At 42.6% G+C, this 144,179-nt stretch overlaps 1 protein-coding gene and 1 non-coding gene across 3 annotated transcripts; both read left to right on the top strand.

The window, feature by feature from the left end:
- Positions 1–27,503: 27,503 nt before the first annotated feature.
- LOC121584564 (homer protein homolog 1) lies at positions 27,504–133,878 on the top strand. Of its 2 annotated transcripts, XM_041900511.2 has the most exons (9): positions 27,504–28,047; positions 59,463–59,619; positions 60,783–60,914; positions 64,780–64,866; positions 65,969–66,114; positions 114,675–114,831; positions 114,963–115,073; positions 125,053–125,133; positions 132,097–133,878. In XM_041900511.2, exons 1-9 carry the CDS (start codon positions 28,043–28,045, stop codon positions 132,283–132,285), a joined length of 1,065 nt encoding a protein of 354 aa, XP_041756445.1. In that variant the 5' UTR covers positions 27,504–28,042; the 3' UTR covers positions 132,286–133,878. The 2 variants fall into 2 exon arrangements, with proteins under 2 accessions (XP_041756445.1, XP_041756444.1); XM_041900510.1 differs by lacking the exon at positions 27,504–28,047 and having other exon boundaries at positions 58,997–59,619.
- Positions 133,879–136,098: 2,220 nt separating this feature from the next.
- On the top strand, positions 136,099–136,153 carry LOC121585246. Its single transcript, XR_006003825.1, has one exon. It is a non-coding gene; the product is annotated as a U7 small nuclear RNA (small nuclear RNA).
- Positions 136,154–144,179: the final 8,026 nt, after the last annotated feature.

Below are 144,179 nucleotides of genomic sequence, written 5' to 3'. Positions count from 1 at the left end.
ACACCCACATCCCTCCATGCATGTTCCATCTGTTAACTTTCAGTAAAAACCAGACTTTAAACATTGAATTCAACCGATTTAATCAAAGGGCAGTTGAAACAAGAGTGAGCAAAGTTTAGTATGAGGGGCATAAAGTAGTTGATTTGGCAGCATGGGATTGGTGCCAACAGCAAATCAACTTCCCCGAATGCATCCTGGAGAGAGAGAGAGAGAGAGAGCGAGAGAGCGAGAGAGAAAGAATGAGAGTGAGAGAGAGAGAGAGAAAGCATGGGGAAGTTGAGGAATCATTTAAATTCTGTGAGAGAGATGCAGTATTTAAACACACAGGTAACAAGTACAGTGGTGTGAAAAAGTGTTTGCCCCCTTCCTGATTTGTTATTTGTTTGCATGTTTGTCACAATTAAATGTTTCAGATCAAACAAATGTAAATATTAGTCAAAGATAACACAAGTAAACACAAAATGCAGTTGTTATTATTAAGGGAAAACAAAATCCAAACCCACATGGCCCTATGTGAAAAAGTGATTGCCCCCTACAACCTAATAACTGGTTGGGCCACCCTTAGCAGCAACAACTGCAATCAAGCGTTTGCGATAACTTGCAATGAGTCTTTTACAGCGCTGTGGAGGAATTTTGGCCCACTCATCTTTGCAGAATTGTTGTAAGTCAGCCACATTGGAGGGTTTTCGAGCATGAACTGCCTTTTTAAGGTCATGCCACAGCATCTCAATAGGATTTAGGTCAGGACTTTGACTAGGCCACTCCAAAGTCTTCATTTTGTTTTTCTTCAGCCATTCAGAGGTGGACTTGCTGGTGTGTTTTGGATCATTGTCCTGCTGCAGAACCCAAGTTCGCTTCAGCTTGAGGTCACAAACAGATGGCCGGACATTCTCCTTCAGGATTTTTTGGTAGACAGCAGAATTCATGGTTCCATTTATCACAGCAAGTCTTCCAGGTCCTGAAGCAGCAAAACAGGCCCAGACCATCACCATATTTTACTGTTGGTATGATGTTCTTTTTCTGAAATGCTGTGTTACTTTTACGCCAGATGTAATGGGACACACACCTTCCAAAAAGTTAAACTTTTGTCTCGTCAGTCCACAGAGTATTTTCCCAAAGGTCTTGTGGATTATCAAGATGTTTTCTTGCAAAAATGAGACAAGCCTTAATGTTATTTTTGCTCAACAGTGGTTTTCGTCTTGGAACTCTGCCATGCAGGCCATTTTTGCCCAGTCTCTTTCTTATGGTGGAGTCATGAACACTGACCTTAACTGAGGCAAGTGAGGCCTGCAGCTCTTTGGATGTTGTTGTAGGGTCTTTTGTGACCTCTTGGATAAGTCGTTGCTGCGCTCTTGGGGTCATTTTGGTCGGCCGGTCACTCCTGGGAAGGTTCACCACTGTTCCATGTTCTCGCCATTTGTGGATAATGGCTCTCACTGTGGTTCGCTGGAGTCCCAAAGCTTTAGAAATGGCTTTATAACCTTTTCCAGACTGATGGAGCTCAATTACTTTCTTTCTCATTTGTTCCTGAATTTCTTTGGATCTCGGCATGATGTCTAGCTTTTGAGGATCTTTTGGTCTACTTCACTTTGTCAGGCAGGTCCTATTTAAGTGATTCCTTGATTGAGAACAGGTGTGGCAGTAATCAGGCCTGGGTGTGGCTAGAGGAATTGAACTCAGGTGTGATAAACCACAGTTGAGTTGTGTTATAACAGGGAGGGGGGAAACACTTTTTCACACAGGGCCATGTAGGTTTGGATTTTGTTTACCCTTAATAATAACAACCTTCATTTCAAAACTGCATTTTGTGTTTACTTGTGTTATCTTTGACTAATATTTAAATTTGTTTGATGATCTGAAACATTTAAGTGTGACAAACATGCAAACAAATAACAAATCAGGAAGGGGGCAAACACTTTTTCACACCACTGTATATAGCATGATGATGTGGACAACCATTCACAGGCAAACAATTTGAAAGTGCCTAGGGGTCAACTATAGGTAATACCACCTTGAGAGCGTCAAGCATAACAGGAAGTGTAAAGAAGGGGCTTTCCTTGAAGGACAGGGAAGGAGTGGAGGGTCTCAGCTGAAGTCCAATAATTCTGATTTGTTCTGTCCAGTTGTCCCTCAAACAGACCTGCAGGTGCCATCAACCAGCCTACATACCATCTATGAATGAACTGTGAGGATTGTCAAGACAGAGACAGACAGAGAGAGACAAAGAGAGAGAGAGTTAACTGTTGATTTGGGATTGTTTATTCCACTTGCTTTGGAAATGACAATAAAGCCCCATTGAATTGAATTTAATTGAGAGAGAGATAATCACTGTTGAGCATTCAATTTAAAATAGTGTACAACTGTTCTAGAGTCATATTGTCTCAGCACAGTAGCGTACATTATGGTTAGAGAGATTTACAGTCAATGGGCCAGGATTATTGCTTTTCATCGGGGTGTAGTAGGATGCGGCAGTGCAGGACCTTGAGAGCGTTATATCCACTGGATAGGGCTGAACTGTGTGAATGGTCGTGTGTGTGTGTGTGTGTGTGTGTGTGTGTGTGTGTGTGTGTGTGTGTGTGTGTGTGTGTGTGTGACCAATTTTTTTTTGACCGACTGGGGACATTTTCTTAGTCCCCACAAGGTCAAATGCTATTTCTAGGGGGTTTAGGATTAAGGTTAGAATTAGTGTTAGTGTTAGGAGCTAGTGTTAGTTTTAGGGTTAGGAGCTAGGGTTAGATTTAGGTTTAGGGTTAGGGTTAGGGGTTAGGGAAAAAATAATTTTGAATGGGACTGAATTTTGTGTCCCCACAAGGTTAGTTGTACAAGACTGTGTGTGTGTGTTTGGGTGTGGGTGTGTGTGAGTGAGTGTTAGAGAGAGAGCGAGAGAGAGAGAGAGAGAGAGTGTATTCTTACAAGGATTTGTACATTGCTAGACATGACCGCCTTGTTGACCTGATAGTTCTCCTGCGGGAACATTCAGAACTCTCAAACACACAGACACACACATCAGCACTTGACTATAGCTTAATTGGATATTGTTGTTTGTGTAAGCAATACAGATGTAGGATCTTAATTTGATCACTCTTTTGTTCCTGCAAACTTGTACTGTATTCAAGGTTTAAAAAGGCTTCTAAAGTTTATAATTTCTACTATAAAATGTCAGACTTGATTTGCCCTAACGAAAAATGTATCAACCCCTACAAAGAATATCCATGAATTATAATCCACATAATAATTTACATTTCAGTTACTGCAGTATTATTTTCCTTCTGTACCAAAATGGCTCAAATTAAGATCCTACATCTGTAGATAAATTAGCTATGCAAAGTTCCAGATACTGTAGGTAACCATTTACAGTAACCACTGTTCATTATTACACTCCACCACTCTTCTTCTTGGTATAATAGCCCTTACACAGCCTGGAGGTGTATTGGATCATTGTCCTGTTAAAAAACAAATGATAGTCCCACTAAGCCCAAACCAGATAGGATGGCATATCGCTGCAGAATGCTGTGGTAGCCATGCTTGTTAAGTGTGCCTTGAATTCTAAATAAATCACAGACAGTGTCACCAGCAAAGCACCCCCACACCATAACACCGCGACTCACAAAGACACTGTGGTTGGAACCAAGAATCTCCAATTTGGACTCATCAGACCAAAGGACACATTTTCACCGGTCTAATGTCCATTGCTCGTGTTTCTTGGCCCAAGCAGGTCTCTTCTTCTTATTGGTGTCCTTTATTAGTGGTTTCTTTGCAGGAATTTGACCATGAAGGCCTGATTCACACAGTCCCTTCTGAACAGTTGATGTTGAGATGTGTCTGTGACTTGAACTCTGTGAAGCATTTATTTGGGCTGCAATTTCTGAGGCTGGTAACTCTAATGAACTTATCCTCTGCAGCAGAGGTAACTCTGGGTCTTCCATTCCTGTGTCGGTCCTCATGAGAGCCAGTTTCATCATAGCGGCAGGTAGCTTAGTGGTTAAGAGCGTTGTGCCAGTAACCGAAAGGTCGTTGGTTCAAATCCCCGAGCTGACTAGGTGGAAAATCTGTCGATGTGCCCTTGAGCAAGGCACTTAACCCTAATTGCTCCTGTAAGTCACTCTGGATAAGAGCGTCTGCTAAATGACTAAAATGTAAATGTAATAGTGCAACAAAGGTTCTTAAAATGTTCAGAATTGACTGACCTTCATGTCTTAATGTTTTGATGGACTGTCATTTCTCTTTGCTTATTTGAGCTGGTCTTTTACTTGGTCTTTTACCAAATAGGGCTATCTTCTGTATACCCCCCAACTGATTGGCTCAAACGCATTAAGAAGGAAAGAAATTCCACAAATTAACTTTTTTTAGAAGGTACACCTGTTAATTGAAATGCATTCCTGGTGACTAGCTCATGAAGCTGGTTGAGAGAATGCCAAAAGTGTGCAAAGCTGTCATCAAGGCAAAGGGTGGCTATTTGAAGAATCTCAAATCTAAAATATATTTTGATTTGTTTAACACTTTTTTGGTTACTACATGATTCCATATGTGTTATTTCATAGTTTGATGTCTTCACTATTATTCTACAATGTAGAAAATAGTAACAATAAATAAAAACCATTGAATGAGTAGGTGTGTCCAAACATTTCACTGGTAGTGTATTAATATTATTTTTATATTACTCTTTTTGTATATTGTTTTAAATGTCTGCCTCTCACTACCTCTAGTGGGGGGTACACATGTCGATAAGGAGCTCTACCAGGGCAGTCCCGTTAGTTCTCTTATATACTGTAGACAAGTCATATTTGCATGATTTAGTTTATTTAATTATTATCATATTTAATTCATCATTAACGTTTGCTTCATTCGTGTGACCGACCAATACTGGTTCATGCATGTGACAGACCAATACCTCATGATGGTTCTTCTCTTTAACCTGAGACCTTGAAACAAGGGTCTGGGTGTACTGCCAAATTGCAGATACTGATAGTGAGGATTCGTTCAATCAGTCACTTGCATGAACACAGAAATTGGTTAGGCATTATTGCTGGGATATGAGATAACAACAGGGCCTGTGTTAAAAGGTGTTTCAAATTATAAAAATTCAAAAAAGGTAGACAGGGTTTTAAAAAGGTAGTGGTAATATTTCATTCAGTACATACATTTGTAGCCGGCTTAACTTACCCTGTCCTGTCCTGAGGCTCAACTTACGTTGTGCCTAGAGAACACTTTTTTTGGACAAGCTATGTTTTCAAAACTGTAATGTTGACATTAATTATGAATATTTCCAGGGATACACAACATCCTGAAATATATGTAGACATCTTCCCATTGACGGAGTGATGCTGAATGTAAATAATTGCTCAACTTACCCCACTGTCCCCTACCAAAGAGCGAACTTAGGACCTCTGCCTTGCAAACACAGGTGACGACCTCCTGAAAGTGTCTTACCTAGTTGTGCCACCAAAAAGCTAGCTATATGGCTGCGCAAGTGGAGACTGAGGAGTACGTTTCTCAGATCCCCCATCTGCTTATTCACCATCTGTAGAAAAACTTTTACAGTTGCCCCTGAACACTTTCTCTCAACCATCTCTTAAGGCGTCCGCAAGCTTCCCATTCTACACAGTTTGGAACAGTTAGTGCATATGTTATGACACATTTAGTGACTTTTTTGTTCGTTTTGGACGTTTTTGTTCAAGGGTTTTTTCAGCTGTTTGTGTGCACAAAATGTTTTCTCGAGGCAAGCCGAAGTTCGGAGCCGAAGTCCATGCACCTTCGTCGGTCACTGGTTAACAGTAGGGATTCTTCAATGAAGTGTTTGTTGTCATTCAACGATAGACGACTTATTTTCATGCAAAGTTTTTCTCTTGAGAAATACTGCACCAAACATCTTAGTTAGATGTAAAATTGTGCAACTAAGATCTCTGCAAAAATTTCAGTTATCTTAGATTAATTGACCAATCACTGAGGAAGGGGTATAGACTTCGGCTCAACATTTTTGCTTAACTCCAGAAAAAAGGTGGAGTGCCAGAACAGCAGAAAAAACCCTCATTAAGTCCAAAACGAACTAAAATGTCACAAAATGTCATCATACTATATGCACAAACTCTTCCGAACTGTTTAGACTGGGAAGCATGTCTTTACCCTCTCTTAGAGACACAAACTGTGTAGCCTTTTACTGCTGAGGTAGGCTAACATCCGCTTCCTCAGCCTGACTCCTTTGTCCAGTGGCACAGGGCTCTTCACACCTCCGCGTTAAGGACCAGTTTACCAAGGTTACCCATGGGGTCAGCCAATCACAGGCCTTACCTGGTGGTTCTCAAATCCCCACTTCTGTCTCTGAGCTCAGTCTCCAGCAAGCAGTGGCAGAGTGAGGAGCTCACTCATAAACATCTGTCCTGCACATCACACAACTGGACCGCTCACCTATGAACCTCACTCATGGGCTGCTTACCCTCTGGACATCCCATCATTAGTGATTAGTGCGTTCATGACCATGTAAGTAGGTTTCAGTGTCCATAAGTCTATCTGTTGTACTTGGTCTCTGTATGTGTGCTCTCCATTGTGCCTGTGGCCCCAAGATGGCTGCCCCCATGGTTATATCTTTCAAAAATGGCGCGGTAGAATGGACTGTCAACACATACTGAACAGCTCACGTTATAGACAGAAGCGTGCTACATGGCAGACCAATCCAAACTCATCTCCCGGCATGTCCAGCCCATACATTCTCTCAGCCAATCATGGCTAGTGGGAAGGTTCCTGTCATTTTCCATGGCTAAACCAAAACAATTTTATTCATATTTATGGATGGAATACAAGTTTGTTATTAAGGCACATGAAAGTACACATGTTCCAGAAGGCATTTCTGCCAAAAAAATGCATTTTGATAAAAAATAAATGTTTACGTTCAAATGCTGATCCTGTTTGACGTGCGACATATGCCTAGCTTCCTGAAACGAGACGCATATTAGCATAGCAGCCTAGCATGCTAGCACTATGCTAGCTGCTAACAACATACTGCATTTACTGTGTAGCCACATATAAAACAATGAGCCAGATGTGTCACCGAATGTATAAATCTGAAGCATCCGGTTGGCATTTCCACTCACCACCAAATATGGTGATGAGAGGAATCCCAGTGGCCAGAAGTGGGAGAAAATGGAGCGAGATGGATTTTGGCCGACATTCTGCTAATTTTGTAATTGATTAAACAAAATAACCTTGTATTAGTCACATACACATATTTAGCAGATGTTATTGCGGGTGTAGTGAAATGCTTGTTATCCTAGCTCCAACAGTGCAGAATATCTAACAATACACAACAATACACACAAATCTAAATAGTAAAATAATGGAATTAAGAAATATTGAAATATTAGGACGAGCAATGTCGGAGTATAAATATATACAGTGCATTCGGAAGGTATTCAGACCCCTTGACCTTTTCCACATGTTGATCACAATGGATTAAATTGTTTTTTCCCCCTCATCAATCTACACAAAATACCCCATAATGGCAAAGCAAGAAATGTTTGCTAATCTATAAAGACATTTAAAATAAATCACATTTACATAAATATTCAGACCCTTTACTCAGTAATTTGTTGAAGCACCTTTCTCAGCGATTACAGCCTCGAGTCTTCTTGGGTATGACGCTACAAGCTTGGCACACCTGTATTTGGTGAGTTTCTCCCACTCTTCTCTGCAGATCCTCTCAAGCGCTGTCAGGTTGGATGGGGAGCGTCGCTCCACAGCTATTTTCAGGTCTCTCCAGAGATGTTCGATTGGGTTCAAGTCCGGGCTCTGGCTGGGCCACTGAAGGACACTCCTGCATTGTCTTGGCTGTGTGCTTAGTGTCGTTGTCCTGTTGGAAGGTGAACCTTCACCCCAGTCTGAGGTCCTGAGTGCTCTGGAGCAGGTTTCCATCAAGGATCTCTCTGTACTTTGCTCTGTTCATCTTTCCTTCGATCTTGACTAGTCTCCCACTCCCTGCCGTTGTAAAACATACCCACAGCATGATGCTGCCACCACCATGCTTCACCGTAGGGATGGTGCCAGGTTTCCTCCAGACGTGATGCTTGGCATTCAGGCCAAAGATTTCAATCTTGGTTTCATTAGACCAGAGAATCTTGTTTCTTATGATCTGAGTCCTTTAGGTGCCTTTTGGCAAACTCCAAGCGGGCTGTAATGTGCTTTTTACTGAGCAGGGGCTTCTGTCTGGCCACTCTACCATAAAGGCCTGATTGGTGGAGTGCTGGACAGATTTTTTGGTACCCCACAGCAGATCTGTGCCTCGACACAACCCTGTCTCGAAGGTCAACGGACAATTCCTTTGACCTCATGGCATGGTTTTTGCTCTGACATACACTGTCAATTGTGGGACCTTTTATACTGTACACAGGTGTGTGCCTTTCCAAATCATGTCCAATCAATTTAATTTACCACAGGTGGACTCCAATCAAGTTGTAGAAACATCTCAAGGGTGATCAATTGAAACAGGATGCACCTGAGCTCAACTTCGAGTCTCATAGCAAAGGGTCTGAATACTTAAGGCATTACTGTTTTATATTTGTAATAGATTTGCAAAAATGTCTAAAAACCTGTTTTCACTTTGTCATTATGGGGTATTGTGTGTAGATTGATGAGGGACATATATACAGCGGGGAGAACAAGTATTTTATACACTACTGATTTTGCAGGTTTTCCTACTTACAAAGCATGTAGAGGTCTGTAATTTTTATCATAGGTACACTTCAACTGTGAGAGACGGAATCTAAAACAAAAATCCAGAAAATCACATTGCATGATTTTTAAGTAATTCATTTGCATTTTATTGCATGACATAAGTATTTGATCACCTACCAACCATTAAGAATTCCGGCTCTCACAGACCTGTTAGTTTTTCTTTAAGAAGCCCTCCTGTTCTCCACTCATTACCTGTATTAACTACATCTGTTTGAACTCGTTACCTGTATAAAAGACACCTGTCCACACACTCAATCAAACAGACTCCAACCTCTCCACAATGGCCAAGACCAGAGAGCTGTGTAAGGACATCAGGGATAAAATTGTAGACCTGAACAAGGATGGGATGGACTACAGGACAATATGCAAGCAGCTTGGTGAGAAGGCAACAACTGTTGGCGCAATAATTAGAAAATGGAAGAAGTTCAAGATGACGGTCAATCACCCTCGGTCTGGGGCTCCATGCAAGATCTCACCTCATGGGGCATCAATGATCATGAGGAAAGTGAGGGATCAGCCCAGAACTACACGGCAGGACCTGGTCAATGACCTGAAGAGAGCTGGGACCACAGTCTCAAAGAAAACCATTAGTAACACACTACGCCGTCATGGATTAAAATCCTGCAGCGCACGCAAGGTCCCCCTGCTCAAGCCAGCGCATGTCCAGGCCCGTCTGAAGTTTGCCAATGACCATCTGGATGATCCAGAGGAGGAATGGGAGAAGGTCTTGTGGTCTGATGAGACAAAAATAGAGCTTTTTGGTCTAAACGCCGTGTTTGGAGGAAGAAGAAGGATGAGTACAACCCCAAGAACACCATCCCAACCGTGAAGCATGGAGGTGGAAATATCATTCTTCGGGGATGCTTTTCTGCAAAGGGGACAGGACGACTGCACCGTATTGAGGGGAGGATGGATGAGGCCATGTATCGCGAGATCTTGGCCAACAACCTCCTTCCCTCAGTAAGAGCTTTGAAGATGGGTCGTGGCTGGGTCTTCCAGCATGACAATGACCCAAAACACACAGCCAGGGCAACTAAGGAGTGGCTCCGTAAGAAGCATCTCAAGGTCCTGGAGTGGCCTAGCCGAAACCTGAAGGATCTGGAGAAGGTCTGTATGGAGGAGTGGGCCAAAATCCCTGCTGCAGTGTGTGCAAACCTGGTCAAGACCTACAGGAAACGTATGATCTCTGTAATTGCAAACAAAGCTTTCTGTACCAAATATTAAGTTCAACTTTTCTGATGTATCAAATACTTATGTCATGCAATAAAATGCAAATTAATTACTTAAAACTGGATTTTTGTTTTAGATTCCGTCTCTCACAGTTGAAGTGTACCTATGATAAAAATTACAGACCTCCACATGCTTTGTAAATAGGAAAACCTGCAAAATCAGCAGTGAATCAAATACTTGTTCTCCCCACTGTATATATTTTGTTATGTTTGCGTACATAGTTCCCATGTCTGATATTAGTGTACATTCCTTTTGTTGTTGCTAGTACCATTTTTAATGTCGCATACTTCCTTCTCCTCCCTCATAAACATTCCCTGCCTCCTTACCCCTTCCCTGTCTACTGTACCCATATGGAAGAGGTAGGTTACTGAAAAATTGTCCCATGAAAATCATAATCAACACAGATATTGAGTTAATATTGTCACTGCCATTGTAATATGATGGTTTTCTGCCAGTATATTGTGATATTTATGCATGCCATGCATTTATGAACCTTTTATCTGTTGATTTGTGAACGCTGTACATGCTAGCTAGTTACTATACTTTTCCCTGTACATGTCGTCATTGGGCTAGCATGGCTATTCCTGTCCCCTTTTGTTAATTTGTACTTAACTTCATTTATTGGAATTGTTTGTTTCTTTATCAGGTACAGTTGAAGTCGGAAGTTTACATACACCTTAGCCAAATACATTTTAACTCAGTGTTCACAATTCCTGACATTTAATCTTAGTAAAAATTCCCTGTCTTAGGTCAGTTAGGATCACCACTTTATTTTAAGAATGTGAAATGTCAGAATAATAGTCGAGAGAAGCTTTTATTTCTTTCATCACATTCCCAGTGGGTCAGAAGTTTACATACACTCAATTAGTATTTGGGAGCATTGCTTTTAAATTGTTCAACTTGGGTCAAACGTTTCGGGTAGCCTTCCACAAGCTTCCCACAATAATTTGGGTGAATTTTGGCCCATCCCTCCTGACAGAGCTGGTGTAACTGAGTCAGTTCTGCCCACAAATGTTCTATAGGTTTGAGGCCAGGGCTTTGTGATGGCCACTCCAATACCTTGACTTTGTTGTCCTTAAGCCATTTTGCCACAACTTTGGAAGTATGCTTGGGGTCATTGTCCATTTGGAAGACCCATTTGCGACCAAGCTTTAACTTCCTGACTGATGTCTTGAGATGTTGCTTCAATATATCCACATAATTTCCTTCCTCATGATGCCATCTATTTTGTGAAGTGCACTAGTCCCTCCTGCAGCAAAGCACCCCCACAGCATGATGCTGCCACCCCCGTGCTTCACGGTTGGGATGGTGTTCTTTGGCTTGCAAGATATCCCCTTTTTCCTCCAAACATAACAATGATCATTATGGCCAAACAGTTCTATATTTGTTTAATCAGACCAGAGGTCGTTTCTCCAAAAAGTACGATCTTTGTCCCCATGTGCAGTTGCAAACTGTAGTCTGGTTTTTTTATGGTGGTTTTGGAGCAGTGGCTTCTTCCTTGCTGAGCGGCCTTTCAGGTTATGTCAATATAGGACACGATTTACTGTGGATATAGATACTTTTGTACCTGTTTCCTCCAGCATCTTCACAAGGTCCTTTGCTGTTGTTCTGGAATTGATTTGCACTTTTCGCACCAAAGTACATTCATCTCTAGGAGACAGAATGCGTCTCCTTCCTGAGCTGTATGACGACTGCGTGGTCCCATGGTGTTTATACTTGCGTACTATTGTTTGTACAGATGAACGTGGTACCTCCAGTCGTTTGGAAATTGCTCCCAAGGATGAACAGTATTTGTGTAGGTCTACAATTTTATTTCTGAGGTCTTAGCTGAATTCTTTTGATTTTTCCATGATGTCAAGCAATGAGGCACTGAGTTTGAAGGTAGGCCTTGAAATACATCCACAGGTACACCTCCAATTGACTCAAATGATGTCACTTAGCCTATCAGAAGCTTCTAAAGCCATGACATCATTTTCTGGAATTTTGCAAGCTGTTTAAAGGCACAGTCAACTTAGTGTATGTAAACGTCTGACCCACTGGAATTGTGATACAGTGAATTATAAGTTAAATAATCTGTCTGTAAACAACTGTTGGGTCATGCACAAAGTAGATGTCCTAACTGTCGTTGTCACGCCCTGACCTTGAGAGCCCTGTTTTCTCTAGTTGGTTTGGTCAGGGTGTGAATTCCAGATTTTCTATTTCTATGTTGGCCGGGTGTGGTTCCCAATCAGAGGCAGCTGTCGATCGTTGTCTCTGATTGGGGATCTTACTTAGGCAGCCATTTTGCCTACCTTAGTTGTGGGATCTTGTTTCTGTTTTGGCTAGTGTTTTGTGTAGCCTGTTGAACTTCACGTTCGTTTGTATTTTGTTGTTTTGATCTGTATTCAGTTAATAAAGGAATATGTACGCATACCACGCTGCACCTTGGTCTGATCCGTCTATCAACGTGCGTGACAGTCTTGCCAAAACTATAGTTTGTTGACAAGAAATTTGTGGAGTGGTTAGAAAAACAAGTTTTAATGACTCCAACCTAATTGTATGTAAACCTCCGACTTCAACTGTATGTCATGTGTTTTTGTTTGTTTTGAAATTTTGATGATATTTTACTGTTAGTTTGCAAGTGCATGTCATGTACTAACTGTACTTAACGCCTGTCTGTTTTTTATGAAAGTTGGCTAGCCCAGGCCCATAGGCTATACAGTACATTAGTATCGTTGTCAAGCAAGATTGTTATTCTTAACCTGTCTACTATACCCATGTGGAAGAGAGGAGTTGGTGCATAAGGGCAGCACAACACTTAATTATTAGCACAGAACGTTTTTCTGTGTTATTACATACAGCCGGAAATAACTTTTGGATATCATAGCGGCGGTAACTCGGCAGCATTACGACCGGGAATACGACTTTCCCTAATTTGATCCTTTGTTTGGTAGGTTAATTGAATTTATCTCAGAGGCTGCTCCAAGACGGCACGGGTGGAGAAGAGGTATTTGGAGTGGACTTCTAGTCCGACTCAGGAGACGTGCACACCATCCACCGCTTCCGAGTATATTACTCGCTAATGGTCAGTCTCTGGACAATAAAGTAGATGAGCTCAGGGCGGGGATCTCTTTCCATAGAGACAACAGGGACTGTAAAATACTCTGTTTCACAGAATCATGGCTCTCTCCTGATATACTATCCCCACCCATACAGCCAACTGGGTTCTCAGTACATCACGCAGACAGGAATAAAGAACTCTCCGGGAAGAAGAAAGGCGGTGGTGTATGTTTCATGATTAACTACTTATGGTGTGATTGTGATAATGTACAGAAACTCAAGTCCTTTTGTTCACCCGACCTAGAATACCTCACAATCAAACGCGGACCGTATTACCTCCCAAGATAATTATCTTGGGTTATAGTCACAGCTGTGTATATTCCCCCTCAAGCCCATACCACGACGGCCCTGAAGGAGCTACACTGGACTTTGTGCAAAATGGAAGCCACATATCCTGAGGCCGTATTTATTGTAGCTGGGGATTTTAACAAAGCAAATTTGAGGAAAACGCTACCGAAGTTCTATCAACACATTGACTGCAGTACTCGCGCTTCTAAAAAGCTCGATCACTGCTACTCCCCATTCCGGGATGCCTACAAGGCCCTCCCCCGCCCTCCCTTCGGCAAAACAGACCACGACTCTATTTTGCTCCTTCCTTCCTATAGGCAGAAACTCAAACAGGAAGTACCCGTGCTAAGGTCTTTTTCAACGCTGGTCCGACCAATCGGAATCCGTGCTTCAAGATTGTTTTGATAACGCGGACAAGGATATTTTCCGGGTAGCATTGGAGAATAAAATTGACATATACATGGAGACTGTGACTGAGTTCATCAGGAAGTGTATAGGCGATGTTGTTCCCACTGTGACAATTAAAATCTACCCTAACCAGAAACCGTGGATAGAAGGCAGCATTCGCGCAAAACTGAAAGCACGAACCACTGCATTTAACCATCAAATCAAATACTGTCTTTCATTCTCTCGGTCCCAGCTTTGATGCACCTGTACTGACCTCGCCTTCTGGATGATAGCGGAGTGAACAGGCAGTGGCTCGGGTGGTTGATGTCCTTGATGATCTTTTTGGCCTTCCTGTGACATCGGGTGCTGTATGTGTCTTGGACGGCGGGTAGTTTGCCCCCGGTAATGCGTTCGGCAACCACACCACCCTCTGGAGAGCCCTGCAGTTGTGGGCGGTGCAGTTGCTGTACCAGACAGTGATACAGCCCGACAGGATGCTCTCAATTGTGCATCTGTAAACGTTTGTGAGGGTTTTAGGTGATAAGCCACATTTCTTCAGCCTCCTGAGGTTGAAGAGGCTCTGTTGCGCCTTCTTCACCACACTGTCTGCATTGGTGGACCATTTCAGTTTGTCGGTGATATGTACGCCAAGGAACATGAAGCTTTCCACCTTCTCCACTGCGGTCCCGTCGATGTGGATAGGGGGGGTGCACCCTCTGCTGTTTCCTGAAGTCCACGATCATCTCCTTTGTTTTGTTGATGTTGAGTGAGAGGTTATTTTCCTGGCACCACACTCCCAGAGCCCTCACCTCCTCCCTGTAGGCTGTCTCGTCAATGTCGGTAATCAAGCCTACTACTGTTGTGTCGTCTACAAACTTGATGATTGAGTTGGAGGCGTGCTTGGCCACGCAGTCATGGGTTAACAGGGAGTACAGGAGGTGGCTGAGCACGCACCCTTGTGGGGCCCCAGTGTTGAGGATCAGCAAAGTGGAGATGTTGTTTCCTACCTTCACCACCCGGGGGCAGCCCGTCAGGAAGTCCAGGACCCAGTTGCACAGGGCGGGGTTCAGACCCAGGGCCTCGAGCTTAATGATGAGCTTGGAGGGTACTATGGTGTTGAATGCTGAGCTATAGTCAATGAACAGCATTCTTACATAGGTATTCCTCTTGTCCAGATGGGATAGAGCAGCAGTGTGCAGTGTGATGGCAATTGCATCGTCTGTGGATCTATTGAGGCGGTAAGCAAATTGAAGTCTAGGGTGACAGGTAAGGTAGAGGTGATATGATCCTTGACTAGTCTCTCAAAGCACTTCATGATGACAGAGTTGAGTGCTACGGGGCGATAGTCATTTAGTTCAGTTACCTTTGCTTTCTTGGGTACAGGAACAATGGTGGCCATCTTGAAGCATGTGGAAACAGCAGACTGGGAAAGGGAGAGATTGAATATGTCCATGAACACACCAGCCAGCTGGTCTGCGCATGCTCTGAGGACGCGGCTAGGGATGCCGTCTGGGGACCCTGCCACATACGTCTCGTGTCTGAGCCGTTGAATTGCGACTCCACTTTGTCTCTATACTGATGTTTTGCCAGTTTAATCCCCCTTGGCGTTTTTCGTATTTTGTTGCATTACAACCTGTAATTTAAATGGATATTTACTTGGATTTCATGTAATGGACATACACAAAATAGTCCAAATTGGTGAAGTGAAATTTTAAAAATAACTTGTTTCAAAACGTTCAAAAAAATAAATAACGGTAAAGTGGTGAGTGCATATGTATTCACCCCCTTTGCTATGACGCCCCTAAATAACATCTGGTGCAACCAATTACCTTCAGAAGTCACATAATTAGTTAAATAAAGTCCACCTGTGTTCAATCTAAGTGTCACATGATCTCAGTATATATATACCTGTTCTGAAAGGCCCCAGAGTCTGCAACACCACTAAGCAAGTTGCACCACCAAGCAAGCGGCACCATGAAGACCAAGGAGCTCTCCAAACAGGTCAAGGTGTCACGTTCGTTTAAGGACGGGTCAGACCAAGGCGCAGCGTGAAAGGCATACATGTTTATTTCACCGATAAACACACGAACAAAACAACAAACCAACGAAACGTGAAGTCCGAAGGCTAAACACAAAACAAGCCTCTAACACGGAACAAGATCCCACAACCCATGATTGCCAATAGGCTGCCTAAGTATGATCCCCAATCAGAGACAACGAGCGACAGCTGCCTCTGATTGGGAATCACACCCGGCCAAACATAGAACTACACAACCTAGAATGCACCATAGAAATACTAACATAGAATATCCACACCCTGACTCAACATACAAGAGTCCCATGAGTCAGGGCGTGACACAAGGACAAAGTTGTGGAGAAGTACAGATCAGGGTTGGGTTATAAAGAAATATCAGAAACTTTGAACATCCTACGGAGCGCCATTAAATCCATTATTAAAAAATTGAAAGAATATGGCACCACAACAAACCTGCCAAGAGAGGGCCGCCCACCAAAACTCACTGACCAAGCAAGGAGGGCATTAATCAGAGAGGCAACAAAGAGACCAAAGATAACCCTGAAGGAGCTGCAAAGCTCCACAGTGTAGATTGGAGTATCTCTCCATAGGACCACTTTAAGCCGTACATTCCACAGAGCTGGGCTTTACGGAAGAGTGGACAGAAAAAAGCCACTGCTTAAAGAAAAGAATAAGCAAACACGTTTGGTGTTCGCCAAAAGGCATGTGGGAAACTCCCCAAACATATGGAAGAAGGTACTCTGGTCAGATAAAACTAAAATTGAGCTTTTTGGCCATCAAGGAAAATGCTATGTCTGGTGCAAACCCAACACCTCTCATCACCCCGAAAACACCATCCCCACAGTGAAGCATGGTGGTGGCAGCATCATACTGTGGGGATGTTTTTTATCGGCAGGGACTGAAAAACTGGTCAGAATTGAAGGAATGATGGATGGCGCTAAATACAGGGAAATTCTTGAGGGAAACCTGTTTCAGTCGTCCAGAGATTTGAGACTGGGACTGAGGTTCACCTTCCAGCAGGACAATGACTCTAAGAATACTGCTAAAGCAACACTCGAGTGGTTTAAGGGGAAACATTTAAATATCTTGGAATGGCCTAGTCAAAGCCCAGACTTAAAGATTGCTGTACACCAGCGGAACCCATCCAACTTGACGGAGCTGGAGCAGTTTTACCTTGAAGAATGGGCAAAAATCCCAGTGGCTAGATGTGCCAAGCTTATATAGACATACCCCAAGAGACTTGCAGCTATAATTGCTGCAAAATGTGGCTCTACAAAGTATTGACTTTGGGGGGGTGAATAGTTATGCACGCTCAAGTCTTCTGTTTTTTTGTCTTATTTCTTGTTTGTATCACAAAAAAAAATATTTTGCATCTTGTGTTGTGTAAAGCAATTGATACAAACCCCCCAAAAAATCCATTTTAATTCCAGGTTGTAAGGCAACAAAGTATGAAAAATGCCAAGGGGGGTAAATACTTTCGCAAGCCACTGTAGCAGAGGGTGTAAAGCTATAACACATTCCAGCAACAGACTATGATCGATAACGTCAAAAGCCACACTGAAGTCTATCAAAATAGCCCCCACAATCATTTATCATCCATTTCTCTCAACCAATCCTTAGTCATTTGTGTAAGGGCTGTGCTTGTTGACTCTCCTTCTCTATATGCGTGCTGAAAGTCTGTTGTCAATTTGTTTACTGTAAAATAGCATTATATCTGCTCAAACACAATTTTTTCCAAAAGTTTACTAAGTGTTGGTAACAGGCTGATTGGTTGGCTATTTGAGCCAGTTAAGGGGGCTTTACTATTCTTAGGAAGGGGTACAACTTTTGCTTCCCTACAGGCCTGAGGGCACACACTTTCTAGTAGGCTTAAATTGAAGATATGGCAAATAGGAGTGGCAATATCGTCCACTATTATCCTCAGTAATTTTCCATCCAATTTGTCAGACCCTGGTGGCTTGTCATTGTTGATAGACAACAATAATGTATTCACCTCTTCCACACTTACTTTATGGAATTAAAAATTACAATGCTTGTCTTTCAAAATTTGGTCAGATGTACTTGCATGTGTAGTGTCAGCATTTGTTGCTGGCATGTCATGCCTAAATTTGCTAATCTTGCCAATGAAAAAATTATTAAAGTAGTTGGTAATACCAGTGGGTTTTGTGATGAATGAGCCATCTGATTCAATGAACGATGGAGCGGAGTTTGCCTTTTTGCCCAAAATTTCATTTAAGGTGCTCCAAAGCTTTTTACTATCATTCTTTATGTCATTTATCTTTGTTTCATAGTATAGTTTCTTCTTCTTTTTATTCAGTTTAGTCACATGATTTCTCAATTTGCAGTACATTTGCCAATTGGTTGTGCAGCCAGACCTATTTGCCATCCATCTCAACCATACAGTTTTTCAATTCCTCATCAATCCCACGGGGATTTAACAATATTTACAGTCATTTTCTTAATGGGTGCATGCTTATTAGTAACTGGGATAAGCAATTTCATAAATGTATCAAGTGCAGCGTCTGGTTGCTTGTTATTACACACCGAATATTACACAACAAATATTCTTCACATCAACAACATAGGAATCACTACAAAACATATTGTATGACCTGTTACACACAATATTAGGGCCAGCCTTTGGATCTTTGATTTTCCTAGATATAGCTACTATATTGTGATCACTACATCCAATGGATCTGGAGACTGCTTTCAAAAACATTTCTGCAGCATTAGTAAAGATATGATCAATACATGTTGATGATTTCATTCCTGTACTTTTTGTAATTACCCTGGTAGGTTGGTTGATAACCTGAACCAGGTTGCAGGCAATAGTTACAGTTTCAAGCTTTCTCTTGAGTGGGCAGCCTGATGAAAGCCAGTCAATATTTAAATCACCCAGAAAGTATACCTCTATTGATATCACATACATTATTAAGCATTTCACAAATGTTATCCAGATACTGACTGTTAGCACTTGGTCATCTATAGCAGCTTCCCACCAGAATGGGCTTTAGGTGATGCAGATTAACCTGTAGTCATATTACTTCAACAGTATTTAACATGATATCCTCTCTAAGTTTTATTGGAATGTGGTTCTGAATATAACCTTTGGCATTTCTGTATTTTCTGCAGATCTTATATAAATGTATTGCTACCACTGTGTAATCAAATGTATTATCTAAGTGAGTTTCAGAGATTGTCAGAATATGAATGTCATTTGTTACTAGCAAATGGTTGATTTCATGAACCTTGTTTCTTAAGCTATGTTAACGTGGGCTATTTTTAACACTTTTCTGGGATGCTTGTTTATTTTTCTTGCTTTACTGGGAAGTTTAGCAGAGGTAGACATGCTTAGTTTATTTTTATTAGTGCAGGGTGAGCTGCACACAGTGGACTTCCTACTAGGGCACACCATCTCAGTGATAACAGTATTACTCTTGTTCATAGGCACAGTATGAAAATGTATGCACTCACTAACTGTAAGTCGCTCTGGATAAGAGCATCTGCTAAATGACAAAAAAATAAATAATAATAATAATATGATTACTGCATACAATAGCTGTAGGTACATCATAGGCATTCAGGGCAGTAAGAGGGACATACATTTGGTTACTTACATTGTGTCTTCCAATGCCCCTAGGATAATGTACATTTGCTGAAGCATTATGACAACTCAGCGACACAATGGTAGGGATTAAATGAGCTGGATTTGGGTCGTTGATAAGTCCAGGAACCCAAATATGAGCTTTGTTTCCAGACGGTATCAAAATTGTCAATAAATGTTACACCCACAGAGCTGCTATAGTCTCGTAGCCAGTTATGGAGGGCTAAAAGTCTGCTGAACAGTTCAATGCCACGATTTAGGGAGGGCAGATGGCCAGATATTATGGGGTGTTTGTTGGTGTCAAGTAGAGACCCAATCAGTTCTTTAAATCCATCTTCAGCTGTTCTGAGCTGCCCTTCATAATGTAATTTGACCCCACATAAACTATGACAGTATCAGTCCCCGGTGACTGACTCACAGCCTCGGGAAGCAACCTGGTGATATCCTGAACTTTTGCCCCAGGAAAACACAAAGTCTTTGCCCCAGGTACAGATATATGCCTCACCATTGAACTCCCTATCACAATCGCCGGAATGGTCCGGCCTCTACCGTGTCTCGAAGCAGAATGCGAGGCCAGAGCCACAGAACTCACCTGAGAAGAGGGCTGCTGAGACGCTGGCAGCGTGCAGGCCACAACAGCCAAAGGGACAGAGCTCTGATCCAGAGAGCATGGCCGAGCGGAGGTGGGGCCGCGGATGTCCAGGCTGTGCCCATGCAGATGATTGACTAGGACAGGGAGAGGTAGCTGGAGGGGCATCCACAGCCATGGAGGGAACACCCAAGCCCCCGGCAGAAGATACTGGTACAGGGGCTCAAAGCGATTTGAAAGTCTTAATACCGGACGCAGCGGAAGAAGACAGGCGCGCCGAGAATTCTTCTTCTCCTTCTTTCTGGTTCCGACACGCATCCATTTATGTTCACCTGGAGTTTAACAATGAGCAGCTATTTTCTGGTTCAAACTAGTAGAGGGGTGCAGTGGCGGAAATTGATCATAGTCCAGGAAGGCCCCATTTTGTTCCTCTTGGATGTTTTGATAGGAAGCATTTAAAGATGCCAATAGTCTCATAGAATACTTATTCAGTTCAAGGCGCTTGGTCAAATGTTTTACTTTTTCATGAAGAGTAATAAATAAACATTTCTTTAGCTGCATCAAGTTCAATACATTTTTCACAAATGAAGGTATCCATCGGACCTTTCCCCGTAACAACATCTTACATGTCTCAGATTATACATTTAATGTTATGCGAGTCCCCAAACTCAAATTAGTTTTGACTGCTGCACAGCGACAGTCCAAGGGAACAAACATTTCCCAGCTCCACTGGGGACTTAGATGCTCCCTCTATGGCTGCGGACGCCCGCACCAGCCCCCCGCACAACTGTGTTGTTGTCTGTTTCTCGTTGAATGTGAAGAGCGAGAGAAAAGTGCACGGGGGCTGGTGATGTCTGGGTCGGTTGTCAGTGGCAAGTCGCCAGCTGTTCCTTGCTACACAGCAGCCGGGCTGCGTGTTAGTGTTCGGTGTAGCATCTGGTGTAGCGTAGCTGTGTTCGGTGTAGTGTTCGGTGTAGCGTAGCTGTGTCTGGCATGTCCCCAGTGTCTCTGATTGCGTCTGGCTAAGAACCCACAAACAAAAATATCCGCAGGAGTGAAGATGTGCGTCTCACTTCGAGAGCCTTGGTGGAGATACAGGGTTTGACGGACAACAAATCATCAAGATTGCAGACGACACAACAGTAGTGGGCCTGATTACCAACAATGACGAGACAGCCTACAGGGAGGTGGTGAGCGCCCAGGCAGAGTGGTGCCAGGAAAATAACTTCTCCCTCAACGTCAACAAAACAAAGGAGATGATCACAGACTTCAGGAAACAGCAGAGGGAGCACGCCCCTATCCACATCGACGGGACCGCAGTGGAGAAGGTGAAAAGCTTCAAGTTCCTCGGCATACACATCACTGACAATCTGAAATGGTCCACACAGACAGTGTGGTGAAGAAGGCACAACAGCGCCTCTTCAACCTCAGGAGGCTGAAGAAATTTGGCTTGGCCCCTAACACCCTCACAAACTTTTACAGATGCACAATTGAGAGCATCCTGTCGGGCTGTATCACCGCCTGGTACAGCAACTGCACCGCCCGCAACCGCAGGGCTCTCCAGAGGGTGGTGCGGTCTGCCCAACGCATCACCGGGGACACACTGCCAGCCCTCCAGGACACCTACAGCACCCAAAGTCACAGGAAGGCCAAAAATACCATTAAGGACATCAACCACCCGAGCCATGGCCTGTTCACCCCGCTACCATCCAGAAGGCGAGGTCAGTACAGGTGCATCAAAGCTGGGACCGAGAGACTGAAAAACAGCTTCCATCTCAAGGCCATCAGACTATTAAATAGCCATCACTAGCCGGCTACCATACGGTTATTGAACCCTGCACCTTAAAGGCAGCTGCCCTATATACAGTGGGGAGAACAAGTATTTGATACACTGCCAATTTTGCAGGTTTTCCTACTTACAAAGCATGTAGAGGTCTGTAATTTTTATCATAGGTACATTTCAACTGTGAGAGACGGAATCTAAAACAAAAATCCAGAAAATCACAATTTTTAAGTAATTCATTTGCATATTATTGCATGACATAAGTATTTGATACATCAGAAAAGCAGAACTTAATATTTGGTACAGAAACCTTTGTTTGCAATTACAGAGATCATACGTTTCCTGTACGTCTTGACCAGGTTTTACACACACTGCAGCAGGGATTTTGGCCCACTCCTCCATTCAGACCTGCTCCAGATCATTCAGGTTTTGGGGCTGTCGCTGGGCAAAAGGGACTTTCAGCTCCCTCCAAAGATGTTCTATTGGGTTCAGGTCTGGAGACTGGCTAGGCCACTCCAGGACCTTGAGATGCTTCTTATGGAGCCACTCCTTAGTTGCCCTGGCTGTGTGTTTCGAGTCGTTGTCATGCTGGAAGACCCAGCCACGACCCATCTTCAATGCTCTTACTGAGGGAAGGAGGTTGTTGGCCAAGATCTCACGATACATGGCCCCATCCATCCTCCCCTCAATACGGTGCAGTCGTCCTGTCCCCTTTGCAGAAAAGCATCCCCAAAGAATGATGTTTCCACCTCCTTGCTTCACGGTTGGGATGGTGTTCTTGGGGTTGTACTCATCATTCTTCTTCCTCCAAACACGGCGAGTGGAGTTTAGACCAAAAAGCTCTATTTTTGTCTCATCAGACCACATGACCTTCTCCCATTCCTCCTCTGGATCATCCAGATGGTCATTGGCAAACTTCAGACGGGCCTGGACATGCGCTGGCTTGAGCAGGTGGACCTTGCGTGCACTGCAGGATTTTAATCCATGACGGCGTAGTGTGTTACTAATGGTTTTCTTTGAGACTGTGGTCCCAGCTCTCTTCAGGTCATTGACCAGGTCCTGCCGTGTAGTTCTGGGCTGATCCCTCACTTTCCTCATGATCATTGATGCCCCACGAGGTGAGATCATGCATGGAGCCCCAGACCGAGGGTGATTGACCTTCATCTTGAACTTCTTCTATTTTCTAATAATTGCGCCAACAGTTGTTGTCTTCTCACCAAGCTGCTTGCCTATTGTCCATCCCAGCCTTGTGCAGGTCTACAATTTTATCCCTGATGTCCTTACACAGCTCTCTGGTCTTGGCCATTGTGGAGAGGTTGGAGTCTGTTTGATTGAGTGTGTGGACAGGTGTCTTTTATACAGGTAACGAGTTCAAACAGGTGCAGTTAATACAGGTAATGAGTGGAGAACAGGAGGGCTTCTTAAAGAAAAACGAACAGGTCTGTGAGAGCCGGAATTCTTAATGGTTGGTAGGTGATCAAATACATATGTCATATACATATGTCATATGTCCTCTGTAGCTCAGCTGGTAGAGCACGGCGCTTGTAACGCCAAGGTAGTGGGTTCGATCCCCGGGACCACCCATACACAAAAATGTATGCACGCATGACTGTAAGTCGCTTTGGATAAAAGCGTCTGCTAAATGGCATATTATTATTATTATAAAATGCAAATGAATTACTTAAAAATCATACAATGTGATTTTCTGGATTTTTGTTTTAGATTCCGTCTCTCACAGTTGAAGTGTACCTATGATTAAAATTACAGACCTCTACATGCTTTGTAAGTAGGAAAACCTGCAAAATCGGCAGTGTATCAAATACTTGTTCTCCCCACTGTATAAAGCTTGTATTTCTAAGATGCATGCGCAGATCAAATACACCGCTGGAATGCTGGTCTGTGCAATCCTGGATCCTTGGAACGTCCCTACCCTTAACCCTGACCTTAACCATAACCCAAACCATAACCATTTTACATTTAAACTTCACTGGGGTATGGACCTACCAAGGATCTCAGATAGCATGGACCCTGGAACGCCGATTAAGCTCTTTTCATGTCCTAATAATTCCAGGTGTTTCTATCGGCATATGCTTACTTCGATTTTGACCTTATGCCAATTAAGATAAGCAGAGTAAGGTGTTTACATTACTATTTCCACACTTGGCCTACTGCCATAGTCAGTTTAATATCGAAGTATTAGTGTGCATGTAAATGTACCATTTTGTGAATGGACTTAGGTCTACATAATACCCCCTCTCTTCAGTGTTGCTTCGTTTTTTTATGTTCCTGTGCCACAGCACTGTTATTGGCAACATCACAGATTATCCATTATGTTGACCAGATACTCTAGTGGACGCTCTAACAGTGACCACGTTTACATGCACACAGTTTTCCGGATAGTAGCTCATATCCCGCTTAAGGTCTTATTTGGGATAAGATGTTTACATGCACCTTTGATATCCTGCTCACGAGTATCCCTGTATTCATGAATAAACAGAATATTCCTCATTTAAGTTTAGATGGGTTAAACTGAATAGTACTGAATAGTAACTGAAATATGGACACTGTGTCACGACTTCCGCCGAGGGTGCCTCCCCTCCTTGTTCGGGCAGGCTTTGGCGTTCGTCGTCACCGGCTTACTAGCCACTGCCGCTCCATATATCATCATTCCATTTGTCTTGTCTTGTCAATTACACACACCTGGTTCATATCCCCTCATTAGTCTGTGTATAAGTGTTCCCTCTGCCCCCTTGTCCTTGTGGGCTATTGTTTTATGTGAGTTGAGTGCAGCTCGGTGGAGCTACTCGTACCTTGTATTGCCGGGGTAGATTATTCCCCTGTGCCTATATTTTGTTGGAGCTACCCGTACCTTGTATTGCCGGGGTAGATTATTCCCCTGTGCCTATATTTTGTGGAGCGACCCGTACCTTGTATTGCCGGGGTAGATTGTTCCCCTGTGCCTGTATTTTGTTGTCGCTATCCAGCGCAACTGGGTACGACGGAATAAACTCTGTATTCAGTGATTTACCCTCCTGTGTCTGACTCCTTCTAATCACACTCATCACACACTGACTGTAGGCCTATAACCTCTCATATGTAGCATAATATAACAACAAATGTTAATTTTGTCTTGGCAACAGGAGTGGAGAATTATTATATATTATTTTTGCATCTCTTGAGAAAATGCGAATGCCCGTGTAATGTGTTATCTTTGATACTGTTACGCAAGCAGACAGTATTTCAACCACATAAAATATGCACCCAAGCCAACCTGAAGTATTATCAGAAACGTGTTTAATAGTTTTCTCAGCTTTTCATTTCCTTAAAACTGGTCAAACTGATGACATTTGGACATTTTGTTCAGGACCAATCTTTCCACTGTTTTGGAGTTATTGCGTTTTCTCCCCGGTCCGTAAACGAAACAGACATCTTTACCGTGTTAACTAGATTAATAATGCATTAATTCTATCAATATAAGACATAATTCTGGTGAGCACTACTTTATTTAGTATTCTGGGGCAACAAGTTATGACAGAAGAGAAGCTGCATGTACACTACGTGACCAAAAGGATGTGGACATCTGCTCGTCGAACATCTCATTCCAAAATCATGGGCATTAATATGGAGTTGGTTCCCGCTTTGCTGCTATATCAGCCTCCACTCTTCTGGGAAGGCTTTCCACTAGATGTTGGAACATTGCTGCGTGGACACAAGAGTATTAGTGAGGTTGGGCACTGATGTTGGGCGATTAGGCCTGGCTCGCAGTCAGCGTTCCAATTCCTCGTCAGGGCTCTGTGCAGGCCAGTCAAGTTCTTCCACACCGATCTCGACAAACCATTTTGGTATGGACCTCGCTTTGTGCCCCGGGGCATTGTCATGCTGAAACAGGAAAGGGCCTTCTCCAAACTGTTGCCACAAAGTTGGAAGCACAGAGTCGTCTAGAATGTAATTGTATGCTGTAGCGTTAAGATTTTCCTTCACTGGAACTAAGGGGCCTAGCCTGAACCATGAAAAACAGCCCCAGACCATTATTCCTCCTCCACCAAACTTTACAGTTGGCACTATGCATTGGGACAGGTAGAGTTCTCCTGGCATCTGCCAAACTAAGATTTGTCCATCGGACTGCCAGATGGTGAAGCGTGATTCATCACTCCAGAGAACGTTTCCACTGCTCCAGATGCTTGGCATTGCGCATGGTGATCTTAGGCTTGTGTGTGGCTGCTCGGCAATGGAAACCCATTTCATGAAGCTCCCGATGAACAGGTATTTTGCTGATGTTGCTTCCAGGGGCAGTTTGGAACTCTGTAGTGAGTGTTGCAACCGAGGACATACGATTTTTATGCGCTTCAGCACTCGGTGGTCCTGTTCTGTGTGCTTGTGTGGCCTACCACTTCACTTCGCGGCTGAGCCTTTGTCGCTCCTAGACATTTCCACTTCACAATAACAGCACCTACAGTTGACCGGGGCAGCTCTTGTAGGGCAGAAATTTGATGAACTGACTTGTTGGAAAGGTGGCATCCTTTGACGGTGCCACGTTGAAAGTCACTGAGCTCATCAGTAAGGCCATTCTAATGCCAATGTTTGTCTGTGGAGATTACGTGGCTGATTTTATACACCTGTCAGCAACAGGTGTGGCTGAAATAGCCGAATCCACTAATTTGAAGGGGTGTCCACATACTTTTGTATATATAGTGTATCTAACTATAGTTGACAAACAAATGGCCTACAAAATGTTGAAAATACGGTCCAGTATGGACTATTAGCAAAATAAATGATTATGGAATTATGGTGGATCAAACTGCGCAGGTAGCCTACTTTTTTAAGTGATTTGTTTGACAATCAGATGAAAACACCATCCATGATCTGTGAAACTGAGCCTGCGCAGACCGTGAAAAACAACAGTAAACGGGATAAGATGTTTACATGCCACCATATCCTGTCCAAGATCAGTATATCCCAGACATCTTAACTGGGTTTCTCATAACCGGGATACAAGCTTTTTCGGGTTATTGTAAGCGGGATATGATGTTTATATGTGTCAACTCAAAAACAAAATATTAAGTATACCGAATAATATCTGGATATTGATATGCATGAAAACGTGGTCACTGAAAATAAATATATTTTCAAAAATGGAAGGCAGTCGGGAGGAGGCAAGATCAGATGGGACCATTCTAGCCAATGAGAGGGCAGATACTCGTGTGAAAATCAGGCACAACTGTTTCCATTAGTTACCACGGCCACAAAGTAAAACTTGGCTTTATCATAAAAATTAATTAAACAAAAATGTGCTTTTTGCTTTTCGTTTAAATTATAGTTAGGCATAAGGTTATCAGTGTGGTTGAGGATAGGGTTAGGTTTAAAATCCCATTTTAAGAAGAAACATTTTAGAAATAGGCAGGTTTATAACTTTGTGGCTGTGGTAACTAGTGACGACCCGACACAACTCAGGTATAAAGTGTTTTTTCTCAAAGTTGGCGGGATGTCACGTGTCCTACTTATATCAGTACACTCATAACAACCTAATCATTACGAAACTTCTATTTGATCAAATAAGCCACAAGTAGCAAATAAGCCATTACGTTTTGTGTTAACCAAATTCGACATTCTCTCATTGACCTCCATACAGAAACTCCTCGCTTCGTGAGAGAAAACCCCCGAAAAAACGCCACCTGCTGGAAACTACCGATTTTGGCCCAGTCTTTCTCGCTTTGTCTCTTCCTCTCTGACAACATACATTGCTGAGGACTGAGGGGGTGTCCGGTCGAGAGAGCAGGGAACAGAGGGCGTAGAGAGGAGAGGAGAGCAGAGGAGAGGAGATGAGAGGAGAGGAGAGGAGAGGAGAGAGTGCGCGCAGGGGGTGGACAGTGGGTACTGTGCGTTACCGATCTACTGGACTTGTCAGGGGGCGTTTGGAGAGCAAACAGCGAAAACAACGAAAGAACATCTCTCCTCTTCTCATTTAGCCGACAATTATCTGACGGACACATTTCTCTCTGTCGAACCTTCTACGGCGCTTCCGAACGCCGCTTCAACACTGAATAGCTTAGGAACTGGCCATGTGCATTAATCTCTAGTGAACGAATATTTTTCCTGCAATGTGTAGTTTCACACTGTTGTGAATGTGACAATGCAGTATATGCCGTGGAATTTCTTTCGGACGAGCTACGGTGAAGAGGCAGAAACACGCCTATTATAGAGGGCAATCACCGCACCAAACCAACAGAAACAACGTCCAGAATTTGGTCGGAGAACATTTTTCATCTGCTCATCTGCTGATTTGGTTTACCAACAATAACAATGGGGTAAGTGTTTAATCGCCTACACCACATGAATCGGACTGGCTTTGATTGACTAAGCTATTTGGTATGAATCTCTGTCAAAATCATGTTAATTCTGCTGGATTTAATTGACAATGTATAGGGATTGTTATTTATCAGAGACTTATATTACAGAGACTTATATTACAAATCTGACTCGACAAGCAAAGCATCACTATGCCTGTGACATACAATGCAACAATGATGGCCAAGATCATTCATAATGTAGCCTACCATAATATTATACTGAGAACGTGCTCCAAATTGGTGGAATACATTTTGTTATCTCTTGTCATGATTGATCTCGATTAGCAGGCTACCTGTTCTGTGAATCACTTTATGATAGATATTAGTCACTGTCATAAGTTATTCTGTAACACACCAGTCAGTGGAGGCTGCTGAGCAGAGGACGGCTCATAATAATGGCTGGAATGGCGCTAATGGAATGGCATAAAACACATAGAAACCATGTGTTTGATACCACCATCTATCCCGCTCCAGCCATTACCACGAGCCCGTCCTCCCCAATTAAGGTGCCACCAACCTCCTGTGACACCAGTACCATTTATTCTACAAGGCTATTTTGGCTTCCACATTGTTTTTCTAGGACGGAGTATACAACAGTGACAATATAATTATTACATTTACATTACATTTTAGTCATTTAGCAGACGCTCTTATCCAGAGCGACTTACAGGAGCAATTAGGGTTAAGTGCCTTGCTCAAGGGCACATTAACGTCATTTAGCAGACGCTCTTAGCCAGAGCGACTCACAAATTGGTGCGTTCACCCTATAGTCAGTGGGATAACCACTTTACAATTTGGGGGGGGGGGGGGTTAGAAGGATTACTTTATCCTATCCCAGGTATTCCTTAAAGAGGTGGGGTTTCAAATGTCTCCGGAAGGTGGTGAGTGACTCCGCTGTCCTGGCGTCGTGAGGGAGCTTGTTCCACCATTGGGGTGCCAGAGCAGCGAACAGTTTTGACTGTTTGATATGAGCTATCTAGGGTGAGGGTTTATGATAAGGATCATATCTCTGGCTAGAAAGTGTCATCTTCATCCAAGAATGTCTATCAAACATATATCCACTTCTGGTCAGTGAGGACACCAAAAATGACTGTGCCAGCCTATACCACCCAGGATTATAGTGTTAATGCCCTGTAAAGTGAATAGCTCTGTGGTTATTGGTTGGGATTGAGATATAATGGTATGTAACAGGCATGGATACAAGTCATCAGAACAACTCTTGTATCCACTATTCATATTGGTTAATTATTCAATTGAAACTGAATTAGATGAATTAGACTTGATCTTTCACATTCACATCCTATTCCTAGTCTCCTTCCTTCTCTCTTCATGTTGCCAGGCATGATATGTGAATTGAAAGACTAGGGGGAAAGCAGAAGTGATAGGGTTAGGCCAGAGAAGGGTAGGGCCTTGGGGTAAAATATCTAGAAATGGGAATGGAACCAGGCTATTCATCCCCCTAAGGTTCAGCCACAGTCTGTGATGAAGCACTCTTAATTAAACAGAGCAGTGGTGAGGTAGCTGAAGGGTCTATTGTGGTATTTAGCCCTACTATTGTTGACCTATGAGTATGGTTAAGACTAGTGTAGACTGAGTGTAGAAAGTTGAATGCCACCCCCCCACTCCAACCCACACACACACACACACAACAACTCTGCTGGTGACTATGTTTCCGTTACGCAACTGCATCAATGATTAAATTAATCCACAATGGTTTTGATTATGAGATTCAGTCCACGCACGCCCAGGCCCAAATCAATTAAATTGTTCTTTATTTCTCTCTATATTTACATGAATTCACGACAGTCTCAATGCACTGCACTTCTCAGGACATGACTGTACTTAACTCCTATATCTGGAGTGTGCTGTAAGTGCATGCGTGTGCATACATGTGTGTGTGATCCTGCTCTGAACCACAGCCAGCTGTGGTACTTCTAATCCAATGACGCTGTAACTATAACCACGCTCAGCTGTGTGTGTGTGTGTGTGTGTGCCTCTATTATCTGTGTACCCATGCTCAGCTGTGAGGGTAATGGGAGCTAGAATAATATCAAACCCTCTGCAAGTGTGTGTGTGTGTGTGTGTGTGTGTGTGTGTGTGTGTAACTCTCTTCTGTAAGTGCAGCAGAAAGAGCTGTCTCTGCCTCTGGTTGTCCTACAGTAAAGTTCTAAGACATAGTAATATTTCACCCTAGACATTATGGCACACAACCAAACAATTTACAGCTATGATAGTAATGGGAGAGGGAGAGATGATACATTACTGTTGGAAAGTGAAAGTGAACATAGACACCTTTCCATAAAAAAGTTAACATACACAAGTGGACATAAACACTTTTTTGTTTTTTTTGTTTAACCCAAGCAAACGTTGCAAAAGACATGACTGAAACAGGAACCAATTTGTAGGGATTTAGGTGTACAGTGGACAATAAATGTGATATTTGAGGCTCACTCTCACTGATTGTACAATCAATGTGTACACATATAATATTATATTATAATTTCAGTTTGTGAGTGTGTGATATGGGGGTTAGATACATGTTTATTTCGTCATTATAAAGAAATATTTTATAAACAATGGCAAAACTGCCATGTTGGTCTGAGCCTTGCGGTTAGAAAACCACATTAGTGTCAGACATTCGGCTGTCGCAGATGCAGCTCCCCCAACTTCACTCCTTGACTTTCGTCTACAGTCAGTTGCTTTAGCTTTACCACTCAAACGTGTCCAATATCCGTGGTGATGCTCATGGCAATGTCATCTTGCTGAGTCTACCTTTAAATTATTAAGTCAATCTCAATGTGACCTGCCTGATCCAGAAGCTTGAAAACCCCATTAGATTTTTGCCCCCAAAAAAAAAAAGTAAACTGAACATAATTCATGATGTTATTATAATTGTTTTTGTTTGTTTTGGAGTCAAAGTTAAAAGTTTCAGTTTTAGTTTTTCTAACGGATTTGTTAATTATTTTATTTCAGTTTACTTTTCTTTTTTTTGTATTAGTCGTTTTCGTTTTAATTTCAGTTTTCGTTTACTATAATAACGTTGGTGATAACACATCACTCCCGACAGACACAAGCAAAAACTATTCCATAAATGTAGCAGCCTATACACCTAAACATTAGCGATCTGACATGCTGTATTGCATGGAAACTAGACTATTTTTCAGTCTGATCGACTGTACGCTACTAATAGTTGATCAGCCTACTATGCGCCCTGTCCCTCTGGCCAGGGTATATTAAGCGGTAACGTTGTGTATTTTTAGACCATTTGTTTGTGAGAATGTGAATGGGATCAAATTTGGTTTATATTAAAACTTGGGCTGACTAGGCTACCTAGACATTTTCAATCCAAAATTATTAACTGGAGAGTTGACATAGACTGTGAGTACATTTTTTATTAGGCCTATAGTTGCATAAAGCAGGACTACACAATGCAAACCTGCATAAAGCAAACTCAGCCCTGTGAGTTTCATTGTCCAATCATGTTACGTTGTCTGTGTATAGGAAACTCCCTTGTCCTTCTTTAAAATATAATTCATATGAACAAGTACAAGGTTGCTGTAGTATGACAGGGTTTTCATCCTCCCAAATGCCAGGAGTTTTTCCAGGATTTGTTTTAAAACCATGTGACCTGATTAGAAAAACTCTGGTCCCATCATAGCCCATATTAAAACTTTTAACAACAGATTAATCATGTCATAGCATATAAGGTCCGGATTTTTACCTGGTTAGATGACAAGATCAGGGAAAACTATGGGCCCCAGAAATGTTTTTACGCCACACCATTCTAGGACGTGTGGTGCCACCTCTGTGTGAGAGTTAATATTGCTGCTGTATGTTCAGGTCATACTCTGGGTGTTTCACTGTGTTCCCACACAGTTGAAGTCGGAAGTTTACATACACTTAGGTTGGAGTCATTAAAACTTGTTTTTCAACCACTCCACAAATTTCTTGTTAACAAACTATAGTTTTGTAAAGTCAGTTAGGACATCTACTTTGTGCATGACACAAGTCATTTTTCCAACAATTGTTTATAGACAGATTATTTCATTTATAATTCACTGTATCACAATTCCAGTGGTCAGAAGTTTACATACACTAAGTTGACTGTGCCTTCAAACAGATGGGAAAAATCCAGAAAATGATGTCATGGCTTTAGAAGCTTCTGATAGGCTAATTTACATCATTTGAATCTATTGGAGGTGTACCTGTGGATATATTTCAAGGCCTACATTCAATCTCAGTGCCTCTTTGCTTGACATCATGGGAAAATCAAAAGAAATCAGCCAAGAACTCAGAAAAAAACATTGTAGACCTCCACAAGTCTGGTTCATCCTTGGGAGCAATTTCCAAATGCCTGAAGTTACCACGTTCATCTGTACAAACAATAGAACGCAAGTATAAACACCATGGGACCACGCAGCCGTCATACCACTCAAGAAGGAGACGCGTTCTGTCTCCTAGAGATGAACGTACTTTGGTGCGAAAAGTGCAAATCAATCCCAGAACAACAGCAAAGGACCTTGTGAAGATCCTGGAGGAAACAGGTACAAAAGTATCTATATCCACAGTAAAACTAGTCCTATATCGACATAACCTGAAATGCCGCTCGGCAAGGAAGAAGCCACTGCACCAAAACCGCCATAAAAAAGCCAGACTACGGTTTGCAACTGCACATGGGGACAAAGATCGTACTTTTTGGAAAATGTCCTCTGGTCTGATGAAACAAAAATAGAGCTGTTTGGCCATAATGACCATCGTTAAATTTGGAGGAAAAAGGGGGACTCTTGCAAGCCAAAGAACACCATCCCAACCGTGAAGCACGGAGGTGGCAGCATCATGCTGTGGGGGTGCTTTGCTGCAGGAGTGACTGGTGCACTTCACAAAATAGATGGCATCATGAGGAAGGAAAATTATGTGGATATATTGAAGCAACATCTCAAGACATCAGTCAGGAAGTTAAAGCTTGGTCGCAAATGGGTCTTCCAAATGGACAATGACCCCAAGCATACTTCCAAAGTTGTGGCAAAATTGCTTAAGGACAACAATGTCAAGGTATTGGAGTGGCCATCACAAAGCCCTGACCTCAATCCTATAGAAAATGTGTGGGCAGAACTGAAAAAGCGTGTGCGAGCATGTAGGCGTACATACCTGACTCAGTTACACCAGCTCTGGCAGCAGGAATGGGCCAAAATTCACCCAACTTATTGTGGGAAGCTAGTGGAAGGCTACCCAAACGTTTGACCCAAGTTAAACAATTTAAAGGCAATGCTACCAAATTCTAATTGAGTGTATGTAAACGTCTGACCCACTGGGAATGTGATGAAATAAGTAAAAGCTGAAATAAATCATTCTCTCTACAATTATTCTGACATTTAGCATTCTTAAAATAAAGTGGTGATCCTAACTGACCTAAGACAGGGAATTTCTACTAGGATTAAATGTCAGGAATTGTGAAAAACTGAGTTTAAATGTATTTGGCTAAGGTGTATGTAAACTTCCGACTTCAACTGTATCGTGTCTCAGGTTGAGCACCAATGTAATTTGTCAGAGACAGGCAGGCAGTTCACTGGGGGTCAAGGACAATGTTCCCTCTAAGCTGCGTGCAGTAGCCCCGAGACTGCCGCCGCCGCACAGAAGAAATATCAGCCCACTGAGAGAAGCATGAGATTGAACTTCAGAAAATATTCTAGAGCAGTGGTCACCAACCAGGCAATCGACTGGTCGATCTCCAAGGCACATTCCTAGTCGATCGCCTTGTTTTTCTATGTCTTTTTTATTCGCCTCGGGCTGTTGGAGGTAGGTTCACCCGATTCAGCTGACCTGCGCGCCGGGTAGGCGAACTGTTGCTATTTTGAACCATTTCATGTGTCTGAAGGTACAAACGCTGCCTTCCTGGCGGGCCCGGAGAGCAAATCAAGTGCACTATAGGCCTACCATTGACCAATCGGATGGCTCAGATTACCGTGTCTGCAGTAACGTAGCAGACATAAATGAAAGCTACAGCAAAGTTGATACTTTGAGATTTCAAAACGTTTAAAACCATGATTAGAGAGAGACTGTCAACGAATACAGCAAAGAGCTGCTGTTTTTATGAGTGAGTACATGTTTAAGTTCTTACTCAGCACTGTCAACACTTTGTATTCAACACTTTTATATGCCAATCTAATGCGCATCCTTCCTTTTTCCACTCAGCGCTACAACAAGCACTGCAGAAGAAATGAATGAGTAGGAAAGTGTATTGATAGGCTTGCGTTGTTGTTATTATTAGCGACTTGGGTAATTTTTAATATCGAGGAATATTTCACTTTCTCTGTTCATAGGAGTAACAACATGAATTTGTGCATGAGGCAGAAATAATGCGGTGCGACTCGGGTTTCACCATCAGCTGGAAGAAGGTGTCCCTTTTTGGTCAGTGACAGTGAAGGAAACGGAGAGGGGAGGGATGTTGAAAGGCGGACCGTCAGTCTGCTGCTCTCTCCCTCCGCTGAGACTGACCATCAGATGCAGGCACCATCAGCCCAGTAAAATAAAATTATTTAAATGTAAGCTCACTCAGCTGTGCCTCACAAGTAATACAACAACGGATCTATTACCGGTGTGATCATATAGCCTACCTCAAATTTTGAAATATAATTTTAAAAAATGGCCCGAACAACAATGTATGGCAATTCAAGCAAAGCCTATATGCAGTGATAATGTATTGGGCCTATAGCCTACTGCACAAACCTCATTGCTACAGTACTGTTTTTAATTGGTTAATGTTGCATATGCTTATGTTTTTTAAGTCATGTTAAAAAAACAATCTGAGCGGAAGATCTCGGCTTGCGTTTTGACTCAAAGTGATCATGACTCAGAAAAGGTTGGTGATCACTGTTCTAGAGTTCTCCCTGTTAACACTATCAACGTTTCCCTTAACTGTGGCAATTGTGATCGAATCAACGCAATATTAGAGGGGCAATGTTATATTCTGAGACGGGCATGAATAAGCTAAGTAGCCAACAGGTCCAAGAATGGCTGAAGGATTGCAATATTTACCTGGAGCTAACCATGCAGATAGCACTACTGGGTGATCTGAAAAGTCATAGTCAATTGATCAATAATATAATAATACTTTTAGCAAAAATGTTTGTTTCTACAGATTGTAAATTGAAAATAATGAGAATAGAAGGGTTCAGAACTTTTGTGAAACATCACAGTACAGTTGAAAAATATATGGCAAATAGAAATCCAATATGGATGGTGTTAAGAGATAGATGGGAGGTATTGAATAGAGTTGAAGGATGGGACTAATAACAAATAACAACAAATAATATCAGCAAGATAACTAATGTATGGCATGCTGTGTCCATAATAAGTATATAGGTTATAGGTTGAGAGCTTTTGTGAAGGAGCACAGTTGGAGAGATATGGCATATAGAAGCAAACTGGATGGACATCATGAAAATGATCGGAGAGGTTGAGGGTAGAGGAAGTTCAGGAGTAAAAACAAACAAAATAGAATTATTGTAAAATTGACTGTCCATAAAATTTATATAGTATGTATAAACTGGAAGTAGAGGCCTAAGCGTTGTTGTTCACTAGTTTACTCCAATTAGGGAAGGGGTGGTGGGGTTGGAAAGTAATAAAGGGAAAATATATTTTAAAAAAGGATGTGTGTATATACAGTGGGGAGAACAAGTATTTGATACACTGCCGATTTTGCAGGTTTTCCTACTTACAAAGCATGTAGAGGTCTGTAATGATGATTTTTATGATTTTTAAGTAATTAATTTGCATTTTATTGCATGACATAAGTATTTGATCACCTACCAGCCAGTAAGAATTCTGGCTCTCACAGACCTGTTAGTTTTTCTTTAAGAAGCCCTCCTGTTCTCCACTCATTACCTGTATTAACTGCACCTGTTTGAACTCGTTACCTGTATGAAAGACACCTGTCCACACACTCAATCAAACAGACTCCAACCTCTCCACAATGGCCAAGACCAGAGAGCTGTGTAAGGACATCAGGGATAAAATTGTAGATGTGCACAAGGCTGGGATGGGCTACAGGACAATAGGCAAGCAGCTTGGTGAGAAGGCAACAACTGTTGGTGCAATTATTAGAAAATGGAAGAAGTTCAAGATGACGGTCAATCACCCTCGGTCTGGGGCTCCATGCAAGATCTCACCTCGTGGGGCATCAATGATCATGAGGAAGGTGAGGGATCAGCCCAGAACTACACGGCAGGACCTAGTCAATGACCTGAAGAGAGCTGGGACCACAGTCTCAAAGAAAACCATTAGTAACACACTACGCCGTCATGGATTAAAATCCTGCAGCGCACGCAACGTCCCCCTGCTCAAGCCAGCGCATGTCCAGGCCTGTCTGAAGATTGCCAATGACCATCTGGATGATCCAGAGGAGGAATGGGAGAAGGTCATGTGTCTGATGAGACAAAAATATAGCTTTTTGGTCTAAACTCCACTCGCCGTGTTTGAAGGAAGAAGAAGGATGAGTACAACCCCAAGAACACCATCCCAACCGTGAAGCATGGAGGTGGAAACATCATTCTTTGGGGATGCTTTTCTGCAAAGGGGACAGGATGACTGCACCGTATTGAGGGGAGGATGGATGGGGCCATGTATCGCGAGATCTTGGCCAACAACCTCCTTCCCTCAGTAAGAGCATTGAAGATGGGTCGTGGCTGGGTCTTCCAGCATGACAACGACCCGAAACACACAGCCAGGGCAACTAAGGAGTGGCTCCGTAAGAAGCATCTCAAGGTCCTGGAGTGGCCTAGCCAGTCTCCAGACCTGAACCCAATAGAAAGTCTTTAAAGGGAGCTAAAAGTCTCTATTGCCCAGCGACAGCCCCGAAACCTGAAGGATCTGGAGAAGGTCTGTATGGAAGACCTACAGGAAACAAGACCTACAGGTCCCCCTGATCAAGAAAGCACTTATACATGCCCGTCTGAAGTTTGCCAATGAACATCTGAATGGTTCAGAGGAGAACGTGTTGTGGTCAGATGAGACCAAAATGGAGCTCTTTGGCATCAACTCAACTCGCCGTGTATGGAGGAGGAGGAATGCTGCCTATGACCCCAAGAACACCATCCCCACCGTCAAACATGGAGGTGGAAACATTATGCTTTGGGGGTGTTTTTCTGCTAAGGGGACAGGACAACTTCACCGCATCAAAGGGACGATGGACGGGGCTATGTACCGTCAAATCTTGGGTGAGAACCTCCTTCCCTCAGCCAGGGCATTGAAAATGGGTCGTAGATGGGTATTCCAGCATGACAATGACCCAAAACACACGGCCAAGGCAACAAAGGAGTGGCTCAAGAAGAAGCACATTAAGGTCCTGGAGTGGCCTAGCCAGTCTCCAGACCTTAATCCCATAGAAAATCTGTGGAGGGAGCTGAAGGTTCGAGTTGCCAAATGTCAGCCTCGAAACCTTAATGACTTGGAGAAGATCTGCAAAGAGGAGTGGGACAAAATCCCTCCTGAGATTCGTGCAAACCTGGTGGCCAACTACAAGAAACGTCTGACCTCTGTGATTGCCAACAAGGGTTTTGCCACCAAGTACTAAGTCATGTTTTGCAGAGGGGTCAAATACTTATTTCCCTCATTAAAATGCAAATCAATTTATAACATTTTTGACATGTGTTTTTCTGGATTTTTTTGTTGTTATTCTGTCTCACTGTTCAACCTAAACCTACCATTACAATTATAGACTGATCATTTCTTTGTCAGTGGGCAAACGTACAAAATCAGCAGGGGATCAAATACTTTTTTCCCTCACTGTAGCTAGCTAGCTAAACAATTAACCATAATCCCAACTCATAATGTTACTACTCTGCATGAGTCTGCAGGCAGCTAATAAAACAGGTTCAATGTTAGCTAGTTAGCTAGTATTAGGCTATAACTAGCAATGCAAATGGCTCTGCGATACAAATAATATTACTACACAGATCATACACTTAACGTTAGCTAGCGAGCCAGCCAGCTAAAGTTAGCTAGATACCTAACTGTACGCTTTAACTTGAAATGAAAATGACTTTCTGACTAAATTAGAAACGCGTAATATCTGAAAATGTAGCTAGCTAGACTATCTTACCCGTATACATGGATGGACGCTTCTCCCTCTCTGTCATGAATGCCATGGTTGCCCTTAGTTTGAAGATGTAATCTGGAGACAGCTGTTTTATACAATAGCCTTCTGTGTGTTCTCTTTTCGACTCCCTCTGCATATTTGCAATCAAATGCCAGAATTTTCTCCATCTCCTTTATTTTTTATTTTTGTATTTATTTAACAAGTCAGTTAAGAACAAATTCTTATTTACAATGACGGCCTACACCGGCCAAACCCGGACGACGCTGGGCCAATTGTGCGCCGCCCTATGGGACTCCCAATCACGGCCGGTTGTGATACAGCCTGGAATCTATCCAGGGGGTCTGTAGTGACGCCTCAAGCACTGAGATGCAGTGCCTTAGACCGCTGCGCCACTCGGGAGCCCACCGCTGCTCCAGTCCTTAGCTATCATACTCTAATTCCACTGAGCATTCCACTGATTTCAAAACTCCAGAAAGTGGAGAGCAACACTTTTGCAGTTCTACTATGTGATATCTTTTTAAAAAGCAGCGTTAGAAAGGATTACCTACATATACTGACCAGCTCATGTTATAGACAGAAGCGTGCTACATGGCAGACCAATCCGAACTCCTCTCTCGGTATGTCCAGCCCACCCATTATCTCAGCCAATCATGGCTAGCGGGAAGGTTCCTGTCTTTTTCCGTGGCTAAACCAACTAGGCTCGTAATTTTAATAATTGTATTCGTATTTGCAGATGGCATATAAGTTTGTTATTAAGGCATATGAAAGTTCACATGTTCCAGAAGGCATTTCTGCCCAAAAACACATTTTGATTTAAAAAAAGGTTTCTGTTCAAATTGCTCTCCTGTGAAGTAGTGACGCGCGACATACCCCTAGTTTCCTGAAACGAGTCACATTTTGTATAAAAAGAGAAACCCCTAAAGAATCACAAAATAACAAAGTTGGGCTGGAGCTCCCAACACGGCAGCCATCTCCTTCTCATCTCTCTCACCGTGTTTGTGTGCGTGTGTGTGATTATTTACCTTTATTTCAACAGGGAAGTCATATTGAGACTAAATTGTCTTTTACAAATGAGCCCTGCTCAATACAAAAACAAGCACATACAACAGGCAAGTATAGATAAACATAAATGCAGACAATATACACATTAAATACACATTAAGATGCAAAACACAGTGAATTGAAAAAAACACATTCTTGATGCGATTGAGTGCTATAAAATCAGCTGACAGAGAGTTGAGGAGAGAGAGATGGATAGAGTTAGCTCCCTGGCTCTGTAATCTGGTGGTGGCCCCCTCATGAATACATATGAGCAAGCTTTGCTAGCTGCTACAGAGGTACAGGTATTCTCAACTGTGACTACTGATGAGGGATGGAATGTAAACCTGTAGTACACTTAAACAGAGTTAACACTTATACAAAGTGCTCTTATCAGGAGTCCAGCCCTGCTTGACTTTGAGCCAGCCCTGCCTATGTCCTCCCCACCTTACGTTTGATTGATGGATTGATTGCTTGCTTGCTTGCTTGATTAACAGTATCAATAAATGGATATGAATATGCAGCCTTTTTCCCCAAACTGTCTTCAGTCATCGAACACACTAGAGTGTCTCCACTCAAGATAAATACAGCAGGATTGCAATGGGAATGAGGTTCCAATCAATTAGTTGCAGATGTAGGAAAAACTGATTATGGGTTAATGTGTATCAGGGGTGTTACCCGTGTTGAAATCGACACATCTGGCAAGCTGGTTCCCGCTGCGGACATTGCCATTGGATGTTAACACAAAATCACTTCTGTCCGTAATATACAGTGTAAAGATGATTATTGAACCTGTAGTGCAGTTTTACTGTGAGTAATCCAATGATGTGATGGACTCCTGAGGACACTGTGTATTTGACAGTGTGTGTGTGTGTGTGTGTGTGTGTGTGTGTGTGTGTGTGTGTGTGTGTGTGTGTGTGTGTGTGTGTGTGTGTGTGTGAGAGTGAGGCGGACCCATCTCTCTTATTGATGACCCCTCTCTCTGGTTTAAATAAGAGCCTCTGAGCTCTAAGCTCTACTCTGTTAAATTAATAAACAGCTCAGGGGAGAGGAATAACTCCCATACAGGGATGAGGGAGGGAGATGGGGTAGAGGGAGAAAGGGAGCGCGCTCTGGTGAATTACATTTTCACTAGCCCCCTTAACACCCCCTCTCTCTTCCCATAATACAGTGAATATCAAAGTGTTATACAATTGTATATAGGCCTAAGTGGCAAAGGTGGAGTTTGCCGAGTACTGTAGAGCTGAGGGCTGCTAATGTCGCCACTAACTAAACACAACAGATAAGGAAAATTGTTTGTCTCAATAACAGTTTCCCAGACAGCAGATGACACTGCTCTATTTGCCTCGGATGCAAATTGCTGTTCAAATGTTTAATTCATAATCATAATAATACTATTTTTTATTTGGCGGACACCTTTCAGGGCTCTCAAGGACGTCTTACATCAAAAGTAGGCCTACATAAAAGTAAGTGTATCAATCAAAGTACAATTTAAATGAAAGGAACAGATGGAACAGCACAAATATAAAAAGAGGATGGAGGGGTTGGGTAGAGGATACAAATCTGGTTTATATGTAAATGTTACAGGAGGGGGTCGCAGTTCCGGAGCGACCCACTAGGTGTCATCCTCCGACAACCTTAGGCACCTCCTCACTCACAGTCGGGACTAATCATCATCCTATTGGTGTCACGTGTCTATCGGTTCACCTGTGTATTTATGCCCTCACTTCCCTGTGTTCCTTTGCTCAGTTTTCTCTGCTAGTTTCTCTATGTCCAGCAATACTACTCAGTGTCTGATCGGATATCTATGTCCAGGTACTTGAGAAGTGTTTTCCCTGTTTCGTTATTTGTTTCAGTCCACTCTCCCGAGTGGCGCAGTGGTCTAAGGCACTGCATCGCAGTGCTAGCTGTGCCACTAGAGATCCTGGTTCGAATCCAGGCTCTGTCGTAGCCGGCCGCGACCGGGAGACCCATAGGGCGGCGCACAATTGGCCCAGTGTCGTCCAGGGTAGGGGAGGGAATGGCCGGCAGGGGATGTAGCTCAGTTGGTAGAGCATGGCGTTTGCAACGCCAGGGTTGTGGGTTCGATAAAAATAATGTATGTGCTAACTGTAAGTCGCTCTGGATAAGAGCGTCTGCTAAATGACTAAAATGTAAATGTAAAAATGTAGTATTTCGTATTTTGGCTGTCAGACGGTTTTTGGAGACTTATTTGCAAGGGGACCAGCAGAGGGAGCGGAGGAAGTGGGAGAGGGCATAGACTGAGAGAAGGTCAGAGAGGTACTGTAGGTGGGTGCCAGGTTGTAATTCAAATGAAGTGTGTGTGTGTTTATGAAGGAAAGAGGCAAACGTGTTATGTAATAAAGACAGGAGGCAATAGGTTTTAAATTAAGGTGTGTCTGTGCTCCAGTGTGTGCGCTCCAGTGTGTGTGCTTCAGTGTATGTGCTCCAGTGGGCCAGGCCTCTGAGCTGCACCTGATGTTTTAGAGTAGAGCATACCTTCAATCAGCAGCTACACACACACAAACATAAACACCTGTACCCACCCTGGCTCGACGCACGTCAGGTTAAGCATGTAGCAGAGGTACTAAAGCACACAAACATCAACAAACACACACACACATTTGGGAAAGATCACATTCAGCAAGCGATTGGTAGTTTAACCTGTGTGTGTGTGCGTGTGTGTGTGTGTGTGTGTGTGCGCGCGCTCAGGGCCAGCTCTAGCCTTTTGGGGGCCCTAAGCGAAAAAATATTTTTGTGGCCTCCATCTTGAAGGCAGATAGAAATGTACGCTTTAAAGTTAATTTCCTGCAATCTATACGTTTTTCCATGGGGCAGAGTGAAATGTTAGCAATTTTATAACACATTTCATGCAATTATATTCATTCTGTCATGAGCAAAGAGAAAAAATTTGCAGTTTTACTTTCCTGCAATTCTACCCATTTTGCCAGGGGGTGGAGAGAATTGTTTGCTGTTTTTAAGCTAATTTCCTATAATTCTACACATTTTGCCATGACATATGCCATGTTAATATGATAGCTGAGTGAGAATGAGTAACAAAATGGATTCGCTAAATGCACCTGGTCTGTATTCAGCCATGATTACTACAAGTTTAGATAGCTGGCTAGACTAACTACCAATCTAAAAAATGACATGGCTAATTGTCAGCTAATTGAGTGACTGACATAACAAGAGAAAAACTACTGATGCACAACCACATTTTGAAATTGCACCTGGTGTATTCTACTATTCTTACTCTCAATAGTAAGTTGAGACCCCAACTGAAGCGCATGCCTGTGTGACTGGCGCACCTTGTCTCTCTTTCCTCCTCCCTGTCAGCTGCAGGAGCAGGCACATGCTACAGTGTGTATTGTGCTGCCCAGGGTGCTGAAGCTACTATCTAATTACAGTAATTAACTTGATTCTTACTTGTTGTTTCTCTGACTGAAAAGTCATGTTACCGGAATCCCTCATTTGTTGAGACTTCAAAAACATTCCCTATTTGCTAATTGTGCCTTCCCTGCCATGCTCTTTTCACGTGACACATGCATGCATCTGTGTCTGACCAATAGGGTAGGGTCTGAATGTATGATAGCCAATCATATATCACATCAATACATTGGTTACAACAACTCTGTTATAACGTTATAAGGATATTAAAAAGAAATTGCCGCAAGGTCTCGGGAGGGAAAGTCAGATGTGTGGAACTCATTTAACTTAGTTTTTGAAACAATGTGAGAATCAACTGGCCATGCCAAGTGCAGAAGATGCAAGATCTTTCTACGTTATGACAACAGGGACTTCTTCTCTGCAGCGCAATTTTGCACAATGCTGTGACGTGACAGCCTCCTCCCCAGGCCAAGCAGCTATGTCAGCTTTCATCAACAAAATGGTAACTGTCTAAAAGAAAACAAAAATCTAATCTAATCAAATTTTATTGGTCACATACACGTGTTTAGCAGATGTTATTGCGGGTGTAGCGAAATGGTTGTGTTTCTAGCTCCGACAGTGCAGTAATATCTAACAAGTAATAACTAACAATTTCACAACATATACCCAATACACACAAATCTAATTAAAGCAATGGAATTTAGAATATATAAATATATGGACGAGCAATGTCAGAACGGCATAGACTAAGATACAGTAGAATAGTATAGAATATAGTATATAATAATAATAATAATAATAAATAATAATAATAATAATAATAATAAATATAATATAATATACATATGAGATGAGTAATGCAAGACATGTAAACATTATTAAAGTGACTAGTGTTCCATTTATTAAAGTGGCCAGTGATTTCTAATCTATGTATATAGGCAGCAGCCTCTAATGTGCTAGTGAAGGCTATTTAACAGTCTGATGGCCTTGTGATAGAAGCTGTTTTTCAGTCTCTCGGTCCCAGCTTTGATGCACCTGTACCGACCTCGCCTTCTGGATGATAGCGGGGTAAACAGGCAGTGGCTCGGGTGGTTGTTGTCCTTGATGATCTTTTTGGCCTTCCTGTGATATCGGGTGCTGTATGTGTCCTGGAAGGCTGGTAGTTTGTGTTGCAAAGACATCAGGCCCTTCTATACCATCGAAGGCCCAGGCTTTGAGGAGCTTGCCCAGGAGCATATATATATTTATATATATGTGGGAGCCACTTATGGGAGGGTGGGTGACTCTCACGAACTTGGTATTACTCTTGGTATATTTAGAATTTTTAAAAAAAGACAATGTTTTTATTTTCTAATAGATAAAATACCATCTCACATTTTTGCATAAGTTAAAATAAACATCTAAACTGTATATATATATTTTTTTTACATATCCAAGACCATGCACAAAAAAGTTCTCATTACCGTAACACTTATAAAGTAAAAAAAAAAAAAAAACATAGCAAGGTGAACGTTTTACTTTTTTATTTTTTATTGCCGAAAATACAGGAGAGTTATTACAACAATATTTCATTAAAAAATATGACATTCTGATTTAAAGTATATTTTCATTTTAATCAGTTATCTCATTGCCATAGTATTACACAGTTACGGTAATTATAATATAAAATGAGTAAATGGGGTGTACGAGGAAAAGTATCATTTTTTTACCCCCTTTTTCTCGTCCCATCGCTGCAACTCCCCTATGGACTCAGGAGAGGTGAAGGTCGAGAGCCATGCATCCTCCGAAACATGACCCTGCCAAGCCGCACTGCTCGCTTAACCCGGTAGCCAGCTGCACCAATGTGTCGGAGGAAACACCATCCAGCTGGCAACTGAAGTCAGTTGCAGGCGCCTGGCCTCCACAAGGAGTCGCTAGAGCGCGATGGGACAAGGAAATGCTGGCCGGCCAAACCCTCCCCTAACCCGGGCGACACTGGGCCAATTGTGTGCTGCCTCATGGGTCTCCTGGTCACAGCTGGCTGGCTGTGACACAGCCTGGGATCGAACCTGGGTCTGTAGTGACACCTCAAGCGCCTTAGACCTCTGCGCCGCTCGGGAGGCCCCGACAATTATCAAATTTAAACATAATAAAAGAGAAAAGACTAGCTTGTCCTTGTAGCCTTCTTTGATATTCTCTTCTTAGTGATGCATTATGGGTCGAAAAATTATGTAAAAAAACAATGTACTTTGTTCAGAAACGTGAAGAAATTTTACGGTAATGAGAAACACGTGCTCGGACAAACAGTTTTTGTCTAAAACATGACTTGTTTGTAACATGAATACCCAGAAATTATAACTGTCATTGAATATGTACTACTTTAAACAATACAGTGGGGGAAAAAAGTATTTAGTCAGCCACTAATTGTGCATGTTCTCCCACTTAAAAAGATGAGAGGCCTGTCATTTTCATCATAGGTACACGTCAAATATGACAGACAAATTGAGATTTTTTTTCTCCAGAAAATCACATTGTAGGATTTTTTATGAATTTATTTGCAAATTATGGTGGAAAATAAGTATTTGGTCACCTACAAACAAGCAAGATTTCTGTCTCTCACAGACCTGTAACCTCTTCTTTAAGAGGCTCCTCTGTCCTCCACTCGTTACCTGTATTAATGGCACCTGTTTGAACTTGTTATCAGTATAAAAGACACCTGTCCACAACCTCAAACAGTCACACTCCAAACTCCAATATGGCCAAGACCAAAGAGCTGTCAAAGGACACCAGAAACAAAATTGTAGACCTGCACCAGGCTGGGAAGACTGAATCTGCAATAGGTAAGCAGCTTGGTTTGAAGAAATCAACTGTGGGAGCAATTATTAGGAAATGGAAGACAGATACAAGACCACTGATAATCTCCCTCGATCTGGGGCTCCACGCAAGATCTCACCCCGTGGGGTCAAAATGATCACAAGAACGGTGAGCAAAAATTCCAGAACCACACGGGGGGACCTAGTGAATGACCTGCAGAGAGCTGGGACCAAAGTAACAAAGCCTACCATCAGTAACACACTACGCCGCCAGGGACTCAAATCCTGCAATGCCAGACGTGTCCCCCTGCTTAAGCCAGTACATGTCCAGGCCCGTCTGAAGTTTGCTAGAGTGCATTTGGATGATCCAGAAGAGGATTGGGAGAATGTCATATGGTCAGAGGAAACCAAAATAGAACTTTTTGGTAAAAACTCAACTCGTCGTGTTTGGAGGACAAAGAATGCTGAGTTGCATCCAAAGAACACCATACCTACTGTGAAGGATGGGGGTGGAAACATCATGCTTTGGGGCTGTTTTTCTGCAAAGGGACCAGGACGACTGATCCGTGTAAAGGAAAGAATGAATGGGGCCATGTATCGTGAGATTTTGAGTGAAAACCTCCTTCCATCAACAAGGGCATTGAAGATGAAACGTGGCTGGGTCTTTCAGCATGACAATGATCCCAAACACACCGCCCGGGCAACGAAGGAGTGGCTTCGTAAGAAGCATTCCAAGGTCCTGGAGTGGCCTAGCCAGTCTCCAGATCTCAACCCCATAGAAAATCTTTGGAGGGAGTTGAAAGTCCGTGTTGCCCAGCGACAGCCCCAAAACATCACAGCTCTAGAGGAGATCTGCATGGAGGAATGGGCCAAAATACCAGCAACAGCGTGTGAAAACCTTGTGAAGACTTACAGAAAACGTTTGACCTGTGTCATTGCCAACAAAGGGTATATAACAAAGTATTGAGAAACTTTTGTTATTGACCAAATACTTATTTTCCACCATCATTTGCAAATAAATTCATAAAAAATCCTACAATGTGATTTTCTGGATTTTTTTTTCTCATTTTGTCTGTCATAGTTGACGTGTACCTATGATGAAAATTACAGGCCTCTCATCTTTTTAAGTGGAAGAACTTGCACAATTGGTGGCTGACTAAATACTTTTTTTCCCCACTGTATTTCATTGGTTTATGTTTGTTATTTTTTATAAATTAAATGCATGTAAAGTCCTACAAAATTTACCCGGATGCATTACAGTAACGAGATTGAGTAAACATTTTATAAATAAAACACAAAAATAAGATTTAAGCCCAAAACAGCCAGAACAGCCAGAAACCAAGCATAGTGAGCTTTAATAAGATAGTAAATTATTAAATGTTTTTAGAGGCTATGTAACTGAATTCATCACAGACATGGTCTCAGTTGGTTTCATGAGAATCACCCAGTGTGTCTGCTAGCTCCGTTCTACCCAGCCACAACACTGTCTCTGCCAGGCACAAGACCATGGCAGAGGACAAAAGAGGGCACATGTCATTTCATAACTGAAGAGTTCCAGTTAATTGGAAGAATCTTGACCATGGCTGTGTTTCCAGCTGAAGACTCAAACTGAGGATAATATAAGGCGAGAGTTGATTAAGCTCCTCGTGACAAAGTTTGGCCTCGACGCTACGTCACTGAGCAGAATTGTTTGGGTGACTGACCAGGGCACCAATATTGTTCCTGCCCTTCGGCCATATCAGAGGCTGTCAGGATCACGTTCTAAACACGGTGCACGTTCTAAACAAGGCCTTGATATCGCTAAAACCCTCACCACAGCAAAGTCCCTGGTCAGGTAGGCTACGTGTTTTCGGAAAGTATTCAGACCCCTAGACTTTTTCCACATTTTGTTACGTTACAACCTTATTGTAAAATGGATTAAGTCGTTTTTTTCCCTCTTCAATCTACACACAATACGCCATAATGACAAAGCAAAAATAGGTTTTTAGAAATGTTTGCAAATGTATTAAAAATTACAGCCTCAAGTCTTCTTGGGGATGACGCTACAAGCTTGGCACACCTGTATTTGGGGAGTTTCTCCCATTATTCTCTGCAGATCCTTTCAAGCTCTATCAGGTTGGATGGGGAGCTCTCTCCAGAGATGTTGGATCGGGTTCAAGTCCGGGCTCTGGCTGGGCCACTCAAGGATATTCAGAGACTTGTCCTGTTGGAAGGTGAAACTTCAACCCAGTCTGAGGTCCTGAGTGCTCTGGAGCAGGTTTTCATCAAGGATCTCTCTGTACTTTGTTCCATTAATCTTTCCCTCAATCCTGACTAGTCTCCCAGTCCCTGCCGCTGAAAAACATCCCCACAGCATGATGCTGTCACCACCATGCTTCACCGTAGGGATGGTGCCAGGTTTCCTCCAGACGTGACGCTTGGCATTCAGGCCAAAGAGTTCAATCTTGGTTTCATCAGACCAGAGGGTCTTGTTTCTCATGGTCTGATAGTCCTTTAGGTGCCTTTTAGCAAACTCCAAGTGGGCTGTCATGTGCCTTTTACTGAGGTGTGGCTTCCATCTGGCCACTCTACCATAAAAGCCTGATTGGTGGAGTGCTGCAAAGATAGTTGTCCTTCTGGAAGGTTCTCCATCCCAAAAAGAAAAATATAGAAAATGCAACATATTATCCTAATTATTGTGTTTTATATATATTTTTATTTAACTTGTATTTTGTCAGGGCAAACCCATTGAGACCAGGGTCTCATTTTCAAAAGTGCCCTAAGCACAGCAATACAACAGTACAAAATGATCACTCTAACAAAGATTGAAAATATATTTAAAAAATTCAAGGTAAAACTTTCAACACACAACAATCTCTTCAAGTCTTAAACTGCCCTGGCGGTACCAGAGAATCAAGATGGAAGGAGTTCTGCAGGCTATTTCAAGAATAGGGGGCATTAAAACTGAAAGCGTATCTACCTAGATCGGTATCAGGTTTGGTGTCTCATATTTTTTTATTTTAACAAGTTAGGTACAGTGGGGAAAAAAGTATTTAGTCAGCCACCAATTGTGCAAGTTCTCCCATTTAAAAAGATGAGCGAGGCCTGTAATTTTCATCATAGGTACACGTCAACTATGACAGACAAAATGAGAAAAAAAATCCAGAAAATCACATTGTAGGATTTTTAATGAATTTATTTGCAAATGATGGTGGAAAACAAGTATTTGGTCAATAACAAAAGTTTCTCAATACTTTGTTATATACCCTTTGTTGGCAATGACACAGGTCAAACGTTTTCTGTAAGTCTTCACAAGGTTTTCACACACAGTTGCTGGTATTTTGGCCCATTCCTCCACGCAGATCTCCTCTAGAGCAGTGATGTTTTGGGGCTGTCGCTGGGCAACACGGACTTTCAACTCCCTCCAAAGATTTTCTATGGGGGTTGAGATCTGGAGACTGGCTAGGCCACTCCAGGACCTTGAAATGCTTCTTAGGAAGCCACTCCTTCGTTGCCCGGGCGTTGTGTTTGGGATCATTGTCATGCTGAAAGACCCAGCCACGTTTCATCTTCAATGCCCTTGCTGATGGAAGGAGGTTTTCACTCAAAATCTCACGATACATGGCCCCATTCATTCTTTCCTTTACACGGATCAGTCGTCCTGGTCCCTTTGCAGAAAAACAACCCCAAAGCATGATGTTTCCACCCCCCTGCTTCACAGTAGGTATGGTGTTCTTTGGATGCAACTCAGCATTCTTTGTCCTCCAAACACGACGAGTTGAGTTTTTACCAAAAAGTTCTATTTTGGTTTCATCTGACCATATGACATTCTCCCAATCCTCTTCTGGATCATCCAAATGCATTCTAGCAAACTTCAGACGGGCCTGGACATGTACTGGCTTAAGCAGGGGGACACGTCTGGCACTGCAGGATTTGAGTCCCTGGCGGCGTAGTGTGTTACTGATGGTAGGCTTTGTTACTTTGGTCCCAGCTCTCTGCAGGTCATTCACTAGGTGAATGTGTGGTTCTGGGATTTTTGCTCACCGTTCTTGTGATCATTTTGACCCCACGGGGTGAGATCTTGCGTGGAGCCCCAGATCGAGGGAGATTATCAGTGGTCTTGTATGTCTTCCATTTCCCAATAATTGCTCCCACAGTTGATTTCTTCAAACCAAGCTGCTTACCTATTGCAGATTCAGTCTTCCCAGCCTGGTGCAGGTCTACAATTTTGTTTCTGGTGTCCTTTGACAGCTCTTTGGTCTTGGCCATATTGGAGTTTGGAGTGTGACTGTTTGAGGTTGTGGACAGGTGTCTTTTATACTGATAACAAGTTCAAACAGGTGCCATTAATACAGGTAACGAGTGGAGGACAGAGGAGCCTCTTAAAGAAGAAGTTACAGGTCTGTGAGAGCCAGAAATCTTGCTTGTTTGTAGGTGACCAAATACTTATTTTCCACCATAATTTCCAAATAAATTCATTAAATATCCTACAATGTGATTTTCTGGAGAAAAAAAATTCTCAATTTGTCTGTCATAGTTGACGTGTGTCACGGTTTCGGCCGAGACTGCTCCTCCTCCTAGTTCGGGCAGGCTTCGGCGTTCGCCGTCCCCGGAGTACTAGCTGCCACCGCTCTATGTTTCGTTATTTGATTGCTTTTGTCTGTCTGTTACACCTGTGTCCATTTGTGTGTTGATTACGTGTCTTATAAGTTCCTTGTTTTGCACTAGAATGATTGTGTGTTGTTATGACTGCCACTGTGTCGGAGCTACGTGTTTGCACCCTGTTTGTTTTGTGTTTAGTGTTTACGCGTGTGCGTAATTTTCCCTCGCCTCTTGGTGTATTTTGAGGTCGGGGTTTTTCTCGTAAACTTTAGACTATTAAAGTCTGTTGGACTTAACCTCTGTGTCCTGCGCCTGACTCCTCCACCACATCCACATCGGTTCAAGTGACAGAACAACACACCTCCATGGAGTCAGCAGGAACAGCGGCGGCACCCGAATCCCTGGAAGACCGGATCAACTACCAGGACACCATGATCCGGCAACTCGGGGCCGCCATGGACGAGGTGTCCAACACTCTGCGCCGATTGGTGAATCGAGAGGTGCCCACGCACTCTTACAACATCCCATCACCAACGGCCAGTCCTCCTCTCTCAGCACCGGAACCCAGTGGCATTCGGCTCTCGCTCCCGAGGGCATATGACGGTTCTGCAGCTGGGTGTCAGGGATTCCTCCTGCAGGTGGAACTTTACCTTGCCACCATACACCCGGCGCCCTCGGGATACGAGGCGTCTCCGCCCTCATCTCCTGTCTATCCGGCAAGGCGTTGGAGTGGGCCAACGCCGAATGGAGGGGAATAGACGCCGCAACCATCACCTACGCGGAGTTCTCCCGCCGCTTCAGGGCTGTCTTCGATCAGCCACCTGAGGGGAAAGTGGCGGGAGAGCGTCTATTCCACCTCCGACAGGGGAAGAGGAGCGCACAGGAGTTCGCACTGGAGTTCCGGACACTAGCGGCGGATGCGGGGTGGAATGAGAGGGCCCTCATCGACCACTACCGGTGTAGCCTACGAGAGGACGTTCGTCGTGAGCTGGCCTGCAGGGACACCAACCTGTCGTTCGACCAGTTGGTGGACATTTCCATCCGTCTAGACACCCTGCTGGCTACCCGCGGGACGTCCCCGAGTGGGGGTCGTCCATTCCACCCTCCAGCACCTCCGAGCCGATTCCCATGGAGCTCGGGGGTGCTGGCGCTAGAGAGAGGAGGAGAGGGAACCCGAGGGGGGCCATCCCCTGCACCACCTGTGGTCGTGGAGGACACACCGCGGCCAGGTGCTGGGGAGGGTCTCCTGGGAGAGGTGACAACAGGCCACGCACTGGGGAGTCATTTCAGGTGAGTAGGCGCCCCACTTACCCAGAGCTTTCTGTTGGTCACATGAGTATTCCTGTGAGATTTCCACAGGTGGCACCTCATTCCCAGCATAAGGCGCTAGTAGATTCAGGCGCAGCTGGGAACTTTATTGATCGGGCATTTTGTTGTAGGTTAGGAATTCCCCTTCGGCCGGTAGAAGCTCCATTTCCTGTCCACGCATTAGACAGCCGGCCGTTGGGGTCGGGCCTGATCAGGGAGGTCACAGCACCACTGACGATGACGACGCAGGGGGGTCATGAGGAGATCATTCAGTTTTATCTGATTGACTCTCCTGCGTACCCCGTGGTGTTGGGCCTTCCCTGGTTAAGCACCCATGATCCTACCATAGCGTGGCAACAGAGGGCTCTTATGGAGTGGTCTGCCCAGTGTGTAGGGAGATGTCTAGGTGTTTCCGTAGGGGCGACCTCGGTAGAGAGTCCGAACCAAGTGCCCGCACTGCGCATTCCCCCTGAGTATGAGGATTTAGCACTCGTGTTCAGCAAATCGAGGGCAACACGGCTACCTCCTCATAGACAAGGGGACTGTGCGATAAATCTCCAGACAGGAGCGGCTCTTCCACGGAGTCGTGTGTATCCCCCTGTCTCAAGAGGAAACAGCGGCTATGGAGACTTACATAGCCGAGTCCTTGGCACAGGGATACATACGGTCCTCCACTTCCCCGGTCTCCTCGAGTTTCTTCTTTGTGAAGAAGAAGGACGGGGGATTGCGCCCGTGTATTGATTACCGTAGTCTCAATCAGATCACAGTTAAATACAGTTACCCACTTCCACTGATTGCGACGATGACGGAATCATTACGCGGAGCGCGGTTCTTCACAAAGTTGGATCTCAGGAGCGCGTACAATCTGGTGCGCATTAGGGAGGGGGATGAATGGAAAACAGCATTTAGCACCACCTCGGGTCATTACGAGTATCTCGTCATGCCATACGGGTTAATGAATGCTCCTTCAGTATTCCAATCCTTTGTTGACGAGATTTTCCGGGACATGCATGGGAAGGGTGTAGTAGTTTACATCGACGACATCCTAGTGTATTCTTCTACACGAGCCGAGCATGTAGCCCAGGTGCGCCGAGTGTTGAGAAGACTGTTGGAGCATGACTTGTATGTCAAGGCAGAGAAATGCCTGTTCTTCCAGGAGTCCGTCTCCTTTTTGGGTTATCGGTTGTCCGCGTCTGGTGTGGAGATAGAGGTAGACCGTGTGTCGGCCGTGCGTAATTGGCAAACTCCAACCACTGTAAAAGAGGTGCAGCAGTTCTTGGGTTTTGCTAATTACTACCGGAGGTTTATTCGGGGTTTTGGACAGGTTGCAGCTCCCATTACGTCCCTGCTAAAGGGGGTCCGGTTCGTTGCAGTGGTCGGCTGAGGCGGACAGGGCATTTGTCAAACTAAAGAACCTGTTCACCTCGGCTCCTGTGCTGGCGCATCCGGATCCCTCTTTACCATTCCAAGTAGAGGTAGACGCGTCCGAGACCGGTATTGGGGCAGTTCTGTCACAACGGTCCGGCACGCCACCTAAACTCCGCCCCTGTGCGTTCTACTCCAAGAAGCTCAGCTCGGCGGAGCGCAACTATGATGTTGGGGACAGTGAGCTGTTAGCCGTAGTCCAGGCCCTAAAGGTGTGGAGGCATTGGCTTGAGGGGGCTCAACACCCTTTCCTCATTCTGACTGATCACCGTAACCTGGAGTACATCCGGGCAGCTAGGAGATTGAACCCTCGTCAGGCTAGGTGGAACATGTTCCTAACCCGGTTTGTTTTTAAGATCACGTACATCCCTGGGTCCCAGAATGGTAAGGCAGACACCCTGTCCCGGCGGTATGACACAGAGGAGAGGTCCAACGAGCCTACTTCCATATTGCCGGAGTCTTGTTTGGTGGCTCCGGTGGTATGGGAGGTCGATGCGGAAATCGAACGGGCACTGCGTACCGACCCTACTCCCCCCGAGTGTCCTGTGGGGCGGACGTACGTTCCGCTCGAGATTCGTGATCGTCTTATTTATTGGGCTCATACATCACCCTCCTCTGGACATCCAGGTATTGGCCGGACCGTGCACTGTCTTAGCATGAAATACTGGTGGCCAACGTTAGCTAGGGATGTGAGGGTTTATGTCTCCTCCTGCTCGGTGTGTGCCCAGTGTAAGGCGCCTAGACATTTGCCCAGGGGTAAGCTACATCCCCTGCCCGTTCCACAACGACCATGGTCCCACCTATCGGTGGATTTCGTAACCGACCTACCCCCCTCCCAGGGGAATACCACCATTTTGGTCGTTGTGGATCGGTTTTCCAAGGCCTGTCGTCTCCTTCCCATGCCGGGTCTCCCTACTGCCCTACAAACCGCTGAGGCCCTATTTACCCATGTGTTCCGGCACTATGGGGTCCCCGAGGATATAGTGTCTGACCGAGGTCCCCAGTTCACCTCCAGAGTTTGGGGGGCGTTCATGGAACGGTTGGGGGTCTCGGTAAGCCTTACCTCGGGGTACCACCCAGAGAGCAATGGGCAGGTGGAACGTGTCAACCAGGATGTGGGTAGGTTTTGAGGTCCTATTGCCGGGACCGGCCGGAGGAGTGGTCTAGGTTCATCCCCTGGGCAGAGATGGCCCAGAACTCTCTCCGCCACTCCTCCACCAATTTAACACCTTTCCAGTGTGTTTTAGGTTATCAGCCGGTCCTGGCACCATGGCACGAGAGCCAGATCGAGGCCCCTGCGGTGGACGAGTGGATTCGGCGCTCGGAGGAGACGTGGGACGCTGCCCATGTCCATCTGCAGCGTGCCATCCGTCAACAAAAGGCGAGCGCCGATCGCCACCGCAGTGAGGGACCGGTGTACGCACCGGGAGATCGAAGTCTGGCTCTCGACTCGAAACCTGCCCCTCCGCCTGCCCTGCCGGAAGCTGGGTCGGCGGTTTGTGGGGCCCTTCAAAGTCCTGAGAAGATTGAACGAGGTGTGTTACAGGTTACAACTGCCTATAGAGTATAAAAATATTAACCCCTCGTTCCATGTGTCTCTTCTCAGGCCGGTGGTAGCTGGCCCACTCCAAGAAGATGAGATAGGAGAGACCCCTCCGCCCCCTTTGGACATCGAGGGTGTCCCGGCGTACAGGGTCCGGACCATCTTGGACTCGAGGCGCCGGATGAGTGGTCTCCAGTATCTCGTGGAGTGGGAGGGGTACGGTCCGGAGGAACGGTGCTGGGTGCCCAGGAGGGACATACTCGATCCATCCCTCCTGACTGAGTTTCACCGTGGGCATCCCACGCGCCCGGGTCCGCGTCCTCCTGGCCGTCCCCCGAGGCCGGGGAGTCGGCGCACGGCTGGAGCCGCGCGTCAAGGGGGGGGTACTGTCACGGTTTCGGCCGAGACTGCTCCTCCTCCTAGTTCGGGCAGGCTTCGGCGTTCGCCGTCCCCGGAGTACTAGCTGCCACCGCTCTATGTTTCGTTATTTGATTGCTTTTGTCTGTCTGTTACACCTGTGTCCATTTGTGTGTTGATTACGTGTCTTATAAGTTCCTTGTTTTGCACTAGAATGATTGTGTGTTGTTATGACTGCCACTGTGTCGGAGCTACGTGTTTGCACCCTGTTTGTTTTGTGTTTAGTGTTTACGCATGTGCGTAATTTTCCCTCGCCTCTTGGTGTATTTTGAGGTCGGGGTTTTTCTCGTAAACTTTAGACTATTAAAGTCTGTTGGACTTAACCTCTGTGTCCTGCGCCTGACTCCTCCACCACATCCACATCGGTTCAAGTGACAACGTGTACCTATGATGAAAATTACAGGCCTCTCTCATCTTTTTAAGTGGGAGAACTTGCACAATTGGTGGCTGACTAAATACTTTTTTTCCCCACTGTATCATACACTCCAGTTGAGGAAAAATGGGTAAGTAATTCTGCTTTGAAAGTTGATAAACTTGTAACTCCACTTTTGAGAAAATGGCCCTTGAATGTTTTGGTACACCTACTGGAGAGCTCTATTTTTTCTACACCCATTCAGCATCGTTCACACCCTCTTAAGCCTTAGCCACACCCATCTCTTTAAGGATTCTCATGTGAGGCCCTGTGCTAAACAGAGTGAGTAAGGTATTGTATTAAACAACCAAAAATGTCAAGACTAAAAGTGGTGAAAGTAGTAGCAAAAAGTAGTAGTAAACATACACTATCTAGTCCTTGGCCTGTATCCTAATCTGACTTTGGTGCAGGTCAAGTTGTTCTACACATTACCGGCTCTGGTAAACACACACTATATCAAATAAAGTCAACGTTTATTTGTCACATGCACAGTATACAGAAGGTGTAAACGGTACAGTGAAATGGTTAGTTGCATAGCAGAGTCTTTTGTTTAGACATGTACCTAGCTAGCTAGCTAAACAATTAACCATATTCCCAACCCATACTACTAGCAATAGAAACTGATTGTCATAGCTAGCCACCATGCAGGAATCTGCAGGTAGCTAAAGCTAACCAACTAGGTTCAATGTTAGCTAGCTAGCTAACATTAGGCTATAAGTACCAATGCAAATGTATTTCTGAGATACAAATAATATTTTAACACAGACCATACACATAACGTTAGCTAGCGAGCCAGCCAGCTAACGTTAGCTCGCTAGCTAACAGAACGCTTTTACTAGAAATGAAAACGGCTTTCTGACCAAATTAGAAACATATAATATCTGAACATTTAGCTAAACTCTTACCCGTATACATGGATGAACTCTTCTCCCTCTCTGTCATTGATGCCATGGTTGCCCTTAGTTTAAGATGTAAATTCGGAGACAGGTGTTTTATACAACAGCCATCTGTGTTCTCTTTTCGACTCCCGTCTGCATTTGCAATCATACTCTGCTTCCACCGGGCATTCCACTGATATCAAAAACTCGGTCAACTTCTTCTGTGACAACAACACTGTTGATCGCTGTTTCTTCCCCATCACTGTCATCAGATGACTCTACAATGTCTGGTTCAATGAAAATGTTTTTACTTAAATCAGGGATTTCCTCATCATCTAATTCATTTTCAGAGTCAGAGAGAGTCAGCATGACACGATCGTCCTCCAGAAAGTAGTCCATCACAATGATCTTTGTCGATAGCGCCTGTTAAATTCAAGGGCAGCAATGTTGAGAGCAGTAGCAACACTTGTATTTCTCCATGATATCTTTCAAAAAACCCACGGTAGCAAAGAATATCTACATACACTGAGCAGCTCATGTTACAATGAGGGAAAAAAGTATTGATCCCCTGCTGATTTTGTACGTTTTCCCACTGACAAAGAAATTATCAGTCTATAATTTTAATGGTAGGTTTATTTGAACAGTGAGAGACAGAATAACAACAACAAAAATCCAGAAAAACGCATTTCAAAAATGTTATGAATTGACTTGGATTTTAATGAGGGAAATAAGTATTTGACCCCCTCTCAATCAGAAAGATTTCTGGCTCCCAGGTGTCTTTTATACAGGTAACGAGCTGAGGTTGCTTCTAATCTCAGCTAGTTACCTGTATAAAAGACACCTGTCCACAGAAGCAATCAATCAATCAGATTCCAAACTCTCCACCATGGCCAAGACCAAAGAGCTCTCCAAGGATGTCAGGGACAAGATTGTAGACCTACACAAGGCTGGAATGGGCTACAAGACCATTGCCAAGCAGCTTGATGAGAAGGTGACAACAGTTGGTGTGATTATTCGCAAATGGAAGAAACACAAAAGAACTGTCAATCTCCCTCGGCCTGGGGCTCCATGCAAGATCTCACCTCGTGGAGTTGCAATGATCATGAGAACGGTGAGGAATCAGCCCAGAACTACACGGGAGGATCTTGTCAATGATCTCAAGGCAGCTGGGACCATAGTCACCAAGAAAACAATTGGTAACACACTACGCTGTGAAGGACTGAAATCCTGCAGCGCCCGCAAGGTCCCCCTGCTCAAGAAAACACATATACAGGGCCGTCTGAAGTTTGCGAAATTGATTTATCCGACATAGGTTACATGTTGTGGTTGCGTGAGGCATTTGAAGCTCACAGAATCAAACAAACACTTAAAAACAGGCAACAGAAGCAGCATCTGTCTAATTTCTGAAGATATACAGTATATGGATGTTTTATAAACCAAGATATAAGTTGTTGATTATATTCAAGTTTTCCCCTCTCCTCACTTTTCTCAGACAAGGCACAGGTTTTTCCCTCTCTCCTCAATTCGCTCGCTGCTGTCTCTGCCTCGTTGTTGTCAACACCAGTGTAAATGTATTCATACAACAACGGTTAACTTTCGCAAAATAGCAACATTGTATAGGGAAAGGTGCGTCCGTTTTCTAGAAATCTGGCTTTTTTGGGGGGGGGGTTTGGGCTTATTACATTTCTGTGATGTCGGACCGCGCCTGGGCTCGGGATTCAGCTCATCGGGCTTGGGTCAGACCGGGCTCAATGAGAACTCTAATAGCCTGTGAGAGAGCAGTGCAGCGTGGGAGGATAAGCAGAGCGAGAGAGAGAAGAGGGGGAGGAGTAGGAGGAGAGCGAGAGAAGATGAGAGGAGAGGAGAGTCCCCATAGTCTCTGTCTCACTCTTCCTCCTATACACTCACAGTAAAATAGTTCCTCTTAGCTGAGTGTTTTTCCCTAAGTGTGCTGTGCCCGATCACGGCCTTGGACACTTACATTACACAGAAACAGGCAATACGACAGTCTGATCGGCTATTCGTTTGCTATGGTGAGAGAGTTCTGGGCCAGAGCCTATCGATACAAAGACTCTCACATTGGTTTGTGGACACTATTGCTACAGCATATCATCTGGCCAGCCGGCCTCTGCTGTAGTAGCACATTCTACTAGAGGTGTAGCTACATCGTGGGCCCTGCTCCGAGGAGTTCCCCTCAATGACATTTGCGCCTCGGCCAGTTGGGCATCGACTAGCACCTTTTTTCTAGGTACTATCGAGTCAATGTTGCACCCGCCAATGAGGTTGGGACGGCTATGCTGAGTGTTGCTTCCGAGGGACACAGCAACTATGACTACCCTGAGCTCAGTCCTACGGGACTTTGCTCTCTGTCTGGCCCTTACCTAGTTCACCAATTAATCTGGTATTGTGATACCATATGTGACCGACCGCCTCGATTCGGTCTTATGTAGCAACATTTGAAATTGTGTTTTTTACATTGGATAAAAGTACAGACTCAGAGCTAGAAAATAGTATATCATAAACTTCAGTTGAGGAACAATGGTAATTCTGCTTTGAAAGTTGATAAACTTGTAACCCCACTGTTCAAGGCATTCGTAGTCGATCGCCTAACATTTCTGTAGAAAAGCTGATAAAGCCTTGCGCTACTATTTGTTTTAAATTCAAGTGCGCCTATTGCTGGCCAATTGGATAGCTCAAATCACTGTGCCTGCACCTTCTACGACCCCACAGCAACATTTGATACTATGTGAGATTTCATAACTTTTCTCTATATTTAGCCTGTAACCCCTCTCTCGCTCACCCATACCACTGGCATTCCCAAATCAGAGCAGGGAGAGACAGCACTGCCATTCAGAGGAGTGTGAGAGACTGCGTGGATGTGTACTTGTATAGCCTACATGTATAGGAAGTGTATAGGACGTATATACATTTTAAAAACAAAAATAGTAATTTAGCAGACACTGTTATCAAGAACGAGTTACAGGAGCAATTAGGGTTAAGTGCCTTGCTCAAGGGCACATTGACAGATTTTTCACTGAGTCGGCTCGGGGATTCAAACCAGCGAACTTTCGGTTACTGGCCCAACGCTCTTAACAACTAGGCTACCTGCGGCATGTATTAGTATGTGCAGCATGATTGGTGTGTATGTGGCCTGTATGTGGGTGTAGTAGGTCTGTGTATGTTTATAGAAGGTTTGTGTGTACAAGAAGATAGTGTGTGTGTGTGTGTGTGTGGAGAAGGTGGTGTGTAGGCAGTAAGTGTGTGTGTGCAAGAAGTTAGTCTTCACTCCATCCTGTCAGTCAGTTGGTGAACTTTAACCACACGCTGCCCTCCCTGTGGTCATGGAGGGCGGTGGTGAGTTGGTGATTCGGTTACCGGGGCGATCCCGTTCCCCGGACAACAACGGCAACAGTAACTTTGGGTTAGGCGATTTTGGCCAGACAATGGTGTTACGGCACAAAGAGGTTCACCACTTCTTCTTGGTCCCCTTCAGGGAGCAACCGATCTACAGCACGCAGGCCCATGCGTTCCAGATTGACCCCAACACCAAGAAGAACTGGGTGCCCACCAGTAAACAAGCTGTCACCGTGTCCTACTTCTATGACAGCACCCGCAACGTCTACCGCATCATCAGCCTCGACGGCACCAAGGTAAAGGCTACTTATACTGCTTATAACACGTAGCCCTCTCCTGAGATACTAAACATCCTCTTATGCCTCTATGGTATGGCCACTTGCATGTCTTTTTCTTCTCACACTGTGCAGGTCTTTATGGACATTGTTAGTTCCTGTATTTTTGGTTGGTTGAGTACGACATAGGAGCTGCACTGTGATATTGCAAAAGCAGTAGGTTTTTCACCTGCTACATTGGAAGCATAACTTTTGTCTAGCATGGGCAGTGTGAGCTACTTCAAGTGTTCTCAATTGTGACCTGCGTGTGGAAATCTTGAAAATAGAACCAGAGTGTAAGTTTACGAGCATCTTGCAGAGCCGCACTGCTTACACCCAGGTTTCATTGAATTGGAGCGTCTCACACTCAGCAAAGGTTAAGTGTCTAATGTAGCAGGCCAGTAAGTTACATGTGAGACAAGCATCTTTAAAAAGCATAGTAGAAGGGCCATGACCTTTTGTAGCCTGTAGCTACAAAAATTATTTGGTTCATTGGAAACCTTGAAGAAAATTCTAAAGACATTAGATATAAGGTGACTGCACACCCAAAAACAATGTGGTGACCACTGCACTAACATTGCACCATCATCCAATGCCAAGGGAAAGATAACTAGCACCATTTTATCACATCCAGTTCAGTGGGTTTGTCCAGTGTTAATGGCCGATTTAATGTACAAACATGTCAGTGGGTGGACAGCATAGCTAATGCTGCCATTATTCAGCCGAGTGCCAGAATGTAGAATGTGTTTTATTCAGCTCATGTGTCATACAGAGCCAGGAGTGACCTGATATGATAGGTATGTGTGTGTGTGTGTGAATGCCTTACTGTCTGATAGTGACAGGGTCCATTTTAGGTCTGGACTTAAGTCCACTCTCTTGTCCTCCTGTCGGGTTTTCTTGTAGTGCTGGAACTGTATAGTTACAGTATATCCCTCCATAAATGAGGCAAGGAACATTTTGATCAGGGTACTGTTCAAAGCTCCTTTGACTGTTCCACAGAATCTCCTATGCATCATGAGCTGCCAGCTAAGAGGTTGTTACCATGACTAACTCTTACTAAAAAACCTATGAATACAGTTTGAATGCTAAGTGTTATAAATTGGTTATAATTTGATCTAATCTAGTGTGTGTGTTTGTTCCTGTAGGCGATAATCAACAGCACCATCAGCCCCAACATGACCTTCACCAAGACGTCTCAGAAGTTTGGCCAGTGGGCCGACAGCAGAGCAAACACTGTTTATGGCTTGGGCTTCTCTACTGAACACCACCTGACCAAGGTACACACATGCACACACGCATCTCTTAAAAGTGGGTGGTGTCTACCACTCCCTCCTGAACTGTGGGAGGCATTCCCCCCCTCTTTTTCTCTCTCTGTCTTCCCTCTGCGCTTTCTCTCTCTCTCTTCTTTACTGTTCTTTCTCTCTTCTTGCCGGGTAACTCTTCCACTTTTAGCCCTAATGAGGCACTGTGTGTTTGTGTCTGTGTGTGTGTGGATGTGGGCGGGTGCTTCTTTCCTCTGCAGTATGATTAAGTTATGTCGTGAGCCGGGGGAGGCACACAGCAGCCCTACTCTCAGACATGACGCATATGCACACATGCACATACACACACACACACACAGTCTTGTACAGCTAACCTTGTGGGGACACACAATTAAGTCCCATTCAAAATCCTATTTTCCCTAACCCCTAACCTAACCCTAACCCGTACTCTTACCCTTACCCTAACCTTAACCATAACCCTAACCTTAACCCAAAAACCTAACCTTAACCCTAAACCTAAACCTAACCCTAGCACCTAACCCTAACTCCATAACTAACCCTAGCTCCTAACCCTAACCGTAATTCTAACCCTAACACTAATTCTAACCTTAACCCTAAACCCCCTAGAAATAGCATTTGAACTCGTGGGGACTAACAAAATGTCCACAGTTGGTCAAATGTTTGTTTGTTTACTATTCTTATGGGGACTTCTGGTCCCCACAAGAATAGTTACACATGTCCACACACACACACACGTACACACACACACACACACACACACACACACACACACACAGACACACACACACAGACAGACAGACAGACAGAGAATAAGCAGAATCATAATGTTCTTAATCTTATAATCATTAAGGTTAATTTCATGATTAGGGAAATTAATATTGGGTATAGATTCTCAATCAGTATCCCACTAGTATTCCAATAGTGTAATGAACCCTCTGGGCACACACTGGTTGAATCAACGTTGTTTCCACATAATTTCAATGAAATTACGTTGAACCAACATTGAATAGACGTCTGTTCCCAGTGGGAACAGTGACAGCCTACAGGGAGGAGGTGAGGGCTCTCAGAGTGTGGTGTCAGGAAAATAACCTCTCACTCAACGTCAAAAAAACAAAGGAGATGATCGTGGACTTCAGGAAACAGCAGAGGGAGTACCACCCTATCCACATCGACGGGACCGCAGTGGAGAAGGTGGAAAGTTTTAAGTTCCTCGGCGTGCAACACTGACAAACTGAAATGGTCCACCCACACAGACAGTGTGGTGAAGAAGGCGCAACAGCGTCTCTTCAACCTCAGGAGGCTGAAGAAATTTGGCCTGTCACCTAAAATCCTCATAAACTTTTACAGATGCACAATTGAGAGCATCCTGTCGGGCTGTATCACCGCCTTGTACTGCAAATGCACCGCCCACAACTGCAGGGCTCTCCTGAGGGTGGTGCAGTCTGCACAACGCATCACCGGGGGCAAACTACCTGCCCTCCAGGACACCTACAGCACCCGATGTCACAGGAAGGCCAAAAAGATCATCAAGGACAACTACCACCCGAGCCACTGACTGTTCACCCCGCTATCATCCAGATGGCGAGGTCAGTACAGGTGCATCAAAGCTGGGACCAAGAGACTGAAAAACAGCTTCTATCTCAAGGCCATCAGACTGTTAAACAGCCATCACTAGCACAGAGAGGCTGCTGCCTACATAGACTTGAAAATCACTGGCCACACTTTGAGTCCCAGATACAGTGGGGAGAACAAGTATTTGATACACTGCCAATTTTGCAGGTTTTCCTACTTACAAAGCATGTAGAGGTCTGTAATTTTTATCATAGGTACACTTCAACTGTGAGAGACGGAATCTAAAACAAAAATCCAGAAAATCACATTGTATGATTTTCAAGTAATTAATTTGCATTTTACTGCATGACATAGGTATTTGATCACCTACCAACCAGTAAGAATTCCAGCTCTCACAGACCTGTTAGTTTTTCATTTAGAAGCCCTCCTGTTCTCCACTCATTACCTGTATTAACTGCACCTGTTTGAATTCATTACCTGTATAAAAGACACCTGTCCACACACTCAATCAAACAGACTCCAACCTCTCCACAATGGCCAAGACCAGAGAGCTGTGTAAGGACATCAGGGATCGGATGGGCTACAGGACAATAGGCAAGCAGCTTGGTGAGAAGGCAACAACTGTTGGCGCAATTATTAGAAAATGGAAGAAGTTCAAGATGACGGTCAATCACCCTCGGTCTGGGGCTCCATGCAAGATCTCACCTCGTTGGACATCAATGATCATGAGGAAGGTGAGGGATCAGCCCAGAACTACACGGCAGGACCTGGTCAATGACCTGAAGAGAGCTGGGACCACAGTGTCAAAGAAAACCATTAGTAACACACTACGCCGTCATGGATTACAATCCTGCAGCGCACGCAAGGTCCCCCTGCTCAAGCCAGCGCATGTCTAGGCCCGTCTGAAGTTTGCCAATGACCATCTGGATGACCCAGAGGATGAATGGGAGAAGGTCATGTGGTCAGATGAGACAAAAATAGAGCTTTTTGGTCTAAACTCCACTCGCCGTGTTTGGAGGAAGAAGAAGGATGAGTACAACTCCAAGAACACCATCCCAACCGTGAAGCATGGAGGTGGAAACATCATTCTTTGGGGATGCTTTTCTGCAAAGGGGACAGGATGACTGCACCATATTGAGGGGAGGATGGATGGGGCCATGTATCACGAGATCTTGGCCAACAACCTCCTTCCCTCAGTAAGAGCATTGAAGATGCGTCGTGGCTGGGTTCTTCCAGCATGACAACGACCCGAAACACACAGCCAGGGCAACTAAGGAGTGGCTCCGTAAGAATCATCTCAAGGTCCTGGAGTGGCCTAGCCAGTCTCCAGACCTGAACCCAATAGAAAATCTTTGGAGGGAGCTGAAAGTCCGTATTGCCCAGCGACAGCCCCGAAAACTGAAGGATCTGGAGAAGGTCTGTATGGAGGAGTGGGCCAAAATCCCTGCTGCAGTGTGTGCAAACCTGGTCAAGACGTACAGGAAACGTATGATCTCTGTAATTGCAAACAAAGGTTTCTGTACCAAATATTAAGTTCTGCTTTTCTGATGTATCAAATACTTATGTCATGCAATAAAATGCAAATAAATTACTTAAAAATCATACAATGTGATTTTTTGGATTTTTGTTTTAGATTCCGTCTCTCACAGTTGAAGTGTACCTATGATAAAAGTTACAGACCTCTACATGCTTTGTAAGTAGGAAAACCTGCAAAATCGGCAGTGTATCAAATACTTGTTCTCCCCACTGTACATGGTACACATACTGTATTGCTGAATATAAACTTACTCAATGTATGACTAAACTGTAAGTTTAAGTCAACAGCTGGTGACTTAATAAAAATTAAGCCCATCCCACAGAGGGAGAGAGAGGGAGAGCGAAGTGAGAAAGAGGAGATGGAGCCATGCTTTCCCAGTTTGTCTGTGTTTATTTCTGTTTCTAATGTTCCTATGATGGTACTATGTCTCTCTGCGTATTTCTGTGTCTGCGCACTCGCATGGGTTTTACTGTAAGGGTTACTGTGCCTCTCTCTGGTTGACCTACATACCTCACATTTCTACTGAGGTAGGGGCCTCTATTCCACAGCCCAACTGTTGGATGTCAAATCAGATGCCTCCCATTTGGTCACTACTGACAACCTCCTCTACCCTCTTAATACTAACATACTAGTGTGTGTTTTTAGTGTGTGCACAGGTGTACCCTAAAGTGACAATAAATATTTTGTACTAGAGCTAGAAATTGACGTTCTATCTCTCTGAGTATATGACCAGTCTCTGTCTCTCTCCAGTTTGCAGAGAAGTTTTCAGAGTATAAGGAGGCAGCTCGTCAGGCCAAGGAAAAAAGTCAAGATGGGAAGATGGAACCAAACTCCCAGGTACTCACACTAAAAAAGTCACAACACTCTCCTGTGGTACTTCATAAGTTAACAGCTGGAAAAAAAGAGAACCATGCAACAAACAGATGAACTTGTAAATCCTTGCATTCGTTAGATTATTGCGTTTTCTCTGCATATTTAATTGTCCTCTTTTCAACAGAAATTGAAGAAATTAGGTTGTTTTTAAGATTCAATCCCCAGAGTCCCCCCTCTTTAAAAACCAGCTAAAAACACTCTCAAGTCCAGGGAAACCCTGCTAGTTTACTACACGTTACGTCAGTTTACATCACATCATTACATACACGGAAAACAAGATGCTGATGAACGGACAAGGTTCCTCCATCCAGAAATGAATTGATGCTGCACTAAATATGTCGGCACAATGGAAATGGACATTGTTGCACATGTAGAAGTCTGAGAACAGAATTGAGAGTATGATAAGCATAAATTAACCCAACCGTCCCAAATATTAACTTCAATATGGCCACTTAAAAATGCAGATTATGGAATAATACTTTTAATGGGAATGTCCTGAATATAATTTCCTACAGTGATTAAGTCTTAGTTATCCCTGTCCATCAGGCTTACATGGTGCATGGTTTGAGTGTGTACAATGGGCAGTTTATAACCCCTTAATTGTTTTGTTTCATGTAATTAAAGTGGGTAAATGTTTAGTTTGGTCACATAGGCTTAACTGTTTGGGAAATAAAGATAAACGTTTATCTGCAATTTCTCTGAGCTACAATAAGCTTTGGCAGGCAGAACAGCTCAGTAATGTCCTCTTTGTAATGCAGAGCTAGGAGCTTATCACCAGATTCTCCTATCAGTCTCTCTTTTTTTTTCTCTTTTTTCTTTCTTTCTCATTTTCTCGATCTCTATCTCACGCCGAAACAGAGGAAGAAGATGACTGCTGAATCTCCTCATTAAAAAAATGACTTGGGTCAATTTGAGCACATTTCATTCTCATACATTGCTTGCTCTTTGCTAGATAAATCCAGAATCGCTGTTCAGCACTTTCAGACTAATGGGTTCATAAGAAGCACTGTAAACAATTCTATAATTATATGTTGATTGATTGTTTGATTGCTTGTCCTGTATGTAGGAGTCGCCAGCAGTTGAACTCTCCTCACCTCTGACTCCTGTGACTCCTCCCGCCATGGACAACATCAATGGGACAGATGACCCCTGTGACATAACACCCGAGCCCCGTCCTGAACCGTCTCAGAACGCACTGGCCTTCACACACAGGTAACACACACAGGGGTGTTAACAGGGTGTTGTGCTGTGCGTGTGTTTGTGTGTGTGTGTGTGTGTGTGTGTGTGTGTGTGTGTATACACTGAGTGTACAAAAAACACTTTCCATGTCCATAGACCGACCAGGTGAATCCAGGTGAACGCTATGATCCCTTATTGATGTCAGCTGTTAAATCCACTTCAATCAGTGTAGATTAAGAGACAGGTTAAATAAGGATTTTCAAGCCTTGAGACAATTGAGATATGGATTGTGTATGTGCGCAATTCAGATGGTGAATGGGCAAGACAAACAATTAAAGTGCCTTTGAACGGGGTATGGTAGTAGGTGCCAGGCGCACTGGTTTGAGTGTGTCAAGATCTGCAATGCTGCTTTTTCAAGAATGGTCCATCACCCAAAGGACATCCAGCTAACTTGACACAACTGTGGGAAGCATTGGAGTCAAAATGTGCCAGCATTCCCGTGGAAAGCTTTCGACACCTTGTAGAGTCCATGCCCCGACAAATTGACGCTGTTCTGAGGGAAGATGTTCTTTAGGTTTTGTGTATGTGTATGATCTCACTTTAAGGGTTAAGATATTACCACTGTAAACATCTGCTAGTATCTGTCCTTCTGTCCCTCAGTCTGAAGAACAAACCCTTGTTGTATGTCAGGGGAACAGACAGGAGTAACAAAACATCTGTTCATTATTTGATTATTTTTATAGCTCACAGGTAGATGCTTCCAGTTTGCAGAATGAGTGCGCAAGGCTGATTTAAGATAAGGTGTGTGTGTGTGTGGGCACTGGGCAGTAGTTGTATATAGTTGGAAGGACAGAAAGAGTGTCACTCAGTGTCTATGTGTATGATGGGGTAAGTGTGTGTGTGTGCCACATGTATTGTTTCAAATCTTGGTTTTGTTTAAACTTTATTGTATGAAGACTCCCTTTTTTCTAAATCCCCCTCTATTTGTATCTTTTCTTTCCAGGGAGCAGTATAAAGCCTGTCGGGTCTGCTCTTTCTGATAGCTTTCTATACAAGTTCTGAGATAGGAGCTCTTTACACTACCTACCCTAACCTCTATAGCTACTAGACCACTAACATCTTGACTATACCACCTCTATACTGTAGCACAATGATGAAATCACATTCTCAACATCTGTACTATAACCTGAGTTAAGAGAAATCACACTCTTGCTATCAGACTTATACTCCTTTATGATTATATCTCCCTCATTGAAAAACAGAGGTCACTAAAAAACTCCTCAAATGTGACTGACCCCTTGAGTGAAAAACACTGACGCCTTGGTTGGTTCTCTTACTATCCTGAACAAAAACATAAACGGAACTTGCAACAATTTCTAAGATTACATTTCATATGAGGAAATCAGTCAATAAAAAAAAAAAATGTGGCCCTAATCTATGGATTTCACATGACTGGGAATACAGATATGCATTTGTTGGTCACAGATACCTTAAAACAATGGGCCTCACAATGTGCCTCAGGATCTCAACACGGTATTTCTGTTCATTCAAATTGCCATAGATAAAATGCAATTGTGTTCGTTGTCTGTAGCTTATGCCTGCCCATACCATACCCACACCGCCACCATGGGGCACTCTGTTCACAGTGTTGACATCAGCAAACCGCTCGCCCACACGACGCCATACACGTGCTCTGCGGTTGTGAGGCCGGTTGGACGTACTGCCGAATTCTCTAAAACGACGTTGGAGTTGGCTTATGGTAGAGAAATTAACATTAAATTCTCTGGCAACAGCTCTGGTGGACATTCCTGCAGTCAGCATGCCAATTGCACGCTCCCTAAAAACTTGAGGCATCTGTGGCATTGTGTTGTGTGACAAAACTGCACATTTTAGAGTGGCCTTTTGTTGTCCCCAGCACAAGGTGCACCTGTGTAATGACCATGCTGTTTATTCAGGTTATTGATATGCCACACCTGTCAGGTGGACGGATTATCTTGGAAAAGAGTATATTCTCACTAACAGGGATGTAACAAATTTGTGCACCAAATTTGAGAGAAGTAAGCTTTTTGTGCGCATGGAACATTTCTGGGAGCTTTTATTTCATCTCATGAAACATGGGACCAACACTTTACATGTTGCGTTTATATTTTTGTTCAGTGTAAACGTTATACTTAATGGATTACATTATTATATCAAAATGTCTTATTATAACTCTATAATAGCTCCATCTTTGTTTTATTGCAAAAATAGTTTTTTGTTTTTATTATTATTAGTCCCGTTGGCACTTTCCACACTTTTCCCATTGATCTCTATACATCACTTGTAAGAATTATGTTGTTTAGAAATTGAACTTGGTTAGCTAGCCCTCAGAGACTTATCTTTGTTAATCTGTGTATATTCTTGTGATTTTGTGTCATCTCTTTTTTTTAATAGAAAGCATGTTGTTTTTATGATGTCATACAGTACTTTACAGTATGTCAAGATTTGGGGCAAAGAATGCTGCCGTCTATACATTTTTGGGTCTATGATCAGGTACTACATATTGATTATGTTCATAGATATTGAATAATGATGACTGAATATTTATTTAAATAGCTCAAGTCCTACCACGCAGGGACTAGTTTTAAGGTTCTTCTCCTGAGGGTGTTGATAGAGGATTTATGTAACTCTTGTATAACATATGCGGTGGGGGAGAGGGAAGGAGGGAGGGAGAGGGAGAAGGAGAGGGAGAGGGGTGCAGTGCAGTGTCTAAGGGCCTGTCTGTGTGTCACTGCCACCTAAACATGATCTTACTGCAGATACAAACACTCGCACACACACACACACTTATGCACGTACACAGACCAACACCATGCACTACACTACGCCAAAATACTGCACCAATAACCAGAATTGATTTGTTCTTATTTATTGCACAATAAAGACAAATAAAACTTTATTTTCAACATAAATAATCAAGAACAATTTTATTGACTACAATAATACATATTTCAAATACTATATGTGTAGTCAAGCATCCCAGTAGTGTATTCATAATATTTTCGAGTACCCACTGGAGACTGACATTTCACTGTGCAGAATGAATAAGACAAAATCTCTGTATTGCCTGGCCGTAAAGATCACTATGATTGTGGTTCGTATTGATTAAAGTCATCAATAAATTGATCAATATATTGTTGATTTTTTTCGATTTATTAGTTTGTCTATTACTTAACTGATATTCTGCAACTGTATTAACCCTCTGTAGTGCAGTCAGTGTTGTGAGAATTTGCAGAGGTGCTCTTTAAACACACACACAATCACAAACACTTTGGTACAGATCTGCTGATGCTGCTACTATTGCTGTGTGTGTGGGAGTCAGGACTGACTCTTTGACTCATGCAAACACACACACACACACACACACGCGGGATGTGGTGTTACTTTGGTGTTACTTTGTGAATACCAGCTGGTGTTTCTTTTTAAGCTGTTGTAAAAAAATACTGTTGTTCAATCAGGGTGTTAAATTGGCCAGTGTTACCTAGTGTTGATTTTTCAGTGTTACATTTCTAGTGTTGATTCAGGTGTTTAATTAACATTAATTGGTGTAAAAAAAACTATGTTGGTGATAATAACAAGTGTTAAACCAAAACTACGCCCATCATTATCATATTTCCCAGCATGCTCTATTGCAGGTTGATTTTTAGAATTGTTTTTCTTCGATATCTATGTCTTTGACTGATTAATTAAACCCTAGAGTTGATCTAATTAGTATAATTAAAAAAATCCCCATCAAAGTACGTCAGTTTAAGCTAGAGATATCAGTTTACATTGGATGTGTCTCAATCCACCGCATCCGTCGATGTTGCACTTCCACATTTGTGGTGTTTGTCAGACTTTGAAACATTGGTCTTCTCACGAAAACGTATGTACAGTGAGGGAAAAAAGTATTTGATCCCCTGCTGATTTTGTACGTTTGCCCACTGACAAATAAATGATCAGTCTATAATTTTAATGGTAGGTTTATTTGAACAGTGAGAGACAGAATAGCAACAAAGAAATCCAGAAAAAAACGCATGTCAAAAATGTTATAAATTGATTTGCATTTTAATGAGGGAAATAAGTATTTGACCCCCTCTCAATCAGAAAGATTTCTGGCTCCCAGGTGTCTTTTATACAGATAACGAGCTGAGATTAGGAGCACACTCTTAAAGGGAGTGCTCCTAATCTCAGTTTGTTACCTGTTTAAAAGACACCTGTCCACAGAAGCAATCAATCAATCAGATTCCAAACTCTCCACCATGGCCAAGACCAAAGAGCTCTCCAAGGATGTCAGGGACAAGATTGTAGACCTACACAAGGCTGGAATGGGCTACAAGACCATCGCCAAGCAGCTTGGTGAGAAGGTGACAACAGTTGGTGCGATTATTCGCAAATGGAAGAAACACAAAATAACTGTCAATCTAACTCGGCCTGGGGCTCCATGCAAGATCTCACCTTGTGGAGTTGCAATGTTCATGAGAAGGGTGAGGAATCAGCCCAGAACTACACGAGAGGATCTTGTCAATGATCTCAAGGCAGCTGGGACCATAGTCACCAAGAAAATAATTGGTAACACGCTGCGCCGTGAAGGACTGAAATCCTGCAGCGCCCGCAAGGTCCCCCTGCTCAAGAAAGCACATATACAGGCCCGTCTGAAGTTTGCCAATGAACATCTGAATGATTCAGAGGAGAACGTGTTGTGGTCAGATGAGACCAAAATCGAGCTCTTTGGCATCAACTCAACTCTTTGTGTTTGGAGGAGGAGGAATGCTGCCTATGACCCCAAGAACACCATCCCCACCGTCAAACATGGAGGTGGAAACATTATGCTTTGGGGGTGTTTTTCTGCTAAGGGGACAGGACAACTTCACCGCATCAAAGGGACGATGGACGGGGCCATGTACCGTCAAATCTTGGGTGAGAACCTCCTTCCCTCATGGGTCGTGGATGGGTATTCCAGCATGACAATGACCCAAAACACATGGCCAAGGCAACAAAGGTGTGGCTCAAGAAGAAGCACATTAAGGTCCTGGAGTGGCCTAGCCAGTCTCCAGACCTTATTTCCCTCATTAAAATGCAAATCAATTTATAACATTTTTGACATGCGTTTTTCTGGATTTTTTTGTTGTTATTCTGTTTCTCACTGTTCAAATAAACCTACCATTAAAATTATAGACTGATCATGTCTTTGTCAGTGGGCAAACGTACAAAATCAGCAGGGGATCAAATACTATTTTCCCTCACTGTAGCGTCCGAATGGTTTGCCCTACAAACTATGGAAAGATGAGACTCTCACGAACAAGATGGTGTTTTCCGTTTTGCTGAAGAATCTTGGGACCTGTCTGAAGTCGGTACAGCCGATCTGCCAACTTCTGTCTGTAGCGTCCGAACAGTTTGGGCTACACACTAATATGACCCCTTTTTGGGGACTATCTATTGTTCCATGTTGTGAATCTGTTATTCAATGCATTTGTATGGGCTAATAGCAGTAAGGCCACATTTTAATTGTAAAAAATCTAATTCAAAATGAAATGGCTAAATTATCCTTGGTATGACCTTCTTAAAACAATTCCGTATAGCGTAGTAGAACCCCCCCCCCCCAAAAATATGTTACTTGGACTTAAAGCACCTGTTACTGAAATGGTTGTTACAGTTTAGATGCTTTAGGTAGTCTTCCCAACCCGGCAGCAGTGGTGTAAAGTACTTAAGTAGATTTTGTGGTATCTCTACTTTACTTAACTTTTTTTTTTTTGGACAACTTTTACTTTTACTCCACTACATTCCTAAAGAAAATCATGTACTTTTTACTCCATACATTTTCCTTGACACCCAAAAGTACTCGTTACAGAAAATGGTCCAATTCATGCACTTATCAAGAGAACATCCCTGGTCGTCCCTATTGCCTCTGATCTGGCGGACTCACTAAACACAAATGCTTTGTTTGTAAATGATGTCTGAGTGTTGGAGTGTGCCCCTGGCTATTCGTACATTTAAAAAACAATTAAACTGTGCCATCTGGTTTGCATAATATAAGGAATGTGTCATTATTTATAGTTTTACTTTTGATACTTAAGTATCTTTTATTAATTACAGTACATTTACTTTTGATACTTAAGTATATTTAAAACCAAATACTTTTAGACTTTTACTCAAGTAGTATTTTACTGGGTGACTTTCACTTTTACTTGAGTAATTTTCTATTACGGTATCTTTACTTTTACTCAAGTCTGACAATTGGGTACTTTTTCCACTACTGCCCGGCAGTCTTTCTGAATGCAGGTTGCGGGTGAATAAATGTAAATGTTGGATATCCCCACTCTGGCTAGATTCCAACAGGAATTACACATCACTTTGTAAGCCAGTATAATGTGACTTGCTGGTGTGATTTTGACTGTAAACCATGAGTTTCAGGCCACTGTATGGGTAAAACTAGGCCCTCAAAATAAGGCCTTATGAATTATGTTTTGTATTGTGTTAAATTATTACATTTTAATGATAACATTTTTGCTTAGGATTTCACTTGGTGAAGGCCACACGACTGAAAATGGATGAATGCAACAACCATGTCTTTGTCACTAACAAATACTGTCATGGGTGGTAACTCTACAATTCACTCAAACAAGGTGCTCTGGGAAATAAATTGCTTCGCCGTTTCCTGGTTGCTAAAATTCTAATAGTTCGCCTAATATCAGTTTATGTGACAAAACAAGCAATCATTGTATTTGTACTCCTGAGTGGCGCAGTGGTCTAAGGCACTGCATCGCAGTGCTAACTGTGACACTAGAGATCCTGGTTCGAATCCAGGCTCTGTCGCAGCCGGCCGCGACCGGGAGGCTCATGGGCGGCGCACAATTGGCCCAGCGTCGTCCAGGGTAGGGGAGGGAATGGCCGGCAGGGATGTACCTCAGTTGATAGAGCATGGCGTTTGCAACGCCAGGGTTGTGGGTTCGATTCCCACGGGGGGCCAGTATAAAAAAATATATATATGTGTTCACTAACTGTAAGTCGCTCTGGATAAGAGCGTCTGCTAAATGACTAAAATGTAAATGTAAATTGTATAATCTAAACCGCTGTGAAATATTTTTTCAATAACCAAAAATGCTTGTATTTTCAGCTGTTTGAAGCTGGTGTACAAAAGCGAAAGTAAAAGACCCTAAAACAAAACTTAAGAATGGGAAGCATAGAAATGGCACACAGAACAGATCTACCGCTTCTTACAATTGCTTTCAATGAGAATGACAGCTCTATATTTCACATTCCTATGTGAATTTGGTCGGGTCGCCCAAAAAGTAACATATACATCATCTAAATGAAAATGATACAAATCTAATATTAACTTATATTGCCATTGCCAACTATGTAAAACATAACTTCAAACATTGTATCAACTATCAACTGTGTCTGGCCCAAAGCTCGCGCTACCAAACTAGGGCCCTTAGAGTTTCCCGCGCCAGTGAGCTTGGGACAGACACAGCTGTAGGCTATTTGTGCAAGGAATAAGAAGTAATCAGGTATTTTATGACGTTTCCACTGGATCATACCATTAAATTTTTCCTGTTCATGCAGAGTGGTTATCGAAAGGGAGAGAGCTGGAAATATTTCTCAAATACATTGAGGAACTATTGTCATTCTCAATGGATTCTAAAATCAACCTTTGTTTACTTGCTGTTTGAGGTAAAGAAAAAATTACTTCGAGAAGCTCCACAGCTCATTACTGGTGGTGAGTTAAGACAATCAGAAATACAATCAGATATCCCCAAATGGGCACATTTATGGCCTACATTTGTGTGCAGGCCAGGTAGCCTAGGCCTACTTTTATGCGTAATCAGATGTGTGTCCTTACTCAACATTGACAGGAGCGCTCCAAACAAAAGACAATTAATAAATTGACAAAACTCATAAATTGAATGACATAAACCAAAACTTGTGTAGTATGGGTTGTGAGCTTTGCAAACAACGTGTCCACTCCCACAATGAGAATGGACAATTACTGTAATAATAATATATTGAATGCATTAACAGAAATTACCATAACCAAACAAAGATTATAGATGAGAAATTATGGGAATTAACAGTAAATGTAGGTTATTACTGGTTATATACAGTACCAGTCAAAGGTTTGGACACACCTACACATTCAAGGATTTTTCTTTATTTTTCTACATTGTAGAATAATAGTGAAGACATCAAAACTATGAAATTACACATATGGAATCATGTAGTAACCAAAAAAGTGTTAAACAAATCAAAATATATTTTATATTTGAGATTCTTCAAATAGCCACCCTTTGCCTTGATGACAGCTTTCCACATACAGTACAGTCAGGATAACTATTTCTATGTCATAGACTGGCAAGGTGAATCCAGGTCAAAGCTATGATCCTTTATTGATGTCAGTTTTTAAATCAGTGTAGATGAAGACGGGTTAAATAAGGATTTTTAAGCCTTGAGACAATTGAGACATGGATTGTGTATGTGTGTCATTGAGAGGGTGAATGGTCAAGACAAAATATTTAAGTGCCTTTGAACAGGGTATGGTAGTAGGTGCCGGGCGCACTGGTTTGAGTGTGTCAAGAACTGCAACGCTGCTGGGTTTTTCACACTCAACAGTTTCCTGTGTGTATCAAGAATGGTCCACCATCCAAAGGACATCCAGCCAACTTGACACAACTGTGGGAAGCATTGGAGTCAACATTGGACAAAACAGCATCCCTGTGGAACACTTTCGACACCTTGTAGAGTCCATGCCCTGACATATTGAGGCTGCTCTGAGGGCAAAACAGGTGCTACTCAATATTAGGAAGGTTTTCCTAATGTTTTGTGCACTCAGTGTATATGACATACAGTGGGGGAAAAAAAGTATTTAGTCAGCCACCAATTGTGCAAGTTCTCCCACTTAAAAAGATGAGAGAGGCCTGTAATTTTCATCATAGGTACACGTCAACTATGACAGACAAATTGAGAAAAAAAAATCCAGAAAATCACATTGTAGGATTTTTAATGAATTTATTTGCAAATTATGGTGGAAAATAAGTATTTGGTCAATAACAAAAGTTTCTCAATATTTTGTTATATACCCTTTGTTGGCAATGACACAGGTCAAACGTTTTCACACGTCAAGGTTTTCACACACTGTTGCTGGTATTTTGGCCCATTCCTCCATGCAGATCTCCTCTAGAGCAGTGATGTTTTGGGGCTGTCACTGGGCAACATGGACTTTCAACTCCCTCCAAAGATGTTCTATGGGGTTGAGATCTGGAGACTGGCTAGGCCACTCCAGAACCTTGAAATGCTTCTTACGAAGCCACTCCTTCGTTGCCCGGGCGGTGTGTTTGGGATCATTGTCATGCTGAAAGACCCAGCCACGTTTCATCTTCAATGGCCCCATTCATTCTTTCCTTTACACGGATCAGTCGTCCTGGTCCCTTTGCAGAAAAACAGCCCCAAAGCATGATGTTTCCACCCCCATGCTTCACAGTAGGTATGGTGGTCTTTGGATGCAACTCAGCATTCTTTGTCCTCCAAACACGACGAGTTGCGTTTTTACCAAAAAGTTCTATTTTGGTTTCATCTGACCATATGACATTCTCCCAATCCTCTTCTGGATCATCCAAATGTACTCTAGCAAACTTCAGACGGGCCTGGAAATGTACTGGCTTAAGCAGGGGGACACGTCTCGCACTGCAGGATTTGAGTCCCTGGCGGCGTAGTGTGTTACTGGTGGTAGGCTTTGTTACTTTGGTCCCAGCTCTCTGCAGGTCATTCACTAGGTCCCCCCGTGTGGTTCTGGGATTTTTGCTCACCGTTCTTGTGATCATTTTGACCCCACGGGGTGAGATCTTGCGTGGAGCCCCAGATCGAGGGAGATTATCAGTGGTCTTGTATGTCTTCCATTTCCTAATAATTGCTCCCACAGATGATTTCTTCAAACCAAGCTGCTTACCTATTGCAGATTCAGTCTTCCCAGCCTGGTGCAGTTCTATCATTTTGTTTCTGGTGTCCTTTGACAGCTCTTTGGTCTTGGCCATAGTGGAGTTTGGAGTGTGACTGTTTGAGGTTGTGGACAGGTTTCTTTTATACTGATAACAAGTTCAAACAGGTGCCATTAATACAGGTAACGAGTGGAGGACAGAGGAGCCTCTTAAAGAAGAAGTTACAGGTCTGTGAGAGCCAGAAATCTTGCTTGTTTGTAGGTGACCAAATACTTATTTTCCACCATAATTTGCAAATAAATTCATTAAAAATCCTACAATGTGATTTTCTGGATTTTTTTTTCTCAATTTGTCTGTCATAGTTGACGTGTACCTATGATGAAAATTACAGGCCTCTCTCATCTTTTTAAGTGGGAGAACTTGCACAATTGGTGGCTGACTAAATACTTTTTTCCCCCCACTGTATATGAGTAATACATTAATTTGTATTTAAAGTATATATCAATATATTAGGCTTCTGTATTGGAAAGTATCGGTGTTAATAGGGCAACACTTTGAAAAGTGTAAATTCAACGCTTTCTGGTGGTTCTCATATAAACACTTTTAAAAGTGTTCAATTGAACAACCACAGTGTTCTATTTACCGATCCAATTTTGCTGTGTGTGCTGTTATGCAACAAGGGCTTGTTTTCAGCCTGTCTTATGGGCAGGAGAAACCCTGGCATTAACTACAGTATAGCTGAAAGGGTTCACACTAGTGTGTAGCTGACAGTCGCTCTGTGTTATTTGTAGCTATGATATATTATTTATTGAACCTTTGTTTATTTAATTTATCCAGATGAGTCTCATTGAAATGCACTCTTTTTCAAGAGTTAAGATTTCAGTAACAGCTTCTTGACATCTGTGATGGGATGTTATTTCCAGTCTGTGGAAGTCCAGTAGATATGTCTGGGTCTGTGTTTACCTGTATTTACCTGTTCGCTCTGCTCAAAATGTGTGTTTACCTGTCCAATCTTCTCTATGCTCAGAGTCTGATGATCTTCCCTCTCCGGTGTGGTTTCCATAGCGATGTTGTCATACACCTAGTTATGCTACCACCATTGCTGACGTATGTAGGGGGTTGTGTGTGTGTGGGTGTGTGGGTAAATGGAGGCATTGATGATGTTAATGTGTACTGCCGGGATTCTATCCAAGCCACGCTATAGTGCAGCTGCGCTAGACAGACGGCAATGCGGGTGTTAAAGGGAATTTACGCTTGAGCCGCATCCACAGCCTTTACCATGAATGTGAACTCCGTAAGCAGGGGGCTTTTTGAAATGTAATTGTCGGCTTTCTAGCACAGCTGCGCTTTAGCGCGGTTCGGATTGAATCCAGGCCTAGGTTTTGTGTTATAGAGGGTGTAGGTGTGTGTGTGTGTGTGTGTGTGTGTGTGTGTGTGTGTGTGTGTGTGTGTGTGTGTGTGTGTGTGTGTGTGTGTGTGTGTGTGTGTGTGTGTGTGTGTGTGTGTGTGTGTGTGTGTGTGTGTGTGTACAAAAGGTGTGTGTAAGCAGAGATTGTAATCATAAATCTGTATGCCATTGGCCAGTTGAACATCTGGATGTCCTTCTGGTGTTTGCATGGTGACGTATTACCTGGGTCCAGCAGAGTAAGGTCCATAAAAGGAGAACTTACCTGACCAACTCTCCTGGTAAACAACAACAACAACACATTTAAAGAACCACTTCAAACAGTTACAACTGTCACATTAAACTACACAATGTCAGCGAAAGTCATGGAGTTTTTTCTGCAAGATATTTTATTGTTACACATATTTTTTTACAATGGTGTTCTTTATTTAGTTATATAGAAAGAGAAAGAAACCTGATCCTTCCCAATCATCTGCCTGTGAGATGAAAGAGAATAGTACTTTTCTGATTCCTTCAAACAAGAATGCCCTTAGTCTCGCCAAGCTAGACGCTGTATATTGTCTGGCATTCGGTCTGTAGCATGGAAATCAAGGCTAGAATGGTCTTAACGTCTTTGGAAAGTAAGCTTTGATCGCACTCCATGTGGTTAGTTTTCTCTCCATGGTCTCCTAAACCAGGCCGTTGGGCTGAACAGAGTGATTCCTATAACACTGTAGGTATTCACGGAGCTCTTTTGCAGTCATCATGGCATAATAAAGGGATTCTATCATAACTGTGATGCTCAGATGCAAGTGGCAAATAAAGCGATACAATGGAACTTTATTAATTTCAAACTTCATTGACAAACTAAATATATGTTTTCAACAGTGAAGAGGTCTGACCCGATTTACCCAGAATGAATCACAAAACACTTCAGAATTTTGACTAAGGGACTTTACAGATAATTGTATATAATCATGTTAACACTATTATTGCACACTGAGTGAGTCCATGCAACTTATTATGTGACTTGTTAAGCAAATTGTTACTCCAGAACCTATTTAGGCTTGTCATAACAAAGGGGTTGAAAACTTTTGACTCAAGACATTTCAGCTTTTTATTTGTAATTAACTTCAAAAAATGTCAACAACAAAAAAATCTACTTAGACATTATGGGATATTGTGTGTAGGCCAAAAGTTAAGAGGTGTAAATACTTTCTGAAGGCACTGTATGTATGCGTTGTATGGTTACTGTTGTAATTTAGAACTGATTGTGTTCTGTGACATACACTATTGATATTTTGGGCATTTAAAGTGAGTTGAATGTTAACTAGTTGTTCCTATTGGCCTCGGCGGTCTAACTGTTAGTGCCACTGCCTACAGCACATGCATGTTTGCACACATGGTGTCGGCATTGGTTCAAAACATTCACCACTGCCTTTCTGACACATTTTCTTTCTATCTTCTCCACTATCTCTTCTCTGTCCAATAAAATAAAATAAAAAATTGATACAGTATATAAAACAACCAGTTTGTCCCAATTTATTTGGCAGACGGGAAACATTTTACTAATACCTCACCACATAACAGGCTCCACTGTCACAGAATAGCTGTATCTTTTAGATTGAAACCTGTAAGTAAGCATTTCACTGTAATGTCTGCACCTGTTGTATTCGGCGCATGTGGCCAATACAATCTGATTTGATTTGATTAGTAGGGATACAGTCACGCCTAGAATAATGAAATACAAATAACTTTATTGCCCAACATGGGAAATTTTGCTTGGCATTTGTGTTCAATTAGCAACACATTCAGAGAGCATATTTCAGGTGATGCTATTCATATGTGAAGTCTAATGTTCTCAGATGTAGGAACAGCTCACTTACCACGCTGAGGTCTCTCACGATGTGTGTGTGTGTGTGTTGTTCCCTCGGTGTGTTGCTCTCTCTCGGTGTGTGTGTTGCTGTCTGCAGAGTAGATGGATCCAGTTCACAAGCCAGTGGGTTTAAGTAACACAGCAGAAGTCTTCCTCATCTTAAAACTGTCAGGTCCTTCTGTTGTGAAAGCTCTCCCTTTCTCTCCTGGCCTCGCCATCTCTTCTGCCTCTCTCTCTCTCTCTCTCTCTCTCTCTCTCTCTCTCTCTTTCTCTCTCTCTCTCTCCCTCTCTTTCTTCACCTCTCACATGTTCTCTCCCTCTCTCTCTCTGAGTCTGGTTGAGGCGTGTGTGCGGTTTTACATTTTTTATATTTGTGTGGAGGTGACAGCCTCACAGTGGGTGTGTGTGGGACGAGGTGTTGTCTCCCTCGTCTGCGTCACTCGGTACACACACACACACACACACACCACACTGTGAGGAGGTGGCTGTGTTGTGTAAGAGCTGAGTGAATTAGCATGTCTCTCTTTGAGTGGGAGTTTGCCATTGTGGAGTACTACGTTGTAGTGTGTGTGTGAGAGAGAGAATGTGTGTGTGTGTGTGTGTGCGCGCATGCCACTAAGGGGTCTATGTGTCTATGTGTCACAAAGGAGATACTGCAGTGTGTGGGAGAAATTACTCCTATTCAAAGGGACTCTCAACATTAAGGTCTTTCCTGTACTCTCTGTTCACCCATGACTGCATGGCCAGGCACGACTCCAACACCATCATTAAGTTTGCCGACGACACAACAGTGGTAGGCCTGATCACCGACAACGATGAGACAGCCTATAGGGAGGAGGTCAGAGATCTGGCCGTGTGGTGCCAGGACAACAACCTCTCCCTCAACGTGACCAAGACAAAGGAGATGATTGTGGACTACAGGAAAAAAAAGAGGACTGAGCACGCCCCCATTCTCATCGACGGGGCTGTAGTGGAACAGGTTGAGAGCTTCAAGTTCCTTGGTGTCCACATCACCAACGAACTATCATGGTCCAAACACACCAAGACAGTCGTGAAGAGGGCACGACAAAGCCTATTCCCCCTCAGGAGACTAAAAAGATTTGGCATGGGTCCTCAGATCCTCAAAAAATTCTACAGCTGCACCATCGAGAGCATCCTGACTGGTTGCATCACCGCCTGGTATGGCAACTGCTTGGCCTCTGACCGCAAGGCACTACAGAGGGTAGTGCGTACGGCCCAGTACATCACTGGGGCAAAGCTCCCTGCCATCCAGGACCTCTATACCAGGCGGTGTCAGAGGAAGGCCCTCAAAATTGTCAAAGACTCCAGCCACCCTAGTCATAGACTGTTCTCTCTGCTACCGCACGGCAAGCGGTACCGGAGTGCCAAGTCTAGGTCCAAAAGACTTCTCAACAGCTTCTACCCCAAGCCATAAGACTCCTGAACAGCTAATCATGGCTACCCGGAATATTTGCACTGCCCCCCACCCCATCCTTTTTACGCTGCTGCTACTCTGTTAAGTATTTATGCATAGTCACTTTAACTCTACCCACATGTACATATTACCTCAACTACCTCAACTAGCCGGTGCCCCGCACATTGACTATGCAACGGTACCCCCCTGTATATATAGCCTCCCTACTGTCACTTTATTTTACTGTATATATAGCCTCCCTACTGTCACTTTATTTTACTTCTGCTCTTTTTTTTCTCAATACTTTTTTGTTGTTGTTTTATTCTTACTTTTTTTTTTTTTTTTTTTTTTAAATGCACTGTTGGTTAAGGGCTGTAAGTAAGCATTTCACTGTAATGTCTGCACCTGTTGTATTCGGCGCATGTGACCAATAAAATTTGATTTGATTTGATTTGATTTATATTCCACACTAACAGCTGCATATCCGTATGTGCTGAGATACGGGCTGAGTGAGTGTTAACTTAAATGAATCAGGTGTTCTCAACAAGATGGACTGTAGAGTGATGTTTGAGTGATATTTCCTAGGATGCCTTGTGGCTAAAAATACATCCTTGTGACTTTTATAAAATTAAAATAAATAACTATGGTATATTTGTGATGCCAGCTTTCCTTATTTCTTACCTAAACCTGCAACCCTCCTTCCTACCAAGGAATCCTCTGAGCTGGAGCTCGATTAGCCCAGGAGAGAGTTGTGGAGATCGGAATGAAACTTTTTTCTGTTCAGTCTTCCTTCTCCCTCCTCTCCACTCTCCCTCTCACTCCAAAAATCCACCAAAGTCCTCACTGGTTGACCTAATTCTGACAAATAGACCCCACAAATACTGTCCAGCGGTGTCTTTGCTAATGATCTCAGTGATCACTGTCCTAATGCATGTATTAGAGATGCCAAACAGATTAACACTGATCCTCGTATAATTATGAAGATACTTATATTTTATTCCCCACAAGCTTTTCTTCATGATATGTATTACTCTTCCTCTATTAGCTGCATGCCTGACCCTGAATTAGCCCAATAACTATTTTCATCTATTTATCTCTGGCAGAAAAACACGCACCCTTTAACACTAGAAAACACTGCTGGACTGCTGATGAATGTAATTGTTTTATTACTCTGCGACTTTTAAAGTCATGCCCCCCTCCGTCCTTGACCTTTCCTAAATAAGCCTAAATAACACACTGTCATTGTTAGAATCTTAATATCACAAACAGGAGTAGAGTTATAACCAGTTTTAGGAGGGCATGTCATTTCTTTAATGGTTTTCACACACTGCCACTCCTTCTCTTGACAGTAGGACCTGCTCCGCTCCTTCTCCAGACATTGAACTGCCCAGTTGTGTCACGATCGTCGGAAGGAGCGGACCAATACGCAGCGCGTGGAGTGAACATGATGACTTTATTTATAAAGCAACCACGTAAAAACAACAAAAGACGATAGTGAAGTCCTAACGTAACAATACACTGAACTTGGAACAATAACCCACAAAACAAAGGTGAAAACTGACAGTTTAAATATGGCTCCCAATCAGAGATAACGAGCCGACAGCTGACACTCGTTACCTCCGATTGGGAGTCATTGACTACAACATACAACACCTAGAAAAACAACCCACAGACCTGCAAACATAGAAATACACCCGACAGAACTACCAACATAGAAAAACACCCAAATCCCCAACAAAACAACATACACTCTAGCTCACATACAAAAGTCCTAGAGCCAGAGTGTCACAGTACCCCCTAAAGGTGCGCACTCCGGGCGCACCAGCATACGCTCTAGGGGAGGGTCTGGGTGGGCGTCTGTCCACGGTGGTGGCTCTGGCCCCGGTCGTGATCCCCACCCCACCACAGTCACAAACTGCTTAGTAGGCAGTACCGGTCTAAGGGACAGCACCTGACTAAGGGGCAGCACCGGACTAAGTGGCAGCACCGGACTAAGGGGCAGCACCGGACCAAGGGGCAGCACCGGGCTAAGGGGGCAGCACCTGACTAAAGGGCAGCACCGGACTGAGGGGCAGATCCTGGCTGGCTGGCTCAGGCGGATCCTGGCTGGACGGCTCTGGCGGATCCTGGCTGGCGGAAGGCTCTGGCTGATCCTGTCTGGCGGAAGGCCCTGGCTGATCCTGTCTGGCGGAAGGCTCTGGCTGATCCTGTCTGGCAGAAGGCTCTGGCTGATCCTGTCTGGCAGAAGGCTCTGGCTGATCCTGTCTGGCGGAAGGCTCTGGCTGATCCTGTCTGGCGGAAGGCTCTGACGGCGTTGGGCAGAGCGGGCAGTTCAGACGGGCGTTGGGCAGACGGACAGTTCAGGCCCCGTTGGGCAGACGGGCAGTTCAGACGGCGTTGGGCAGACGGACAGTTCAGACGGCGTTGGGCAGACGGACAGTTCAGGCCCCGTTGGGCAGACGGCAGACTCTGGCCGTCTGAGGCGCATCGTAGGCCTGGTGCGTGGTGCCGGAACAGGAGGTACCGGGCTGAGGACACGCATCTCAGGGCTAGTGCGGAGAGAAGCAACAGGGCTTGCTGGACCCTGGGAACGCACATGACGCCTAGTGCGGGGAGCCGGAACAGGGCATGCTGGACCCTGGGGACTCCCATAACGCCTAGTGCGGAGAGCAGGAACAGGCCGGGCGGGGCTGGCGACGCGCACCGTATCCCTGGTGCGAGTGGCCGGAACAGGCCGGGCCGGGCTGGCGAAGCGCACCGTATCCCTGGTGCGTGGAGTAGGAACAGGCCGGGCTGGGCTGGCGAAGCGCACCGTATCCCTGGTGCGTGGAGTAGGAACAGGCCGGGCTGGGCTGGCGAAGCGCACCGTATCCCTGGTGCGTGGAGTAGGAACAGGCCGGGCTGAGCTGGCGACGCGCACCGCATACTTGGTGCGTATGGCAGGAACAGGCCGAACCGGGCTGGCGACGCGCACCTTACACTTAGTGCGAGGGACCGGAACAGGCCGTGCCGTACGGGAACACACACTACTGGCTGCACCTCGGGACTAGGAACGGGCCGGACCGAACTGGTTACACACCCCAGTACCTCACGCCGTGCCTCAACACCTTCCTTCCCTGCTTTACCCAGTAGCCCCCTTGACCTGGTAGCCCACTGAATCCGTCCCTTCTCTGCCTCCGTCAGCCCCCTTAACCTGGCAGCCCTCTGACTCTGCCTTGTGGCAGCCTCCCTGCTGCTCCGTCGCCCAAGCCATGTGCCCCCCCCAAAAAATTTCTTGGGGTTGCCTCTCGTCCTTCCGACGTTGGCTCTGCCGACGCCGTTGCTCCTCTCTCCGTCGCCTCTCCTCTGTTTCGCTCCATGGACGGCGATCCATGCCGTCCAGGATTTCTTCCCACGTCCAGGACCCTTTACCGTCCAACAGTTCCTCCCATGTCCAGACCCTTTGCTCCTGGACGCGCTGCTTGGTCCTTTTTTGGTGGGTTATTCTGTCACGATCGTCGGAAGGAGCGGACCAATACGCAGCGCGTGGAGTGAACATGATGACTTTATTTATAAAGCAACCACGTAAAAACAACAAAAGACGATAGTGAAGTCCTAACGTAACAATACACTGAACTTGGAACAATAACCCACAAAACAAAGGTGAAAACTGACAGTTTAAATATGGCTCCCAATCAGAGATAACGAGCCGACAGCTGACACTCGTTACCTCCGATTGGGAGTCATTGACTACAACATACAACACCTAGAAAAACAACCCACAGACCTGCAAACATAGAAATACACCCGACAGAACTACCAACATAGAAAAACACCCAAATCCCCAACAAAACAACATACACTCTAGCTCACATACAAAAGTCCTAGAGCCAGAGTGTCACAAGTTGATACAATTTGACTCAAACCTGAACTAAAACTAAACTAATTTCACACATATAACAACAGATTAAATAAACAAAGTAAATTATGATGAGGGAGAATGGGTGAGTTGATGAGCGAGGGGAAGCGAACAATTAATAATTATGTAATCACAGGAGGCGCTGGTGAGGAGCAACATGTGAAGACGCGTTTCTTTCGGTGCTCCTATCTAGGGCGATCAATTTACTATTAATACTTCACCAACACATGCCCTACCATGTACATTTTGTAACATTTTATTAGGAATCCAACCCAATTCACAAATGTGGCAATTTTTCCTGAAATGTTTGGCCTTTTCATCGTAAAATGTCGAAACAACAACTGCCACAAGTCACAAAAGAGCAGGCCTCTGCTAAAGCCTCAGGCTCACCGGACACTGACACGGACTCTGACCCCCCCGACCTAGCCAAGGTAATGGCGGCTATCATTAAGTCTGAACAGACTGTGCTGGCTAAGGTGGAGTCACTATCCACTGACCTATCCGCACAAATAGCCAATCTCGCCACCGAGGTCAACACAAAGATCGACTCCGTTAAAGAAGACTTGGCAAAACAGAACACCCCCCTGAATAGCCTGGAGGGCGGCGCAAATACTTACTCTGATAAAGTGGTGACACTGGAAGAGCAAGTCACCCGGCTATCATCAGATGTCGTCAAACTAATTTCCAAGGTCAAGGACCTCGAGAACAGACAGCGCCGGGGGAACGGTCGCATTTGCGACGTGAGAGAGGGACTCGAGACCGTAGGGCGGATTGCGGCCTACCCTGTTCGTCGCTAAACTGCTACAGGCCTCGATTACGCCCCCACCCTTGACCGTGCACACAGAAGCCTACAGTCCGCCCCGAAGAATGGGGAGACGCCCAGACCCATCGTAGTCAAATTCCACTACTTTCAGGAGAAGGAGGGTGTCCTGCGTAAGGCATCACGTGCGGCTCCCATCACCCACGACGGCCAGAAGATTAGCATTTACCTGGACTACACGGTGAGAGTCATGAAGAAGAGGTCAGCGTTCAACGAGGTGAGGGGGCTCCTATATCGCTGCCGGGACACCAAGTTTGGCATTCTCTACCCAGCAGTGCTGAAGATCACTACTCCCTCCAGCGAGCAGAAGACATTCGTGGACCCAAGCAGGGCCAAAGAATACATAGTCACGCACCTACATCCATCCACAGGAGGACAGACGGCCTAAGAATAGCTAGCCTTTGTAGGCCCATACTTTGCCCCTGGCCCTAAAACACTAGCCATGCTAACGCGACTAAGGACCAACTAACTGGTGAACTCATCTCTTGATTAGAAACATGCCTCCGCCCTGCCAAAAAAGGGCAATTATTATTCCAGTAACTTAACGTTATAAACAATGATGGTATGTAAATGGTGACATGTTTTCACAAGGACAATATAGTTTGAATAGTATTTTATTTACATGGCACAATTAGCTTTTACCAACTAGCTGCGGCTGGACAGACTCTGTGCTAGGTGGCGCGGTACTAATTAGCCTAGTCTCTACCTAAGACTAGCCATTGAGCTCTCTATTTCCATGCCTTAATAGGATACCCTACCAGTATACTGTGGGCATGTTTAATGCCTACAAGTTTGTATTCCCAAAGGACCACGTGTATTATTCTTTACTATTTGACTGGTTGGCCCGCTTTGGTGCTTAGTGGCTGCTGGTACAGGACCGCAGGTTGTACAGCCGAGCGAGCACTGCAGGACGGGTATTAATAACCAAGCGATTGCCAGTAATTTTTCTGTGTTTTGGCTTGTTAGGATGTTAAATTGAGGGTTACATTTATACAAATGGTGAATTACACTGCACTTTCAATTGGGTTTGTTTTCCAATGTTTTAATTATTTTTGTAAAATATTTTTTTAATAGCAAGTCATCCCAAGTGGATGGGGTTAGTCTCAGGGAGGGTGGGGAGCGGAACATGTACAGTGGGGAGAACAAGTATTTGATACACTGCCGATTTTGCAGGTTTTCCTACTTATAAAGCATGTAGAGGTCTGTAATTTTTATCATAGGTACACATCAACTGTGAGAGACGGAATCTAAAACAAAAATCCAGAAAATCACATCGTATGATTTTTAAGTAATTCATTAGCATTTTATTACATGACATAAGTATTTGATCACCTACCAACCAGTAAGAATTCCGGCTCTCACAGACCTGTTAGTTTTTCTTTAAGAAGCCCTCCTGTTGTCCACTCATTACCTGTATTAACTGCACCTGTTTGAACACGTTACCTGTATAAAAAACACCTGTCCACACACTCAATCAAACAGACTCCAACCTCTCCACAATGGCCAAGACCAGAGAGCTGTGTAAGGACATCAGGGATAAAATTGTAGACCTGCACAAGGCTGGGACGGGTTTAGGCAAGCAGCTTGGTGAGAAGGCAACAACTGTTGGGTCAATTATTAGAAAATGGAAGAAGTTCAAGATGACGGTCAATCACCCTCGGTCTGGGACTCCATGCAAGATCTCACCTCGTGGGGCATCAATGATCATGAGGAAGGTGAGGGATCAGCCCAGAACTACACGGCAGGACCTGGTCAATGACCTGAAGAGAGCTGGGACCACAGTCTCAAAGAAAACCATTAGTAACACACTACGCCATCATGGATTAAAATCCTGCAGCGCACGCAAGGTCCCCCTGCTCAAGCCAGCGCATGTCCAGGCCCGTCTGAAGTTTGCCAATGACCATCTGGATGATCCAGAGGAGGAATGGGAGAAGGTCATGTGGTCTGATGAGACAAAAATAGAGCTTTTTGGTCTAAACTCCACTCGCTGTGTTTGGAGGAAGAAGAAGGATGAGTACAACTCCAAGAACACCATCCCAACCGTGAAGCATGGAGGTGGAAACATCATTCTTTGGGGATGCTTTTCTGCAAAGGGGACTGGACGACTGCACCGTATTGAGGGGAGGATGGATGGGGCCATGTATCGCGAGATCTTGGCCAACAACCTCCTTCCCTCAGGAACAGCATTGAAGATGGGTCGTAGCTGGGTCTTCCAGCATGACAACGACCTGAAACACACAGCCAGGGCAACTAAGGAGTGGCTCCGTAAGAATCATCTCAAGGTCCTGGATTGGCCTAGCCAGTCTCCAGACCTGAACCCAATAGAAAATCTTTGGAGGGAGCTGAAAGTCCGTATTGCCCAGCGACAGCCCGGAAACCTGAAGGATCTGGAGAAGGTCTGTATGGAGGAGTGGGCCACAATCCCTGTTGCAGTGTGTGCAAACCTGGTCAAGACCTACAGGAAACGTATGATCTCTGTAATTGCAAACAAAGGTTTCTGTACCAAATATTAAGTTCTGCTTTTCTGATGTATCAAATACTTATGTCATGCAATATAATGCAAATTAATTACTTAAAAATCATACAATGTGATTTTCTGGATTTTTGTTTTAGATTCCGTCTCTCACAGTTGAAGTGTACCTATGATAAACATTACAGACCTCTACATGCTTTGTAAGTAGGAAAACCTGCAAAATCTGCTGTGTATCAAATACTTCTTCTCCCCACTGTAGGTCTCCTGATTGAAACCCGATCAAACTTTTTTGGCATCAACTGAACAGTTTATCAAATACTTGTTCTCCCCACTGTACCTCTTTTTATTTTATTTTAATTATCCTTTAAATATGCATATTGCATAAGATACATTAGAGAACTGAGGTGGTTCCCTCCAGAATCCCTTCCCTATGTGTAAACTTGATTATGTTCACCCTGGATAGAGCTCTACTGAAGTTCGGTTTAACATGGTAGTATCTTGCTCTAGTCTAGGAGAGGTAGATGCAGCCTTCCAACAGGGGGAAGGCCAGCATAGGGGTCCAAGGTTTTCTTCTGGGTATTTTTATTTTTTTAGCAGTTTTTTATTTTGTTTATATTTTTTTACCTTTCAGCACACTGCCATGTGATTGTACTAAAATTAATTTCTAATTACAATGACTATGCCTAATTCACATACTCTAGGCTCCACTAGCTTTATCAGCTGGAACTTAAAAATAATTAACCATGTGGTCAAGCATAGCCGAGTGTATGCTCATTTTATGTCTGTAAGTCCGGACATTGTTTTTCTCCAAGAGACGCATCTCCGGTCCAGCCACCATGATAAACTAAAGAGAGGATGGGTCGACCAAATATTTCACTCCAACTTTGGTGCTAAGGCCAGAGGGGCAGCCATCCTTATCAGAAAAGGCACCCCGTTTGTCTCCTTCAAAGTAATTTCAGATACTAATGGCAGAAACAGTGGCTTGCGAAAGTATTCACCCCCCTTGGCATTTTTCCTATTTTGTTGCCTTACAACCTGGAATTAAAATTGATTTTGGGGGGGGGTTATCATTTGATTTACACAACATGCCTACCACTTTGAAGATTTAAAATATTTTTTATTGTGAAACAAACAAGAAATAAGACAAAAAAACTGAAAACTTGAGCGTGCATAACTATTCACCCCCCCCCAAAGTCAATACTTTGTAGAGTCACATTTTGCAGCTATTACAGCTGCAAGTCTATTGGGGTATGTCTCTATAAGCTTGGCACATCTAGCCACTGGGATCTTTGCCCATTCTTCAAGGCAAAACTGCTCCAGCTCCTTCAAGTTGGATGGGTTCCGCTGGTGTACAGCAATCTTTAAGTCATACCACAGATTCTCAATTGGATTGAGATCTGGGCTTTGACTAGGCCATTCCAAGACATTTAAATGTTTCCCCTTAAACCACTCGAGTGTTGCTTTAGCAGTATGCGTAGGGTCATTGTCCTGCTGGAAGGTGTACCTCCATCCCAGTCTCAAATCTCTGGAAGACTGAAACAGGTTAACCTCAAGAATGTCCCTGTATTTAGTGCCATCCTATCATTCCTTAAATTCTGACCAGTTTCCCAGTCCCTGCTGGTGAAAAACATCCCCACAACATGATGCTGACACAAGCATGGAGGGTGTTCTCTGGGTGATGAGAGGTGTTGGGTTTGCGCCAGACATAGCATTTTCCTTGATGGCCAAAAAGCTTAATTTTAGTTTCATCTGACCAGAGTACCTTCTTCCATATGTTTGGGGAGTCTCCCACATGCCTTTTGGCGAACACCAAACATGTTTGCATATTTCTGTACGCACCACTTTTCGAATTTTTTGAAACAAGTAATTTTTTTCATTTCACTTCACCAATTTGGACTATTTTGTGTATGTCCATTACATGAAATACAAATACAAATCCATTTAAATTACAGGTTGTAGTGCAACAAAATAAGAAAAATGCCAAGGGGGATGAATACTTTTGCAAGGCACTGTATGTTATAGTGATAGGGAAATTGTTTAACACACAGGTTGTTCTAGCTAACCTCTATGGTCCTAATTGGGATGACGCTGAATTTTTCTCTGACCTCATTGCAACACTTCCCGACCTCAACTCACATCATTTGATATTGGGCGGAGATTTCAGTTGTGTATTACATCCACGTCTAGACAGATCCAGACCGAAGTCCAACAATGTAATTTCAAAATCAGGTGCAGTAATCAACTCATTTCTTGAATCTTATAATTTGTCTGATCCATGGAGAAGGAGCAATCCCACTGCTAAAAAGCACTTCTCCACTCTACCGCTCATGCTCTAGGATTGACTTTTTCCTGCTGGACAATAGAATTCTTCCTTTTGTGACTAATAGCTTACAGCATCGTTATCTCAGACCATAGCCCTGTCCAGCTAGATATCCGCTTTCCGGACAGTACTGCTTCACAACGCTTGTGGCGACTTGACCCACTACTACTGTCATGTAGTACCTTTAAAAAAGACATATCAACTCACATTGATGTCTTTTTACAGATCAACTGCACCCCTGACATGTCTCATTCTACTGTGTGGGAGTCGTTGAAGCGTATCTAAGGGGCCAAATTGTTTCATACGCGTATGACAACAAACAGCGCACTAAATGCTTATTGGAGCTATCTCAACTAATTCTAGATGTGGACAACAGATATACCTCTTCTCCGACTCCTGAACTCTACAAAGAGAGACTGCTACACCAATCGGAATTTGACAGTCTTTCCACTAAACAAACGGAGCAGCTTCTGTTTAAGTCAAGGGAGACATTTTGTGAACACAGAGAGAAAGCTGCCAAGTTGTTATCTCACCAGCTTCGACATTCCGCTGCTAGCAGCACCATACCTGAAATCTGTGTTGCAGCTGATTTAACTTCTGCCAATCCCAAAGAAAACAACAATCAATTTAAGCAATTCTACTCTGCTCTTTACTCGTCAGAGGCTCTTCCTGACACATCTGGTATGCATGCATTTCTAGACAATCTGGACATCCCATCTCAATTCAGATGAACAAACTAACATTGATGCCTCAATAACTGATGAGGAAGCTACTCGGGCAATCCAGTCCATGCAGAGCCATATTAAATAGGCTCCTGGGCCTGATGGCTTACCTATTGAATTTTATAAAGCATTCTCCTCCAAACTATCCCCTATCCTCAGCTCAATGTACAATGAAATCCTTTCAAATCAGAAACTGTCCCAGACACTTACCCAGGCGACTATACAGTTTTGCTTAAAAAGGACAAGAATCCCCTAGACTGTGGCTCATACCACCCTATAAGCTTCTTGTGTTGCGATGATAACATTCTCACTAAGGTCCTCTTGCACCGTGTAGAGACAGTGATGCCTGATATAATTAACTCTGACCAAACCGGCTTTATCTCAGGTAGGCAATCTTTCTATAATATGCTCCGGCTATTTAATGTTCTCTGTTCTGCCCTCTCAACTCAACAGCCAGAGGTCAGAGGTCGTCATCTCTCGATGCTCAGAAGGCTTTCGAATGGGTTGAGTGGGAATATCTATTTACAGTACTAGAGAGATTTGGGATTGGCCCGTCATTCCTTTCCTGGATTAAGATTTTGTACTCGTCCCCAGTGGCTTCTGTTCGCACCAACAATGTTACCTCCAACTACTTCCCTCTCCACAGGGGGGCCAGGCAGGGTTGTTGTTTATCCCCGTTCCCATTTGATTTGGCTATTGAGACTAGCTATTGACCTGCAGGCGGATGAGAGGATTAAGCGAATACGAAGGGGCGACATAACTCACAAGGTGTCCTTATATGCAGACAATCTTCTTTTATACATTTCTAACTCTGTAGAGTCTGTACCCTATCTCTTTGACATGCTACAAGGTTTTGGGACATTCTCTGGTTATAAGTTAAACCTTACGAAAAGAGTGATCCTCCCAATTAACCAGTTAGTAGAAGGCATTGGGTATGCCAATTTCCCATTTAAGGTGGAGCATCAGGTCTTTACTTATTTGGGGATAAAGGTCACACGCTCATTTAAGGCTGTTTAAGCATAACTTCAAAACCCTCCAGCTGCATTTCCAACTTCATTTGGAATAAGTCGAAACCACGAATGAGAAAGGTAGATCTAGAGAGACCTAAGCCCGCAGGCTGGCCTTCCCAATGTTTTACACTACTACTGGTCAGCAAATATATCTAAATGTGTTTATTGGGTTTCTACATTTGAAAACAAGGATGGTCCAATTTGGGCTATCATGGAGTTACAGTCAAGCCTTCCAACTTCTGCTGTCTGGCTCCTGTGCTCCCCACTGCCCATGAACCTTGGCGCCCATGTTTTGAATCCCATTGTCAAGAACTCCCTTAAAATCTGGTCCCAATTACGAAATCGCTTTCGCTTTAAACAGGCAAGTTGCTTCTCCCCATTAACATCTAATAATCTCTTCCCAGCATCGCAGATTGACACAGCATTCCAGTTCTGGCATAGGAATAGTCTGGCGTTTTTGTATGACCTATTTGTTGATAACACATTTGTCTCATTCAATACTCTGATGGTTGACCATAATATTACCACTTTTTTAGGTACCTGCAAACTCGCAGCTTTGCTAAAAAACATTTCCACTCAAACCCGCTAAGTGTCCAGTCGAGAGGTGCTTAGAGCTTAACCCGTATCTGAGGGGCACAATCTCCAGATAATATGACATAATACAGAACATTAATCTGCCTTCCTGGGCAAAAACAAAATCTGCATGGGAGCAAGACGTGGGTGGCGAGCTACCCAATGACATATAGGTATCCACACCTAATCATTTGCATAAGGCACGGGCTCATTCAGTTCAAAGTTTTGCACCATCTCTATTGCTCAAGTGACAGATAAGCAAAAATATATCAAATATTGACCCCAAGTGTTTGAGATGCCACCAGAATCCAGCGACTGTGGGACACATGTTTTGGTCATGCCAATCTTTGAGTGGCTTCTGGGACCCCATTTTTGAGGCATTCTCACATATTTATAATAGAACTATTAGCCCCAACCCGTTCACTGGCATTTTTGAAGTACTTCCCCTAGATCAGAATGTTACCACGCATCATTAACTTCTACCAATCCCAAAGAAAACAACAATCCATTTAAGCAATTCTACTCTGCTCTTTACTCGTCAGAGGCTCTTCCTGACACATCTCGTATGCATGCATTTCTAGACAATCTGGACAGCCCGTCTCAATTCAGATGAACAAACTAACATTGATGCCACAATAACTGTCTTATTTTTTACATTGGATAAAAGTAGAGACTCAGAGCTAGAAAATTGTATATCATACACTGTAGTTGAGGAACAATGGGAAAGTAATTCTGCTTTGAATGTTGATAAACTTGTAACCCCACTTTTGAGAAAATGTTCCTTGAATCTTTTGGTACACCTACTGGAGAGCTCTTCTTTGTCTACACCCATTCAGCATAGTTCACACCCTCTTAAGCCTTAGCCCCACCCATCTCTTTAAGGATTCACATGTGGGGCCATGTTATGAGGAGTTTCTCTGACTTCAAGTAATTCAGTATGCAAGAAGATACTTAAACACATACATGGAGCGTTGATTCGAAGTATTTAATATTGCGGTACCGGGTTCACATAGCAAACGGCATGTGGGTGGCCCATTGCTATCTGAACTCTGAACAAATGAAATCTCTTAGCTTATATACTTGTTTGCAAGCTAATTATATCCAACAGTTGCCAACCATTATTGAGTGTCACTCCTCCCCACAATAGGATCACCCTATATGGTATCGTGTTGCACCCTCCTGAGTGGCGCAGTGGTCTAAGGCACTGCATCGCAGTGCTAACTGTGCCACTAGAGATCCTGGTTCGAATCCAGGCTCTGTCGCAGCTGGCCGCGACCGGGAGACTCATGGGCGGCGCACAATTGGCCCAGCGTCGTCCAGGGTAGGGGAGGGAATGGCCGGCAGGGATGTAGCTCAGTTGATAGAGCATGGCGTTTGCAACGCCAGGGTTGTGGGTTCGATTCCCACGGGGGGCCAGTATAAAAAAAAAAATGTATTCACTAACTGTAAGTCGCTCTGGATAAGAGCGTCTGCTAAATGACTAAAATGTAAAATGTAAATGTAGTCAGTATATTCCATCACATATTCCTTCTAAGATTAGCACCAGTGGCCCCCCAGCTATCTTGGCCCGCATACCTTCTGGCACCCACCAGTGACAGAAATAAATACATGGAATGTCCTCATTCTCCAAATCTTTATGCAGCTCACAATATTTAAAACATTAACTAATCTTGTATAAAATACATAATATCAGGCCATGTGCTAAACAGAGTGGGTGGTTTAGTAAACAACCAAAGATTTCAAGACTGTGGTAAAAGTAGTAGCCTACAATAAGGAAAAACTCCAGGTAAAAATACACTATCTTGTCCTTGGCCTGTATACTAATCTGACTTTGGTGCAGGTCATGTTGTTCTCCACATTACCGGCTCTGGTAAACACACACTATATCAAATAAAATCCACGTTTATTTGTCACATGCACAGGATACACAAGGTGTAAATGGTACAGTGAAATGGTTACTTGCATAGTAGCTATATAAAAAACTGAGTGTCCAGGAAAAAATATTTTATAAATATCTGATAATTATTAGATCTTGCTTACCTGGCAAAGTGGAGTCTTTTGTTTAGACATGTAGCTAGCTAAATAATGAACCAGCATAATCCCAACTCATACTATTACCAATACAAATATTGTCATACCTATAGTATGAATCTGCAAGTAGCTACAGCTAACCAACTAGGTTCAATGTTAGCTAGCTAACATTAGGCTATAACTAGCAATGCAAATGGCTTTCTGATTCGAATAATATTACCACACAGATCATACATGTAACGTATGCTAGCTAGTGAGCCAGCAAGCTAACGTTCGCTAGCTAGCTAACAGTATGCTTTAACTTGCAATGAAAATGACTTTCTGACCAAATTAGAAACTTATAATATCTGAAAATGGATACATGGATGAACGCTTCACGGCAGACTGGAACCATTCAAAACTCTGTTTTGTTTGTAGCTACAGTACCACTCAAAAGTTTGGACACACCTACTCATTCCAGGGTTTTTCTGTATTTTTTCTATTTTCTACATTGTATAATAATAGTGAAGACATCAAAACTATGAAATAACACATATAGAATCACGTAGTAACCAAAAAAGTGTTAAACAAATCAAAATATATTTGATATTTGAGATTCATCAAAGTAGCCACCTTTTGCCTTGATGACAGCTTTGCACACTCTTGACATTCTCTCAACCAGCTTCATGAGGTAGTCTCCTGGAATGCATTTCAATTAACAGATGTGCCTTGTTAAAGTTCATTTGTGGAATTTGTTTCCTTCTTAATGCGTTTGAGCCAATCAGTTGTGTTGTGAAGAAGGTAGGGGTGGTATACAGAAGATAGCCCTATTTGGTAAAATACCAATTCCATATTATCGCAAGAACAGCTAAAATAAGCAAAGAGAAATGACAGTCCATCGACACTTTAAGACATGAAGGTCAGCCAAGACGGAAATTGTCAAGAACTTTGAAAGTTTCTTCAAGTGCAGTTGCAAAAACCATTAAGCGCTATGATTAAACTTACATTTTTACATTTTAGTCATTTAGCAGACGCTCTTATGCAGAGCGACTTACAGTTAGTGAGTGCACACATTTTTCATACTGGCCGCCCGTGGGACCGCCAAGGGAAAGGAAGACCCAGAGTTACCTTTGCTGCAGAGGATAGGTTCATTAGAGTTAACTGTACCTCAGATTGCTGCCCAAATAAATGCTCCACAGAGTTCAAGTAACAGATACATCTCAACATCAACTGTTCAGAGGAGACTGTGAATCAGGCCTTCATGGTCAAATTGCTGCAAAGAAACCACTACTAAAGGACACCAATAAGAAGAAGAGACTTGCTTAAACCAAGAAACACGAGCAATGGACATTTGACCGGTGGAAATGTGTCCTTTGGTCTGGAGTCCAAATTTGAGATTTTTTGTTCCAACCGCCGTGTCTTTGTGAGATGCAGAGTAGGTGAACAGATGATCTCCGCATGTGTGGTTCCCACCGTGAAGCATGGAGGAGGAGGTGTGATGGTGTGGGGGTGCTTTGCTGGTGACAATGTCGGTGATTTAGAATTCAAGGCACACTTAACCAGCATGGCTACCACAGCATTCTGCAGCGATACACCATCCCATCTGGTTTGTGCTTAGTGGGACTATAATATGTTTTTCAACAGGACAATGACCCAACACACCTCCAGGCTGTGTGAGGGCTATTTGACCAAGAAGGAGAGTGATGGAGTGCTGCATCAGATGACCTGGCCTCCACAATGCCCCGACCTCAACCCAATTAAGATGGTTTGGGATGAGTTGGACCGCAGAGTGAAGGAAAACCAGCCAACAAGTGCTCAGCATATGTGGGAACTCCTTCAAGTCGGTTGGAAAAGCATTCCTCATGAAGCTGGTTGAGAGAATGCCAAGAGCGTGCAAAGCTGTCATCAAGGAAAATGGTGGCTACTTTGAAGAATCTCAAATATAAAATATATTTTGATTTGTTTAACACTTTTTTGGTTACTACATGATTCCATATGTGTTATTTCATAGTTTTGATGTCTTCACTATTATTCTACAATGTAGAAAACAGTACAAATAATTAGTAGGTGTGTCCAAACTTTTGACTGGTACTGTACATCTTAATTGGGAAGCGTTGTGTCAAGTCACTCCGGTTCACATTGCAGAAAGTAGCCCATCACTTTTTCCAACTCATCTGTCGATAGCACCTGCTAAATTCAGGGCATCAATGTTGTTGACAAAAGTAGCAAAACTTTTGTAGTTCTCGATGGCTAACGTGGCTAATTGTCCGTAGAGCCCAAAGACAGGATTGTGTCAAGGCACGGATCTGGGGAAGGGTACCAAAAACATTCTGCAGCATTGAATGTAGCATTGAATGTTTCCAAGAACACAGTGGCCTCCATTATTCTTAAATGGTAGAAGTTTGGAACCACCAACACTCTTCATAGAACTGGCCGCCCGGTCAAACTGAGCAATCGGGGGAGACTGGCCTTTGTCAGGGAGGTGACCAAGAACCCGATGGTCAATCTGACAGAGCTCCAGACTTCTTCTGTAAAAATGAGATAACCTTCCAGAAGGACAACCATTTCTGCAGCACTCCACCAATCAGGCTTTTATGGTAGAGTGACCAGACGGAAGCCACTTATCAGTAAAAGGCACATTAAAGCCCACTTTGAGTTTGCCAAAAAGGCATCTAAAGGACTCTCAGACCATGAGAAACAAGATTCTCTGTTCTGATGAAACAAAGATTTAACTCTTTGGCCTGAATACCAAGCGTCATGTCTGGAGGAAACCTGGCACCATCCCTACGGTGAAGCATGGTGGTGGCAGCATCATGCTGTGGGGATGTTTTTCAGTGGCAGGGACTGGGAGACTAGTCAGGATCGAGGGAAAGATGAGCGGAGCATAGTACAGAGAGATCCTTGATGAAAACCTGCTCCAGAGCGCTCAGGACCTCAGACTGGGTCGAAGGTTCACCTTCCAACAGGACAACAACCCTAAGCACACAGCCAAGACAACGCAGGAGTGGCTTCGGGATAAGTCTCTGAATGTCCTTGAGTGGCCCAGCCAAAGCCAGGACTTGAACTCGATCTTACATCTCTGGAGAGACCTGAAAATAGCTGTGCAGCGACGCTCCCCCTCCAACCTGACAGAGCTTGAGAGCATCTGCAGAGAAGAATGGAAGAAACTCCCCAAATACAGGTGTGCCAAGCTTGTAGCATCTTACCGAAGAAGACTCCAGGCTGTAATCGCTCCCAAAGGTGCTTCAACAAACTACTGAGTAAAGGGTCTGAATACTTATGTAAACGTGATATTTCTGTCACTGGTCTTCCATTCCTGTGGCGGTCCTCATGAGAGCCAGTTTCATCATAGCGCTTGATGGTTTTTGCGACTGTTCAAAGTTCTTGAAATGTTCCTTATTGACTGACCTTCATGTCTTAAAGTAATGATGGACTGTCGTTTCTCTTTGCTTATTTGAGCTGTTCTTTACATAATATGGACTTGGTCTTTTACCAAATAGGGCTATCTTCTGTACCATGTCACAACACAACTGATTGGCTCCAATGCATTAAGAAGGAACTAAATTCCACAAATTAACTTTTAAGAAGGCACACCTGTTAATTGAAATTAATTCCAGGTTACTACCTCATAAAGCTGGTTGAGAAAATGCCAAAATTGTGCAACGCTGTCATCACGGCAAAGGGTGGCTATTTGAAGAATCTCAAATATCAAATATATTTTGATTTGTTTAACAGTTTTTTGGTTACTACATGATTCCATATGTGTTATTTCATAGTTTTGATGTCTTCACTATTATTCTACAATGTAGAAAATAGTACAAGTAAAGAAAAACCCTTGAATGAGTAGGTGTGTCCAAACTTTTGACTGGTGCTGTATATTTATTAGTTCCAAATTGGACAATCAACAATTACAGAAATACAACAACAAAAAAATCACACATACCCTCCCCCCTCCAACCCAAAGAGACAAAAACATAACAACCAAACATTCACAGAAAAATACAAAAATAAAATCCTCACATTTCCAATAATAAAAATCCAAAAAAAGTATAATATGCAGTTGCAGATAATGCAGATTACGCTTCGACTATGCCAATATTCACCTAAAAAATAGAGAATATACAGATTTACTATTTCAATGATTCTGCAATATCATCGGTTTGCAAAACTCACAAAACAGATCCCAAATATCATGAAAGTCTGGGGCTTTCTTTTTCACTATATAAGTAAATTTTTCAAGAGCCAGGCTTGACATTAATTATTTTAAGCAATGACCAAGTGAGGGGGAACTGACATACTTCCAGTGGAGAGCAATTGAATGTCTAGCTTGTAATAGATTTTCTTCTCTCTCCTACATAAAGAGATATTCTCTGGGTATTTAGGGATTGTTGGTATTGGGGTAGAGGTGATCTCAGAGATATAGCGCAGTACTGAGGTCAAAAACTTTTGTATCTCAACACATTCCCACAGGCAATGATACAAGGTGCCTAAATGCTTGTTACATTTAACACACAGGTCTGGGATATTAGGGTCAAATTTGTGGAGTTTAATAGGGGTGATATATGTTCTCATTATCTGATTGTATTGCAACAATCTCAGGCGGGTGTTTATTGTCTGTATCTGAGCTCTAGAGCATATCATACCCCAGTCCTCTGCTGAAATATCTTCCTTCATATTTTGTATCCACTGAAGTCTCTTACTATCAGAGTTGTCTTTATGAGTAGGTACCATTTTCCCACATAATAATGCTGTTTTAAATGTATGTTTTATTTTACCTTTATTTAACTAGGTAAGTCAGTTAAGAACAAATTCTTATTTGCAATGACGACCTACTTATGTGCGCCGCCCTACGGGATGTAATTTGACCTCTCCCATAAAACATAATTTATTAACAGAGAGTATTTCTAAAGTGGTCAAATGAGGTTGTAGTGCAGATTGTTTTAGATTGGAAAAAATAAAGCTTCTCAATTGTAAATATTAGAGAAAATGCTTTTGTAGTAAGTTAAATCTTCCCTTTAGTTCTTCAAACGACATGAGTCCTTATTCATTGTATAAGGCCATTACCTTAACAATGCCTTTTCTTGCCCATTCTTTAAACCCAAAGTCATTTTTACCAGGTGTGAAATTGTCATTGCCTCAAATTGGTGTAAAACTGGATAATACAGGGGATTCGTCCAGATATTGCTGTACTTCCGCCATATAGTTAGGGTGTTTTTAACAAAGGGATTAGTAGTATTCTTCCTTAGTTTCTTAAAAGGAGCAGAGTACAAATATCCATCCAAAGTTAAGCCTTTTGTGGACAGCATTTCAGTCTGCAGCCAGGGTAAGTATGGTTTCTTGGAGAACCAAAACATTGCAGCCTTAAGTTGTGCCCAGTAATACCACTGTAGGTTTGGAAGTTGCAAACCCCCTCTGTCATAGGGCAAATAAAGAAGAGAAAATCCAAGCCTTGGTTTTCTGTTGCTCCAGATAACATTTGAGAGTATCTTTCTGATCTTGCGTGAAAATAAAGGTGGCAGAGCCAGATGAATTGATTGAATAGATAAAGAAATGTGGGCAGAATACATTTTTACATTTTACATTTTAGTCATTTAGCAGACAATCTTATCCAGAGCGACTTACAGTTAGTTTTTCATCTTAATTATATTTAGTCTACCAATAATAGATATAGGCAATGATGTCCATCTGTTGATGGATTCTGTTACACTCGTTACCATGGGTTCATCATTTGTTGAATTGAAGGAGCTAATTTCTGGTGTGATTTTAATACCAAGAAATGTGACACCTTGTTCTGTATTCACAAATGGATGCTGTACAACTGGATTCAGTCTCTCTTGCTTGAAGAGGAAAAGGATAGAGTTTGGATTCTGATTGATTGATTGCTTTTGTGGACAGGTGTCTTTTATACAGGTAACAAGCTGAGATTAGGAGCACTCCCTTTAAGAGTATAAAAGACACCTGGGAGCCAGAAATCTTTCTGATTGAGAGGGGGTCAAATACTTATTTCCCTCATTCAAATGCAAATCAATTTATAATATTTTTGACATGTGTTTTTCTAGATTTTGTTGTTGTTATTCTGTCTCTCACTGTTCAAATAATCCTACCATTAAAATTATAAACTGATCATTTCTTTGTCAGTGGGCAAACATACAAAATCAGCAGGGGATCAAATACTTTTTTTCCTCACTGTAATTAAATTGGAGAGGGATGAGATAGAATTGTTTAGATATGTTAGGAATGAGAGGGTATCATCGGCATACAGGGCCACACGGTGTTCAAAATCTGATGTTTTAACTCCACTAATTGATGGGTGGGCCATTAGTGCAATGGCAAAGGGTTCTATAGCTAAAAGAAGGAGTCCTGGACTGGCCAGACATCCTTGTCTCGTGCCCCGCAAAAGCTTAAAAGGTTGTGAAATCAAGTTGTTAGTGGCAAATTCTGCAGTGGGGTCGGTATATAATATCTTAATCTATTTACAGAAGTAGTTCCCAAACCTAAATCTCTTAAGCACTTCAAATAAATAAGACCACTCAACTCAAATGCCTTCTCTGGATCAAGTGAGAGTATGGCAGTATCAGGGGACCCTTCACACATGTGCACTATGTTTAGTACTCTCCTCACATTGTGAAAACCTTGACGGTTTTTCACGAAGCCATTCAGGTCTTCATGTATTAGATATGGGAGCACTCTATCCAATCTCCTGGCTAAAGCTTTAACAATAATCTTTGAGTCGGAGTTCAGAAGATAAATCGGTCTGTATCTTTCACATTTTGTTGGGGATTTATCAGGCTTCAGAATAAGAGTGATTAAAGCACTCCCTAAACAACCTTGCTGAAAGGATTCTGCATACATATCCAAAAATTATAAATATCTATTGGGAGCCCATCTGGACCTGCCTCTTTACCTCCCTTCATATTGGAAATAGCATCAGATATTTCAACACCATCCAATTCCTTTTCCAGATCCAATCTTTTGTCTTCTGAAATAGAGGGAAAATCAAGACCATCCAAAAATGATTTTTGATTAGTTACATTCTCAGGAGATTGAGTTGTAAAGTGTGTTGTAGTAGGAAGCAAATGTTTGGTTTATTTCTACAGGATCCACTGATAATTGTCCTTGAAAATTATGAATAGCATTAATGGCTGAATTTAAGTTCTTAATGCGCCAGGCCAGCAATTTAACTGGTTTTTCACCTTGATCATAGAAGGACTGTTTCAGCCTCGTTAAGCTGTTTACAGCCTTTGAGGTGGAAAGTTCATCATACTGAGCTTTAAGAGCAAGTACTTCCTGAGTTATCCAAAAAACTTCCCTCTCCAATTCTCTGATTTTGCTGTCCATCTCTCTCATTTTCAGATTTAATTGATTTGATTTGAAACTGGTAAAACATATAATTTGCCCCCTAATATATGCTTTGAAAGCCTCCCATCTGGTACTCGCTGACGTTTGGTCAGTGTTCAATGTAAAATAAACATCTATATGCACTCCAACGTAATGTAAGAAGTCTGGGTCCTGTAACCATCTGGGATGCAAACGCCATCTAGAGGATCATTTTACTAGTTTTGTATCCCTATAGAATAATGACAAAGGGGAATGGTCACTCAGAACAATACTATCATATGCACTTCCTGCTACATTGGGAAGCAATGAGCAAGAAACTAAAAGTAGTCTATACGAGAATATGATTTAAATGTTGACGAGTAACATGAATACTCCATTTTACTCAGGTTCTGAGTACTCCAAGGTTCACATATATTTAAGTCCTTAATGAAATGCTGTAATTTCTTTCTACTCTGCGAGTGGGAAGTGTCTAAACGATCTAGAGGAGCGATCTAGATGAGGATCAAGAGTGCAATTAAAATCCCCTGCCATTAGGACTTAACCAGGAAAGGAGGCTATCAATAGAAATACATTCTCAAAGAATGTGGGATTATCATCATTAGGACCATAAACATTAAGCAGATTAATACAGTCATTCAAAAGAGTTCCCTGTATCAAAATGTATCTACCAGCTGTATCAGTTATAATATTATCCACTTGAAACGGAAACAGATTTGTGAATTAAAACCATAACACAACGACAATGAGAGGAGAAACAGGATGCTATTACTTGCCCTTGCCATCTCCTGCGTACTTTAAGTAGCTCATCCTTCAACAAGTGAGTTTCTTGTAGGAACACAATAGATGAATGAAGTTGTTTAAGCCTAGTTATAACCTGTATAAGCTTTGATAGTTTACAAACTCCACAGACATTCCACAAAGTAAATTTCAGTTTTACATTTGAAGTCATTTAACCAAAGATGTAAACATGGAATAAGCTAGTATCTCCTGCCTTCTCTCGGCCATTACTCCTCACGAACAAAACAAAAGGCATATCTTGCAAGATGTTATGTGAAATATCACGTAGTATTCTTTTGAAAAGTAGCAAAGAATAGCTCCACCTAAAACAGTAACGCTAGATAGTGAAGCCTGACTAACGTTAACGTTACAGTATGGACAGTCCAAAATAGTTGTAGATGATCCACAACATAGGGTCTGCTGCTAGTAACTACCAAGTAACAAAATGGCCAATACATATATTGTTAACGTATTATACCATGGTAAGTTTATAAACCAATAAAAAGCATGATCTGGCGCACACCCAGAGAAAATGATTTAGTGTAGAGGTGCTGACTAATGGTGAATAAACTGTAAGCTATAAAAACAAAGTGAGTCGCACACTCTATGTATAAACTCTCAGTAATTTATTGGGTAAACCACCAACGTTTCGGCATTCACTGTGCCTTCCTCAGGGTAATGTCATGAATGCTTGAACCAGGTTATGTAGACAAAACAGTGCAATTAGTGCAACCAATGACATTAGTGAGGGGTTTGTCATAATTATTAGGTTGATTAGAATGAATTGAGTGAAACTGTTAAAAGACAATTGTTCATAGAATATTGAATATATTAGGCTATTGTTATCATTATCATTAGCATAAGATTAGCATCAACATACATTATTGTTTTTAATTTAATTTCACATGTATATTTCATTGTTTCCAATTTCATTACATTTTTGTTACATGTAATCTTTTGGTTCAACCATAATGCATAATAAGCATCATCAACGGGGGAACATATTGGGTGTACGCGGATAATCATTACAAAAATTGAGGAGGAGGAATTTGTATACAAAACAAATGTGACTATGTGAATGAATGTCGCCGACAACTATCTTAAGGTGACTTCTATCACAAACTGAATTATGACCCTAGAATTCCAGCATAATATCACATCCACAGTGGAAAGCAGTTTGAAATCAGGACAAATCACCAAAAAAAGAATGAATTTCTATGTGTGACATTTCCTAAGATACCAACTTTTTATACAGTCACTTAATTACACAAACAAGTGTCTCCTCCCCATTGTAGCAGCAATTGACTCTGTGACATCCAACATTTCTAAGTTTGTGGACCACCACATTAAACCGATGGTTGAGAACCTCCCATCTTATGTCAGACACTAGTCACATGATCTCATTGATAGAGGGCTTAGGAAGGATACCAGAGGGCACCCTGCTGGCCACTTTTGATGTGGCGAGCTTGTATACTAACATCCCACACACTGGAGGATTGCAGGCTCTACAACACTTCCTTCAGCAGAGAGACCCTACCCTTGCTCCATCCAATGATTGCATCTTGCAACTCACTGAACTGGTATTATCCAATAACTACTTAATCTTTGAGTCAGACTTTTTCCTTCAAATCCGGGGTGTAGCCATGGGCTCCCCCTTTGCCCCCAACTATGTGAACCTGTATGGGGGATAATTTGAGGAAGCACTCATTTACAAAACAGAGACACACCCCCTACTTTCTAAAATCCTCCTATGGAAGAGATACATAGATGATGTCTTTGTGCTCTGGGAAGGAAGTCAACAGGAACTAAATGAATTCCAAACTCTGCTAAACGAGAGCTCCGAATATCTCAAATTCACCATGCAGACTGATGAGAGAAAAAAAAAAAACTACCTGGACTTATGGATCCTCAAAGAGAATGATACATTACATACAGACTTATACACAAAGCCCACAGACCGCAATTCCCTGCTACGTGTGGATAGTATGCATCCTCTTCCCCTCAAGAATGGTCTACCATATAGCCAGTTATGCAGGGTTAAACAAATCTGTGGCCACCAGTCATATTTTGACAGCAATGCTAAGAAAATGACAGATACATTCAAAATGAGAGGCTACAAGGACAAAACTCTTGATGCTGCAATGATGAAAATATCTCAAAAACCAAGAGAGGAATTGCTAAAAACTAAACCAAAGAAGAAAAACAATGCAACAGTCTTTTGCACAAAGTACACCAAGTGTTTGGAGAAAATTAAAGCAATCCTGAAAAAGCGCTGGCATATTCTGTAATCAGACAAAAAAATTGCTCACCTCTTCAAGGAACCCCCACTGGTGGTCTATAAGTGTGGTTGCAATATTGGGGATAGCTTAGTGAGATCTGACCTGCCCCCTGAGCCCACTCAGACACTCTTGACACCCATTCCAAATGGAAATTACAAATGTGGGTCATGCGCACAGTGCAATAGCACTACAAAAACACCCACATACAGTGGGGGAAAAAAGTATTTAGTCAGCCACCAATTGTGCAAGTTCTCCCACTTAAAAAGATGAGAGAGGCCTGTAATTTTCATCATAGGTACACGTCAAATATGACAGACAAAATGAGAAATAAAATTCCAGAAAATCACATAATAGGATTTTTTATGAATTTATTTGCAAATTATGGTGGAAAATAAGTATTTGGTCAATAACAAAAGTTTCTCAATACTTTGTTATATACCCTTTGTTGGCAATGACACAGGTCAAACGTTTTCTGTAAGTCTTCACAAGGTTTTCACACACTGTTGCTGGTATTTTGGCCCATTCCTCCATGCAGATCTCTTCTAGAGCAGTGATGTTTTGGGGCAGTCGCTGGGCAACACGGACTATCAACTCCCTCCAAAGATTTTCTATGGGGTTGAGATCTGGAGACTGGCTAGGCCACTCCAGGACCTTGAAATGCTTCTTACGAAGCCACTCCTTTGTTGCCCGGGCGGTGTGTTTGGGAACATTGTCATGCTGAAAGACCCAGCCACGTTTCATCTTCAATGCCCTTGCTGATGGAAGGAGGTTTTCACTCAAAATCTCACGATACATGGCCCCATTCATTCTTTCCTTTACACGGATCAGTCGTCCTGGTCCCTTTGCAGAAAAACAGCCCCAAAGCATGATGTTTCCACCCCCATGCTTCACAGTAGGTATGGTGCAACTCAGCATTCTTTGTCCTCCAAACACGACAAGTTGAGTTTTTACCAAAAAGTTATATTTTGGTTTCATCTGACCATATGGCATTCTCCCAATCCTCTTCTGGATCATCCAAATGCACTCTAGCAAACTCCAGACGGGCCTGGACATGTACTGGCTTAAGCAGGGGGACACGTCTCGCACTGCAGGATTTGAGTCCCTGGCGGCGTAGTGTGTTACTGATGGTAGGCTTTGTTACTTTGGTCCCAGCTCTCTGCAGGTCATTCACTAGGTCCCCCCGTGTGGTTCTGGGATTTTTGCTCACCGTTCTTGTGATCATTTTGACCCCACGGGGTGAGATCTTGCGTGGAGCCCCAGATCGAGGGAGATTATCAGTGGTCTTGTATGTCTTCCATTTCCTAATAATTGCTCCCACAGTTGATTTCTTCAAACCAAGCTGCTTACCTATCGCAGATTCAGTCTTCCCAGCCTGGTGCAAGTCTACAATTCTGTTTCTGGTGTCCATTGACAGCTCTTTGGTCTTGGCCATAGTGGAGTTTGGAGTGTGACTGTTTGAGGTTGTGGACAGGTGTCTTTTATACTGATAACAAGTTCAAACAGGTGCCATTAATACAGGTAATGAGTGGAGGACAGAGGAGCCTCTTAAAGAAGAAGTTACAGGTCTGTGAGAGCCAGAAATCTTGCTTGTTTGTAGGTGACCAAATACTTATTTTCCACCATCATTTGCAAATAAATTCATTAAAAATCCTACAATGTGATTTTCTGGATTTTTTTTCCTCAATTTGTCTGTCATAGTTGACTTGTACCTATGATGAAAATTACAGGCCTCTCTCATCTTTTTAAGTGGGAGAACTTGCACAATTGGTGGCTGACTAAATACTTTTTTTCCCCACTGTACAAGACAAAGGGAATAATCTATCTCATCACCTGTTCATGTGGGAAAGCCTACATACATATGACAAACGAAAAAACTATTAAAACAACGCATAGCTGAACACCGCAGTTCAATCAGGTGTAAGAGCACTGACTATCCAGTAGCAGCTCACTTTGTTGAAGCTAACCATCCCATCTCCTCCCTCAAATACACAGGCATTGAGCATGTTGCTCTACCAAAGAGAGGAGGTAACATCGAGACCCTACTACTACAGAGGGAGGCCTACCGGATATCTTATTTAAAAACATTGACCCCTAGTGGTCTGAATACTTTGAGCTCAGGCCCTTCTTATGAACAATTATTTTTTAGTATTATAAATGAATATATTCTTTCTACAGCTTATCAGCGTACACCCAATATGTTTCCCCTGTTGATGATGCTTATTATGCATTATGGTTGAACCAAAAGATTACATGTAACAAAAATGTAATGAAATTGGAAACAATTAAATATATGTGAAATTAAATTAAACAATAATGTATGTTGATGCTAATCTAATGCTAATGCTAATGCTAACAATAGCCTAATTTATGCAATGTGCTGTAAACTATTGTCTTTTAACAGTTTCACTCAAATCATTCTAATCAACCTAATAATTTTGACACACCCCTCACTATTGTCATTGGTTGCACTAATTGCACTGTTTTGTGTACATAACCTGGTTCAAGCATTCATGACATTACCCTGAAGAAGGCACAGTGATGCCCAATAAATTACTGGGAATTTATACAGACTCTCTTTGTTTTTATAGCTTAAAGTTTATAAACCAAAAAAAGTATCACAGATCAGAAATTAACAGGCTACATGAGAAAAAGAGATACCATTGAATATGTGCTATATCGTTACCCAAAGGCCATTTGCACATGATGTTGATGTCAGGCTTGCACGTGAGTGTCAATAATTTTACTCCAAGGATATGATCGAAACTTAAGTCTTCATTTAAAGTAGTCCCGATGCTTCTCAGTGGTGCAGAATGAATGAATAAGGTCCCGCTGTGTTAAGGCTAGCTCACTGGCTAAATAAGTGAGGTAACGTTAGCCATTTTGAGTCCGTTGACATGGAGCTAAACATTTTCGCTGGCATTTTACAGTGTTTTATGTAATCCAATGGAAGAGAATTATCAACATAACAAAAATAAACTTCAACATGACATCCAACGTACAATGGACAGCTATCTCACCTGTCATATAGGAGAAACTGAGCTAACTGATGAGCACATACAGGCTAAAAGTAATATAAGGAAACTTTGAGTGGGCTAGCTCACCTTATTATTCACTTAACTGTTATGCTAGCTACAGTACTACAGTAGCAGCTAATAAATTAGCTAATGTTAGTTAGCTTGCCAACAGTCACATATTCCAAGGTGGTTTAATTCTCCGTAGTCCAGAGTTGTGGTAAACTTCACAGCGGCAACATGACTAGGAAGAAGATTCACATTGTATGCCACAGTTGAACGCCTCGGCTTGAGAGGGAGACTCAAACTCATGTGACCGTCCTTTGTAAGTTAGACGAAGGCTATTCTATAGGCAATGTTGAGGGACGTGAGCAGGCGTTTGACCCCGTCGTAGCCTTTTTATTTTTCAATGCAGGTCCGTGGATAGGTCAGGGAAGAACATGATCTCTTGGTTACCGTACATCACCTTGCCCTTATCCCTGGCTTTCCACATCACTCGGACACTGTCTTGAAAGTTGAGAAACTTAATCATAAGGACTCGAGGAGAGGGGTGGTTTCTCCGGCCTGTAGGAGCCGGAAGCCGATGGGCTCTTTGAATGCGCACGGGGTCCAGAAAGTTGTCTGGCCCCAATGCCTCGGGAAGCCATCTCTCGAGAAATGCAACTGCGTCACCATTTTCCACTTTTTCGGGTAGATTAACCACTCTCAAATTAGACCTCCTGTGGTGGTTCTCAAGTGAGCTTAATTTTGAAGTAAGGTCCGCCACCTGTTTCTCCAACTTTTCAGTCGTTGTTTTGACAATGACGACAGTATCGTCCACCATGCTAATGCATTCCTCTGCTTCGTCCAAGCGCGTGGAGTTGGCTTGAAGGTCACGCTTAACCTCACTAATCCCTGTTAGGCCCTCATGGCAGATTGCTTCCAAAACCCCTTGGTTCTGGTTCTGGTTTAGGTCGTCGACATCGTTGGTTGTCATGTCGGACTCGTGGTGTGAGGAGCTTGAAGGGCTAACTGGGTTAGTAGAGCTGGCTGAATTAGCAGGGCTAACTGGCCTAGCCTGGACCACGTTGTCGATGCGATATGTTCTTCTTGTTTTAGGAGGACTATGTTTAAGTCGATTCATAATGGATGTAGATATGCCTGAAATTGTCCAAGAAAATTGCTGTTCGTGTTACGAGGATTTAAAATAAGAGATTAAAAGAAGTTTGGACGAAATTGGCAGGAGGGCACTAAAAACACTTCAACAACAACAATCACAACAAATCATCATCTGATTATCATCGTATTTTTTTTTTTGGGGTTGTTATAAATACAAGCTGTTACTGCATTCCAACACATATGCTTCCTGTTTCATAGTTGTAACAAAGGCACTCCACGATGAAAAATGTTGAACACTTGAATTTTTTGTTTTTACATATAGCCTACAGTAACATAAACTAATAAAAATGCTATTGTGTTATTTGAAATATTTTTTCTCGTATTTGAATGTTACCTAAAACCTTCAGAAACACAACCAAATGATTATTTTTGCCCTAGCATATATGAAATGTATTAATGACACTTTTAGAATGTTGCGGTCAGAATGAAGGGGGAAACGTTGAGGCCCAGCAGTTCTAGTGTTAACCGCCTTGGAGTGAAAATACTAAAATATATACACAACATGTAAAGTGTTGGTCCCATGTTTCATGAGCTGAAATAATAGATCCCAGAAATGTTCCATATGCACAAAAAGCTTATTTCACTCAAATGTTGTGCACAAATTTGTTTACATCCCTGTTGGTGAGCATTTCTCCTTTGCCAAGATAATCCATCCACCTGACAGGTGTGGCATATCAAGAAGGTGATTAAACAGAATGATCATTACACAGGTGCATCTTGTGCTGGGGACAATAAAATGCCACTCTAAAATGTGCAGTTTTGTCACACAACACAATGCCACAGATGTCTCAAGTTTTGAGGGAGCGTGCAATTGGCATGCTGACTGCAGGAATGTCCACCAGAGCTGTTGCCAGAGTATTGAATGTTAATTTGTCTATCATGAGTCGCCTCCAACTTTGTTTTAGAGAATTTGGCAGTGCGTCCAACCGGCATCACAACCGCAGACCACGTGTATGACGTTGTGTGGGCGAGCGGTTTGCTGAAAGTTGTGAACAGAGTTCCCCATGGTGGCGGTGGAGTTATGGTATGGGCAGGCATAAGCTATGGACAATGAACACAATTGCATTTTATTGATGGCAATTTATATGCACAGAGATCCTGAGGCCCATTGTCGTGCCATTCATCCGCCGACATCACCTCATGTTTCAGCATGATAATGCACGGCCCCATGTCGCAAGGATCTGTACACAATTCCTGGAAGCTGGAAATATCCCAGTTCTTCCATGGCCTGCATACTCACCAGACATGTCACCCATTGAGCATGTTTGGGATTCTCTGGATCGACATATACGACAACGTGTTCCAGTTCCCGCCAATATCTAGCAACTTCGCACAGCCATTGAAGAGGAGTGGGACAACATTCCACAGGCCACAATCAACAGCCTTATCAACTCTATGCAAAGGAGATGTGTCACACTGCATGAGGCAAGTGGTGGTCACACCAGATACAGAGTGGTTTTCTGATCCACGCCCCTACTTTCTTTTTAAACAGATGCATATCTGTATTCCCAGTCATGTGAAATCCATAGATTAGGGCCTAATTAATTTATTTCAATTGACTGATTTCCTTATTTCCTTATCCTTAAAATTGTTGCATGTTGCATTTACATATATGTTTTTGACTCTGCTGGTGATCTGTTCAAATTTTTGAAAACAGTTAATGCACTGAAGCGTGGAAATTAATCTCCCTCCCTGCCTAAGCAAGTTGTTTCAGGGTCTAGCATCTTTACTGAGAAAAATGTCATAATTTATGCTTTTAATCAACATTTTATCTCTGCAGGCCTTTTATTTGAAATAAATGTTGACCTAATTGACCCTGGTCAGTCACTTGAATGCTCTTCCCTCTCCCAGCCTCTAGTTGGCATGATGGAAGATCTGTCAACTTCTAGTGAATCTTTGGTTTCATTTCAGTGACTCTACTTGTGATGTGCTAGACGCCATGCTTAAGATTGACGTTAAAAAAAAATCCACTGGGGCTGATTTGCTTGATCCTTTCTTACTGCAGCTTTCTGCTCCCCTAATTGTGGAATCATTGACACATATTTTTTACCTGACAATTATTTTGGGTGCTATCCCTAGGGTCTGGAAGGCTGCCCATGTGCTCCCTCTCCACAAAGGTGGTGCCCCTCTGACATGAACTCTCTTGCCTAGCAATTTTAAAAAAATCTTGAATCAACACTCAGCTTAGATCTTTTCTAGCTTCAAAATGTATTCTACAGTGAGGGAAAAAAGTATTTGATCCCCTGCTGATTTTGTACGTTTGACCACTGACAAAGAAATGATCAGTCTATAATTTTAAGGGGAGTTTTATTTGAACAGTGAGAGACAGAATAACAACAACAAAAATCCAGAAGAATGCATGTAAAAAAAATTATAAATTGATTTGCATTTTAATGAGGGAAATAAGTATTTGACCCCCTCTCAATCAGAAAGATTTCTGGCTCCCAGGTGTCTTTTATACAGGTAATGAGCTGAGATTAGGAGCACACTCTTAAAGGGAGTGCTCCTAATCTCAGCTTGTTACCTGTATAAAAGACACCTGTCCACAGAAGCAATCAATCAATCAGATTCCAAACTCTCCACCATGGCCAAGACCAAAGAGCTCTCCAAGGATGTCAGGGACAAGATTGTAGACCTACACAAGGCTGGAATGGGCTACAAGACCATCGCCAAGCAGCTTGGTGAGAAGGTGACAACAGTTGGTGCGATTATTCGCAAATGGAAGAAACACAAAAGAACTGTCAATCTCCCTCGGCCTGGGGCTCCATGCAAGATCTCACCTTGTGGAGTTGCAATGATCATGAGAATGGTGAGGAATCAGCCCAGAACTACAGGGGAGGATCTTGTCAGTGATCTCAAGGCTGCTGGGACCATAGTCACCAAGAAAACAATTGGTAACACACTACGCCGTGAAGGACTGAAATCCTGCAGCACCCGCAAGGTCCCCCTGCTCAAGAAAGCACATATACAGGGCCTTCTGAAGTTTGCCAATGAACATCTGGATGATTCAGAGGAGAACTGGGTGAAAGTGTTGTGGTCTCAACTCGCCGTGTTTGGAGGAGGAGGAATGCTGCCTATGACCCCAAGAACACCATCCCCACCGTCAAACATGGAGGTGGAAACATTATGCTTTGGGGGTGTTTTTCTGCTAAGGGGACATGACAACTTCACCACATCAAAGGGACGATGGACGGGGCCATGTACCGTCAAACCTTGGGTGAGAACCTCCTTCCCTCAGCCAGGGCATTGAAAATGGGTCGTAGATGGGTATTCCAGCATGACAATGACCCAAAACACATGGCCAAGGCAACAAAGGAGTGGCTCAAGAATAGGCATATTAAGGTCCTGGAGTGGCCTAGCCAGTCTCCAGACCTTAATCCCATAGAAAATCTGTGGAGGGAGCTGAAGGTTTGAGTTGCCAAACGTCAGCCTCGAAACCTTAATGACTTGGAGAAGATCTGCAAAGAGGAGTGGGACAAAATCCCTCCTGAGGCCAACTACAAGAAACGTCTGACCTCTGTGATTGCCAACAAGGGTTTTGCCACCAAGTACTAAGTCATGTTTTGCAGAGGGGTCAAATACTTATTTCCCTCATTAAAATGCAAATCAATTTATAACATTTCTGACATGCGTTTTTCTGGATTTTTTTGTTGTTATTCTGTCACTCACTGTTCAAATAAACCTACCATTACAATTATAGACTGATCATGTCTTTGTCAGTGGGCAAATGTACAAAATCAGCAGGGGACCAAATTATTTTTTCCCTCACTGTAAGTGTCCACCAGTCGGGTTTCAGGCCAGGTCATACCATTATATCTGCTGCTTCTTTGGTGATAAATGACATTGTAAATTGTGTGAACCAAAAGCGTCCTTTTCATAGACCTGTCGAAGGCTTTCGACATTGTTGCCCATTTATTATTAATTTGTAGACTGTCTGAAATTGGCCTCGGTCAGGCAGCCTGCATTTGGTTTGAAAACTACCTGACAGACAGGACACAATGTGTTTCTTCTGATGGTGTTAAGTCAGGTTTCCTTGATACTACTAAGGGTGTCCCACAGTGGTACATTTTGGGCTCTGTACTTTTTACTGTCTATATAATATTGGTTTGTCTGTAGGAAATTGTAACCTCCACTTGTATGCGGATGATACTGTTGTGTATTCTGTTGCCCCTTCTTTTGACAAGGCTCTCTCTGACCTACAATATGCCTTTTTTGCTTTTCAGAAAGCCCCTTGTTGAACTGAAATTGGTACATAATGTTATTTTCCAAAAAGCTTAAAAATTTGTCTGATGATTTATGCATTTGTGCATTGGACTGTGCCCACATTGACTGTGTCCCCGCTTATGAATATCTGGGTATCTGGATTGATGAGAAGCTATCTTTCAGAAAGCATATTGATGTTAAGAAGTTAAGAATTAAAATGTGCTTCCCATTTAACAAATAAATCACTCAGTCAACATTCATACCGGTTATAGATTATGGTGATATCGTTTATATGAATACAGCTGCCACAGTATTGAAGCCATTGGATGCAGTTTATCATAACGTACTATGCTTTATTACGGCTGGCAGGTTCAGTACACATCATTGCTTTCTGTATCAGAAAGTAGACTGGCCCTCTTTGAAGTCTCGTAGATCGATGCATTGCACTCTTTTTGTTTATAAAGCCCTCTTTCATAAACTTCCGCCATACTTTGTTAACCTACAGACGTATGAGCTACCAGACCCGGCCTCAGGGATGGCTAACTCTGGAGATCCCTTCGATCTCCACTGACTTAGGTAAATCTGCTTTTAGTTTTTTTGCTCCTTACTTGTATAATAACCTCCAAAGCTCTCTAAAATTGGAAAGGTTGTTGACTCTAAGGCAATTCAGATGGCTGATTGAGGACCTTTTTACTGAAGAATGTGTTTGTTTTATATGATTGTGTTATGCTTTTCGTGTATGGATGTGTATAGTGATGTGTACAAAACATTATGAACACATGCTCTTTCCATGACATCGACTGACCAGGTAAATCCAAGTGAAAGCTATGATCCCTTATTGATGTAATTTGTTAAATCCACTTCAATCAGTGTAGATGAAGGGGAGGAGATAGGTTAGATAAGGATTTTTAAGAGGCTGAATGGGCAAGACAAAATATTTAAGTGTCTTTGAATGGGGTATGGTAGTTGGTGCCAGGTCGCACTGGTTTGTGTCAAGAACTGAAACGCTACTGGGCTTTTCATGATAAACAGTTTCCTGTGTGTATCAAGAATGGTCCACCCCTCAAAGGACATCCAGCCAACTTGACACAACTATGGGAAGCATTGGAGTCAACATGGGCCAGCATCCCTGTGGAACGCTTTTGACACATTGTAGAGTCCATGCCCCGATGAATTGAGGGGGGTTGCAACTCAATATTTGGAAGGTGTTTTGTGCACTTAATGTGTATGTTTGATACAGGTCTCATCTGTAAAAGAGACCTTGGTCTCAGCATGACTGATCTCATCTCCTGTTTACAGCGGATCGTCACATAGTATGTTACCTGAATGTTCTGTTCTTATAAAGTAATGATGTTAATGTGTCCTCTTTCCCAGCCCCACCATCAATAAGCACTGGGAGGCAGAGCTAGCAGCTCTAAAGGGGAACAATGCTAAGCTAACAGCTGCTCTGCTGGAGTCCACAGCTAATGTCAAACAGTGGAAACAACAACTGGCTGCCTACCAGGAGGAGGCCGAGAGACTACACAAACGGGTGAGGAGGCAGAAGACATGGGAGAGAGATGGGAATGGTGTGTGGAGCATGAATGGTATTTGTTCAGTTTATGTGTATATCTTATTTCTGATTTATTTTGTCTGCGTGTGTGTGCGTGCATGTGTGTTTAGGTAACGGAGCTAGAGTGCCAGAGCACCCAGACCCCTGTGATCAAATCCCAGAAGACGGAGCTAAACCATACCATTGAGGAACTGGAAAGCACTCTGAAGGATAAAGAAGAGGTACATGTGCATGACATAATTGGTGACACTTCCTATTTTATTTTATCTTTATTTTAGCAGGGAGTCCCATTGAGACCAAGGCTTATTTTCCAAGGGAGCTCTGCATGAACACAATTTATAACATTTACTACATTCAAATCAAATCAAATCTAATTGTATTTGCCAAATGCGCCGAATACAACAGGTGTAGACCTTACAGTGAAATGCTTACTACCAAGCCCTTAACCAACAATGCAGTTTTAAGAAAAAAAGTGTTAAGTAAAAAATAGGTGAGTAAAAAATAAAAAATAAAATGTATTAATGAGCAGCAGTAAAATAAAATAACAGGAGGGAGGCTATATACAGGGGTTACCGGTACAGAGTCAATGTGTGGGGGCACAGATTAGTTGAGGTAATTGAGGTAATATGTACATGTGGGTAGAGTTAAAGTGACTATACATAGATAATAAACAGAGAGTAGCAGCAGCGTAAAAGAGGGGGGTGGGGTGGGGGGAAAATGCAAATAGTCCGGGTAGCCATGATTAGCTGTTCAGGAGTCTTATGGCTTGGGGGTAGAAGCTGTTAAGAAGCCTTTTGGACCTATACTTGGCGCTCCGGTACCGCTTGCCTTGAGGTAGCAGAGAGAACAGTCCATGAGTAGGGTGGCTGGAGTCTTTGACAATTTTTAGGGCCTTCCTCCAACACCGCCTGGTATAGAGGTCCTGGATGGCAGGAAGCTTGGCCCCAGTGATATACTGGGCCGTACGCTCTACCCTCTGTAGTGCCTTGCGGTCGGAGGCTGAGCAGTTGCCATACCAGGCAGTGATGCAACCAGTCAGGATGCTCTCGATGGTGCAGCTGTAGAACTTCTTGAGGATCTGAGGACCCATGCCAAATCTTTTCAGTCTCTTGAGGGGGAATAGGCTTTGTTGTGCCCTCTTCATGATGGCCCTCTTGGTGTGTTTGGACCATGGTAGTTTGTTGGTGATGTGGACACCAAGGAACTCGAAGCTCTCAACCTGTTCCACTACAGCCCCGTCGATGAGAATGGTGGCGTGCTCAGCCCTCTTTTTTTTCTGTTGTCCACAATCATGTCCTTTGTCTTGATCAAGTTGAGGGAGATTTTGTTATCCTGGCACCACATGGCCAGGTCTCTGACCTCCTCCCTATAGGCTCTCATCGTTGTAAGTGATCAGGCCTACCACTGTTGTGTCGTCGGCAAACTTAATGATGGTGTTGGAGTCATGCCTGGCCATGCAGTCATGGGTGAACAGGGAGTACAAAAGGGGACAGGGCACGCACCCCTGAGGGGCCCCCGTGTTGAGGATCAGCGTGGCAGATGTGTTGTTACCGACCCTTACGACCTGGGAGCGGCCCGTCAGGAAATACTGGATCCAGTTGCAAAGGGAGGTGTTTAGTCCCAGGGTCCTTATCTTAGTGATGAGCTTTGAGGGCACTATGGTGTTGAACGCTGAGCTGTAGTCAATGAATAGCATTCTCACGTAGGTGTTCCTCTTGTCCAGGTGGGAAAGGGCAGTGTGGAGTGCAATAGAGATTGCATCATCTGTGGATCTGTTGGGGCGGTATGCAAATTGGAGTGGGTCTAGGGTTTCTGGGATAATGGTGTTGATGTGAGCCATGACCAGCCTTTCAAACCACTTCATGGCTACAGACGTGAGTGCTACGGGTCGGTAGTCATTTAGGCAGGTTATCTTAGTGTTCTTGGGCACAGGGACTATGTTGGTCTGCTTGAAACATGTTGGTAGTACAGACTCAGTCAGGGACATGTTGAAAATGTCAGTGAAGACACTTGCCAGTTGGTTAGCGCATGTTCGGAGTACGCGTCCTGGTAATCCGTCTGGCCCTGCGGCCTTGTGAATGTTGACCTGCTTAAAAGTCTTACTCACATCGGCTACAGAGAGCGTGATCACATAGTCATCTGGAACAGCTGATGCTCTCATGCATGCTTCAGTGTTGCTTGCCTCGAAGCACTTATTGATGAAGCCAGTGACTGATGTGGTGAACTCCTCAATGCCATCGGAAGAATCCCAGAACATATTCCAGTCTGTGCTAGCAAAACAGTCCTGTAGCTTAGCATCTGCATCATCTGACCACTTCCTTATTAACCGAGTCACTGGTGCTTCCTGTTTTAGTTTTTGCTTATAAGCAGGAATCAGGAGGATGTAATTATGGTCAGATTTGCAAAATGGAGGGCGAGAGAGAGCTTTGTACGTGGAGTGAAGGTTGTCTGGAGGTTTTTTCCCTCTGGTTGCACATCTAACATGCTGGTAGAAATTAGTTAGGACGGATTTAAGTTTCCCTGGATTAAAGTCCCCGGCCACTAGGAGCGCTGCCTCTGGATGAGCGTTTTCCTGTTTGCTTATGGCCTTATACAGCTCATAGAGTGCAGTCTTAGTGCCAGCACCGGTTTGTGGTGGTAAATAGACAGGTACGAAAAATATAGAAAAATATAGATGAAAACTCTCTTGGTAAAAGTGTGGTCTACAGCTTATCATGAGATGCTCTACCTCAGGCGAGCAAAACCTTCCTGAGTATTAGATTTCGTCACCAGCTATTGTTTACAAATATACACAGACCGCCACCCCTTGTCTTTCCGGAGTCAGCCGTTCTATCCTGCCGATGTAGCATATATATCCCGCCAGCTGTATGTTATCCATGTCGTCGTTCAGCCACGACTCGGTGAACCATAAGATATTACAGTTTTTAATGTCCTGTTGGTAGGATATCCGTGATCGTAGGTCGTCTATTTAGTTTTCCAATGATTGTACGTTGGCTAATAGGACAGATGGTAGAGGCAGAGTACTAGCTCGCTGTCAGATGCTTACAAGGCACCCCGACCTACGTCCACGATATCTCGGTCTCTTTCTCATGCGAATGACAGGGAGTTGGGCCTTGTCGGATGTCTGTAGAATAACCTTTGCGTCCGACTCATTGTAGAAAGAATCTTCGTCCAATACGAGGTGAGTAATCGCTGTCCTGATATCCAGAAGCAATTTTTGGTTATAAGAGATGTTGGCAGAAACATCATGTACAGAATAAATTACAAATAACGCGAAAAAACTGACATAATAGCACAATTAGTTAGGGGTCCGTAAAATGGCAGCCATCTCCTCCGGCGCTATTTTTTCAAACATAAAACATAATATGAACATACAATACTACAGGCAATTTAAGAAGCAAACACATTCCTCCATTAACAACTTGATCTGCCCTAGAGGCACCAGAGCATCAAGGTGCAGAGAGATATGATATGCATATCATTGCATACACAGGTCGCAAAAAACTGAATGCAGATTTATCTATAGTGATCAATGTGACATCTAGCATTAGCCATCCCTGTGATCGGGTCTGGTGACTCGTATGTCTGTAAGGTAAGGTGGAAGTTTGCACAAGAGGGCTTTATAAACAAAAAGAAAGAAAGGCATTGATCTACGATACTTGAGAGGGCCAGCCTACTTTCTGATACAGAATGCAGTGATGTGTATTGAACCTATCACCTGCAGTAAAGCTTAGTGCACAATGATAAACTGCGTCCAATGGCTTCAATGCAGTGGTAGCTGCATTCATATAGACAATATCACCATAGTGTAAAGCCGGAATGTCGTTTGAACGATTTGTTTTCTGCTATTTAACGAAAAGCTTAACTTCTTAACTAACCCATCAATATGCTTTTTGAAGATAGCTTTTCGACAATCCAGATACCCAGATATTTGTAAGCAGTCACACGTTCAATGTGGGCACCATCCAATGTACATATGAAGAGTTCCATTCCAAAACGCTATATACACACATTTTTCTCATTTGTGTTTTTTCATTATTTATGGGTACCTTTATGTGTGTGTAAAATATTACTGTTCTCAGGGCAGCAGCTACTCTTCATGGGGTCCAGCAAAATTAAGGCAGTTATACATTATAAAAAAAACATTACAATACATTCACAACAGATTTCACAACATGCCCCTAGTCTACTACCACATATCTACTGTACAACACAAAATCCATGTGTACGTGTATTTTATTTTATTTCAAGTGCTTATTTTATTGTGTCACAAATTCATCATTTGTACAGTTCTTTATGATAAAATTTGTTATTTGTCACATTTGACTGTGTAAAACCTAGCAGTACTACTTATTTCTCTGAGAGTGAGGCGGATATATAGTGTTTTGCAACAAAACATGATTATTTGTCACTCTGAAATGAAACCATTAAATTATAGAGTTCAATCAAAAACATGTCTGTCATTGAACAAGCCCATGCCATGATTAGGTTATGAAAATACACACCAATCTCTTTCATAAGTTCTTTAAACAATAAAAGCTCATTAAAGAAAATTCTGAAAATGGATATATAGCGTTTTGGAATGAAACCCTCCCTTTATATGCATAAAACGTCAAATACATTTTAAAGGTTTTTGGAAAATAACATATACTTACTTTTACCTGCATTAAGTACCAATTTCAGTTCAACAAATGCTTTCAGCAAAGCAACAAAGGCAAATGTTAGTTCTGAAAGAGCCTTATCAACAGAAAGGGCAACAGTATTGTCCGCATACAAGTGGAGGTTACAATTTCTTACAGACAAACCAATATTGTTTATAAAGTTAATAAAAAGTACAGGGTCCAAAATCGACCCTTGGGGGACACCTTTAGTAATATCAAGGAAACCTGACTTAACACCACCAGAAGAAACACATTGTGTCCTGTCTGTCAGGTAGTTTTCAAATCAAATGCAGGCTGCCTGACCCAGGCCAATTTCAGACAGTCTACAAATTAATAATGAATGGTCAAAAATACACATTGACATACACGTTAAAATACACATTATTATACACAACAATACACAAAAAGCAAAACACAATCATAAAAAACAGACACATTCTTCAGTAAAAAGGTCCCCTAACAACCGTCTGAAATGCCCTAGAGGCACCAATTCCTTAAATTTAAAGTGAAAAGAACTGACCAAGAATCGATCCCTTTGTAGTCCCCTGTAGCTCAGTTGGTAGAGCATGGCACTTGCAACGCCAGGGTTGTGGGTTCGTTTCCCACGGGGGGCCAGTATGAAAAATGTATGCACTCACTAACTGTAAGTCGCTCTGGATAAGAGCGTCTGCAGAATGACTAAAATGTAAATGTAAATGTCCAGAAAACTTGATTTAACGCCATCAGTAAATACACATTGTGCTCTGTTAAATAATTTTCAAACCAGCTACACAGAGCTTGCCTGGTCCAGGACAATTGATGAAAGCTTCTGAATAATTCATGAGTGATCCACAGTGTTAAAAGCTTTAGACAGGTCAATAAAAAGGGCTGCACAATGTTTATTTTTATCCAAACAATTAAGAACATCATTTAAAACCAAAGAAGTAGCAGAGATGGTGCTATGACCTGGTCTGAAACCTGACTGGTGTACATTTAGAATACATTTCATAGTTAAAAAGTATCTAAGTTGAGTTTTTAACAAGGATTCTATAATATTTTCTAGGGAAGAGAGTTTGAAAATGGGGCGATAATTATTTAGGTCACACGGGTCACCACCTTTGTGAAGGGGGAGTATATGGGCCGCCTTTCCTGGGGATGGTACCAGAAATATTTGTAAGGTTAAAAATGTGTTAAAGATTCTGCAATCAAAGGAGCAGAAAGCTGAAGCAATGGCTCAAGCAAATCAGCGCCAGTGAATTTATTTTACATCAATCTTGCGCAAGGTGTCTAGTACATCAGAAGTAGAAAGTTGTGGAAATGAAAACAAACATTCACTAGAAGTTAACGGAACTTCCATTGAGCCAACTAAAGGCTGGGAGAGGGGCAGGCAGTTGGCTGGCTGACCAGGGTCAGTTAAACCACAATTTCTTTCAAATAAAAAGCCTGCCGAGATAAAATGCTGATTAAAAGCTTCACTTTTCAAATTTTTCTCAGTAATGATGCCAGAGTCTGACAACTTACTTAGGCAGGAAAGGAGAGGAATTTCCACGCTTCAGTGCATTAACTGTTTTCCATAATGTAGATGGTTCACCAGCAGAGTCTGAGATAGAACTTAGAAAGTAGCTAGATTTAGCTTTCTTGATTGAGGAAGTGCATATGTTTCTCAATTGCCTGAAAAACTGCCAATCTGCTACAGAGTAAGATTTTCTAGCCTTGACCCAGGCCTGATTTCATCATAACAAGATCTGAAAGTTCTGTAGAGAACAAAGTATTTGTTCTATTTTTTACTCTAAACCGTTTAAAGGGAGCTTGTTTGTCTGCCAAAGAGATACAAATAGATAGCAACAATTCTAGAGCTAATTCGGGTCAGGCATGCAGCTGATAGAGGAGAAATCAGAGTAATACATATCATGAAGAAAAGCTTGTGGGAAAAATAAAAATCTGTTCATAATTATACGACACAGAATGGCGCTGCAATGGATAGCTGCCGTTTTACGGGCTCCTGACCAACTCTGCTATTTTGTGTGTTTTTGTACGTAATGTTTCCGCCATCGTTTCCTGTGACCGAAAAAGGTGATCACTAACCTTGATTTCGATGAAGATTTCTACTTCAATGATTCTGTGGCTAGGAAATATTTCTCACCCCGGACCAGGCCCTAATTCCAGAGACTCAGAAAAGGAAGAGACTACGTAAGAGGCCGACGTGCAGGCACTATGATGAAACTACGTTGGTTAATAAATAATCCAGCTCTTCCCTCCGTTCTATTGGCAAATTTACCATTACTGGAGAACAAACTGGACGAGCTCTGTTTGAGACTATCCTATCAACGGGAGCTGAAGAACTGTAATATCTTATGTTTCTCGGAGTTGTGGCTGGACACGGATAGTATACATCTAGCTGGTTTTTCTATGCATCGGCAGGATCGAACGCCAGCCTCATGTAAGCTCAAGGGGGAAGGTGTGGGTCTCTTTGTTAACAACAGTTGGTGTGCGATCTATAATATTAAGGAAGTCTCAAGGTTCTGCTAGCCTGAGTTAGAATACCTCATGATAAGATGTAGACCATGCTATTTACCAAGACAGTTTTCTATATTTTTCGTAGCTGTCTATTTACCACCACAAACCGAAGCTGGCACTAAGACCGCACTCAACGAGCTGTATAGGGTCATCAGCGAACAAGAAAATGGCCATCCAGAGGCGGTGCCACTAGTGGCCGGGGATTTTAATGCATGGAAACTGAAATCCGTTTTACCTCATTTCTACCAGCATGTCACCTGTGCAACTACAGGACACAAAACTCTAGATCACCTTTACTCCACACACAAAAATGCATAGAATGCTCTCCTTCCATGTATCAAATCTGACCATAATTCTATCTTCCTGATTCCTGCTTACAAGCAAAACTCTAACATTTTGTTGTGTTACTTCCTAAATTAAACATTTATTAAATTGAGTTTTGTGTCACTGGCCTACACACAATACCCCATATTGTCAAAGTTGAATTATGATTTTAGACATTTTTACAAATTAATAAAAAATGAAAAGCTGAAATGTCTTGAGTCAATTAGTATTCAACCCCTTTGTTATGGCAAGCCTAAATAAGTTCAGGAGTAAAAATTTGCTTAATAGGTCACATAGTAAATTGCATTTACTCACTCTGCGTGCAATAATAGTGTTTAACATGATTTCTGAATGACCTCATATCTGTACCCCACACATACAATTCTCTGTAAGGTCCCTCAGTCGATCAGTTCATTTCAAGCACAGATTCAACCACAAAGATCAGGTAGGTTTTCCAATGCCTCGCAAAGAAGGGCGCATATTGGTAGATGAGTAAAAAACAAACAGACATTGAATATCCCCTTTGAGCATGGTGAAGTTATTCATCACTACAAAGATACAGGCGTCCTTCCTAACTCAGTTGCAGGAGGGGAAGAAAACCGCTCAGGGATTTCACCATGTGGCCAATGGTGACTTTAAAATAGTTTGAGTTTAATGGTTGTGATAGGACAAAACTGAGGATGGATCAACAACATTGTAGTTATTCCACAATACTAACCTAAATGCCAGAGTGAAAAGAAGGAAGCTTGTACAGACTAAAAATATCCCAAAACACACATCCTGTTTGCAATAAGGCACTAAAGTAAAACTGCAAAAGAATGAATACAAAGTGTTATGTTTGGGGCAAATCCAACACAACACATCACTGAGTACCACTCTTCATATTTTCAAGCATGGTGGTGGCTGCTGGAGTTGCTTACCAAGACGACATTTAATGTTCCTGAGTGGCCGAGTTACAGTTTTGACTTAAATCGGCTTGAAAATCTATGTCAAGACTACAAAATGGCTGTCTAGCAATGATCAACAACCAACTTGACAGATCTTGAAGAATTTAAAAAAGAATAATGGGCAAATATTTTACAAACCAGGTGTGCAAAGCTCTTAGAGACTTTCCCAGAAAGACTCACAGCCGTAATAGCTGCCAAAGGTAATTCTAACATGTATTGACTCACGGGTGTGAATACTTATGTAAATGAGATATTTCATTTTCATTTTCAATAAATGTGCAAAAATGTCTAAAACATGTTTTCACTTTTTCAGTATGGGATATTGTGTGTACAGTGCATTCGAACCCCTTGACTTTTTCCACATGTTGTTACATTACAGCCTTATTCTAAAAATGGATGAAATCTATTTTTTTTCTCATCAATCTGCAGTCAATACCCCATAATGACAAAGCAAAATAGGTTTTTATAAGTTTTTGCACAAAAAAAGAAAAAAAGAGGGAAATATCACATTTTGTTACATTACAGCCTTATTCTAAAATGGATTAAATTGTTTTTTTCCTCATCAATCTGCAATCAATACCCCATAATGACAAAGCAAAATAGGTTTGTATACATTTTTGCAGCAATACAAAAAGATACAAAAGAGGGAAATATCACCCTTTACTCAGTACCTTTGACAGCGATTACAGCCTCGGTCTTCTACGCTACAAGCTTGGCACACCTGTATTTGGGGAGTTTCTCCCATTCTTTTCTGCAGATCCTCTCAAGCTCTGTCAGGTTGGATGAGGAGCGTCGCTGCACAGTTATTTTCAGGTCTCTCCAGAGATGTTTGATCGGGTTCAAGACCGGGCTCTGGCTGGGCCACTCAAGGACATTCAGAGACTTATCCCAAAGCCACTACTACATTGGATAATCTAGTTTCTTATGGTTTGAGAGGGCTGTCATATGCCTTTTACTGAGGAGTGGCTTCTGTCTGGCCACTACCATAAAGGCCTGATTGGTGGAGTGCTGCAGAGATGGTTGTCCTTCTGGAAGGTTCTCCCATCTCCATAGAGGAACTCTAGAGCTCTGTCAGAGTGACCATTGGGTTCTTGTTTACCTCCCTGACCAAGGCCCTTCTCCCCCGATTGCTCAGTTTGGCATGGCGGCCAGCTCTAGGAAGAGTCTTGGTGGTTCCAAACTCCTTCCATTTAAGAATGATGGAGGCCACTGTGTTGTTGGGAATCTTCAATGCTGCAGACATTTTTTGGTACCCTTCCCCAGATCTGTGCCTCGAAACAATCCTGTCTCAGAGCTCTACGGACATTTCCTTCGACCTCATGGCTTGGTTTTGCTCTGACATACACTGTTAACTGTGGGACCTTATATAGACAGGGGTGTGCCTTTCCAAATAATGTCCAATCAATTGAATATACGACAGGTGGACTCCAATCAAGTTGTAGAAACATCTCAAGGATGATCAATGGAAACAGAATGCACCTGAGCTCAATTTCGAGTCTCAAGGGTCTTAATACTTATGTAAAATAGGTATTTTTGTTTTTTAATTAAATTTAATTAATCTAAAAACCTGTTTTCGCTTTCTCGTTATGGGGTATATTGTGTAGATTGATGAGGAACATTTTTTATTTAATCAATTTTAGAATAAGGCTGTAACGTAACAAAATGTGGAAAAGGGGAAGGGGTCTGAATACTTTCCGAATGCACTGTAGAGCAAATAACAATCTGTAACAATGTGTATCTTGTTTCTCTGAAACTCCCTGTCTCACCCACAGGAAATGGAGCGGATGAAAGAGGAAGTGGAGAACGCTAACGTACTGCTACAGCAGAGAGACTTGTTGACACAGAAACTACAGGTGAGTACATTGTACTGCCACCTGTGGCTTTAGACTTTTGTATTTGTTATGGCAAAATTAAGGCAATTTTAAAAACGTTACAACAGATTTCACAACACAAGTTGAGGATGATGGATGATAATTTTTGGGAAAAATATCAACTTTTTAATCAAGCTGTTAGAACACTACAGCACCAATGTATATTAGTTTGTCGCACATCAGCAAGCAGCACATAACGCCCTGGACCAGAGCTAGCTGTAGCTAGTTAACAAGCTTGTGTGTGCAGCGGCACTAGACTTGAAAACGCATCTTACTTTTTTGAAGTTAATAACTCCAATGTTAACTGTACTTAATATATCCTTATCACTAGCCTTTAAAAAAACGTAAATCTATACTGCTGCCACCTAGGGATGAGGTGTGGAAGTGGTAGTGTGCTGTCTATCTATGTGCTTACACTAAACTACCCCACATATCATAACAATTCTTAACATCTCTCTAACTATCTTCTGATTCGCACAGTATGTTTTATTTTTATTTAGGGCTCAATTCAATCCGTAGCGTGTAAGAGCTGCGTTGTTGCATGATTGCCATACAAAGGCAATGTTACTGCGTCTGCAGAGACTGCATTCATAGTAAACGCTGCATATGTCGGCTCAATCGAAAATTACCTTTAAATTTCAATCGTATAACGCAGATCTTCAGCTCTTCGGATTGAATCGAGCCCTTGACCTTTATTGTAGCAGGGAGTCCCATTGAGACCAAGGTCTCTTTTGCAAGGGAGCCCTACATCTCAACAATTACACAACAATTACACAATCAAGGCTGTATAGGAGCATAGGAAATACAAAACACAAAACACAATCATGAAAAAAAAATCACATTCCTCAGTAAAGAGGTCTTCAACCAAAAATCTGAATTTGCCAAAGCACACCAATGCATCCAACTGTAGGGTATTCTGAAGATTGTTCCATAAGTGTAGTGCGAAGCAACTAAAAGCTGTTTTGGGTCATTCCACCAATTTGGTTCCTTTTGATAAATAAAAAATGATTTCACTTAATTTAAACATTCTGTCATAAAGAGCATATGTTCATCTTCATAAAAAACATGTTTTCCCATCGCAAGAGGTTCAATAAAAAATTTAAATAGTAAGTGGCTATTACGTGCCAAATAAAGTAACAGGGTTGACCCTAACAGGGTTGAAGATTTCAGCTTAAATCAGCCATAAATCCCCTTGTGATAGGGGGATTGGAAGCATGTGCAACAAGGAGTGGCGATTGAATGCAAGGTTCACAAAAACTATTTAATTTTTAGAACATTTCTATCTATGGGTAACAGGGTTGACGTGTTATGCTCGGCCCACTCACAAAACACCAGAAAATGGCCAAAAAGAGAAGAACCATCTCACCTGCTTTTATGATTTTACTTTTAGATTCAATATTTAAAAAGGAATAGTTTCACTATATTAAAACAAGAGTTCAGTTCACATAACAGGGTTGACCTTAAAATGAAGGACAGACGTAAATGAATCACTAACCACATGAAATAAATAATAATCTTCAGAAATGACTTTGTCAAAGCAACAAAATAATTAGGGCTTAAATTTGGAGAAATGTTGTGGTTAAGTGGGTTAAAATGTTCTTATAAGTCACAGAGGGTGCACGGAGGGACATGTGAAAAATCTTGGCACTTTAGCAAGTCTTTATTCATATAAAAAATCGGATTTATTGAATAATGTGGTCTATATTAAAAGGCACTTCATTTAATATACCATGTTTTAAAAATTCAATATTGGTGCATGTCTACTTAAAATATCAAAGGGACGCAAAAGGCACTCTTTTCATGGAACGACACTTTTATCTAAATCTGTAGTAACAGACGGAATTTAAAGTATTAGCCATCCCTGTGACCGGCAATGGTATCTCGTACTCCTATAAGTTAGTAGTAACGATGTTAAGTAATGCGGGAGTTTTTGCAAAAGGGCTTTATAAATTAACAGGATGCAATGTTTTCACCTACGCAACGTCAAACAGGACCATCCTACTTTCTGATAGAGGAAGCGCTGTGGTAAACTGCAGTTCATTGAAATGTGAGTTCATTCAATCCTTTGATTGGGTGGGAAAGATGTAAATTGCTACTGATCTGATTGGTCATCTGTTCATTCTCCCCTGAGCAGCGTCGTCATCATAGGTTTCTATGGAGGGCATATTTTTTTTCACCACAAGCTGGATGGGTTTGCGTTGAAGTCACAGGGAGATTCTCAATTGGATTTGCTCAACACCTCCTATCCTCTCCTCCTTCCTCTTGTCGCCTCCTTTTGAAAAAGTACTGATTGAGCACCCCCTACAGGCCATTGCAAAACAGTGTTTTTAACCAGATATTTAGTGATTGGAATATATTAAATATAGATTTATCTATAAATTGTTTATATTTATATTTTTCTTAAATTCAGATAAAGGACGGTGTTCTTCCCCTTCCTCCAATGGTAAGCCTCATCTGAGTGACACACAGTGGCACACTAATACAGTAGTGTAGTGACAGGGAAGTGTGTTAGATTCAAGTTTTGAATTCCACCGCTGCCACCATATTCCTACAAACATATTCAGGTTAGAGTGTGCGTCCATACTGACTCTCATTGTCTCTCCACCAAGCAAAAAATAGAAACCACACATTCATTGTTGTAGCCGGCACTACTTCTCACAGTCTCTCTCCCAGAATTGTGGACTCGAGTCACATGACTTGGACTCGAGTTTGATGACTTGAGACTCGACTTGATAGAAAATAAAATAACTTGAGACTTGACTTGAGACTTATGGCTTGAAATTATCTGGCCAGGTTTTGTAACGTTTTGTCACTCATTTTGTGGCACTGAGTCTTCGGGGATTACTCTCCACGCAGCCAGAGACAGTAAAAAACTGATTGGGTAGTGAAACGCACACTTGGCCCTCTGATAGGACCAGCAAACTGTCAATCAACACAGGTCGGGTGAGCTAGCGCAGTGAGAAGGTTTTGGGGGTTGCGAGTGTGAAACTGAATGGGAAAAATATATTTATTTCATACATATTTTAATAGGCTACATATAGCCTACCATTTGTATTGAATATTTATACCTTTGCTTATTCGATCTGGTCACTAACATAGGCCTGCCTACGGCATTGCACCAAATTCTTGTTTCAAAAACATCTAATCTGTGCTTAAGAACCAATCTTGACTGCTGACCAATGACCAATCAGCATTGGCGCGCAAATGTGGGCGCACGTATCCAGATTAGTGACCAGAAAGTGCTTGTTTAATTTTCACCGGGTTTTGCCTAGCAAAAACAGAGTTAATATTATCCATATAAAGTACCATTTATCAATCTGATATGGTCGCATCTTTGCTACAACAATAGGCTACCTGGTGATTTCATTGATCATTTTCATGTTTCAGATAGGCCTAGTAGTTTGGGTGGGTTATAATTATATACCTCAGTGGTGGTACTGGCTATATGTCTAAAGATAGCTGTAACATCGCACTACCTTCAATCCTCATGGGATGAAGATGTAACATATTCTGGAAAATTAATTATGATATTTGTGAGGAAGAAAAAGACTACAGACAGATCATGCTTTCCATCTGATCCTGCAACCTCCGCTGCATACAGGTAGGCCATATGTACCTGACCGGCTCGATTCGGTCTTATGTAGCAAAATTTGAAATTGTGTTTTTTACATTGGTAAAAGTAGAGACTCAGAGCTAGAAAATGGTATATCGTACACTACAGTTGAGGAACAATGGGAAAGTAATTCTGCTTTGAAAGTTGATAAACTTGTAACCTCACTTTTGAGAAAATGGCCCTTAAATGTTTTGGTAAACCTACTGGAGAGCTCTTTTTTGTCTACACCCATTCAGCATTGTTCACACACTCTTAAGCCTTAGCCCCACCCATCCCTTTAAGGATTCACGTGAGGCCATGTACTAAACAACCAAAGAGTTCAAGACTAAAGGCTGGTTTATTGTTGTGGCAGTGACATCATGAACTTCTATTGTCATCCGACATCAAAGTTGTCGTTGTCGTTATGAAAAAGTATAAACACAAAAACTACAGGCTTCATGACATCAGCAGCCTGCTGGTCCAAAATAGCATAACTAGTGTATTTTAACACCAATAAACCCACCCGTTTAAAAATGAATTTAGTATATATCAATCTAGCAAACTAGGCAACTAAAAGCAACATTCTAAACAATGTTTTGAATTGTTTCTAGCTTGTTAGTTAGCTAGCTATTGTTAAATGAGCTGGCTACCCATGCTTCTACATCTGCATTGCTTGATGCTTGGGGTTTTAGGCTGGGTTTCTGTATAGCACTTTGTGACATCTGCTGATGTAAAAAGGGCTTTATAAATACATTTGATTGATTGATTCAAATAATGACCATATCATATAGCTGACAACGTCTTCACTTTAGCTCATTTGTCTTCATTATTACAGGTAAATAAACTCACAACAAGATAATTATTTACAAGTTAATGGCGAGACAATTACAGAAAATAGCTTACGGTTGTGAGTGTGACAAAATAAAAGCAGGGCATTCTACTGGAGAATTTTTGAACTTGGACATTGTCTTGTTGGCCTAAAGTTGTGTGTGTTCGTAAATTCACTCTTACATCTATTCCGATTTCAGAGCACTCTCATCTGAGTGTGACAGAGCGCAGAATAACTGATGAATTTGTGAATGCTCAACACCCATTGAATATGGCCGGTGTCAGTAAATGTCGGTAAAAAAGCGTAATAAAATTGTTGCCAGCAGCACAGTTACAGTCACCAACACTCTGGATAACATGAAAACAGCCTAACCAGCTCTGCTAGAGTGAGTAAAATGGTAAGAGTGAGGTGTTCTCTCATTTGTGTCTGGAAGTAGCTAGCAAGCTAGCCAACGTTAGCCAGTTAGCTTGGGTGCTTGACTGCAGTTGTGAGGTCAGAACGCTCGGATCAACCCTACTCCTCGGCCAGAGCATCCAGTGTGTGCTCTGAACGCTCCGAGAGCGAAACGCTCTGAATTTACAAACGGACAATCTGACAACGCTCTGAATTTACAAACACCCAGAGCGCTCTCTGGCACTCCAGATTAAATTTACGAACACACCCGTTATATCCTAATTTTACTTTGGTGCAGGTCATGTTCTTCACATTACCGTCTCTGGTAAACACATATCAAATAAAATCTATGTTTATTTGTCACATACACAGGATACATTAGGTGTAGTGAAAGAGTCTTGTTTAGACATGTAGGTAGCTAGCTAAACAATGAACCATAATCCCAACTCATAACGTTACTACCCTGCATGAATCTGCAGGTAGCTAACCAACCGGGTTCAATGTTAGCTAGCTAGCTAACATTAGGCTATAACAATGCAAATGGCTCTGTGATACGAATAATATTACTACACAGATCATACACGTAACGTTAGCTAGCGAGCCAGCCAGATACCGTTAGCTAGCTAGCTAACAGTACGCTTTAACTTGAAATGAAAATGACTTTCTGACAAAATTAGAAACGTATAATATCTGAAAATGTAGCTAGCTAGACTATCTTACCCGTATACATGGATGGACGCTTCTCCCTCTCTGTCACGGATGCCGTGGGTGCCCTTAGATTGAAGATGTAATCCGGAGACAGGTGTTTAATACAGCAGCCTTCTGTGTGTTCTCTTTTCGACCCTCTGCATATTTGCAATCAAACGCCAGAATTTTCTCTACCTCCTTAGCTATCATACTGTAATTCCACCGGGCATTCCACTAATTTCAAAACTCGGTCCTCCAGAAAGTAAAGAGCAACACTTTTTTTTAAAAAGTGCATTAAAAAGGATTACCTACACATACTGACCATCTCATGTTATAGACAGAAGAGTGCTACATGGCAGACCAATCCGAACTCATCTCTCGGCATGTCCAGCCCATCCATTATCTCAGCCAATCATGGCTAGCAGGAAGGTTCCTGTCTTTTTACGTGGCTAAACCAACTAGGCTCGTCATTTAACAATTGTATTCATATTTACAGATGGCATACAAGTTTGTTATTAAGGCACATAAAAGTTCACATGTTCCAGAAGGCATTTCTACCAACAAAGTTTTGATTAAATAACAAAGTTCACGTTCAAAATGCCTGTCCTGTGAAGTAGTGATGCGCGACATACGCCTAGTTTCCTGAAACAAGTCACATATGATCCTGCTTGCTCTGGACTCCAGAGAAGTGACAATGTAACATGATATCCCTAATTGGTATTGACTGCTAACATGAATGACTTTCAGCTCAAAATGCAGGTGAAAACACGGTTTATTTCTGTATCTTGCGTTTTGAAAATCTGTCACCGTTTATGGCTGTAATGACAGACTACATTTGCGCAACGATTGTGCACACGTGCATGTGCGTGGTCGCAAGCTTTGAACCACTCTTTTTTGAGGGTCACGGGTCAAAAAGTTTGAAAACCACTGAGCTAGCAAACAGATTGCTGATTTGCTGAAAAAATATAGGATCGGGTTTAGTGCAAATGTCAAATTGTAGGGAGAGAGGATTGCCATAAATGAATATGCATCTGCAGCTCCAAAAATGTTTGGTGATCAAGAATATGAACTGTTTACTTTGCAAGCTCACCAGCAATGGGGCATCAAGCAACAATTACTGGCATAGGCCTACTGGTTTTTGTTATGTCAAAATTGCTTGAAATGTATAATTTAAGCTTGACATTTGGAATTTGTTGTTAAAATTAAGTTTTACATAATCAAAATGTGTTGTAGACAAAATAATGAAAAGGGCTGTCTGGTAGCCTCAATAAATAGACAAAGATTTGTAGTTGAACAAGTCATATGTTTTCTTAAACTTGACTTACTCTTAGAATGCACAGCTCAGACTTGACTCGATACTCGACCCGTCCTACTTGGGACTCGACTTGAGACTTGCACCTTGTGACTTGAGACTTGCTCTCTCCCCCCTCTCTTCCCTCCCCAGGAGACGGAGTTGCATGGGCGAGTGTTAGAGGAGCAGCTCCTGGGAGCTGAGCAGCGATTGGAAGAGAGTCAGGAAGAGCAGGAGAACTTCAGGAAGAGCCTAAGGACCCTACTGGAGCTGCTGGATGGGAAGATATTTGAGCTGACAGAGCTCAGGGACAGCCTGGCCAAGCTCATAGAGGACAGATAGATATTCACACACCACCCCCCACTGGCCAACACACTGAATTACACATACAGAGACACTCTGACCCCTACTGGCAGAGTCAGTGAACTACACACATAGAGACTCCACAGGATTGACATGGCTCATAGAGGTCATATAGAGCTCACAGACTCACAGCACCCCTTAATGTTAGACATACAGAACAGCACCCTCGCAGGTTAGTGCCCCCTTCTGCCAGACCCATAGAACAACAATATACCCTGCTGCCAGACCCACACAACAACATAACCCAGTGCTGATGGTATAGAACAGCACCCCCGATTGGCTCCTATGTGTATTGTAACTGCACCCTCTCCTTCCAAAATAACCTCCTGCAGCTGCTGCCACACTGCCCTCAGCTGTTGAACACACAGAACAGGTGCCCCATGCTGACCCTGTGAACATATGTCTGAGCAACGACATCCTTTGCAGACTGACCGAACAGCAACCCCTGCTGGTAGACTCACAGGAATACGGCTTTACAGTTAATTCATTTACAGTATTCAGTATGTGGCCCATGCAGAATTAAAACCCACAAATCTGGTGTTGCCAGCACCATATTCCAACACACTGAGCTATTGAAAACTACAGACTACAGGAGAGCCCTCAATCAACCACTGAAACCCACAGAGCAGGAGCAGGAGTAATGTCCAATACACAACCACATACCTTGGCCTAGGACTTACAAAGGCTGCTGGAAGTTGGAGTTCTGTTTACATTGATATTCAAGTCTTCTGGACTCGAGTATGACTGAACTTTGCGCAATATGAAAATAATATAGTATACTATCACAAGAGAATCTTCCAGATGCATTGGTCATGCTTTATTTAGAACTCCAGGTAGCCTAGCGGTTAAGAGCGTTAGGCTAGTAACCGAAAGGTCCTTGGCTAGAATCCCTGAGAATCCCTGTTGCAAGGTGGAAATATCTGCTGTTCTGTCCTTGAGCAAGGCAGTTAAGCCTCAACAACAACTGCTCCCTGGGTGCAGATGACGCCAATTAAGGCAGCCCCCGCACCTCTCTGATTCAGAGGGGTTGGGTTAAATTTATGTTGAATGCATTCAGTTGGGCAACTGACTAGGCATCCCCTCTTGACTGGGATATTTCTTAATGGTTTATTCCTCCCTTTTTATTCCACCATTCCAACCCCAGAGACCTGGGCAATGTTCCCTCTAAACTGCGCGCGTGCACACTTCTTCCAGGACTGCCGCGCAGAAGAAATGCCATGCTGTGCGCAGAGATGCAAGAGATTGAAATTCACTGAGTTGGCCCTATTAGTTTGCACTATATAGATCAACGTTTTTTCTGTGATCGAATCAACATTATATCAGGCCCTTTTCAATGCAACAAACCAAAACAAATCTAACTTTGCAAGATTAAGTCTGTGATTTTGTTGTAGGCAGAGCCAGAGCGCAACGGAGTAGAATTCTATTGGCGGGGTAGCCCACGAGCGGTCTTTTAATCACCGGAGTGAATGCACTTTTCAGATTAGAGCGCAGAGCCGTGCGTGTGCACATTTGTTGATATTCTTTGCTAGTTAGCTAGTTATTAGCCCAGTTATAGATAAGTATAGGTCAGCAATGGGGAGTTACTGCTTCCTACAAGAGCACAAACCGTGTAGGCTACATTTCAAGCTCTCTTCGAAAAGCCAGTCAGGTAAAAAGCTTAAATCTTAATTAAAGGGGCAGTGTTGAATTTTGAGTCAGGCTTGAATATGCAAATAAGCCAATAGACAGAGGGGTAGCCTACTTTGTCTAATTCTCTGTATGGTAATAATAATAAATTGTATTTTGTTAAGTGGTTTCTCGCATCATACAACGCAATACAACGCAAATAGTCTGGCTAGCCATTTGTTTAGCTGTTCATGAGTCTTATGGCTTGGGGGTAGAAGCTGTTAAGAAGCCTTTTGGACCTAGACTTCGCACTCCGGTACCACTTGCCGTGCGGTAGCAGAGGGAACAGTCTTTGACAATTTTTAGGGCCTTCCTCTGACACCGCCCTGGATGGCAGAAAGCTTGGCCCCGGTGATGTACTGGGCCGTACGCACTACCCTCTGTAGTGCCTTGCGGTCGGAGGCCGAGCAGTTGCCATACCAGGCAGTGATGCAACCAGTCAGGATGCTCTCAATGGTGCAGCTGTAGAACTTTTTGAGGATCTGAGGACCCATGCCAATTTTTTTCAGTCTCCTGAGAGGGAAGAAGCTTTGTCGTGCCCTCTTCACGACTGTCTTGGTGTGTTTGGACCATGATGGTTTGTTGGTGATGTGGACACCAATAAACTTTAAGCTCTCAATCTGCTCCACTACAAGCCTGTATTGAACACCACGTATAGGCTACTGTAGGCCATAGAAAAGCTATTTCCATGTGAAAATGTTATGGGATTTGCTCCATTGGTTTTGTTGGTAGGCCTACATTATGCTCAAATAGCCACAATAGCCTATTGGCTACAGTCTAAAACTGTAAGGGTACAGCCTCAGTGATCACTGTAAACGCGCGCCGGAAGTTGCACAAACTTCTCACAATGTTCAAGTTTCCACTCACAAGACTTAAAATTTGCTCTTTGCCCCAAAACATTTGAGGGAACATTGGACCTGGGGTTTGGAGAAAAGTTTCAGAACGTTTCAAGCAGTTCAGAGTTAACCCTGTTCATTTGAAAGATGTTAAAACATTTTTAAACCTTACATGTTCTGAATCCACCCTTACTTCCTCCTGAACAGAGAACTGACCTTGTCTTCCTGCAAAGCTCGGGGCAATGTGTATGTTACTGAACGGATCCTGAACTCTACACTGCTTGAGTGTGTGTATGTGTCTAGAGAGAGTTCCTGTACAGAGGCTTGTACACACACTGAGCAATACCAGACATTCTCTGGATGACAGACTCTTCAATCTAACAATCAGGTATTCAACTCAGTGGTCTGACTTGGACACTAAGACTGCACCACAAATTACACTCTATTCCTCATATAGTGCTTTACTTATTAAAATATACATAGAAAGACAGATAGGTAGTTAGAAAGATAGTTGTATAGTTTATGTATGTCACTCCTCAATAAAAAAAGCACAGTATGACATTTATGCAAAGGTGCATTAAAATACAAGATTATAATATGGCTGAAAGCATAAATGCCATATGTTCAAGGAAAGAAGAAAACTGGACCATTCATGTGTCTCTACTGCACTTTAAGGGGAATAAGATGCAGAGATGCGCCCTAAGACTCTTTGGTCTCAGAAACACTGGGTACACCCACATGAAAAAATACTATAGTTTACTATAGAATACTACAGTACTTACTGTAGAATTATGTAGTAAACTGTAGTATACTGTATAATACTATACTACACATGGTAGTATCCCTTGATTATGTGTAGTACTTACTATAGAACCGAGGAGGCTGGTGGGAGGAGCTATAGGAGGATGGGTTCATTGTAATGGCTGGAATGGAGTATATGGAACGGAGTCAAATATGTGGTTTCCATATGTTTGATGTGTTTGATACCATTTTATTTATTCCATTCCAGCCATTACGATGAGCCCGTCCTCTTATAGCTCCTCCCACCAGCCTCCTCTGCTATAGAATGTTGTAGTATACTGTAGAATACTGTAGTATTATCCGCAAAAAAACACTGTAGTATATACTACAGGAATGTCCGCAAAAACACGACAATTTTATAACTATAGTAAATACTATAGTATTCAATTAGCATATACCTGCCCTTTCCCCTCCCCCATATCCCAATTTGTGCCACCCATAAGTGAGAAACCTACATGCCAAGTATGTACCTACCTACCTACAGGTTATGGAAAATTTGCTCTTTTAGTACTTCTCCAGCAGGTTTCCTCAAGGAGAAAGCCTTCAGTTCAATGTCAAAGATAATAAAACAATATAGTAAATACTACAGTAATGTCTGAAAAATACTACAGTATCCTACAATCCGCAAAAACACTACAGTGAATACTCTAGTATTTTTATACGATAATATACTATAGTTGTTTTTTTCATGTGGGCAGTTCTTCACCATGGACCTGACCTGCGATGAATACAAAAGAACTGTCCTAAGTTTATATACTTTTTATATTCAGTATATATTCTGTATATTAAATGTAAGATATACTGTATAAGATAACTTTATAATTGGGCTCGGGTGTAACCAGAAAGTTGGTTAAATCTGCAGAATAATTTTTGGTTGCTTTGGTGTACGTTTTTGGATTACAGAAATCAATATCTTAATTTTGACATTAATGATGTTATACTGTAAATGAAAGGCTTTGTTGAGATAATGCAGAGGGTGTAAGCATTTTTTCCCCTATTTTGTAACTTATGGTACTTAATTTAAGTATGAGTGTGTTTAAAGCTGTGAGAAAGCTGGCAATATTTTTGACTATTTAAAGTCATTTTGAACAAAAGTGAGTATGCTATTTAATAAGAAGTACCTCAGGCTTAGGATAATGATGCTAGGGGGTACGACTGGTGTGATGATGCAATTGTGATGAAATATGTGGTTGTGGTGGAGATTAATTTGCCAAATTGTATGGAGAATTCAGAGCTTTAACACTATTTAGGAGGCTTTGTAATCGCCATGTCCATGTTGTAATAATATTACTACAGGAAGGAATCACTGTTTAAGTAAAGTTCTTAAAATAGTTTATAGACTGGCCAGATTAGCAATGGGTTGAAATGACATCAGGCTGACATCATATTCTGGTTGTTGTATACAGGCTGAAAATTTTTGTTTTTTTTAACGTCTTTCAGAAAATGTCCAGCCTTTTTCCAGACTTCTTCAATTGGTCATGAAAAATACATCTTGAGACATTTATATTTACGTCATTTAGCAGACGCTCTTATCCAGAGCGACTTACAAATTGGTGCATTCACCTTATAGCCAGTGGGATAACCACTTTACAACGTTTTATTTTTTTGGGGGTGGGGTAAGGGGTGGGGGGGGAACAGTTTTGACTGGGCTGAGCGGGAACTGTGCTTCTGCAGAGGTAGGGGAGCCAGCAGGCCAGAGGTGGATGAACGCAATGCCCTCGTTTGGGTGTAGGGACTGATCAGAGCCTGAAGGTACGGAGGTGCCGTTCCCCTCACAGCTCCGTAGGCAAGCACCATGGTCTTGTAGCAGATGCGAGCTTCAACTGGAAGCCAGTGGAGTGTGCGGAGGAGCGGGGTGACGTGAGAGAACTTGGGAAGATTGAACACCAGACGGGCTGCTGCATTCTGGATGAGTTGTAGGGGTTTAATGGCACTGGCAGGGAGCCCAGCCAACAGCGAGTTCCAGTAATCCAGACGGGAGATGACAAGTGCCTGGATTAGGACCTGTGTCGCTTCCTGTGTAAGGCAGGGTCGTACTCTCCGAATGTTGTAGAGCATGAACCTACAGGATCGGATCACCGCCTTGATGTTAGCGGAGAACGACAGGGTGTTGTCCAGGGTCACACCAAGGCTCTTCGCACTCTGGGAGGAGGACACAACGGAGTTGTCAACCGTGATGGCGAGATCATGGAATGGGCAGTCCTTCCCCGGGAGGAAGAGCAGCTCCGTCTTGCCAAGATTCAGCTTGAGGTGGTGATCCGTCATCCATACTGATATGTCTGCCAGACATGCAGAGATGCGATTCGCCACCTGGTTATCAGAAGGGGAAAGGAGAAGATTAGTTGTGTGTCGTCTGCGTAGCAATGATAGGATAGGCCATGTGAGGACATGACAGAGCCAAGTGACTTGATGTATAGTGAGAATAGGAGAGGGCCTAGAACTGAGCCCTGGGGGACACCAGTGGTGAGATCACGTGGTGCGGAGACAGCTTCTCGCCACGCCACTTGGTAGGAGCGATCGGTCAGGTAGGACGCAATCCAAGAGTGAGCCGTGCCGGAGATGCCCTGTTCGGAGAGGGTGGAGAGGAGGATCTGATGGTTCACAGTATCAAAGGCAGCAGACAGGTCTAGAAGGACAAGAGCAGAGGAGAGAGTGTTAGCTTTAGCAGTGCGGAGAGCCTCCGTGACACAAAGAGCAGTCTCAGTTGAATGACCAGTCTTGAAACATGACTGGTTTGGATCAAGAAGGTCATTCTGAGAGAGATAGCAAGAGAGTTGGCTAAAGACGGCACGCTCAATAGTTTTGGAGAGAAAAAAAAGAAGGGATACTGGTCTGTAGTTGTTGACATCAGAGGGATCGAGTGTTGGTTTTTTGAGAAGGGGTGCAACTCTCGCTCTCTTGAAGACGGAAGGGACATAGCCAGAGGTCAAAGATGAGTTGATCAGCGAGGTGAGGTAAGGGAGAAGGTCTGGAGAAGAGAGGAGGGGATAGGGTCAAGGGGGCAGGTTGTTGGGCGGCCGGCCGTCACAAGTCGCAAGATTTTATCTGGAGGGAGAGGGGAGAAAGAAGTCAAAGCATAGGGTAGGGCAGTGTGAGCAGGACCAGCAGTGTCATTTGACTTAACAAACGAGGCAGATAAAATCTTGCGATATCTGATATTCAACCCCCAAAATTGCATCATTGTGACATTGTATGCTCACTGGGTCATGTTTAGAAATATGTTGTGTTTAGATTTCAGGGGTTCCCTGCACTGTCTGTTTATCTCACACAGAACCATGGACATGAGAATGGACTACTGAACAATTATTGGGTTTAATTTTTCAACACAGAGCTGATGGACTAAACTGTGTAACTTCTTTTATAAACACATAATAGCTCTCCTGGGTCTGGCTATAACTGCCATGGAGTCAATCTGCATTTCTCTGGTGGAGGTAGTGGCACTGTTTGCAGAAGCATACCTCCGTAATACATTGACAAAATTGCACAGAATGTCAGGAAATTCAACACATAAGTAAAATACACAAAACACTGAGTGGAATTTTAAAATACTTCAATTAATTAACTAGGCAAAAAAATTTAACATGTCACAATTTATACTTTTCACAGAAAAAGAGGCAACTTCAGTACTTGGTATACAAGGTTTTATTAAGCTTTGAATACATATGAGGAACAGAGAAAAGGCAACATTTTTATTTTTGGAATACTATTGCTATATAAATGTGTGTCTGAGAAACCATTAAATGTTCGAATAAAGACATAATTGACAGTTTTAGGCAATCACATGGATGCATTTCTTGTTGAGATTTGTTTATCAGTAATTCTCTAATTGCAAGATATTGCACTTCTGTAGTGACTGACCAATAAAAATCCAGGACCTGTGTGAGAGTCCAGGTGGAGTAGGATGAAGTTGCTCCAAGACACTGATCTATGGTCAGTTTTGCGTTCCCCTCTAATTGTGGAGATTCTGATTTGGGAAGGGTAAGCTGATCCCAGATTTATGCCAATAGTCAGCTTTACCCAGAGCTGTGAGTCAAAGGTATACAGTACAGGAAATGTTCTAGCATTAATGCATCCTTAAAAAACATGTTGTCTGGAAATGTAACAGTAATAGAGACGAGCATTAAAAAAAAAATGAATGAAATAAACAGAAAGTTACACAAACGTGATGCAAGACGAGAGTTTGCAAACGGTTCTGGGGACATCATAGAAGATAATTAAAGTAAAATACAGTACATTATGCTGATATGATCAGTGGTAGTAGGTCCATGCCCAAAGATGACATTGCTGTTGGTAAGGTTTGGAAAGGTAAGATACATTTTAGTATTGTAGGTCAGGTATTTGTATTTGTATTTATTATGGATCCCCATTAGCTGCTGCCAAGGCAGGTGTGGTCTTCATAGTGAGATCTTAATGTGCAACATTGTGAGGACGCATGCATCAAGTGACATTGATTGAGTTAGCCTACTGTCCACCTAGAGAAAATGGCTTTGTTTATTATTATTATTTATTTTTTAATTTAGGGGGTAGATCAGCTTTAATATTGCAGATAGATTGTAGCTTCCATCAATGTCATTGTCTGCATAATTTCCAATCCCCCATATATTTTTTGGTAAATATATATACAGTACCAGTCAAAAGTTTGGACACACCTACTCATTCCAGGGTTTTCCTTTATTGTTACTATTTTCTACATTGTACTATGGAACACATATGGAATCATGTAGTAGCCAAGAAAGTGTTAAACAGATCAATCAAAATGTATTTGAGATTCTGCAAAGTAGCCACCCTTTGCCTTGATGACAGCTTTGCACACTCTTGGCATTCTCTCAACCAGCTTCATGTGGTAGTCACCTGGAATGCATTTCAATTAACAGGTGTGCCTTGTTAAAAGTTCATTTGTGGAATTGCTTTCCTTCTTAATGCGTTTGAGCCAATCAGTTGTGTTGTGACAAGGTGGTGGGGGGGGTATACAGAAGATAGCCCTATTTGGTAAAAGAACAAGTCCATATTATGGCAAGAACAGCTTAAATAAGCAACGAGAAATGACAGTCCATCATTACTTTAAGACATGAAGGTCAGTCAATCTGGAAAATTTCAAGAACTTTGAAAGTTTCTTCAAGTGTAGTCAATAAAATCATCAAGCGTTGTGATGAAACTGACTCTCATGAGGACCGCCACAGGAAAATAAGACCCAGAGTTACCTCTGCTGTAGAGGATAAGTTCATTTGAGTTAACTGCACCTCAGATTGCAGCCCAAATAAATGCTTCACAGAGTTCAAGTAACAGACACATCTCAACATCAACTGTTCAGAGGAGACTGCGTGAATCAGGCCTTCATGGTCGAATTGCTGCAAAGAAACCTCTACTAAAGGACACCAATAAGAAGAAGAGACTTGCTTGGGCGAAGAAACACGAGCAATGGACATTAGACCGGTGGAAATCTGTCCTTTGGTCTGATGAGTCCAAATTTGAAATTTTTGGTTCCAACCGCTGTGTCTTTGTGAGACACAGAGTAGGTGAACGGAAGATCTCTGCATGTGTGGTTCCCACCGTGAAGCATGGAGGAGGAAGTGTGATGGCGTGGGGGTGCTTTTCTGGTGACCCTGTCAATGATTTATTTAGAATTCAAGGCACACTTAACAGCATTGCTACTATAGCATTCTGCAGCGATACGCCATCCCACCTGGTTTGCGCTTAGTGTGAAAATCATTTGTTTTTCAACAGAACAATGACCCAACACACCTCCAGACTGTGTAAGGGCTATTTGACCAAGAAGGAGAGTGATGGAGTGCTGCATCAGATGACCTGGCCTCCACAATCCCCCGACCTCAACCCAATTGAGATGGTTTGGGATGAGTTGGACCGCAGAGTGAAAGAAAAGCAGCCAACAAGTGCTCAGCATATGTGGGAACTCCTTCAAGACTGTTGGAAAAGCATTCCAGATGAAGCTGGTTGAAAGAATGCCAAGAGTCTGCAAAGCTGTCATCAAGGCAAAGGGTGGCTACTTTGAAGAATCTAAAATCTAAAATATATTTTGATTTGTTTAACACTTTTTTGGTTACTACTTGATTCCATATGTGTTATTTCATAGTTTCGATGTCTTCACTATTAGTCTACAATGTAGAAAAGAGTAAAAATAAAGAAAAACCCTTGAATGAGTAGGTGTGTCCAAACTTATGACAGGTACTGTAAATATACGTACATTAAGTGGTTCCTCAATTAAAAGTTTTGAGATTATACTGCAGGACATTGAGGTAATTTGTGGTTTAGTACGTTACCCTGCGTCACTGCTTCATTGCTCCAGACCACCGCAAGGGGGAGTTAGAGCGCTGATTATGCTTTTGGGTACAGTGTAAAGCGTTGGTCCCAAGGCGCTAATTTATCTCTACTGTCAATGAATGGGAGACGACTTCACAATTTAATTTGAATTAACTGAATGATGAGGATGAAGAAGAAGAGGGTGATTGAATTTAGAACAATCGTGTAAGAATTGCTATTCCACCCAAAACAATACACATTTTAGTTTTTACTTCGTCAGAAGAAGCTGTAACTGGACTGTAGCATATTACTTACCAAAACTGTTGGTACACTAAGGTTTTTATTCTAAGTGAAACAAAAATGTTCAGTTATATTCCATGATATTCTTAAAATATATGTGTTGACTCGGCTACTAAGCACAGATAAAATACAACTCAAAACAAGGTTTCACATATTTTCAAGACCTGACCTATTTAATTGATTTGTTTTTTTTATTACATTTACTTGTGGAATGTTACTGTATATATAACAATGATAGAAAGAAGCAGATGGTGGAGCACGGAGTGAAAGTGCGTGGTACTGTAAGTACGCTGCAACACTGTGGGCCAGGTGGAAATGATTTAGCAGCCTTTCCAATAAATTGGAATACAAAAGAAGCCTTCCACCTTTGATGTCAATGTCAGATTTTTATTTTCACTGAATCTCCGTTAGGATATTGGTTAGGCTAAAATCAGGCTGTGGAATAATGTAGCCTAAATAAATAAGGAGTAAGCCTATTATTTTGCTCAATCGCATACTGTATAGGCAACTCCATACGCCCGCAGAGGTTGTGAAATATAGTATGAACACGAGACTCGTTGCGGTTCATTTATTGTTTAATTATTCAAGGCTCCCTTTGTTATTTCGTTTTTGTTTTATAAATAAAATGCTTGAATGAATGAAGGATATATATTGAAGTAGCAATTGAAAGAGAACACTTTGGAGATTATGGGGCAATTATCAGATGAAATGTGAGGACACAACAGTTCACCTGATACAAGACTAAAGTTAGAAATGTATCAATATCACAGACCTGATTTGCCCTAACGAAAAATGCATCAACCCCCTACAAATATGTCAATTTATTATAATCCACATTTCCAAAAGAAAAATGTATATACAGTATTTGTTCATCAACATCTTTTATGTTTTCGTTAATAAAATAATAATAAAAAAGACTATAAAAATGCAGATGTTTATTTCAACTACTGTACATCTCAGCTACATTTTAGTTGCACTTCCCCCCAGCTCCACGACCACGGGTAAAACCTGGCTGAGATGATCAATGTATTTGTTGCATTGTGGTACCGTCAGTTTCTCATGCCAAAACGTATTGATGGCTTGGCAGAGTTACGGATTAATATGTTCAGTTGATGCCAAACAAGTTTGATCGGGTTTCAATCAGGAGACCTACAGTGGGGAGAAGAAGTATTTGATACACTACCGATTTTGCAGGTTTTCCTACTTACAAAGCATGTAGAGGTCTGTAATTTTTATCATAGGTACACTTCAACTGTGAGAGACGGAATATAAAACAAAAATCCAGAAAATCACATTGTATGATTTTTAAGTAATTAATTTGCATTTTATTGCATGACATAAGTATTTGATACATCAGAAAACCTGAACTTAATATTTGGTACAGAAACCTTTGTTTGCAATTACAGAGATCATACGTTTCCTGTAGTTCTTGACCAGGTTTGCACACACTGCAGCAGGGATTTTGTCCCACTCCTCCATACAGACCTTCTCCAGATCCTTCAGGTTTCGGGGCTGTCGCTGGGCAATACAGACTTTCAGCTCCCTCCAAAGATTTTCTATTGGGTTCAGGTCTGGAGACTGGCTAGGCCACTCCAGGACCTTGAGATGCTTCTTACTCCTTAGTTGCCCTGGCAGTGTGTTTCGGGTCGTTGTCATACTGGAAGACCCAGCCACGACCCATCTTCAATGCTCTTACTGAGGGAAGGAGGTTGTTGGCCAAGATCTTGCGATACATGGCCCCATCCATCCTCCCCTCAATACGGTGCAGTCGTCCTGTCCCCTTTGCAGGAAAGCATCCCCAAAGAATGATGTTTCCACCTCCATGCTTCACAGTTGGGATGGTGTTCTTGGGGTTGTACTCATCCTTCTTCTTCCTCCAAACACAGCGAGTGGAGTTTAGACCAAAAAGCTCTATTTTTGTCTCATCAGACCACATGACCTTCTCCCATTCCTCCTCTGGATCATCCAGATGGTCATTGGCAAACTTCAGACGGGCCTGGACATGCGCTGGCT

Source organism: Coregonus clupeaformis, chromosome 16 (genome assembly GCF_020615455.1).
Source record: "Coregonus clupeaformis isolate EN_2021a chromosome 16, ASM2061545v1, whole genome shotgun sequence".
In the NCBI taxonomy this organism is placed as follows: Eukaryota; Metazoa; Chordata; class Actinopteri; order Salmoniformes; family Salmonidae; genus Coregonus; species Coregonus clupeaformis.
This window is presented reverse-complemented; position numbering and strand designations above follow the sequence as displayed.

Coding starts and splice junctions, on each gene's coding strand:
- LOC121584564 (XM_041900510.1), top strand. CDS start 59,311: ATGGAGGGCGGTGGTGAGTTGGTGATTCGGTTACCGGGGCGATCCCGT. Junction 59,620..60,782: donor TCAGCCTCGACGGCACCAAG/GTAAAGGCTACT, acceptor TTGTTCCTGTAG/GCGATAATCAACAGCACCAT. Junction 60,915..64,779: donor CTGAACACCACCTGACCAAG/GTACACACATGC, acceptor GTCTCTCTCCAG/TTTGCAGAGAAGTTTTCAGA.